General features: G+C 45.0%; 7 protein-coding genes across 11 annotated transcripts; 2 read left to right on the top strand and 5 right to left on the bottom strand.

Annotated features, from left to right (window-relative positions):
* Positions 1-11,331: 11,331 nt before the first annotated feature.
* Positions 11,332-12,452, bottom strand: LOC308145865 (neuralized-like protein 2; the record flags this gene model as incomplete). Its single annotated transcript, XM_080517453.1, has 2 exons — positions 11,332-11,469; positions 11,693-12,452. The coding sequence occupies 2 exons, from the start codon at positions 12,450-12,452 to the stop codon at positions 11,354-11,356; spliced, it is 876 nt and encodes a 291-aa protein (XP_080373579.1). The 3' UTR covers positions 11,332-11,353.
* Positions 12,453-27,538: 15,086 nt separating this feature from the next.
* LOC308145240 (delphilin-like) lies at positions 27,539-63,469 on the top strand (the record flags this gene model as incomplete). Its single annotated transcript, XM_080516607.1, is given in 27 exon segments — positions 27,539-27,623; positions 28,380-28,633; positions 28,712-29,041; positions 29,707-29,861; positions 41,046-41,345; positions 44,181-44,266; positions 44,924-44,993; positions 47,622-47,774; positions 47,860-48,015; positions 48,660-48,811; positions 49,008-49,142; positions 50,927-51,012; positions 51,227-51,359; positions 51,944-52,248; positions 53,464-53,508; positions 54,197-54,349; positions 54,351-54,941; positions 56,103-56,255; positions 56,546-56,633; positions 57,034-57,111; positions 58,144-58,340; positions 58,432-58,587; positions 58,663-58,749; positions 58,831-58,960; positions 59,520-59,638; positions 59,715-59,879; positions 63,398-63,469. Coding segments are annotated over 27 exon segments (4,434 nt in total).
* A 2,986-nt stretch (positions 63,470-66,455) lies between these two features.
* arhgap17a (Rho GTPase activating protein 17a) lies at positions 66,456-96,627 on the bottom strand. 4 transcript variants are annotated; one of them, XM_080516767.1, is made up of 22 exons: positions 96,488-96,627; positions 89,207-89,246; positions 84,324-84,428; positions 84,094-84,126; positions 83,580-83,656; positions 80,718-80,829; positions 80,015-80,091; positions 79,777-79,894; positions 78,688-78,756; positions 78,419-78,500; positions 76,830-76,957; positions 75,807-75,918; positions 74,580-74,661; positions 74,325-74,405; positions 74,116-74,229; positions 73,891-73,982; positions 72,554-72,692; positions 71,862-72,119; positions 70,797-70,948; positions 69,473-70,003; positions 69,374-69,395; positions 68,264-68,374 (listed from the first exon to the last, which is right to left on the bottom strand). In XM_080516767.1, the coding sequence occupies exons 1-21, from the start codon at positions 96,538-96,540 to the stop codon at positions 69,391-69,393; spliced, it is 2,460 nt and encodes an 819-aa protein (XP_080372893.1). In that variant the 5' UTR covers positions 96,541-96,627; the 3' UTR covers positions 68,264-68,374; positions 69,374-69,390. The 4 variants fall into 4 exon arrangements, with proteins under 4 accessions (XP_080372891.1, XP_080372894.1, XP_080372892.1 ...); XM_080516765.1 differs by lacking the exon at positions 69,374-69,395 and having other exon boundaries at positions 66,456-68,374; XM_080516768.1 differs by lacking the exons at positions 69,374-69,395; positions 71,862-72,119 and having other exon boundaries at positions 66,456-68,374.
* Positions 96,628-105,013: 8,386 nt separating this feature from the next.
* On the bottom strand, positions 105,014-108,496 carry pvalb9 (parvalbumin 9; the record flags this gene model as incomplete). The annotated part of the gene is made up of 4 exons (XM_080517672.1): positions 105,014-105,039; positions 106,190-106,299; positions 107,461-107,593; positions 108,436-108,496. The coding sequence occupies 4 exons, from the start codon at positions 108,494-108,496 to the stop codon at positions 105,014-105,016; spliced, it is 330 nt and encodes a 109-aa protein (XP_080373798.1).
* A 3,253-nt stretch (positions 108,497-111,749) lies between these two features.
* Positions 111,750-113,904, bottom strand: LOC308145444 (parvalbumin beta 2-like). The gene is made up of 5 exons (XM_080516895.1): positions 113,817-113,904; positions 113,344-113,410; positions 112,807-112,939; positions 112,337-112,446; positions 111,750-112,214 (listed from the first exon to the last, which is right to left on the bottom strand). Exons 2-5 carry the CDS (start codon positions 113,402-113,404, stop codon positions 112,189-112,191), a joined length of 330 nt encoding a protein of 109 aa, XP_080373021.1. The 5' UTR covers positions 113,405-113,410; positions 113,817-113,904; the 3' UTR covers positions 111,750-112,188.
* Positions 113,905-117,985: 4,081 nt separating this feature from the next.
* Positions 117,986-119,257, bottom strand: LOC308145609 (parvalbumin, thymic-like; the record flags this gene model as incomplete). The annotated part of the gene is made up of 4 exons (XM_080517076.1): positions 117,986-118,014; positions 118,722-118,831; positions 118,942-119,074; positions 119,197-119,257. The coding sequence occupies 4 exons, from the start codon at positions 119,255-119,257 to the stop codon at positions 117,986-117,988; spliced, it is 333 nt and encodes a 110-aa protein (XP_080373202.1).
* An 11,480-nt stretch (positions 119,258-130,737) lies between these two features.
* bhlha15 (basic helix-loop-helix family, member a15) lies at positions 130,738-142,431 on the top strand. 2 transcript variants are annotated; one of them, XM_080516715.1, is made up of 6 exons: positions 130,738-130,842; positions 132,346-132,559; positions 132,694-132,964; positions 133,087-133,174; positions 134,004-134,199; positions 140,312-142,431. In XM_080516715.1, exon 6 carries the CDS (start codon positions 140,358-140,360, stop codon positions 140,958-140,960), a length of 603 nt encoding a protein of 200 aa, XP_080372841.1. In that variant the 5' UTR covers positions 130,738-130,842; positions 132,346-132,559; positions 132,694-132,964; positions 133,087-133,174; positions 134,004-134,199; positions 140,312-140,357; the 3' UTR covers positions 140,961-142,431. The 2 variants fall into 2 exon arrangements, with proteins under 2 accessions (XP_080372841.1, XP_080372840.1); XM_080516714.1 differs by lacking the exons at positions 130,738-130,842; positions 140,312-142,431 and having other exon boundaries at positions 132,541-132,964; positions 134,004-134,193.
* Positions 142,432-143,640: the final 1,209 nt, after the last annotated feature.

The following is a 143,640-nucleotide window of genomic DNA, read 5'->3' as shown; positions in this document are numbered from 1 at the left end:
ATCTGCAAAAAACTGTGAAAAAGTGTCCCATTCATCTTCTCTCATCTCGTCACAGAAGATTTCCTTGAACGTTTTCTAATAATATTCTGACTGATACATCTCCCAGAAGGCCTTGCAGCCCCTCAGTCAGCTGGGAGCTGAGCCGTTTGCATAGGGACAAGTCACGTTGGACACAGTGACGTAGTTGCCTGATGACTGTGGAGTTGTCCGTTCACCGTTACCTGATCCACCTATGTCGCGTCAATACCAGCTAGTGGCTATCCTGCTCGCGATGCTAGCTCGGTTCTGACAACAAATGTGGCGTTGGCGAAGGTATGTGCTCTACCGAGTGTCCGTTCTAGTTTGACAAAGTTTTCTACAGATCTAAGCTCAGAATCAGTCAATGTAGATGGACTCACCAGAGTCTGAGGCTCTGAAGGGAACTCCGTCTTCCGTATAGAATATTATTTCATCCTGGAAGGGAAACACTGTGACCGATGTTCACAAACCAGGACTGGAAATGTGTGGCTGAATTGACTTCAGTTGAGAAAATGCAGTGAACCAAAGTCGATACTGACCATGAGGGGGTCGGGACCGTTGTCATGGCCGTTTAGTTTAGTTTTACTTACAGAACCACAACTGGACAGATGTTCAGGGAGGTGATTGTTTGAGGAACAGCGACACCCTGGAGACAAAAGAATAGGATCACAACCTGCTCAGTGGACTCTGTTATTGACACGAAGACAAGCCGCCTCTAAACGTAGTAATAAACCGTATTGTGAACATGCAGCACACACTTACTCCCATTCTCGCCCTCTTGACCTGCGGCTGCGTCCAGTCGTCCTCACACTTTCCTTTTCTGGAGAAACAGGATGTATGATGTTACACCAGACGTGATCCACACTTTTCTAACTGGTGCAATAAATTAAAACTAAAGAGAGAATTTAGTTTTACTTACTGAGCTCCAGAAGCCTGTGGCTCCTCCTCTAGCACCATGTCAGGGGCGAAGTCTTCACCCATCTCAAAACATGTGTCTAGAGCATAAGATGGATGAAGCTCCAACCCCAGAATGAGCTCGAGAGCCGGATCACCCATGACTCCTTCTCGGTCGAGCTCAGTGAAAATAGTTCCTATTATTTCACTTTCCCAATCGTCATTGAGGAAGTCCATCACTCTAGGGTGGAGATCCATTCTAGAGAGAACATTGAACAGAAGAACGAGTTCCACAGTCGCCTTAAAGCCAAAATCCTTACAAGAATAATATCAACACTGTAAGTAATATTTCTAAACATCAGAAAAGACTGCATTGATGATTTTACAGCCGTGTGTGTATATATATATATATTTAATTATTATATTATATACTGCAGCATTTTCTCACAATTATACTATTAATTTCTGTACGTACAGTAATGTATATTGTTGTGAATCATAGTGAAATTGCTTGTAACTGAGTTTTCATGAACGCATCGTAAAGCGCCGTCGACTTCTAATACGCAACGTAAACAGGCATTGGAGTTTAAACCACTGAAGGCGTTACTGCAGTCACTGACTGTAAACCAGCGTCAGTATCGTCAAAAACACTGCTTCTCTGTATCTGCCAAGTCAAACACATTTGGGGGAAATTACACTTTTATTTATATTTCTGATAAGTAAATTTGTACTTTATATTAAACATTAGTACTTGGTATAATGGGAATGAACATTTTGCAAGTTATGGTGGATTCATGCATGTTTGTGTTGTTTGCTGCTTTACGCCTGCCGGGCCACGAGTTCTTCAAGGTCTCTGGCCTTCGGGCCGGAATATCTTATCTTGTAGCGTTCCTACCTTCTCAGCTCACATAGAAGCATACTTACACACACACACACACACACACACCAGTGTTAACCTGCTTCGTTGTACCATGGAATGAGAATGTAACCGCCGACTTCAACGTTATGAATAAAAGCGGGCAGCGGAGGGAAGAACTTCTCAGATTGATGAACGAGCTGTGAGGTGACTTCATTCTCTGCCCTCGTGCAAGAATCTTGATTGTTTTGACTGTTATTGCTCTATTTTCTATCATTCTAGCAGGTTTTCCACCTCACAGTTTCTGCCTTTTAATGTTCATTAAAACAGGTTTTTGAAATGTCAACATTTTCATATAATATGAATTAATAATTCTATTATATATGATGTTAATAATGATATTATCATGTTAATTAATAATAATATATATTTCTAGCACCTGATTCTGTCACATCGGCAGAGTTAACAACTTCATAAGTTACTGTGTGTGTGTGTGTGTGTGTGTGTGTGTGTGTGTGTGTGTGTGTGTGTGTGTGTGTGTGTGTGTGTGTGTGTGTGTGTGTGTGTGTGTGTGTGTGTGTGTGTGTGTGTGTGTGTGTGTGTGTGTGTGTGTGTGTCCTGAAGACAGCTGGGTAGCCCAGTGGCAGAGGAAAGGTGAGGATCAGTGCTGCTCCACATACTAAACCTTCCTTCTCTTGTTTTGTCTGATTTGGTTCCACCTCTAGTTCAGTCTGCTGTTCTCAGGTCAGTGACCAACATCGAGAGGAAACTGTCTCGAGATACGTCTCATATTTCTTTGTGGAAACATCCGCAGCAGAAGAGTTTCACTACGTGTTCCCAGAGTCAGAAGAAACGAGAGGAAGCAGCTTTTAGTTCCTACGCTCTTCACCTACTGACTCACCTCTTTAAACCAGGATTTAAAACTCTATTTGCTCACACTTTCCACCAAACAATACATTTTGCTCTAGAAATAAATGTGCTTTTCCTCTGAATGTCCAGGTGCCCCAACTACTGCCTGTTTGTAAATATAGTGTGATCTAAACTTTACATCCAGGGTGTTAAACTGGCTTTACTTCAGGGACTGCAGCACCGTCTTCTTCAACTGTATCATGTTCAAATCTTCAATTAAAGCACACATCACTGTGATCATTCACATCAGTCTTGTATTTATTCATTTATTGTTTTAATTTCCAACTTTATTCACCTGATGAACGGTGAAATCCTTGATTGTTTTTCTGCTTCGTCACACAGCAAACTTCCAACCCGGCGTATACGCAGTGTCTGTGGCCGGCAGACTCCCTCCAGGTGCCTCAATACAGCAGAGCAGTGAATGTTCAGTGTCTCTTTTTGTTGTGTTGACTGACCTGTTGTGTGTTTGATCGCCCCCCTGAAGGTGTGGTGAGAGAGCTGAAGAGCCCAGGAGTCATTTACAATCCAGAGACAGTGAAGACGTGAAGCTGCACCCCGGCTGTCATGTCCTGTCTTCTTCATTTCTGTCCACATTAGAATCGTTAGCATGGATGTTTCTTATTTCTTTGGCCAACTGAAAATAAACCTCACTTTTATGGCCAAATAAACTTTGTGTTTGCAGCTTATTCTGAGCAACTCTCATGTCTATCATGCACAGCAGCCTTCATCCAAGTAGACAAGCAGAGTTCAAGAAGAGACAAAATGCATGGACACAGTCTGCCTGCATCCTCGTTGTGACAAACAAGCTTCACTAAAAACTCTTATTCTTTCATTTATCCAAAACAAGAACATGATAATGATTAGTAGATAAACCAAAACAAAGTGAAGGAGAGGAAAGAAGCCCAGCAAGCTGATATGATATCGTCCACATCAATAAACATTACTGTCATGAAAATATAAAACAACCTAAAAGGATTTAATAGAAATGATCAAAACACATCAAGTCAGAATCAGTGGGTTGTTGTTGGACACGAGATTGTTTATTAGCTTTAAAAAGAGCCAAAGAAGAAAGCATTTTAAATGATTGGTCCTTCAGCGTTCCAGAAATTCCATGACGTTTGGCTGTACGACAAAGAGACGATGGAGTTCCTCGTTGGTCTGAATGTCTGATGAGAGCAGGAAAAAGTAGTGAAATGCATTTTGAATGACTTCTTATTATTGATGAATTGACATTTGTAGAATATTAAGAGATGAAATTAGTGAAAGTTGAAACTTTCTGAACAGCGTTGCAGTTGAATATGAGATCATTCTTTAAAAACTAAATTCAGAACATTTAACGGTGTTTCTTATTGATCATATTTGAACTTTTTGTGTCGTTGTATTTGGAGTCTGTTGGTCAAATAACATCCATGTCTGAGTTCATGTCAAACCTTCCTGACCAGCAGGTTTCTAAACATTTCTGTGACACTTTAACAACACAGCAAATGTAAGAATCTTATTTACATAGCTTGGATCACATCCGATACGATACGATTTGATGTTGATTTGATAGAGATTCAATTCTACACAATGCGATTTGGTGCGATATGATTCAACATGATGTAAAGAAATTATACTTAACGTATACTAATGATCACATTTTGCTTATAATCTCCTAGAACTATGCATCACTTTATTTTATCTTCTTTTCGTCCTCTTAAAAAGCACAACACAAAAATCAGGTCTTGTCAGAGGGTTGGGATTTGAACCAGATTCAACATAAGAAACAGGAATCGGTTCCTCACATTTTGAACTAGTTTGATCACAGTCACAACGTAAACAGTAAACAGTAAGACGACAACAACAATCACTATCAATGAGAAGCTTAATGTGACACTTTCAATAGTGCAATGTCCAGATTCCTTCTGCCAGACAGATACTAAACTAAGATTTCAATTAGATATAATACAAATAATAATAGCCTTTCATAATTATGGTAGGTCTTTCACAATCTGACTCACTGACTCATGTTCAATGTAAATAACACTTTTCAATCTCTGTAAATGCCACTCACTGCTAATAACTAACTTGGTGGTTTATTTCATGTGTGTTTTTATTTTCCAGGAAGATGAGTTAGTCCACATGTCCAGGAAGAAGCAGACTGCCTCTGCTGTCACAATAATCTAGTGACATTGTCGGAATCACACGATATCATTAAATACAACGTGAAGAAAATACAACGTGCAAAACAAATTTTCATGATGTATCTTTGGAAAAAGTACAACGTGAAAAAATCGATGCAACCGTGGATTTTACCGACGCAGTTTGGGAACATCCACTGCAAGGACTGGCAGTGAGACAGATGTTCAGTAAACACCAGAGGTTCATTCTGTGGAATTCATGTCCAACTGTAATAATTGAATGTTCTCCTTATGTCCTCCCAGTTATCTGTAAAACACATCTATAGACTCCACCTGCTCCAGAAGATGGAAAAAACTGCTAAGGAAATGCAGATCTGTAAATTGAACTACTGGAGCACAAGTTAAGGGTGGGTGTACTATGGTGAATTATGCTAACTACGAACTACATGTAGCCCGTCTATAGCCTGCAAGCAGATAGAAATAGGGCCCTGAACTCGTTATTATAACAACAATAATATTAGTTTTGGGATTTGAAAATTAAGAGTACCAGAAAACAATCAATGGCAGCCGATGATGGTAAGTAGAGTTCACTGTTTGGTTTTTTTCACCTTTCACCTCAAAACAATTCACCGCCAACAATGTGACAAAGACATCTTAGTAAAAGTTAACAAATAAGATGCTACTTTATTACAAAAAAAAGAAACATTGCAACAATAAACAAACAATCATGAAAACCTCGGCTACGCCGGCATAAAAGTCTTTCAAAGCAAAATAACCCGTTGCGGGCCAGTTAAGTGGGAGTTCATAGGGAAAAATAAACTCAGTCTTGTTCTCCCAAACAAGTGGAATCAAACTCCAAGAAATACCTTCTAGAGGTGGTGAGGTGAGTCGGTGGTACAAGTTGGAGCTGGGGGCAGAAGCAGGATGCAGGAGGTGGTGCAAGTTGGGGCTGGGGGCAGAAGCAGGATGCCGGAGGTGGAGACGAGGGGCGGCTGGGGTCCCACGTGGCCAGAGGAACTCTGAGCCTCTCGGGGGCTCAGAGCGCTATCTGGTGATGGCTGGTCGTCTTCGGAGGGAAAACAGTTCAGGTGCCGTTGATAGCTCGGACACACGCTGCGAGGAGTGGACGTCTATTCCACCACTGCCCACTTGGTTGATGGCAGTATATCTACAATGAAGTTCTGGGCTAAAACTTCATCCGTCGTTCGCTCAGTCCACACTTTGCTTTGTCAGCAAAACTCTCTCCCTCTCGCTGCTGTGTCTCCTTCTCTGCTCTTCCTGTCTGTGTCTCCTTCTCTGCTCTTCCCCAGGCTGGTTCACCCACACCCTCTTCACACCTGTTTCCCTGCACACCCTCTGCTCACCTGAGCTTCCCAATTATCCAATTAGCAGCCATCAGGCTGCAGCCAGGCCCACAGCCATCTCTCCACCCAGAAACATCACATTTCCGAAATACACCACATGAACACAAATAAACAGTTGAATACACAAAATGAAATACATCAAACATTCAAATAAACTTTTACATGTTGTACCTTTAACAAACCAAAATAAATGTATTTGAATCACCTTTTAATATATTTTAAACTATTTATCCCACTACCAGGGGCATATATTTATCAATGTTTTAATAGGTATTAATATTTTCCACTGGGCTACACCCTCCCCCTTCTGAAGGTCTGATGTCCTCAGCAGACTATCAATAGTTCACCTAGTGGACAAGAAGTGGGAAGTGGTCAAGTGTATGCTAGCCCTTTCCAATCTTTATGACCACGCCTCTATGTATAATAGTGATCGGCTGATCTTTGGATTTTCCTGGTGCATCATAATTTAACCTGACAACTGGTTTCACTGTTCTTTTGGGACGTGTCCCACTTGTGCTTTCAGGAACGTCGGCTGTCTCAGGCTGTTTGGTTTGATCTTGAGAATTTCCAGTTTGGACATTCTCTTCTTCGGTTGCTTCTTGTGAGAGTTCACTGTCCGATTCCGGTGAAGGTTCCCGTTCAGGTTCGCTTCCGGAGTCGAGTGAAGATTCCTGGTCTCCGTCCTGAAGGGGTTCCTCCTCAGAGTCATCACTTCCAGAAATTTCAGATGGCGGCTGAGAAACAGGATCATCTTCCTTCATCACTATTGAAGGCCCTTGGTCCACAAGATCTTTTCCCCAGGTGAACTTAGGCCTTACAGATCTGTAGAACTCCAATTCAGATGATGAATCAGAATCTTGTGCCTCCTCCTGTGTGGATGTCTGAACCTGTTGCTCTGACCTCGCTGACCTTTTGGATGTGACACTTCTTGTCTTTGGCTTTGTTGGTGCGTCACACTCCATTTCAGCTATTGGTAGTCGCACCAATTCCCCAATAGGCAAGATGTGATCTCTGTGTATAGTTTTAAAGCCTCCTCTTCCATCTTCCTGTCTCATCTTGAACACTGGTAGATTGGGCATTCTTCCAACTACCACATAAGGAACGGGACTCCATTTATTCTCCAACTTGTGTTTGCCTTTCAGTCCCCAATTCTTGAGTAACACTCTGTCACCAACTTCAAGAGATTGGAAACTTACTCTCTTGTCATAAGCTTTCTTGTTCTTCTGATGGGATTGTTTGGCGGTTTCAGACGCCAGATGGTAAGCTTTTTGAAGATCATCTTTTAACTTTTGCACATACTTCGCATGCTTTTCCATCTTCTCACCTGCTGTCGTTATACATTAAAGGTATAGTAGAGGATTTTCTTCTTCCGGGTGGATCATCAAAATAACTGGTCCTCCCAATTGTCAATCATTCTGGTGATATATGACGTAAGGCCGTCGTACGTGCTCGTCCCTGCGCGCAGCTCACTCCACACAGTCCTCATCAAGCCGGTGGCCGACCCGACGCATTATTCTCTGACATTTTTACACAGTTTCACCCCCTCTGGTGCAAATCTTCTTGTAAAGTGAGCTTATGTGAGCGATGCCGACTTGTGACTTGTAAACAGAGCGTGCACGAGGAGAACTGGGCTCGTGCACGTCTCTCGCACGCGTTTTAGTAGGTTTTCCGTCCCGGGAGCAGGTACAGCGTTGCGCATGCGCATTTTTTTCAAACGGTGGAGAGGGCGGTTCTTTCCTAAAATTCCTGAAAATCCTCCTGTATACCTTTAACTAAACTAGCTCTTGTATTTGTAGGAAATAAAAAAGACCAAATGAATTGTGCATCATGTCTTTATTTGGTGGTGGTGGTGGTGATCAGACCCCGAAGTGATGATGGCAAATAGTGTCTCTGACAGTTCTGCCGTCCTGCATAGCTGACAAGTTAATGGGCTCATCATCATCATCGGGGTCCTCTCTATGTAGGGCAGGGTCCTCTCTATGTAGGGCAGGGTCCTCTCTACGTAGGGCAGGGTCCTCTCTATGTAGGGCAGGGTCCTCTCTACGTAGGGCAGGGTGTTGCTCTCCTCTAATAGTGGCAATATTATGAAGGACAACACATGCCACTATAACATCACAGTCATGGGTAACCCCTGTCACCCAACAGAAGGCCATCAAACTCTCCTGTAATGTCAAGTGGACACATTAAATGATATGCATGAGGGAGAGAGGTGAATTATATTGTGCAAATCCTGAGGCTACTTACCACGTTGCAGTCTGGTGCTGAGGTCTGACTTGTGGAACATCCGTGAGTCGTGTACAGACCCAGGCCACTTGGCCTCCACATTAGTTATGTTTGCAGCATCACATATGATCTGGATGGTGCACAGAATAACAGATGTTTAACTATGATGCACTCTTTATCTTGAACATTCTGAAACAATCAATCCTCATGTACCTGCACATTTATGCTGTGAATGGACTTCCGGTTCACAAAATCTGCTTCATTGTGAGAAGGAGCTTTGATGGGATGTGCGTTCCATCGATGCAGCCTATCACATTTGGGAATCCTGAAAGACAGGAAAATTACTAATCCACTCCAAGATTGCAGCACAATATCATTAACAGAATGTTATTTAATATTTATGTAATGGATCTCATCATTCACCTGCAATCCTGTGGAACTCCTCCTTGATGACTCTTGAAGTTTCTCTCCAGGGAAAACAACAAAAGTTGCTAAAAATCTTTTTAGGGCCGGCACACCTTTCTGATTGGCTGCATACACTGCCCTTCCTCAGGTGCTCTGCGTCTCCAATGTTGTACAGAAAACTGCCATTTGTGAGGAAACGCAGTGCAACACACAATGTCTGCTATGACGTCAGGGCAAGGCTCCGGCTGGTGATGTTGCTAATGTACGGAGCGATTAAACTGTGGATGTACATAATGGTCTCTGCAGTAAAACGGTGCCACTCAAAGAGGAAAGTGTCTGGAAATGCCAGTACATCTATGGTCTGATGATGATCTGTCTGCCAATATTACATTCTCGCTGAAGTAACGCTGCGCCTTCATCAATCGGATCATTATCAAAGGGACATTCCATATTGAGGGAATAAAGTTGACGTCTAATTTGCCTCGGGAATGAGGCACTGCAGAACTGTTTCACCAAAACTCCCCCGCTGAATGAGGAAATGAAATCCCGTGTCCGTCTGAAAGGGGGCGGAGCCAGAGCAAAACTCCAGGTTCACTGACAAAAACCTGCTCCCGACCAGGTTAGTTCTAGAGCGTCTGTTGCCCTGGTAACTGACCGAGAGTTGACGTTACCCCTCTCTGTGAAACAGGCTGGAGTTACCCCTCTTCCTCTGGTTGAAGTTACGTCCCGTTGTGAAACGGAAAACCCAGCATTTCCCTCAACTCGGGGTTAATTGACCTGGCGTTGTCAGTAAACTGCTTCGTGAAACGGACCTCTGGCGTCGTCGATAAATCTGCTTTGTGAAACGGACCTCTGCTCTCTCATGCTTGTTCAGCACCATCTGAAGAGTCGCCTCCAGAAGCTTCTTTTCGTCTTTTTCTTGCCCTGGAGTTTCTCCTCTAAGACCTGGTTGGCCTTCGTTAGCCTGATCTTCTCATCCAGCAGCGGCTTGTTCATATCCAGCATTTTATTGCACTGAGTGCGGAAGGTCTCCTTCACAAGCTGCATGGACTCGTTCTTATGCTGCAGAGACTCCTTCTTACGCTGCAGGGTCTCCTTCTCCCGCTGCAAGGACTCCTTCTCCTGCTGCAGGGCCTCCTTCTCCTGCTGCAGGTTCTCATTCTCCTGCTGCAGGGTCTCCATCCCATGTTGCATGGACTCCTTCTCCTGCTGCAGCCTGTCTCTCTCCTCCACCACCTGCTGCAGCCTCTCCTCCAGAGTTTGAAACTTCTCCGTCCTCATGGTCTCAGCTTTCCTGAGGTCCAGACCTTTTATTTCAAGGAGCATTGCAGGGAGGTTCTCCATTTCATGTTTAAAACCTTCTCTGCCTCTTTCAGTCATTTTCCAAACCTGTTTTAAAACAACCAACAAACTTGGGGGCTACTGTGCTAGCTGGTGCTTTGTCCGTGTAGGTCAGCAATTGAAATGATTGTGCTGCTCCGACGTGCCTTATATATTTGCAGATCAAAGGCACAAAGTTCAGTTGCTGACGTCCTGTGATGCTTTGATGCTTACATCTTGCAGGCATCCTCTGATGTCATCATGCTCCCATCTTGGGATCAAAGCCATTAAATCAAAGGAGCTGTGATGAGGACCGGGCTCTGAGGATTTCAAACTAAAAGCCCCACACATTTTTTCAAAATAAAAGTATTTTTCGGTTAAAATCTTCAAAATGTATATTTGATCAATATTTAAATGGAACAGAGGCCATGATGGGGCCGACCCCGACAGGCCAGAGGCCAGAGTGCATGGTCCCGATCAAGGCTGCTTGCAGCTTCAATTTTAAGTTACTTATACAGTTTTGGTGCAATGGTTTTGTCTCAGTTTAAGCTCATGCTCTCTGTTCACATGTATACATGCTACGAATCTTAATACCTCCTGTGTAATAATCTGCTGCAAGAACATGGAATAAAACAATAAAACATGAGCATCATCCTCTGCTCCTTGATGCCTCGATACGTCTGACTGAGATATTACTGTATTAACAGAAAACTTAAATCAACTTCTTATTTGAAATATATTTATATATATAGTATATATCCTTGACACTTTTGACAACTAATGTGTCCTCCTGTCTCATGACAATAAAAGCTTAAAGATCCCCTGCCAGATGCATCTTTTCCTTGTTCCGCTCTTTTGCTGCTACACAACATAACAATAGCTGTTCCATTTTTAAACTCAATGTTCGTTATGTACTCTCTTTATAAAAGGGTATCAATGTGATAAGATCAGCAGATCATCGTCACTTCTGTGTGTAGAAATCTTCAGTGAGGCGGCCAATGCAATGTCCAGTGCTGCAATCTCAAGTATTTATTAATCAGATTAACAAACAAAGAAACCAGCATGAATGGAAACCTAATAAACAGGCGGATAGCGCACCAGTGCCGTTGGTTTATTTCAGTTTTTTTGTGACATTTTGAGACAACGGCATCATCACAGTGTGACTCCCGTCGTACCGGATAATGCCAGTTTCTCAGAGAGTGAAAGCAGAGAAGGTTTTCAAGTCCATCACAGGTTGGCTTTTTTCATTCATACTTGCAGTAGTGCTTGAGCGCCTCGGGCAGCGCCAGCCAATCAATGGCCATCCTGTGGACTATGTGCTTCTGAATGGCCTTCCTGCACAACGTCTGCAGGGATGCAACTGAACAGACAGAGGAGGAACGACAATGATGAGAAAGACTGCAGGAGATTAACTCTTCTCTTAACTCTTCAACTAAACCCTTGATTGAAAGCTGCACCAGAACTGTAGAAAATGTTCCATTAAGACACAGGATGATTGTAAAGAGATAGAAAATGATCGAAAATCTGAAAGAGACAAAATGAATCTGAAGCCCACAAGAATGATACAAAACTCCAAAACTCACATCCATACTCCACCTGGACGATTCGGACGCACTTGGTGGCGGCGAAGACGTCCACCACAGCGTACAGAGGCTGGATGGTGGGGATCCCCTTGGCCGAGGCGCCCATGTCCTCACCGTTGATGACGATGTGCATGTCGCCCAGTTCAGGGCCTTTGGGCACAAATAGCACTCCGATCCTGCTCCGCCTGGCCATGGGCGGCAGAGCGTTCGTTTTGTACAAGTCGTCCAGAATGTGACTGAACCGCCCGGGCCGACTGCGCCCCACCAGCTTGTCTCTGGGGATTCGAAAATTCTCAATGTACAGGTGAGTGTCGGTGAAGAAAGTCTTTGGCTTCATGTTGTTTCCTCCCTCGCCTCCTCCATCTTCGGCCTCTCCTCGCCCAAGCCTCCGTCCTCCAGCTGCTCCGTCCTCGGCTCCTGGATCCTCCTCGCTTTCCATGATCTTATTATGGTTTCGAGTGATGGCAAATACCCAGCTGTCCCCCGAGTCGGTCAGGTCTGGGATGGAGTATTCAGGCACCGCCTCCAGGCTCCGGGGGTCTTGGGAGGTCAGGCCGACCCGGAGGTGTCCACACCAGCCCAGCTCTTTATCTTCGATCTCTATGAGGAATATCTCTCCGGGCTTCAGGGGGTCTTTGCTGAAGCAAACCCCATTAGCAAAGCTCTCCACGCGGGTGGCCTGAGTCCCCGAGTGGTCCAGTCTGACGTTGACGCCGTGGATTGGGTGAAATTCCAGGAACTGGTCATTGAATGGCTCCATTTCCAGAGTTGGTTGCAGCAATTCCAGTAGTCCTTCTAGTTGACGGAATGGAAATTACAACCTCCGTGGACCTGGAGACAACAAGACGTCTCCAGTTTGCGTGGCTGTAGAAACCCTTTCCAATCGAACAGACAGTGTGCACGCATGTGTGCGTATGTGTGTGTGTGTACGAACTGCTGACAACTTGCATGTGCTCACATTGAGACACAACAACTTGAAAAAAGAAGCGGCGGAGCCTCTGAGCGTCAGCGCCACTTCTGGTCCTGATCTATTTTTGAACTGCTGCACGTGTCAACAGATGGCAATTTGCATGTGTGTGTGTGTGTGTGTGTGTGTGTGTGTGTGTGTGTGTGTGTGTGTGTGTGTGTGTGTGTGTGTGCGTGTGTGTGTGTGTGTGTGTGTGTGTGTGTGTGTGTGTGTGTGTGTGTGTGTGTCGGGGCTTGGAGGGGCCAGTGCACACATGCTTGCAGTCATTCACTCTCACACAGACATGGTGGCGGGTGAGGGTGGTGGTGGTGGTGGTGGGGGGGGGGGGGGGGTTCCAGGGTCTTTGTCTTTCACCTTCTTTTATCTGTAAGGTCTCCATAGCTCCACCCTGTCCTCCTAGTTAGTCACCCTAGTGTCTGCTGCTGACCCTCCCCAGGGTTGAGACGACCCCCCCACTATAAGGAAGGCCCCCCTTTGTAGCTGGACTGGGCCAGGAGCAGACGTTGGTGCTTCACTGCCTTTCCCTTCCTCGAGGATGTCGGCCTGTTGTAGTGATTGAAATATTTACCTGGGAAAGATTCATCAAGACTGTTTCTTCCATTGTCTTCTCAAGTTTATTTTTAACAACACCATTATGTCTTTCCACTAAACCAGCTCTTTGTGGATGATAAGTCTTTTCTGATTCCTTCTATATGAATTTGTTTACCAAGTGGCTTCCATTATCGCTGTAAGTTGTTTTTGGTATTCCATATGTTGGGATTATCGTTTTGCAAAGTGTTTTTCTGACTGTTATAGCATCTGGATGTTTTGTTGGTATTATTTCTACCCATTTAGAACATGTCTATTATTAATATTCTGGTTTTGAAAATGGACCTCTCTTTTTTAGTTTGGTGTTTTACACAGATTATACATGTTGCACAAAAACATTTTTGAGTAAGAATTGATAATCTTGATGTACCATCCCTCCTGTTCAGGTATGGCGAAGCCCATGGCTCATTATTGCTTTTAGGAGAATAGGTTTTCCTTCTGGTCAGAAATAGACACTGTCTCTCTGCTGTGCTCCATTTTTTTTAATCCAATATTGTTTTTCTGCTTTTTTGGAGCTAAGTTTTGCACTTCTTTTTTTTTTTTTTGATGTGTATGTTTTTTTAAACTCTTTATTTTAATTTTTCCGTTTTTCTTCTTGACAGTAAACACAAAGAAAGAACAAAACAGCAACACCAACACAATAAAATAAAATACAAAAATAAAATAAAAAATGAATACAAAAAAATAGCACAGAAAAAGCAAACAATTAACAATAATAATAATAATAAAAAATAATTATAAATTGTGCTCACATTGACAATATTGACAAGACAAGGTAATTTAGCCTAATTTATTATTATTATAATAATTTATTATTCTTTTTTTTTATTTTTATTTTTATTTTTTTATTTATTATTATTATTATTTTTTTTTTTTGCTTAAAGTACATCAATGATCTATTATTTGTTGTATTTGTTTTGTTTTTGCTTGTTATTAATTAACACTTTTTGCAGTTTAAGCATCATCAGACCACAGACCATATTTTATATTGTACTTCATGTGATTTGTTTGATTTAGTCATTCGTCTTGCATGGTCTAATACTTTGCTCCATATCTGGTCTTCCAGTTGAACACCAAAATCAAGTTCCCAGCTTTGTTTAATACTTATTAAACCTTTGTTGTTTGCGGTAATTTGGTCCTAAATGTGTGTCATTGTTTTACTTTTCAATGCAGCTGCCTTTAACAAGATGTTATCTAGCACATTTGTTTTTCCGCCTTGTTTGTAGTATTCAATAGAACTAAGGTAACTTCTCATTTGTAGATATCGAAAGAAGTGGGCTTGAGAAATATTAAACTCGTGCTTTAATTGTTGAAAAGACTTAAGAGCATCGTCTGCATAAACATCCAAAATTCTTATGAAGCCAGCTTCTCTCCACTCGTTAAAACCAGCATCAGTACAGGTATGTCTAAAATCTGGATTATTAGCAACAGGAGCCAAGAATGAATATTTGTCAAGCCCAAAATATTTACGAATAGCACTGAGAGATCTACAGATATTTTTCAATATATACTTTTTCTTAATGTTGGTATATATTTTTGTAAAACATAAAAACGGAAGGTGTTCTAACTGAACCCTATCCAAACCTAGACCTTCTAAATCTGGGAAACAGAATTGGCTTTTTTTAACCCACTCTGCCATGAATTTTAGTCGTGCAGCCCAATGATAAAATTTGAAATTTGGGATGCCAAGTCCTCCTTTTTTGATTGGTAGTTGCAGCTTTTGAAGTTCCATCCTTGGCCTTGCAGGTGTTTTTATTTTTATTTTTTATTAATATTGGATACCATCCGGCCCACTGAAGATGAAATGTGGCCCCTGAACTGAAATGTGTTGGACCCAGATTGATGGGTTTACATCAAAAATGAGAAAAACATGTGATTTGACATGGATACATAAACATAGTGAAATGCCCTAAAAAGCATACTTTTCTACAAAGTGATCATGAAAATGTGTCAACAATCTTTTTTCCAAGTTTACTGGCAAATTATTTTTCAAATGTAGAAATTTCTACATTGTACTAAAGTGTTGTTGAACATTTTTTATTGTGTAAAATTCATCCATGCCGACACCTGTCTTATTGTCTTGAGGGCTGAACACGTTTCTTTCCTCACTATAGGGTGAATGATTTCAATGAATTCCACATAAAGTTAAGAAACCAGTGATCACAGTAGCGAGTCTATTTTTTTTCATTTCTGATGATTTTTGTTCATCTTCTTCCTTCCTTTACTTGTTTTTCTCCTCGGCTCTTTGTCAGGGTTTGAAGTTTCCTCAGCAGCTCTGTCACAAGACAAACACTGACAAACCAAATGATCCCAACCTGTCATCCATATTCATGTGCTGCACCTGCACTTCAGTGTCTTGGCCACCAGTGGGCGTCCGAGAGCCGCTGTGAGGTTCCTGCCCCTTCAGTTTGAAAGCTTCAAGTCCACTTGTTCACCAGTCAGCTCGGGAGGACTGTCAGTATCACCATGACCTGAGAGGAAGAAAAGACGTGAAGGTTCATTCAATCCAAGTGAAATCCTTCATTTCGATGGCTGCCAATGGACAATGATGGCTTCCTATTAAAATGTGTGATCTCATGTGATTTCAATGCTGGTTGTAATATGATCATCATTTTTCTTATTTCATGCTTGAATTAAAACAACAAAAAAACAGTATTGTGAAACTGTCTGATTTGTTGTGTCCTATTTTCAAACACTTTGTGATTTTTTTGTGTGAAAAGTACGACATATATAAAGAATAGTGGTAGAATAATATCTTCATTTGAGCAGAGGCGAGAGAACAGTACAACCTTCCTGCAATAATATTGCATTACTTATTTGAATGTATTAAGTCTGGTTGAACTGCAGTTCAGTTCATAGTTCATAATTCAAAATTCCAAAGTTTGAACTCAATTCACAGTTCCTAAAATGAACGAGTTCATAGTTCTTTTTTCCAGTATGTTGCTGCGAGCTACTCCCCTCAGAATACTGGCATTTCCCCATCGTTGCCACCCGTTCAGTCACACTAGTAGCCAGCTGCAGTTTCCCACTCCGACAGTATATTCTCCAACTTGAAGGGTCTTTTTTAATGAGGAATTATTAAAACAAGCAAAAACAACAACCAGACAGTAGTTCTTACAGTGCAAAGGAAAATATACCAGGCCAGGTTCCACAAACAGATGAAGGCTGCAGGTCTCTGACGACATCCTGCAAAAGCAGGTGATCCAGCTGTGGCCGGGAGACGAAGACGACAGAGCTGCTACTGTCAGCCGTTAAGGCCATTTGGGAGGCTCGCCGTCGCCGTCGCCATGTCTTTTGATGTTTTCGTTACTGGCACACACCTTGAAAGGTTCACCGGGGCTTCAGTTCAATGTGCCGGCTCAGGTTTGCTGTTGAGCTTGTTGATGTACAGAGTTGGTTCTTGAAACCCGGCCAGCAAAGTTTACACAAAAAGGCAAGATGTTCCCACCTGGTGGCCATATACTGTACTGTACACTGCACTGTACACTGTACTATATACTGTACTGTACACTGTACTGTACACTGTACTGTACACTGTACTATACATGGTACTGTACACTGTACTATATACTGTACTGTACACTATACTGTACAGTGTACAATACACTGTACTGTACACTGTACTGTACTAAGTCATGTGTGTTTTGTGTAGCTGCAGGGAGTTGTATTAAGTCATGTGTGTTGTGTAGCTGCAGGGAGTTGTATTAAGTCATGTGTGTTTTGTGTAGCTGCAGGGAGTTGTATTAAGTCATGTGTGTTTTGTGTAGCTGCAGGGAGTTGTATTAAGTCATGTGTGTTTTGTGTAGCTGCAGGGAGTTGTATTAAGTCATGTGTGTTTTGTGTAGCTGCAGGGAGTTGTATTAAGTCATGTGTGTTTTGTAGCTGCAGGAAGTTGTATTAAGTCATGTGTGTGTTGTGTAGCTGCAGGGAGTTGTATTAAGTCATGTGTGTTATCATACAGTGTCTGCAGCACCAAGGTTTGACAGCCATGTGTTTGTTTGACAGATTGACAGCTGGTTGACAGATTGACGGCTCTGAGCAGTTCTCTAGGTGAGTGGAACCACACCATCAGCACCATCAGCACCATCACTTGCTGCTCTCACAGTACCTTCACTTTAATGTGTGTCAAGTACTGCATCTCCCTCAATTCTACTAAATTACATCATGGTTAGTCAGGACGGGGTGACTGCCACAGTGTGTATTTCCTGAGCACATTACACATTTTGTCTCTGACTACACACAACTGCACTGCTTTAAGTCTCTTTACTTCTTTCACCAACAACAACAGTGATTCACCTGAAGTCCTGCCTTCATTCATTTCTATCACTTTACTTCCTCCAGTCTGTGTGTACATGTTGTCACTGAGTATTACAATCAACCTGCAGCTAATGACTCAAGTATTCCTCTTATGTATACATTAATACTGAAATATTCTCTCTGTGCATTTTACTATAGTCAATTCTCTTTATTGGCACGACTGGATCAAAACACTGACAAAGCATATTAATACTAACATTTACTTCATTACTTCATTGATACTAGTAACTGATACTACCTCTGTATTACTTCTACAACTCTATAACTTGTACTTCACTAATATGTAGCTTCTATTGTACAGAATACTGAGTCACAATCACTGCTCCACTTTCTCCAGCTTAGGATTTTAATGTTTGACGTTCATGGTGCAGTGAGAGTCATAATAATCACAACTGATGACGTTTCTTCATTTTAACTCGTCATATTCCATGTCTGTCATTCTAACTAATGTCTGTCTTCTTACAGACACACCCTTCATCCTCCTGACACTCCTCATCGTCACCGACCTTCATCATCAGATCACCGTTGACCATCACCACCATCCACTGATCTGCAGTTCATCACCTCATCGTTCTCAGGTCAGCGTTTCATCTCATCTCATTTTAACTCTTCACACAAGCTCTTTGATAAACAAGCACCCCTGAAGGCAAACTTTGGAGCAGCAGTTTTATTCATCCTCACTTCACTGAGTATTACTACAATAAATCCTACAGGAAATCTGCACTGTGCCTTCCAAAATAACATTTTCACACACTAAAGTCCCTCACATAAACACTCTTACCACCCATAACAAGGATGTCATGATTTTTCTCACCTCACATGCTAATGTGTGGTTTGTTCACAAGCTAACATGCTAATGTGTGGTTTGTTCACAAGCTAGCTTGCTAATGTGTGGTTCGTTCACAAGCTAACATGCTAATGTGTGGTTCGTTCACAAGCTAGCTTGCTAATGTGTGGTTTTTTTCACAAGCTAACATGCTAATGTGTGGTTTGTTCACAAGCTACCATGCTAATGTGTGGTTTGTTCACAAGCTAACTTGCTAATCTGTGATTTCTTGAGTACCTGACATGCTAATGTGTGATTTGTGGATTACCTGACATGATAAAGTACTGTTTATGGACTATCTACATGCTAATGTGTGCTTTATGGACTGGCTACTGCGTACTTTGTTTGCAAGCTAACTTGCTCATGTGCTGTTTATGGACTGGCTAATATACTCATGTGTGTTTTCTCAATTACTTAACATGCAATTTGTGGAAAAGCTGACATGCTAATGTGTGATTTGTGGAGTAGCTGACATGCAAATGTGTGGTCTACGGACCAGCTGACATGCTAATGTGTGGTCTATGGACCAGATGACCTCTTAATGTGTGGTCTACGGACCAGATGACCTCTTAATGTGTGGTCTACGGACCAGCTGACATGCTAATGTGTGGTCTACGGACCAGCTGACATGCTAATGTGTGGTCTACGGACCAGATGACCTCTTAATGTGTGGTCTACGGACCAGCTGACATGCTAATGTGTGGTCTATGGACCAGATGACCTCTTAATGTGTGGTCTATGGACCAGATGACCTCTTAATGTGTGGTCTACGGACCAGATGACCTCTTAATGTGTGGTCTACGGACCAGCTGACATGCTAATGTGTGGTCTACGGACCAGATGACCTCTTAATGTGTGGTCTACGGACCAGCTGACATGTTAATGTGCAGCTTGTGGATGATCCAAGATGTTAAAGCCACAAACAAACAAAAAAATCCCTTTTTTTCATGACCGACAGTCTTGGATCAAATTGGATCATAGTTCTTTATGGTCCGGCTGAGCTGGCTTTCAAACTAAAAGTCCCACATTTCTTCTACATACAAGTCTTTTATTTTATAAATGACACCCAAATCTTTGACAATTATTCGTTTATGGTTAGCTGGAGTACAGCCAGGCTGCCTTTCAAAATAAAACACCCAGATTTCTTTACAATAAGTCGCTCTTTCTTACAACCTTGATTTATATTTTTTCTGCATTTTGATGGCCCAAAGGCCATAAATGGACTGACCATGACGGGACACAAAGACCCAACTGCCGCTACTGGAGGCTTTAATTTCAACATTGAGCTGGATTCATATCATATGTCACAATTTCATTTCACTTGATGCATTTGATTTTAATGACTTGCCAGGTCAAATAAAGCTCAGTGATTTCCCATGATGAAATAGCACTTTAATAAAGTTTTGTATCATAGCAGCAATGTTGTATGTCATTTTCAGGTGCTTTTCAGCCGGTGCCTCCAAAACCTCTGCTGAACACAGGCGTAAGTACATTGTCAGGTTGGTATCACTTTCTTTCTTCTGGGGAACTAATATTTCATACATTAGTACTATATGTTCAATATAACTACTATATATACTCTCTAAGTACTATAAATACTATATAAGTACTATATGTTCACTATAACTACTATAGATACTCTCTAAGTACTATAAATACTATATAAGTACTATATGTTCAATATAACTACTATATATACTCTCTAAGTACTATAAATACTATATAAGTACTATATGTTCAATATAACTACTATATATACTCTCTTTGTACTATAAATACTATATAAGTACTATATATACTCTAAGTACTATAAATACTATACAAGTACTATATGTTCAATATAAGTACTATATATACTCTAAGTACTATAAATACTATACAAGTACTATATGTTCAATATAAGTACTATATATACTCTAAGTACTATAAATACTATACGAGTACTATATGTTCAAATATAACTACTATATACACTCTAAGTACTATAAATACTATATAAGTACTATGTGTACTATATAACTACTATATACACTCTAAGTACTATAAATACTATATAAGTACTATGTGTACTATATAACAACTATATATACTCTAAGTACTATAAATACTATATAAGTACTATAAATACTCTATAAGTATTATAAATACTATATAACTAGAATAGTTCAATAGCTAAAGTATCAAAATACATAAAATGACAAAAGTAGGAAAATACATGAAAAGAAAACTACAGGTGGAGGTGAAGGAGGTGGAGGTGAAGGAGGTGGAGGTGAAGCAGGTGGAGGTGAAGCAGGTGGAGGTGGAGGTGAAGCAGGTGGAGGTGAAGCAGGTGGAGGTGAAACAGACTATGAAGGGTCTCTGGTCCTCCACAGTCCAGTTTATTGTTCAGGTAAAAACCAGGTGTGTGTGTGTGTGTGTGTGTGTGTGTGTGTGTGTGTGTGTGTGTGTGTGTGTGTGTGTGTGTGTGTGTGTGTGTGTGTGTGTGTGTGTGTGTGTGTGTGTGTGTGTCCACAGTGTGACTTGCGGGAAGCGTCATGGATCCCCCTCAACGTCGGAGGAACAGTAACCCTAACCCCCCGGATCTGTCGGAGCTCCAGCAGAAGCTCCAGACTTCCTCCACCTTCTTCATCCGTCACTTGTCCGAGACGAAGAGGGTCCTGATGGAGAACCTGGACCCTCTGCTGAAGCTCTCTGAGGAACTGAAACAGATGAGAGAACTAGACCCCGTCCTCATGGTGGATGAGGAGAATAGGCGTGCAGAAGAGGTGGAGGAGCTGGTGACGGAGTTCCTGGAGAAGACGCAACCGATGAAACAGCCGTTGGAGGAAATCCAAACCTGGTGTTCAGAGCTGCAGGAGAAACGGGCTGAAGCTCGGGCTCAGTGCTTGTTGGGAGCCATGGAGGAGGTCCAGGAGACGGTCCAGCTACTGTCTGGGTGGAGGAGGAGGAGGAGGAGGACTGAGGAAGAGCTTGAACAGATGAGGAGGAGGATGGAGGAACACCATACACCGTGGCATGACTTCCTCTTTCACAGCTCCTTTCACGAGTTTGGAGATGAACAGTTCTCAACCGCCGTTCATACCTGTGTTCCCCTGAATTCCTGCGTGTTCGTTTGATCCGGGAGAGGCAGAAAGAGAGCGTTAATTTCTTCAATAATGCATTTCATAATCACACAAACAAGATATTACAAAAATGTATATCAGATTATACAATGCTACAAAATTCCACATATCAGAGATTCCATTATACGAGCTCGGACCGTTCTTCTCTGCAGACCCAAGTATATAGGCTGAGTTTACAATGAAGAAGGGCCCCGTTGCAACGCGGGGTTCATATTTATACATTTGCATACACCACCTCAACCTCACATTGGTCAGTTCCTCGTGATGTATGCGTTGCTATGGTGAAGTTGTTATTCCTTTGTCTCTAAAACTGCTTTAACCCCGTTTCTGTGGGACCAAAGTGACCTCTGACCTCTTATCTGTTCCAATCTTACCTTAACCATGAATTGTGCAGAATGGAGCACTGAGGAGACATCGCCAACCAACTTGGGATGTCCCTGAACATTAATTTATAGTTTTGTTTTTCCCAACTTTAGCAGGGAGGAATCCCAGCAGTGTAGGAAGATAACAATACAATGTCTTCAGTTGTCCCACAGAAATCAAATGTTTAACTTGTATATTCCTTCAATTCCCCCTTTTGACCTCTGAGGTGTGTGTGTGTGTGTGTGTACGCATACCTTATATACATTTACATGACTTAAACAAACAACATAAAAAACAAAACAAAGCAGGCACTCCTGTCACCACTACCGTCACCTATGAGTTTGGGATTTTTGGGGGGGTTTGGTTTCCTACTTTCTATTTCTATACCCCCTCCCTTGTTTTAACAGTAAGGCTTTTCCACTGTTTTAATCTCTTTGATCTGTGAAGCACAGAGAGGTGGAGGTTAGAAGAAGCAGACCACTAATAGTGTTTAATATGAAGACCCACCACACTGCTGCCCTCTGCAGGCTGCCACAAAGCATTACTACACTTATACAACTGCTTCTGTCGTCCATCTTCTTTTTTGTTTAAAAGTTCTCTTCAGACAAAAGTTTGTTTGAGAGGATTCTTCACATTAGTTGTTAAAACATCACATTCACACAATCAGGGCTTTCATTATGGATTCATTTGCTTCATCCTGGCAGTTTAATACATTTCTTAAAGCACGAATTCTCCCATCTTGCCCAAAGTGTGTGTATGTATATATATAAATGTATTTAAAAAAGTGAATTATATAAATAAATATAATACATTTAATAAATATATTAAAAAAAAATAATTATATGATTTCCCCCCCTTCAGTATGCATTTGAATTTGGTATGTATTATTATTGATGATGATGATAATAATAATAATAATAATAATGATAATAATAATAATAATAATAATAATCAGAAGAATAAGAATAAGAACTAAGAAAAGCTATTTTTTTAGTGTTGGTTTCTCAACCAGCATCAGCTACCATGAACATTCATTCATTCATTCATTCATTCATTCATTTATTATGTAGTGATGTTAAATAATAAAAGTGGACTTGGACCTTTAATGAAACAATGTCTGAGGAGACAATTTCCAGGGGTCGGCGCCCCATGTTATTTCCACTCCTGTTGATATTAGTCATCTCTACCTCGTTTCATGTCAAATGTGGCCCAAATTCAGAACCATACCTTTTTTTTAAAACTACATTTCTCAAGTTAAACATGCACTGGGACAATACAGGCCTGTCAGATATCAGACCAGTGGGCCATAACAGGCCAGCATGAGGCTTCAATGTTACCAGACCACTAAGTAAACTATGAAAGTTTAAAAGAAAATATACATTTTTTAAAATTTTATTTTTACATTTGATTTCTTAGGAGTAGCGAGCACAACAGTGAGACCAGAAGTAAGATAGCAGCATCAGGAAGAGCCACTCAAGAGGAGATTGGGCTGTATGTAGCCCCTGAAATAAAATATGTTTGACACCTCTGGCCCAAACATTTAGGAAAAACGGGACCATTTCAACGTGTTGAAAGCTCCTGAGATAAGAACATGAAGTCCCTCTTTTCTGTGTCTTTGCCATCCACAGCCCCACATGGTGCAAGAGGCATCACAGGACACCTGATGGATCCTGTTGCAGACATCCAGTCGCACTCATATTACAGCTCACGTTGCTGGAGAGGGGAGCACTGCTCAGGAGCTGTGTCTGCACGTCTATGGATGACGGTTAAAAAGGTACTTTTTGTGCTTTCTCTGTGGTTTCCACAAGTTTTTGCTGCTCTGGTTCCTTTACCAGTATGTGTGTTTTCTATAAAAGCAGGTGTTTGGTCACAGTCATGCAGTTTGGAGTTAATTTTCCACATGTGGAGAAAAGTTTCCTCGGACTGAAGCTTGAGACATTGGTCATGTTGTTACGCTCTATTTGATGGTCCTGACTGTAGAATAAGAGGCTTTAAGGCAGTGAAGGGTGTGTCTGGAGATGTAAACCACTTGTGTTTAATTATTCAACTCCAAGCGCACTGCCTGTTGCTCATTGTGTACTTTGCCACTAATGACAGTTTACAGTTCAATAGACCCACCGGCAGGCTCCCCTCTACTATCTCTTTAAACCCCACTGGTGTGATGGACGCTCTGCTGGACCTGAGAGGACGCACTTTACTCTAATTATCACACAATATTCTTTCAATGACAAAATTTACTTCAGCTGTTTGCATGGGATGTGATCTGTGACTATCTAGTGTTTGCATGTATGTGGAATATATTTGCACACGCACAGATGAATACACTATATTGCCATAAGTATATCAAGAGGGTGACGTCCCATTCCTACACCATAGGATTGTGGTGTCCACACTTTGCAGCTATAAGAGCCTCAAGTCTTCCAGGAAGGTTTTCCACAAGGCTTCGGAGTGTTTTCATCGAAATTGTTCACCATTTTTCCTAAAGGACATTTGTGTGGAGTCAAGCACTGATGTGGGGCGTGAAGGCCTGGCTGCCATGTTTCACTCCTTTAGTTAAATAGAGTAAAATATATGCAAGATAATTCACTTGTTAGATTGAAATATGAATAAATACAGGGTTAGTTAAATATTCATATTATTGTGGAAGGACGAAGGATGAGGCAGAGCTGAATCTTGGAACACGTCTTTATTTCAGCGAACACAGAACTGGACTGGAAAAGCCCACCAAAAGCCCAGGAGAGCTCAAACCCCACCCCTTTACCCATAGTTCCTCTGGGTGAGAGGCCTGGACACGATCCGGTGTCCAGTCAACTGGATCGGAGCCTTTCTTCACATGTAAAGCCCCATAAAGTGGCTGCAGAAGGTGGGCGGCACGTGGAAGAAAACGGTTGTAGAAATTAATCATGCCCAAAAACCCCTGCAGGGCCTTAACCGAGGCCGGACGAGGGAAATCTGTCACCGCCTGCACCTTAGAAGGCAACGGATCAGCACCCTGAGCTGGAATACCATGACCCAAAAAGTCAATCACAGGCAGATCAAACTGGCACTTGGCAGGATTGACGATAAGGCCGTGTTCCTCAAGGCGCTGAAAAACTTGCTTCAGATGCAACAAATGCTCCTCAGCTGAAGAACTAGCCACCAAGATGTCGTCCAGGTAAACAAACACGAAAGCGAGGTCGCGCAGCACCGAGTCCATGAACCTCTGAAAAGTCTGTGCTGCCCCTTTAAGGCCAAAAGGCATGCGCAGGAACTCAAAAAGCCCGAACAGACAAACAGCGACGCAATCCGCCTTACCAGCCACATGTCTGCAGTCTTTGGCACATCGTCTGCACGCACAGGAACCTGGTGAGAACCGCGCACCAGGTCCACTTTAGAAAACACAGACGTGCCAAACGCACTGAAAAGTCTTGAATATGCGGAACGGGATAGCGATCGTGCACAGTGATATTGTTAAGGCGGCGAAAATCTCCAAATGACGTCTTCAGCTATCATGTTGGGGTTGTAAGGGCGAGCGGTGAGCGTCATATCCCACGACGCAAGGCGGGCCGAATTGAGCTCCGCCAGAACAAACGACCGTGGAAAACTGTGGGGAACGGGGCCCGGGGCTGAAAAACCACTGGAGGAAAATGGACCGACGTCTGACCAGGGTCGTGGCGCAGAACTCACAGGCAAAACTTCCCCCAGATGCACGGGACACACAAGCACTCGAGACGGACAAACAGCGACGCGGCTCCGTCACCTTAGACATTGCAAAGGTCAACGGTTTGTGATCCACATAAGCTGTGAATGAACGGCCCTCCAAAAGGAAACGGAAATGCCTCAGTCAAGTAGTACCTCTGCTCATCCTCCGTGATTCCTTGCAGTCGAAAGAGCGCCTCGACATGCACAAACCACGAAGCCGGGTCATTTTGCCAGAAGTCGGGAAGCCTCAGAGCCGCGGCGAAAACCTCCATCCGGAGCGGCTGAAGAGACGAGGACGAATCTACGTCGCAGTCTTCTACTTCCTCGAAAATGCCCATCATGCCAGGGTCACCAATGTGGCAGGACGAAGGATGAGGCAGAGCTGAATCTTGGAACACGTCTTTGTTTCAGCGAACACAGAACTGGACTGGAACAGCCCACCAAAAGCCCAGAGCTCAAACCCCGCCCCTTTACCCATAGTTCCTCTGGGTGAGAGGCCTGGATCCTAGCAGCCGCCACACAATCATCATTAATAACAACAACAACAACAACAACAACAACAACAACAACAACAACAACAACAATAATAATAACAATAGTAATAATAATAATAATAATAATAATAATAGAAAAGGATAGAGTTAAATACAGCAAAGAAACAATTGTTTAGCCATAAACTTATACATTATATTCTTTAGAGGCACAGCGTATTGACAGATCGTGGTCATTACTTTCATCCATCATGAATTGCTGATATAAAAAAAAAAAGTATGTGTACAATAACATGGCATATTGGGAAATATGATGTTGTTATTCTTGATCCTGTCATTTTTCATTGCTGCGATTGTGTTTGACAGTATTACAACAATTAATGAATGAATAATGTGGAAAGCCATGAAAAAAGACGACTGAGATAGAAATATTTAAAAAACACTTATGGGTTACCACAAAAAAATTATTTTACTACTACCAGGTACTTAATATAGGGAAACTAATGTTGATGCAGGCAGGGTCATTAAATTGAGCATTTCTCCATCCGACCACTGGCTTCAGGGAGACAGTGAAGACTATGTGCCGACTTTTATTATGTAATGATCCTATCAGCTGTTCACACTGAAGCCTCTGTCACTGTTGGAGTTGAGGGATAGAGGATGAATGGCTGGTTTGCTGTCACCTTCGCTGTTAAAATAAATGTCTCGTCGTGCCTGAAAGGTTTGAGTCGCTCAGTGTGATCAGGGATGGGAGTGTGTTCCTGCAGCATTAAAGACACTGGGTGGAGGGGAGCTGGAGATTCAGCTGATAATCCTACTAATCCTGCAGGATGAAGTCTTGAATTGCCCCTGCTCCTTCTCAATGGGTTTGACTATTGCAGTGCGGCCTCTCTCTCTCTCTCTCTCTCTCACACACACACACACACACACACACACACACACACACCAGGACATGCAGAATTCCAGGCGAGCAGACGCTCCAATTAGTGCTCATCAGGCTCCCTTGCATCGGCGCACAGTGATTCTGGGCCAGGAGCGTCCCTGGGAGAGCCACCTCACCACGAGAGGAGGAGGACGCACAAGACACGTCGGTGTATTTATAGAAAAATGAGGCCTCACAATACCCTTTTTGGAGAAAGAATTATTAAGGAACCGAGGTGCACGGGTGCATGCGTCCCAGTTTTCTGATTAACACTGTGCATGCAGGCTGGCCCGAGGATGAATCAGGGACGAGACGGAGGACTAACTCTTTGACACACTCACAGGGACGCTGCACTGGCTTTTCATGCACACTCACCCGTGGCTCCTGAGGCGGCTGCTGGGCTTTCATGGTGGAGGAGTGGCAGCCCGGTCTTGATGTGCTCTCTTTTTCTATTTGACTTGAAGTTGTATGGGTCTTTTTATTTTTAATTTTCGTCTTTTTTCTTCTGTATTTGACGTTGTAATTGGACTGGAGTCTGCTAGCAGGCCACCTGCACCCGGGGAGCCAAGATGAAGAAGTTCCTGCAGAACAAAAAAGGCAGATACTCTTTTCGGCAGAGCAAACGGGGCTCTCGGTATCCAACCAAAGATTTCTGTAAGTCTTTCATCAGCTGGGCTGCTCTGTATGAGTCCTGCTGTGCTGTGGCTATGGAGGCTGTGGAGCACATCATCTGCCTCCAGCTGAGCTCCAGGCTTCACGGCTGGTGACACGTCGCAAAAACCAACATTTTCCTTCTCTGTGCATCTGTACTAATCCCATTAGAGACGTGTTATTGTAGTTTACCTCTTTAGTTTGACCTTTCTCACCCTTTACCTGCTTCAGGCTGGTCAGAGCAGACCAGTCTGTTAACTTCATGCACAATTACAACTCAGCAGGAGCAGCGTGTGACTTATGCTCTGATGAGAAAGAAGGGAAAAAAAAAATCACTTTAGGAACTTTTGTGTCTCAAGCTAATTAAGGTCACAATCTCTGCAACGCTTTAACTTGATTGGCTGTGAATTGTGAACCAGGTCAGGGACCGCTGAGTGTGTCACGGTTCGGGGTGGAGGGTGACAGAGCCACATTTCATAGTACAGCTTGAGACACGAGCGGTGTGAGGAGAGAGCCTCTGATTCAGCCGATGTTGAAGCAGCTCTTGTTAGGAGTGTTTGACGATGCAGACAGAGGTGAATGATTTGGCCCCGATGGGTAAGTGTTTCAATGTGTGAGTATCTGCTCTGACGGTTCTTTTTTTCTTTTGTATGTATGCATGTTAAAAACAGCAGGAGACTGTTGCGCTGCTGAACTCCACATTGCAGAGTTTATCGATGGCGTTTCTAGCGTTGCTCCGCTTCCTCTTCTCTCCCAAAGTGCTCGGCATGCCGACGTCCAACCAGGGCTGGCCTGAGGAGTTCGGCTTCCAGCTGGGGGGGAATGGACCCAGCTACATCCTGGTGGTGGAGGAGGGCAGCAGCGCCCACCTGGCGGGGCTGCAGGCCGGGGACCAGGTGCTGGAGATCGAAGGGCACAACGTGTCGACGCTGGGCCCGCAGGCCGTCGTCGCCATCGCCCAGATGCAGAAGAACATCCCCCCCAGCATCGGGGTCGTGTCCCGCATCCAGCAGGTCGACAGCTTTCCCATCGCACGTTTGTCCGTTTGAGACGTCCCCCTTGAAGGGTTTGCGGTCGTTTGTCTCGTACAGATGGACATCATCCCGGGTCCGGACGGCCGGTTCGGCTTCACCATCGTGGGGGACTGCCCCCTGCTGGTGGAGGACTGCTCCCCTTGCTCCCCGGCCGGCCGCGCAGGCCTGAGGGCCGGCGATTACGTCATGGAGGTGAACGGGATCCCCGTCAGGCAGCACGAGATGGCGGCGGCGCTGATCAAGGCCTCGCAGGGGAGGACGCTGCGCCTGGGGGTGCTGTGCCTCGGCCCGCGGCAGAAACACAGCGTCAGCATGGACGACGGTCAGCTGGGCGGAGAGTCGGCCAGGCTGGACCGCAAGCACAAGGCTCTGGAGTTCAACCGGAAGGTAGCTAAACCACGTCACTTTCTATAAGGCAGGGACTTTAAAGAGACGTTCTCCACCTCTTATATCGACACTATCTTAGATCCAGTATTTGTCTGACTGACATGAGACCATGAGGACTGAGCTTTTGAACCCTTCCAACTTGTAATACTTGTAAAAAAACACAATCTTGAGTTTTTCTCTGCTCCAGGGAGAGATTTTCTGTCATTTCCAGTCTGATGGAGGTGGTGTGCTGGGAGGCGCCGCTGTCAGTTAACGGTGGTAAAAAAGCGCCCACTCAGCTCTCATCCAACAGAAAGCTTGGTGGAAGTAATGACATTTCAAAAATGACAGCTTTGTGATTATTTAAATTTAAAACAGGCTGTAAAGAAATGCAAAGGAGGATTTCAAGACATTTCAGTACTGCTTAAGCCTGAGTATTCAGAGGACACACACACACACACACACACACACACACACACACACACACACACACACACACACACACACACATGGAGGGAGAACATGTAGACTCCACAGAGACAGGCCGGGCCAGGATTTGAAATTTAAAATCATAGGAATTGGTCGTATTACTGCTGCTCTGTGTGAAGTCTGACACTCTGTGGAATAACGACAAGGTCCCAGCAGCCATTCTATTCTAACGTTTGCTCGTTTCGATCCCCCGTCAGGTGGACCAGATTTTAGGCGACGAGCCGGAAGTGAAGGAGAAGCTCTTCACGGTGCTGAAGCAGTTTGCAGCGGACAAGAGAGTGGAGTGGTTGGCCTCCGTCCTCTCCGAAATACTGACGACGGACGAGCACCGGCAGCTCTTCTCCAGCATCAGGTAGGAGTCACAGGTTTTTTCACAAGGTTTTTAAGCCAGAGTGGGGTTCAAGGGTGACAGCGGCTTTCAAGGTAAGACATGTTTTCTTCCACACGATAGCTTTCAGGATCTTCGAAGCCAAAGAGTATGGTAGTTTGAGATAAAACTAGTGAACTGTGCATCACAGTAACTAAGCTGCACAGTGGTGGCATAGTTTGTTATCTATCTATAACCCTAACCAAATGCAATATTGCACAAACTAAGAAAAAAGAAAAAAACAAAGAGAGGAAGACTGAAGGGTTCAAGCTGAAGTTAAACTCGTGTTGCCTAAAACCTATACATAATATATACATGAAGCTTCTGCTATTGGATTCCTGAGAAACCAAACATAAACTGTCCTCTAAAGGAACACAGATACTTTTAATCTCGTCCTTCCTGAGCTCCGTGTTTTTCAAAAGTGGTGGGTTTTACCCGCCTTTTAAATGTTTTAAGTGTTTAAGCGTGATCGTCCAAGTAGTTCCAAAGACTAAACCCTCTTCACATCTACTTTTTTACATTTGTTCTTGCCTTATTTTTAACAAAATCTATTCTCGTTTAATAATGAAATATCAACATCGAGCAGCTTGTGTGTGTGTGTGTGTGTGTGTGTGTGTGTGTGTGTGTGTGTGTGTGTGTGTGTGTGTGTGTGTGTGTGTGTGTGTGTGTGTGTGTGTGTGTGTGTGTGTGTGTGTGTGTGTGTGTGTGTGTGTGTGTGAGTGTGACTCACACGTCACACCACAGAGCTTTGTTCACTCTCACGCTGCAGTTGTGAGCTGGATCCTTCCTGTTCCACACAAACAGACGAGGCTCTGACTGATAACATGAAATCAGAAAGAAAAGTTATCTTCAACTTTGAATTCCTTCTGTATGAATTGTCCAACCTGAAACACGCCACAGTAAGTTTTCCATTCTAAGCTTGTGGTTTAGTTTGGTATTTCATTGCTGCACCACTTCACCCCTCCTGTTACACAACTAAAATAATCTGCAGGGATTGAACTCATAATGACCACGTTAACAGGATGACCCTGTTGTCGATTCCACTATGTCTGGGATTATACGGGGGGGGGGGGGGTACACTCTGTTTAGGTAGGCCCCATCTGCCACCCGGGGGTAAATCCAAGTGACCCTCCAAGTGAAACTGGAGGCTGAGCGTTCACTGAGGGGCCGGCGGTTTAGAGATTTTAAAGCGGTAAATGAGGATTGGCAGGGTGAGCCACATTCTCAGCATGGCGGCGTCTGTGATGACGAGCCACAGGCAGATTTAGTGGAGTACTCGCTCATTCACCCCCCCCCCCCCCCCCCTTGAAACCTGGAGCCACGTCCAGCAGGATTTGTTTTTTGTTTTAGTGTTTTAGTGTTTTCATAGCGGTGTGTGGCCGAGCCGGAAACCTGGCCAGACCACTGAACGTGAAGAACGGTCGATGCGGCCAGAGTTTTGAGCCAAAGTCAAAATGACCAGCGTCTGTGCCTCTCCACGAGTCCCCTGATGGTTCATCCACAGATTGTGCTTCTTCCATAACTGCAGCCAAATCCTCCCTTTTACTCTCCCACTACACAGGCTTTTCTACTAAACTACTACTACCACACCATATTCTATTATTATTATTATTATTACAAATATACTGTAAGGAGGTCTTCAGTTATTATGAGATCAGTTGCTGTTGTTGCTCCACCTGAAATGACGTGAGCAGACAATATTGTCCGGCGTTAAATAAGTGGTAAATAATTCAAAGGAGTCCTCACTGTTTGTACCATAACGGTTCCTCCTGCTCCAGTAACAATATTACTACTATCTGTCTTTGGTCCTCCCTCCCCCGCCCATCCTCCCATCTCTTACCTCTCCCTCTCTCCCTCTCTGAACGGGGGTTTTGTGTTTTGTTTGGTTTTGTTTTTTTACTCTGATGGATTTTCTCCTCATTATTCTCCACGACGCTCGGTGGTTCTGACCGTTTCCCCCTGGCGCTCGGTGGAGACGTCGTCGACCGACGTTCCACCGACGTTCCACCGACGTCCCACCGACGTTCCACCGTGCACCAGGGTTCCGGCCGCGTCTTTAATCTTCTCGACAACCGCTGTGCAACTTGTGCTTGTGTTGAGTTGATTAGAGAGCGATGGGCGACAGCTGAAGGGGGATGGACTGTCTGGGGTGAGTACCTCCTCTGGCTCTCTGCACCTCAGCCCCTCCTTGAAGCTCCTGGAAAACAGGGATATGTTGCTGAATTTCTTGCCTCTTGTTTGGCCGCCTGCCTTGTTTGTTTGTTTTTAACGCAGCGGTAGTGAAAGTGTAATTATGTTTGTGAAGTGGGAGGTTTAGTAAATATTTAATGGAGGCTGCTGGAGATAGTCATGGTGTTTTAAGCTGCAGAGACTCCCTCTCCACTTGTTCGTTTTCTGAAGATCTCTTGGAGGGAATTTAAAGCTTTTAATCTATCATTTGAGTTATGCGGGTTAATAACGGCGTGCTCCTGCATAGAAACGGTCTTTTGTTGCTGCTTTTAAGTTTACCTTCCTGTGTTACATGAGACTCAGTGACAGTCTGCCTAATCCACTCACCCAGCTCCAGTTAACCAGTCCAATCATGGTTTTTAATTTTTCCCCTCTTTTATGACGACAGTGACGGCTTTCTTATAAAGGAGTCACTCTGATCTCAACTTCATCACAGTTGTTGGTATGAAGCCACCATGCTGCAGCCTGAAGCTCTTTGTGGGGCTGCATGGCGGCACAAGCCTTTCTGGTCATAGTGTTGAATCCTGCCTGTATGGGAGGGAGGCAGTGGCTGGAGCTCATTTACTCTGAACTAAAGGAGAAACAGTCTTACGGCTCTGGTGATTCATGAACGCTTGATGCGCCTTTTTTGTGGTTTGTTCTCCTTCAGATGTTGATGTTGTCCTAACTGGAAGCTTAATAAACTCAGAGACCCCGGAGAAGTGTGTGTTTGCATCAGAGGAGTAAAACAAAGTCATGTGTGTGTTGTAAGGAGGACGGCGATGCAGGAGGATGAGAGTGTAGTCAGGGTGGCAGAAGAGTCTCAGCTCGGGCGAACAGGAAGTGAGAGCAGCTGCGTTTGCACGGATTGTAGACGGAGGCGCTGAGGATGTTCAGGTTTTCACCGGCGGTGAGAAGAATAGAAAAGATCCACAGTACAAGAAGAGGACAGAAAATGATAGTGGGGAAGAGATGAGGAGAAGTCAGCCATACCTGTGTTCCTGTGCAACGTGAAAATGAAATTAATTGATGTTTATGTTGCATGTAATTGTCAGCGAGCGGCTCCTTGAGTTGTTTTGACCCTCTGTAAGACCATAAAGGGACCGACAATCGCATTTCCCATAATCCCAGCTCAGCCCTTCTCTCCACCCTCCTCCATATGAAGAGCCTGTTCTGGAGGGCTTTGGTTTTACTGTTTATTTACTAGAAACAGCCAGGCTCTGCAGGATTTTGCTTGTTTCACTAGAAGCAGCAGCCATGTTTGCCTTTTTAAGTTCCCAGTCAAGGCAATAAGCCCCTCAGTCTCTGGACAAACACCAAACCAGCCGGAAACAGATTTGTGAGAGCATCAGTTTTTAATTCCACCGGCATTATCCTTAAATGTGTGACCCACCGCCGAGCTCCTCCTCTGTCACCGCTCCACACAAATTCTCTCTATATCACACATCTGCTACTGTCACTTCTGTTTTTTCTTCTCACACGCTGGGCACCGGCAGGGAAACGACTTTTCTGCCTGTCATTTCTGCCTTTCCTGAGAATTCCATGCCTTCCCCCCCCAGCCTGCTTCCTCCTCCACACCCTCCCACGGATAATTATAGATCGCTGTTCTTAATAAACGAGGTCGAATCAGAACACCCATTTAGTTTCCAAGAGTTGATGGTGGAAACTTTTCTTTGTGATGAGGAGGCTCTTTCCACTAATGACAGCGGGGGTCGGTCGAGGACAAACTCTTATGACGGGTAATGATAGAAGGAGCCGCTACTCATGCCTATAAACACTAACATCAGCCCTGACAGATAGAACGCCGAGAGACGGAGTGCGCACCGGCGCTCCGATTTCAATAAATGGCAAATAGCAGGGAAGCAGAGACAGCAAACAGAGTGTGGGCTGCTACACCTACGGCATCACACAACGTTTATTTATATCTCAGGAGTGTTCTTATTGTGGCTGCTGGTCTGCGTTGAGGCAGCAGACTGCAGATACATGTTCACCTCGACGCACATCAAAGTCTGTAGAGACGCCGGCAGCAGGCTGAGGATACATGGCCCACATCTGGAATCAAACACATCCCTTGAAAAATGACTTGTCTGCCTTCTTTAGTTGTTTTTTTTAAAGTGTTGGCTTCTCAGAAAATGTCCTAATAAGGAGAGAATGAATGTGTTTTTCTTAATATAGCTTTGCGAGTGTATGTCACACACACACACACACACACACACACACACACACACACACACACACACACACACACACACACACACACACACACACACACACACACACACACACGCTTCAGTATTGAGTCAATATAACTTTGGGGATGTGGTCATTGAAGCGTTTCTCAAACATTTGGAAACTAAAGAGTCTGACTTCTGTAAACATTTCCTTCCAGTCTTGTTTGTGTGCAAAATCCACTTTAAAAATGAACTATTATATAACTTAAAACTTGGCATACCGGTGTGACAATAATGTGTTTTTAAATGAAAAGTACCATAAATATGATGGACTGGGTGCATGTTTAGCCCCTGTGTTTAACCTATCTAGCATGTTTTCCACTGCCCTTGTCAATTTATAAATGTTTGGGGGGACATTCTACCCTCTTCATATTTTCTGACTGGTTTTGATTGCTGATGTTGAGGAAACATATTCAAAGATGCTCTCAGGCCCAGAGTTCCTGATTCACACCTCCCACATGTCAAGGTTGACATAAAAGTGATTCAAACCACATTAAGTTGATGGCAAAATGACTGTGAGGACTATTTTCAGTTCTGAAGGGTTTACTTTGAGTTATGATGATTGAACAACGTCTTATTGTTGAAAACTTGCAGTTAATTATCTGCCCTCATCTTTTTCAGTTCACAACAGACGGGAGTAATTAGAAGGTCTGAGAGCCACACTGGAACATGACTGCTTTGCACTTTAGTCACTGAGTGTGACGAATGTACCGAGTTTGTCAAATTAATAGAGATTTCACTTTGAATCACTAATACAGCATTCTAAAAAAATAAAACATGGGGCATGGTGCTTTTTATTTACTATATTTCCACAAGTATTCGCTCCCCTGCCTTCTGCTGGTCCTTCCTCTGCAGCTATAACAGCTTCCACTCTTCCCGGGAAGCTGCCCACAAGGTTTAGGTGGCGTTTCTGGGACTTTTTTTTTTTTTTTTTTTTTACCATTTATTTGGTAAGACACTGATGTGGGACGAGAAGGCCTGGCTACAGACCTTTACTTTGTGCACTGGTGTGCAGTCATGTTTGGAAAAGGACGCAGCTGTTTTCAAAACTGTTTCCACAAAGTTTGGCAGTATGACGTTGTCTGAGATGTCTTTCTTTCAACTGACTGACACTGTGATTTCTTCACTTCCACTTGGTTATAGTTCTACTGTTATAAATGGCTGCCTTGGGGAAATCCACTGCTCAGTCCTGCACCTGCTTGAAGCTTTGAAAAGCAAAACGCTGCTGACCGTCTGGTCCTCCAGGGTCGTGGTGCTGAAGGGAGAGCTCCCCATAACAGGCTGCACTTCCGTGTGCTGCCAGCAGAGGGCAGCACGTTGAGAATCAACGTGACACGCTAGATTCTTTGACTCGTCAGATCTGTGACGTTGACGAGGCCGTGGTAGTCACAAACTGAACACAAACATCTGGATCAGCTTCAGAAAGACAGTCGGTTCTTTAGTATTTTTCTCTCACTACAGATCTCAAACTATTTAACTTCCCAGTAAAATCACAGCTCATTATCGTCCAGGAGTTTATTTATTAATCAGCACTGGTTTTTTTGGGGCTCATGAAAGAAAAACAGCATTTCTGCGGTTTCTTTTATATGCTCACAACTTTCAATATCTTGTTTTTTCTCCACGTATCAGCGCTTGAATGTTCAAGGATATCGACCTTCAGGTTGCTTCATTATCCGCTGAAAATACCTCGTATTTCATGGAAATCCTTTCAATAATGTATTCAAACCGCCAAGTTTAATGATTTAAACAGTCGTGGCTTGGACTCACATGTACCCTCTTCAGTCTCTTTTACACCGACTGTGTCTTAATTGCTTCATATTTCGCCGTCAAAGAATTTGCTGCTGCAGCTTAATTGGCTTTCGGTGGCGGATCGTCGTTGTTTGTCTCCTCCGACTCCGTCAGCAGGTTTTCTGCTAATTACTGGAGCTCTGCTGCTGTTAACAGAGCCTCCACCCTCTGCTGCGTCTGATTCACCCGTCAGCCGGTGGGACCCATCAGACTGGTGTAGGTGGCGACCAAACGCTTTGTTTGTGCAAAATGTGCTCCTGCTCCATCCTAATGACAAACACCGAATCTAATGATTAACTCTTGGCTCGCTTTAGTGCGTCAACAATGAGTTTTATTTACCGATTCTATTTTATTAATTTTTTTTGTGTGTGTGTTGCCTGTCAATGAAGCCTGGATCTGTTCCGTTTCTCACTGTGAAACATGTTGGTTAAGAAATGCTGTGTTTGCAGTGTGCCTTTTAAATAAATGTCTTTAGAATGAATTAATGAATAAATACCAGAAGTAAGGGATGCCGTCAAGCTGAAGAAGGAGTCCTACCGGGCGCTGTTAGCTCATAGGACTCCCGAGGCAATCGACAGGTACCGGCAGGCCAAGCGAGCTGCAGCCCGGGCTGTGGTGGAGGCAAAAACTCGGGTCTGGGAGGAGTTCGGAGAGGCCATGGAGGAGGACTTTCGGTCGGCCTCGAGGAAATTCTGGCAAACCGTCCGGCGCCTTAGGCGGGGGAAGCAGTTCTCCACCAACACTGTTTACAGTGGAAGTGGGGAGCTGTTGACCTCAACTGGGGATATCGTTGGGCGGTGGAAGGAATACTTCGAGGACCTCCTCAATCCCACCACCACATCTTCCATTGAGGAAGCAGAGGCTGGGTTCTCAGAGGTGGACTCGTCCATTTCCCAAGCTGAAGTCACCGAGGTTGTTGTGAAGCTCCTCGGTGGCAAGGCACCGGGAGTGGATGAGATTCGCCCAGAATTCCTTAAGTCTCTGGATGTGCAGGGACTGTCGTGGCGGACTCGTCTCTGCAACATCGCGTGGCGGGCGGGGACAGTACCTCTGGACTGGCAGACTGGGGTGGTGGTCCCTCTCTTCAAAAAGGGGGATCGGAGGGTGTGTTCCAACTACAGAGGGATCACACTCCTCCTGTTTTGTGGATCTGGAGAAGGCGTTCGACCGCGTCCCCCGAGATGTCCTGTGGGGGGTGCTCCGGGAGTACAGAGTCCGGGGTCCCTTGTTGAGGGCTGTTCAGTCTTTGTATTCCCGGAGCAGGAGTTTGGTTCGCATTGCCGGCAGTAAGTCGGACCTGTTCCCAGTGCACGTTGGCCTCCGGCAGGGGTGTCCTTTATCACCGGTTCTGTTCATTACTTATATGGACAGAATTTCTAGGCACAGCCGGGGGCCGGAGGGGGTCCAGTTTGGGGACCACAGGATCTCATCTCTGCTATTTGCGGATGATGTGGTTCTGTTGGCTCCATCAAGCCTGGACCTTCAGCATGCACTGACACGGTTCGCAGCCGAGTGTGAAGCAGCTGGGACGAGGATCAGCACCTCTAAATCCGAGGCCATGGTTCTCGACCGGAAAAAGGTGCCTTGCCCCCTCCAGGTCGGTGGAGTGCCCTTGTCCCAAGTGGAGGAGTTCAAGTATCTTGGGGTCTTGTTCACGAGTGGGGGAAGATGGAGCGTGAGATCGACAGGCGGATCGGTGCAGCGTCTGCAGTTATGCGGACGTTGTACCGGTCCGTCGTGGTGAAGAAGGAGCTGAGCCAAAAAGCGAAGCTCTCGATTTACCGGTCGATCTTCGTTCCTACCCTCACCTATGGTCATGAACTATGGGTCATGACCGAAAGAACGAGATCCCGGATACAAGCGGCTGAAATGAGCTTCCTCCGTAGGGTGGCTGGGCGTACCCTTAGAGATAGGGTGAGGAGCTCAGTCACCCTTAGAGATAGGGGGAGGAGCTCAGTCACCCTTAGAGATAGGGTGAGGAGCTCAGTCACCCTTAGAGATAGGGTGAGGAGCTCAGTCACCCTTAGAGATAGGGTGAGGAGCTCAGTCACCCTTAGAGATAGGGTGAGGAGCTCAGTCACCCTTAGAGATAGGGGGAGGAGCTCAGTCACCCTTAGAGATAGGGTGAGGAGCTCAGTCACCCTTAGAGATAAGGTGAGGAGCTCAGTCACCCTTAGAGATAGGGTGAGGAGCTCAGTCACCCTTAGAGATAAGGTGAGGAGCTCAGTCACCCTTAGAGATAGGGTGAGGAGCTCAGTCACCCTTAGAGATAGGGTGAGGAGCTCAGTCACCCTTAGAGATAAGGTGAGGAGCTCAGTCACCCTTAGAGATAGGGTGAGGAGCTCAGTCACCCTTAGAGATAGGGGGAGGAGCTCAGTCACCCTTAGAGATAGGGGGAGGAGCTCAGTCACCAGGGAGGAGCTCAGTCACCAGGGAGGAGCTCGGAGTAGAGCCGCTGCTCCTCCACATCGAGAGGAGCCAGCTGAGGTGGCTCGGGCATCTATTTCGGACGCCCCCCGGACGCCTCCCTAGGGAGGTGTTCCGGGCATGTCCCTCCGGTAGGAGGCCTCGGGGCAGACCCAGGACACGCTGGAGGGACTATGTCTCTCTATGGCCTGGGAACGCCTTGGGGTGCCACTGGAAGAGCTGGAGGAAGTGTCTGGGGTGAGGGAAGTCTGGGCAACTCTGCTCAGACTGCTGCCTCCGCGACCCGGCCTGGATAAGCGGTAGATAATGGATGGATGGATGGATGGATGGATGGATGGATGGATGGATGGATGGATGGATGGATGGATGGATGGATAGATAAATAAATAAATTAATGAATAAAAAATTAACAAATTAATAATAATAATTACAATTATTATTATTATTTAAAATCAATGTCTTTTAAATAAATGCTATAATAAATAAAAAAATAAAAAAATTAATATTACATTATTAGTCATTTAAAATAAATGTCTTTAGAATAAATAAATGAGTAAAAAATGAACAAATTAATAATAGTAATTACAATTATTATTATTATTATTTAGAATAAATGTCTTTTAAATAAATGCTATAATAAATAAATAAATAAAAAATGAAAAAAATTATATTATATCATTAATAAGTTAAAATAAATGTCTTTTAAATCAATGCTGTGTTTGCAGTGTGCCCTTGAAATACATGTCTTTAGAATAAATAAATACATACATACATACATACATACATACATACATACATACATACATACATAAATAAATACATTTTAAAAATTAACAAATTCATAATAATAATTACAATTTTTATTATTATTATTTAAAATAAATGTCTTTTAAATAAATAAATATACAAATACATAAATGCATATATAAAAAATGAAAATCTTAATATTATATTATTAATAATTTAAAATAAATGTCTCTTAAATAAATGCCCCCCCGATGAACTGACCAGGAAATTAGAAGAACTTCAACACGTTTGCCAGTTTTGCTGTTTTATTGCAGTCAACATGTAAAATGGCCAGATTGCTGACAAAACAAAGGGACTCTGATGAGAGTTGGTTTAAAACTACTAACGGCACTCGGGTTAAGCTGATTACTTTTGCTATTTTCCCTCTTTCACTCTGAGTTTATGGAAGATGAAATAACTGAAGCATGAGATGGAGGCAGATGATATTGTGTACTTTACACTCATGGGATGATCACACGTCACATCTCAGCAACACGACAGTTCATCAGTGCACTCGGTTCTTGAGGACAGTGAAAGATGACACTAAGGTCGGACTTTGGCTCGGTCAAGTGTTCTTGGCGTCTTTTGCATCATTGCAGTCCACAAAAGAGTTTGTGTGCAGGTTGGGAAGGCCCAAAGCAGGAAGAACTTTATTCTATTCTATTCTATTCTATTCTATTCTATTCTATTCTATTCTATTCTATTCTATTCTATTCTATTCAGGAAAACATTCACATGCCCAACAATACTTATCTCATCATCAAGATCACTGTTTTAAATGGACAATGTGTATGTGTGTGTGTGTGTGTGTGCGTGCGTGCGTGTGCGTGCGTGTGTGTGTGGGCTGTCTCGTCTCCTGGCAGCAATTCTGATCACTTGAATGGAAAGTTGCTTTCTGTTGTCAGGAGCAACTCATCACTTTGTTGTGTTCTAATAGTCGCTGTTATTGTTTGAGAACCAGCCAGCGCTCTGTACACAACAACACACACACAGGATATAAAGCCTCTCTATTCATCATTTGCTCTTCACTATTTGGTTTCTTCTCTTATTTATCTCTATGTTCCACAAGTACCTGGTGTGTTGAACCGTTTCAACCTAACATGTTGACTTTCTTTATGACTGGTTCTGAGGATTGTTGAGGTCCGAGGTCAACCACGTAATGACAGCTTCCTGCTCAGGCGCTCACGCTGACGGAGAGACACCGAGGTGATGTGTGGACGGAAGTGTAGGAGAGAGTGAGGATGAGGCGCTGGAGAGAGAGAGAGAGAGAGAGCGAGAGAGAGAGAGAGAGAGAATCCCATGCTCGCTCACTCCCACACCTTTTTCTCATGCTGTATTCTGTGGCTCACGCTGCAGCAGTCAGACTCCAGCAGGCTCTCGTCAGAAACAGACCTGTTCTCTCTGGCTACATTTTCTTCCTCTTCTTCTTCTACTTCTTCTTTGTGAGGACAGTTACCTTGAGGGGTGCAGACTCCTCCGCCGTCGGTTTGTAGCTTTGAGTGTGGAGCTTGACGGGGGAAGCCTGTTGAGCTGGACTCTGAATCGTCTCCGGCTGTTATTTCCACACGATGACCGACTTGTATGATTTCACAACAAATCCAGGAGGCTCTGTGATGTAGATCCTTCTTCACCCCCCTCCTCCTCCTCCAGACGCACTTTTTCTTTTTTCGTGAAACAAACCGCTAACGTCGCCCCGTTTGTTGTCCTCACATGCCACCATGTTCGCCAGAATCTTCATCCCTAAGAAGCACCGCCAGCGCTTCGACGAGGCCGTCAACCAGAACGTCATCAACCGGCTGTGCCGCAGCAAGAGCATCAGCGAGCCGCAGGGCAGGATCCGCCGCAGCCGCAGCGAGGATCCGTCGGAGCGCCACCGCGGGTCCAAGCGGGCCAGCTCGGTGCCGAGGGACGGGGGAGAGCCCGGCGAGAGGGAGCGGGAGCGGGAGCGGGGGGGCGGGGACAGAGAGCGGGGCTTGAGGAAGTCCATCTCCGGGATACCGCCGCATCCGCCGGTCGGACCCAATCAGAGGTGAGCAAGTGACGCTTCTCATTCGGTTTTCCCGTGGAGTTCCACGCCATTCTGTATTCGTGTGCTGTTTACTGCGGGGATCCAGGCGGCTCTGTGCTCCGCTCGCCAAACAACAACACCATCAGTCGCCGCTGGTCACATGTTCTGCTTCAAAGATGGATGTGAATCAGGGGACAGGCTCTCTGCTTCTGGCTTGTTCACGTCCAGCAGTGAGTCTCAGAGAGCTCCACAACCCCGACTCTGCACATGTTGTTTCTTTTTTCCATCTAAATCAGAAAGTGTCTCTTTCATCAAACACCCACATCTTTTATTTATCCCGGGAGACTCGACCACCTCCTCACCTGTTCAACGTGGCAATCCCCCACCCAATCCCTGACCACTCAGCCTCTATTGCACTTCTTCCACCCACACACACACACACACACACACACAATCCATCCAGTTATTAACGCCACAATGGACTCACAGCAGGATTACAAGAGTGGCAGCAGACTCCCACACCAGATCTGTCGTCATCCACACCACAGTGAAAATGTGGCGAGACACATGTCAAACGACGACACTAGCAGGAGGCACAGGCGCTAAAAAAAAAGTTGTGCTGCAATGCCCTAAAACTAAATAAACCCCAGGTGTGTTGCATAACACTGATGTGTCTCCACAGGAAGTGGCAGGGAAGAAGGACAGGCAGAGAGAAACCACAGAGGTGGAGAATGTCGAAATGATCATTTGCAGACAGACACTGATCCCTGGAAGGAAGGAGAGAGAGAGGAAGACTGTACCCTGTATGTAATGATGAGGAAATCCAAAGAATTAGCAATGGAAGGTTCAGAAAACACTAACCTTCAGCGAACAACGAAGATATGTTCAAAGTGTTGTCACTTATTGTGTGTGTTTACAGTGCTTGTTGACTTCTCATGAAGTGTGTTGGTTTTCTTTGATAATCAATCAATGCAGGCCTGCAGTTGTGTTTTTGCTATGGTGCTTTGTGCAGTAATTAACATATCTAATTACTTATAAGGACTCTCAGGTATTAAAACAAAAGTCAATTAAACAGCATACTCGGGTTGAAATTAGCATTTATTTCAAATTTAAATGACATATATAGGGTTAAATAAAATACCCATTGAGTTTTTTTAATGCTTTATATGAAATGCATTGGATATAAGTTGTCATTAGTTTGTTTTTCACACAAAAGATTCTGTTTTATTTCATATAATATTAATTATACCATTGAGAGTTACAGAATTATACTCAAATTTCTATTCAAAGTTTTAAAAAAGCTTATGGATTGGAATTATTTAGGGAGTATTTTTAATCTTATCGATTCATTTGGAGCGTGTGTGTGTGTGTGTCGTAGTCACCCTGCAACAAAGTGAATAATAAGAACAAATTAATGTTCAAGGTGCAGAGCATATAAAATAATCATTGATAATGATAATGGTAATTATCACAGTGATGTGTTATAACTACTTTTGACAGTTTAATATTCACAGGGAGTTCAAGTTGTGTTGTAGGTTGATGCTGCCTGCTTCCATTAGTCTCTCTCACACACACACACACAAGCACACACACACCCACACACACACACACACACACACGCAACCCCCTATATGCCTCCCTACATTTAGCTTGTCTTACATAACAGTAACCGCAACTACCAAAGAAGAGATTTGTCTATTTTCTCTCCACTTTCATTTTATTTATTAAATTTTTTTGGTCTTCCCCCGTGTTTATACACCATGGCAGTGTTGCCTTGAGCTGTCTCCATGGCAACGCAGTGGGGATAGATCGCTTAAAGTCTTGATGTAAACAGCGTTTCTTCACCGGGGCAAACGAGAGCGAGCGTCTTCCAGTGCATGGCGTCGACACTGCACGAGTTTGGATCGCTGTGCGGGAAGAAAAACGATGAGCTTTGATTCCCCCGAGTCGGGTCGTGGCAAAACGAGCAACGTGTCCTGGTTTCTATTCAAACATCCACCAACAGGAAGTGAGACAGGGGAACAAAGCAGGAGAACAAACAGGCTCCTGAACCGCTGTGCATCAGTGCAGGTCGATGGTGCCACGGCTCACTGATGAGTTTTATACAATTTAGACCTGATAAAGGGGACATGTTCTATTTTTTTTTAAAGAGCAAAACAATGCAGTCGTTCAGTTTGTTTGATCGCTTCCCACGCGCCGCCTCATGTAAATCCACCTGAGCAATGAGAACTTTGTTAAAGACGACTCGGAGTTCTCATCAAGTGGGAGTTTCCTGTTTCCTGTCTATGTATTTTCTAAAACAGGAGCACAGTCGAGGAGCTGTCTTTTATCCATGGTCACATCTCACGATTTAAAATGGGATGGACACACTAAAGGATTTTCAGTGTTATTCAGCACATTTCTGGTCTGAAAAAGCAAATAGTTAAAGAGACTCTAAACAAGTTCGACGTAAGGAGTGAAGTACTGTAGTACAGTGTGTGGACTGACAGTGAGTGTAGGGACACGATGGACTTCTCACCTCCGCAAAGCTTAAAAAAAGAAGAAGACAAAATCCTGAACAAAGTTCACAAATCTCAAACACTCAGATATTCAGTTTGTAGAGAGATAAAACCCTTAAGGGGCTCGTGAGCTCATTTGATGACTCTACTCTCCCAGTTTTAAATGGTATTTAAGAGTGTTTAATAATAATAATAATAAAAAAAAAAAAAAGAGTTTATCATCACTCTATTCCAGTGGTTTATACAGAGAAGTTTATCTGCCACACATCGGATGAATTCAACAAATTTAGCTTTTGGCACTTGCTATTGTCAGTGTGCCGTTGAACTGTCCACGTCACTCCCTGCATCACTCCCTCAGGATCGTCCGTGTCTACAGGGGGAAGAAGAACTTCGGCTTCACGCTGCGAGGCCACGCCCCCGTCTGCATCGACTCCGTCATCTCAGGTACTGCTCTCCTCCGTCGCTCTGAAGCCTCGTACAGTACGTTCCTGACCGCCGCCTCCTGCGTGTGTGTGTGTGTGTGTGTGTGTGTGTGTGTGATGATGATGATGATGACGGCACCGTTCCCTCCCACCACCATCTCCCACCAACATGTGCTGAAGCAGTGGACTGACTCAGTGGGCCTTATGGAGGCTGCGGGGGCTGGTGGCATCGCTTCTCGTCGTGATCTGAGCTAAAACTTCCTTTATGATAAAACAAATAATAATAATAATAATAATAATAAAAAGCCACAATCCTGTTGGACGCGCAGTTCGAGCCTGGCAAACAAATAAGTTGATGATCCCGTGATTGTCGCTGAGCGGGGATTGTTTTGACAGCACTGTGTGTACGGAACGATTCAGCACCAAGCTCGTCTGACTCTTGACGGGCTTCGGTGCATGTCACACACACACACACACACACACACACACACACACACACACACACACACACACACACACACACACACACACACACACACACACACACACACACACACACACACACACACACACACACAGATTGACAGCATCCCATTAGTCACCATCTCACCTTGTTAGCCGCCGACGTTGTGTCAGGATCTTTTTCCAGCCTGTGATTGACGTGTGCTCTGCCTCCCAGACAGCCCCGCCGAGGAATGTGGCCTGAAACCAGGAGACCGGATCCTCTTCCTCAATGGACTGGACATGAGGTTGGTCTCTTCTCCTCCTCCTCCTCCTTCCTTCACTCCTTTACAACTCAGGACCATGTTTTGATTCTTTTTCCAATTAAAGCCTAATCTGGGACCAGACCAGAGTGTCTTCATCTTAATCTAGAGAGAATGACCTGTTGAGTCCACACCTTTAACACTTTGTTAAATGGAGTCATAATATCCCCACTTTGTCTCTGTCAGTCACATCCAGAGAGTGCTCCCTCTGCCAGATTTCAGACATCTTCTCTCCTACGATAATGTAAAACCCTGCAGACCCAATAGTCGTGCTTACATTGATGAAATCGTGTTTTTGCAGTTGCATTTGTGGCCTCATTGCCTGAGACTCCAATGAGAGCAGGGACCTACACCGACGCCACAGACACGCCTATTGACTCGGCTCTCTTAAGTGCAGAACCAATCTCAAATATTAAGTCAGACTGAACCTCCCTGGTTCGGCCTTCCTTGTCTGCAGAGCCATGAGAGCAGGTTAAAAAGTAGGCGGGGCTTAGAGCTCCTCAGATATGTGACGTTACAGCAGTCGTCTCAGTTGGGTGGAAGATCTGGACCTTATGAATCCTCTGTTGTTGTTTACATCCTCCCCTTTGGGGGCTGCGGCACAGGGCCCAGCCGGTGAGCTGCTCCAGGACGGGGAGCCGAGTCAGCCACATCCAGTGGTCGGCGCCGCTGGATGTGACCGACTCGACCTCTGAGCCTGAGCAGAAAGGAGGCAATGCAAAGACAGACCCCGGCGCTCAGAGTAGCTCCCGTGTCCGGGTGTGGAGCTGCACACCGACCCGGCTCACATCCAGCAGCACTGAGTGGCTCTCCGACACTCCGGTGGTCCTCAAACCCAGACCCGGGGACCCTGATAGAGGGGGGGCAGGGGATTTTCTGGAGCGGTTGTTTCCAAAAAAATCACAAATTGTTGCGGTGGAAACCTGAACTATAACGGGCGATACCTGTCCATTCCAGTACTTTTTGTGCGGTGGAAACGAAGCTTTATGTGGAGGTTGATCTCTAATGGGAAGCACTTTTTTTATTATTATTAGCAGCACTAGTAGTTCATAGCATCTTTGGTGTCCAAGTTCCTGAACTCAGACAATATATTTACACATCGGAGCTTGTTTATCAGTCAGGAGGAGCCATCTGCTGCCATGAATTCACACTGGCTATATATAAAAAAAAAGCAGCTTTCACAGAGTCAGATAATCCCATCACAAGTAAATACAGCTTTTATTTGTTTTTTTCTTGTCATGGTTTCTCCTGCAGCATGACTTCACAGTTTGTCTGCCTTGGATGAGAGGCTCAGTCACACGTGGATTAAACTCTTAAAAGTTTTTGTCACATCAGGGAAAAGTTCCCTTAACTCTTCACTAGTTCTGCCAGTGTGTGTGTGTGTGTGTGTGTGTGTGTGTGTGTGTGTGCACGTGTGTGTGTTGCAGCACATGACACCTCTCTTTATGTAAACTCTCACTTGTGGGAGTCTTAGTAGTTCTTGTGTGGACTTTCACCACCTCTTGACTGCGGCAGTCCTCCCAGCGACTCGCCGTGGGCGTCCACGTGAGCCTCACATCGCAGGACAAAGCCCAATCGCATACGAACTCTTACAGCACGGCGGCCGGCCAACGTCTCCAGCGCCTTGTTGAAGACACAGCGTTACTCATCCTGCCAGCCCGACAGACAAACGTGGAGGAAGGAGTGTGGAGCCGTTCCCACGGCTGCCTGATACACTGATTTGATTGGCGCTCCATAATATTGCCGCGCTGCAGCAACAGAGAGGCGGTCATGGACAAACAATAAGAATGTGTGAGCTGCAGTGTGAACGTGTGGTGGAAAACATCTGTAGAAAACATTCTGGAGCAGCGTAAATAAACAATGGAGGCTTTGTTGACACACAGAGGAGTTGCTGGGCAGAATGATGAAACAACCTGATCTTTATTGATCTCGAAGTTGATTAATATATACTTCCTGGATTGTCAGAGATTTAATAGATCCCTCATTTTTCCTTTTAATTTAATTTTATTTCTTTATTTGGACGGGACAGTGCGTATTACTGAACAAGCCATCTCTTCATGCCGGATTTAGCACGAAGCTCATTTCCATCCGTTGTCCCACATAAAACCATACAAGGTTACAAACATGTAACCTTGTATAGATAGATAGATAGATAGATAGATAGATAGATAGATAGATAGATAGATAGATTTTTTTATCGAGCGGTTCAATTCCTGTCAGTTCAGCTTGTTTATTTCTTTTAAACCAGCTGTTTCTTTACAAATTTTATTAATAAAATTCAACTTCCTAAATCTTGTATCGTCAAGGTTTCCCTCTCTGATTAATAACTCCACTGTTGATAAAGTCACTACTGCTGGAGTTACATAAATAAACTTTTCCTCCGCTCTGTTTGCACCAATCAAAGCATTTTCTCCGGGTGCAGACAGTCTCTTAGTACCCCCTGCAGAGACAACAACAACAACAACAAAGTACCTTTCAGAACATTGGTTGCACCAGGTGCTGTACAGTAAAAGTACACCAAAAAAGAAAAAAAGGGTGAATAAAAGACAACAGTACCAAGTTTTTGAAGCATGAATGGTGTTTCTAACCGGTCTGCCTCTGGCCTTGCTGCAGGAACTGCTCCCATGAGAAGGTGGTGTCCATGCTGCAGGGCAGTGGGGCCGTTCCCACCCTGGTGGTGGAGGACGGCCCCTCTGAATATTCCTCCGAGCAAACCGACCCCGAGGACTCCCCCAGTCTGCCTTCCACCACGCTACCACGTTCCAGGTCAGTGCTCAATCCAACAGCGGCAGCAGGAGTCTGACAGTGCCGGTGGAATAACGAGCCGTCCGCTCGTCCGTCTGCCGCCCAGGTCTCCGGCCCTCAGCTCCCTCCAGTGGGTGGCCGAGATTCTCCCGCCGAGCATCAAAGTCCACGGGAGGACGTTCAGCCAGCAGCTGGAGCATCTGCTGACCATCCAGGAGAGATACACCGTGTGCAAGGCGTTAGAGACCTTCTTCCAGCACAGGTGAGGCGCCACGACGCTGGACTCACCTGAGTCAGCAGGAGCCGTTGCTTTGAAATGTCACAGTGAAAAAGGCGCTGGACTGCAGCAAAGACACGATATATTCATTCATCTCGGACTCATAACCCGTTGAGTTAAACTTGACAAATGACAGAAAACTAGCTGTTGCCGGTGAAACCAATCTTCTTGTTCTTTTTGTCCACACTGCACTCAGTGCTTCTGCTAAGTATAGTCTTAAGCAAGCTTCACTCGGGGAAAGGAGTGATGGCTTGAGAGAAAATGATGCACACAGGCAAGTAAGAGGTTTTTTCCTCCCAATGGGCTCTGGTGGTGTTTCCTGGAGGATGAAGGGATCGACGGTACAGACGGGAGGTGAATTAGCTCTGCAGATGATGCAAACATGTGATGCAGCAGGATTTAAAAGCAAAAAAGCCAATTGAATTTTTCCCGTGCGTGCATACACATGACACCCCGAGGCATAGATCCGGCCATAACTGGCATTCCTGTTGTCCTCCCACCTTTTTACATAATCACTTTTCATCCTGCATCTTCTATACATTCCACTGCAACATATAGACTCTGCACCGGGAGTTAAATCCTCACGCTCGCCGCCCGGTTATGTAAAGACGGTGTTTTGTGTTTTGCAGGAACGTGGACACTCTGATCGTGGACGTGTTCCCGGTGCTGGACACGCCGGCCAAACAGCTGATCTGGCAGTTCATCTACCAGCTCCTGACCTACGACGAACAGGAGCGCTGCCAGAGCAAACTGTCACGCTTTCTGGGCTTCAAGAGCAGCGGTGAGCCAAAGCACACCGTGAAGGGATTACCTTCTGTGTCATGAGCCAGTGTAGCTGCCTGATAGCTGATGCACCGATTTATTCTACTATTACTGGAGTCCTCATCGGCGATCCTGATGAATCACCGTCAATGTGTTCTGGATCACGGTAATAAAAAAAACATAAATGTCCCTGAAGGCTTGTTTGCTCCTCGCAGCTGTGCTGGAGCCTGACGGAGGTTCGGAGCACCACCGCCGCAGCAGCTCCGTGCGCGTGACGGGAACGTCGTACCGCAGCAGCCTCCGAGAGAGGAGCTCTGACGATTGCATCATCGGGACTCACTTGGGAATGGGTACGCTGCGTTCAAACCACATCCCACCGAGACCTCCCGAACACCTCCTTCATTGGCTCGGGGCACAAAAGTCCTTCTGCGCTCCAGCTGAGTGGTTGGGCTTTACACTTTGTACTCCGCCGTCACTTTCAGCTGCTTTCTGCAGCAAAGCTTGTGACTTCAAGGTTGCTGTGCAACTAGTTTCTGCAACTTTACTGGTATTCATTCACTTTGGTCACTCTAGTTTTCACTGGAAAAGCTGGAAAAACCAGTGACTTACCAATCTTATTAACAGCCATGTATGTTTCTAGGAAGCCAGCCGGCCAGCTTGACTACAGGTCTGCAACCTTCAGGACCAAAAGAGGCATTTTGGAGATTTTCCACCAAATCAAATGAGGCTGACAAATCTTTACAGTTTCACATATGCAGTAGTTTTATCAAGGTCCACTTACAGTTTAGCATGGTGAACATTTCATTCCATTTTCTGCTGTTTTTGTACCAGATTTGAGCAGATTCATCCTTCTCTTCAAGCATTTCTCAGACAACTCTGTATATATACAGATTTGAAATATTTCCTTTAAGCTTTAAGCTTTATTGCTCCACATTGAATAAATAGAAAGAAAGTTGAATATCAAATAAGACAGGATAAGAATTAGCTTCCATTTTTTCCCACAGTATTCACATATACCATGCATAATTCAAAATCCCTGGTTGTATGTGTGAAATTGTGGAAAATAAACAAACAAAATAAATAAATTAAATGAATAATTTTGAATATCAATGTGTACAAGGCTTAACGGTGACTCATTTAAGCATAGAAAATGTGAAATGAACCAAAACACAGCAACAGTATTTACAGAGAAGAGCTATAGCGTTTAATGGCCACAAGAAGGACATTTGTCACCATTTTATCATTTTTCTAAGCCTTTTTTTAATTTATTTTATAAATTCTAGTCATTTTGCATTTGGTTCTCAATTCTTGTAGCTATTTTCCAAATCTTCTATCCAATTTTTAAAGCCTTTTTTTCCACTAAGAGATAAATAAACTGAAATAAAGATAAGAATTATTATTTAGGTATAAATTAGTGAAACTTTCATGGAGCCATAAAGAAAGGACCACATGTGGCTGCAGAGCCGCAGGTCCGCCTGGTCAGCTGTTGTCAAATAGTTTAAAAAGCTCCGTCCCTGCAACATCTCATCTCATCCCAGTGTTTCTTTAGTTCACGCTTCTCGCTATGAACCAGTAATAATGCCTCCAGTATGAGCACTTACCATTTTTGACAGTCATCACTCACTCCTATGATTAAGTGTCATGTTGGTATTCCCAGACTTATGAGGAAAATAGAGGTGGAGACAGTAAATAAAAAAACACTTCAGTTCTTTAGCAGTTATTACTCTGCTGATGTTCCCATTAAAAGCAAAGCATCGAGTCTCAAAGTGCTGATATGAGACTTGATGTCTGTAGTGAGGCTGCTTGTAAGTCTATGAACACACAGAATAGTGTTGCTGGAAACAAAGAGCGGCAAACGGACTCTCAGTGAGTCTTCAAAGGCTTCATGAGAGAAATATTGCAGTCGCCTTCACATCTGTGCTGCGAGTTAAAAACGCTGTTTATTTCCAGCAAAGGTCTGTTCAGGCTTCAGGAGTTTTTCATCACCATTTCTACCTTCTGCTGCCCAGCTGTGGCGTCTCGCTCCTCTCCTGTCCCGCTCTGCTCCCTCCGTCCTCCTCCCGGCCGGACCAGGACGGACGGCGAAGGCTCCACGTCTCTGTCTCACTCGTCATGCTTATGTCATGTGCTGTAGGAATTCATGTTGATGAATGCGGCAGCCCGGAGGAGAGACAGTCCGGAGATGGAACCTCCTTCCCCGAGTCACCTGACCTCAATCATGTAGGTACAGCCGCAGCTGTGTCAGCCGCTTCCTCATCAGCAAACCGGCATCGTGTGGATGCCGGTCATGTGACCTGTGCTCTTTTGCTCTCACAATAGTTGAAGGTCTGCTCACTTTCATTGTGGCGCTCCCTTAAATCCATTCTAATTCTAACTTGCACACACTGAAGCGCAGCAGACCTTCAAAGCGTGCTAACCATGCCTCCGCCTATAGATGACAGGTGTGTACACGGAGCTGGAGAACGTGTACGCGGGGAAGAGTGTGTCCTCAGCAGAGCCCCAGGTACCGGGACAGACTGAGGGCTACAGCCGCCCTCTCTCCCCCCTCACACTCCCCCCGCTCACCGGTAATCTCTCAGGTACTTGTGCTACTGACACACACACACACACACACACACACACACACACACACACACACACACACACGCTTTGGATCCTTGTGCCATGAAGGTCTTTCATCTGCGCTATGAGTCACATGAATGAGTTGCTCTTTTGTGATGAAAGCCACATGGCACAGGACGGCTCTCTGCTCACACAATGTCACATGTGCTATAAATAAACCCTCCTGCGTGGGTTTATGATGGACGGCGTGTCATCACAGGGGGCCAGCAAGCAGCAGATTGTCTAATAAGGAAAGCGTCTGCGTGAACGTGACATGAGAAATGCTGAATTTCAAATTTATTTATTTTTTTTGGGAGGGGGGGGGTGCGTGTGTGAAAAATGAATTAAAATCATCCAATCTGTTCAGTCATGTAAGCCTGCCGTTTTATCTTTGTGTTGCCATGGTTACCTCAAATGAAAGCCCAGGTGACAACATGGCCAAGTAAGTCTGCTCACAGTGACGAGGACGGGATGAGAGAAACAGTCACACTCGCAGCCGTAGAACCCGGTGAACATCAGCGGAAGCCATCTTTGGTGTCCTTCTTTGCAGGGAGCCGTAAGTCGGGTCTGACCCTGTCCTGGAAGGAGCCTCTGCCCACCCCCGTGTACGAGATCCACCACCAGAACAGCGTGGACTCCAACCCCTACGTCAGCCTGGAGAGCCCCCCCGCCTCCCCCCAACACTCGGATGGCGGCGCGCCCAACACGCTCACCCGCCGCAGGAAGCTGTTCACCTTCTCCCGCCCGCCTCGCAGCCGGGACACCGACAAGTTCCTGGACGCCCTGAGCGAGCAGCTGGGCCACCGGGTGACTCTGGTGGACGACTTCGCACCCGGAGAGAACGACTACGAGGAGGTGAGGGGGAGAACTTGTAAAGGTTTTAGTGTCCAGTATGTCATGATGAAGGACTTTTTATAGATTCAACTCTACTGTGGCGTCTTCTTGGAGGTTTTAAGCAAAATGAACACCGTGGCAGCACAGTTCACTTTTCTAACCCAGCTCACACTGAATATATTTAAAGGGGTCACATGATCCAACTTTTCCACACTTTCACTTTGGTCCAGAAACCTTGTCTTCAAAGTTTCTAGCGTCTCCTCGATTTTCCTCCATTAGAACATTGGATCATAGGCGCTACATTCAGAATCTGCTGTGTCTGTGTGAGCTGGACTGGCTCCGCCCACACACGCCCATCTATGGAAGAGGAGGAAGTACTTCCTCTCGTGGCGCCATGTGCCAGAGCAGAGCTGCCTGATTGTGGGAGGAGTCAAAGGGGAGGAGCCTACCTTGATTGTGATTGGCTGAACCCCCAATGACACTATATAGGGTTTGATTTCTGATTGGCTGGTTGGAGCAACACACTTTTTAAAACCTGGAACAACCAGGGAGAGAGAGGACACACTTTCTACACTTCTGGGGCGTCGTTCCAGGTATGGAGACGATTAGTACTGCTGGAGAACCTTTAGGAAGTCAATTTTACATAATGTGACCCCTTTAAGGTTTAAAAAGAGACACAGGGAGTCTGAACAGAACTGATCTAACTGATCTAATTTCATCACTAAACTGACTGACTTAGTCAGCAAGCAAAGCACCACTTGTTAGGATTGTCGTCTCAACACTTGAACAACATACACATGATCAAAATAGCCGACAATTTCATTTCACAAACGTACACGACGGGCTGGGATGATGCTCAGAATGTGGCTAGATAGCATTAGAATTGCGTGATCACAATTACTGTTTGTTGATCCGTCTTTCTTCTAAACCTCAGTTGTGCACATTCAAATGTGTCAGACAACCACATAACAACCTGCCAGTTATCTACTATTTGTGGCCTGGATGGAGCCTTAAATACAATCATTATCAGTAATTAGCTCACTGTAGAAACCTTTAGAGACTGTCTTCACGATATATACCGCTGTGTCCAGCTCTTGTGTTGCATGTACCATCATTATTAGTCCGTGTGCTTGCTGATGAATAAATTCCCATGTAGAGAACCATTGTAGTGTTGCATCTTGACATTAGCGTGGCCCTAATGTGTGCTACAATGATACGCTTGTGTTACATGAACAGATTTATCACGGTGGTTGTCATGGTTTCAGAAGAGGAGGTGTGCCTGTAAGTAAAACACAATACTCAGTTGTACAATAGAGTCTGATAATATAAGTTTATCATGCGATGGAACATCAATGGCTGTAGATTTATAGAAGTAGAGCTGTAGAAATGGAAATTGATGTAAAGATCTCAAGTCATGGGATGAATCAGCTCTAGATTGATAGATGATCTTGAATTACCTGTTTTTGTTTTTAAATCTTGAGGACATTTAAATGTGCATGAGCTAGTAAAACATGAACAGGTGTATCCAGAATTCCATGTATTGATAAAACACAACAACAAAAAGCTTCACATTTTAGTGTCATTGGATCAATCAATATGTTTCTGTTGCCAAGACGTACTGAAGATTTGACTTCTCAACCAAAACCAGTCAATAAATGTGATTTATAACCTTTGGTCCTGGAAGTATTATCTTTATTTGAGCAAAACAGAGAATCTGGAATTCAACCAAAATGTGCATCTCGTGTAAACAGAGTGTATTGAGAATGTGAGTTTAGACTTTAATATAACTTATTTAGTGTGTTTTTTCAGTTTTGTCCCTCCGGTAATGATACAGTAATGGAGCAGTGTGACAGTGGGTGGTAAACGACACCCTGGCTGTACGTAGAACTAGAAAGAGCTTTTGTGTGTAGCTGATTTGAGGCGCTGGCGTTGGTTCTCGGGGCTGATGGCGCTCGCCTTCTCCCCCCAGATGAGCTTCCAGGAGGACCAGGACCTGGGCTTCAACCGCCGCCAGCTCAGCAGCGGCAGCAGCGAGGAGCACAGCGGCAGCGAGGAGGCGTCCTCGCCCTCCTACTCCTCCGAGCCCGAAGCCATCCCCCCGCCTCCCACCCAGAGCCCCCCGCCCCCCCCCACCCTTCCAGGCCCTCATACCCCCTCCGGTGCAGTTCACGGACACGCTGCCGCCCGTGCGCTTCTCCCCGGAGCACGTCCCGCGCAGTCGGATGCCCTTCCAGCCGCACCACCCTATCATCTCGCCGCCGCCGCCCCCTCCCAGGACCCTCCTGTCCAGCCGCTCCCCCCTCCACAAAGTCCTCCCCACCAGGGAGGAGCTGGAGAAGACCCACCAGCGCTTCCAGGCCGCCTCCACCCGCCTCTCGCACGGCCACACCACCACCACCCTGCGCTCCTCGCAGCCGTCCCGCCCGTGCTACCTCCCCCGCCAGCTCAGCCAGCCGCAGCCCCTCCGCCAGACCTCCCCCCAGCCCTCCCCCCAGCTGCTGCGGCCCAGCCAGCTGGTCCTCCAGAGGCACCACCAGCTCCACCACCAGCACAGCTACCAGGGCCCGCTGCCGCCGTCCCTCCAGGACCACGGCCCGCCCCAGTGTCAGAACCACGGCCCCGCCGCGCCCCCCCAGCCCCCCGCCTCCCACTCCTCCCTCCCCACTCACTCCCAGACCTACGAAAGCACACGGCAGGACCACCAGCCCCAGCAGGTAACGTCTGCAGAAAACCACAGCAGCTTCAAACACGCGGCGGCTCGCTGCAGCGCAGGAAGCAGCGCCTAGCAACAGAAATGCCACATTAAAAATACCAACATTGTGATGCAAAGCGGCTCTTTACAGTCCTGCCGTTCGTCCATACAGCATTAGGCTGGGCATGCACACGGCACACACAAAGATGGAAACGTTTTTAACACGATTTCAGGATTTCAGGACACATCACTGCTGATGTGTGCAGTGATAAAAGACTGAATGTTAGTTTGTACTGTAGATCTCATTAAACATAATTTACACACATCTGTGGATGTTCAAATGTTAAGGTTTCGTTCAGGCCACAACCGGGAACATCGACCATTAATGTGGCGAGTCTGTTCATTGAAAATGGCAATAACGCGTTACGACCCTCTGCCTGTCGCAGTTTCTTTTTTTGCTCCACAAATGCAGCAACCTGCGTTCCTCTGTGGATTCGGTCCTCTCCCTATCAGGACAAGTACGAACTGCTGTCTGACGCAGTGTGTGGCTCGTGTGCTCCGATGTTATGAGTCCGGCCTTCACAACTTAGTCTGTTGAAAATGTTCATTTGCAGCTTAATACATCCCACCTACTGATGTTTTTAAAGAGATAATGAGTACTATTCATTGTGCCTGTCAGTGGTCGTACAGTCACAGGAAACCGAACACATAAAATCACTCAAATAAAACCCCTCTCAAAAATAGCCTATTTAAACAAAGTGTGGCTCAAGTGGCAGGTGTTGCGCAAGGCACCAAACCAGAATGTGCTCTGACTGAACGTTACTGTCTCAAAGTCTCTTTTTTTTTCCATTTTCTGGATTATTGTCAACCTTTACTGCTTTGTAATGAATGTTGCCAAACAAAACAAAACAAAAATGGTTGTAATAAAAACACGAAGAATGAATCTGTTTTCCTGGAAATCTGACTCTTTTTTCAAATTTCCTTTCCATCAAGAAGAATAAAATCCATAAGAGAGAAAAATAAAGCTTTATGTTCCTCTTCTATCCTCGTCCATCAAATCACAAGCGAGGCTCAGCCATGTAGAAGTTTGGAAGGCGTCAACCACAGCGAGGACATTCCTCTGTTTTCAGATCACAAAACGTTCATTCCTCAAGTGTTAATCGAGTGTTTTCCGTCTGCAAAGGCTCTGCCGCCTCCACCTCCGCCCTTGCCTCCGCCCTGTGACCCGCCTCCGCTGCCCAAGCCGGGCCAGCAGGCCTCCGACGCCAACCACATGAGCGTGAAGCGTCTGCGCTGGGAGCAGGTGGAGAACTCCGAGGGAACAATCTGGGGCCAGGTGAGCGGGGGGGGGGGGTGTTCTCCTCCACCCTCCGGCTGTAGGGCTTTGCTCTGTGCTGTGGACGCAGCAGAAGCACCCGACATGTGAATGTTCCCACTTAGACTGTGAGTTTTCTCATCCCTCCCACGTTTCTCCTCCCATAATTGGAACGGCCTCCTTATGTGTCTCTGAGTCACGGCGGCGTCAAAAGCAACAATCTTGTAAACAGAAATTTCTGGCCAGATTTGACCCGAAATTCAGAGACTTTCTGATCCAAAAACGAGTGTTGGCTGTGTGCTCCTGTCTAGCTCGGGGAGGATTCGGAGTACGATAAGCTCAGCGACATGGTGAAGTACTTGGACCTCGACCTGCACTTTGGGACTCAGCGCAGACCCAGTGAGTTCACCACTTGATCGCGCGCCATGTCTTTGTGTGGGCCATGCTGGACTTCGTGCTATTAATCCGCTTCACAGTGGAACATTTTCAGTGTATTGGATGATCAGTGTCTGTTTTGTTTTGTACCTTCACAGTTATGGTGTAACCCTGCTTGGGATCATTCATCCATCATTCTCCATCAGGCACCACTCCTCCCTCTTCTTTTCTGTCTCTCAGTAATAACACAGGTCTGCCACTGGAACTTCCTGTTGCTCTTCTTGATGGCAGAGCTGTGCTATTAAGCCATCAACAGCCACATACGGGCTTGTTGTCACTTCATATGTGTGTTTGTTGACTTTCCCCCCGGTGCCTGGAGAACACATCCTCACACTGTCGTTAAAATGATCAGTCTCTCCTCCAGAGCCGGCCTTCCTGCCGGAGAACTTCAAAAAGAAAGACGTGGTGGAGATTCTGTCTCATAAGAAAGCCTACAATGCCTGTGAGTACTGCGAGGACCGGAAGTCCGCTGATTGCTATTCCTTTTGGACAAAACTTCAAATTTGATATTAAGGGGGTCATATTATGCAATATTTACTTTCTAAAGGTTCTCCAGCAGTAATAATCGTCTCCACACCTGGAACGACGCCCCAGAAGTGTAGAAAGAGTGTCCTCTCTCTCCCTGGTTGTTCCAGGTTTTAAAAAGTGTGTTGCTCCAACCAGCCAATCAGAAATCAAACCCTATATTGTGTCATCAGGGGTTTTAGCCAATCACAATCAAGGTAGGCTCCTCCCCTTTGACTCCTCCCACAATCAAGCAGCTCTGCTCTGGCACATGGCGCCACGAGAGGAAGTACTTCCTCCTCTTCCCATAGATGGGCGTGTGTGGGCGGAGCCAGTCCAGCTCTCACAGACACAGCAGATTCTGAATGCAGCTCCTATGATCCAATATTCTAATGGAGGAGAATCAAGGAGAAGCTGGAAACTTTGAATAGCAGGTTTCTGGACCAGCATGAAAGTGTCTAATAGCCGGACAATATGAACTCTTTAACTCTCACACATCTATTTTTTTTTTTTTTTTTTTTACAATTTTTCAAAAATTTTACACTTTTAGCATAAATGCTGTCTTTTAATTCCTCACACCATCAGTGACAATTCTAACTTGGCTTCATCTGTAACTTTTAGTTTGCCTCAGCGTGGGCACAGCAGAGTATAAACGGTGAGAGAAGTGGAGCTCATTGTAGCTCAGAATCCACATCCGGTGCCGTTTGAGGCAGAAGACGCACAAAGACGGCGAAACAACCTTCAGGATGGCACGACTTGCTCCCTTTAGTGGAAACAGAACTTTTCCCGGCCTTTAATAGAACCTCATTTCACGTTTCACTGAGTTTCCCAACCGTCAGGAAACATGTTTGTGTGATTTTGTGGGCCAGTTTGTTTTCTACTGGACGGTTATGAATGTCCGACTGTCAGAACTCATATCACCCATCTGAAAAGGTTTGAGGAGTCCCTGACGAGTTGCTCCTCCCCGCAGCCATCCTCATCGCCCACCTGAAGCTGTCCCCCGCCGAGTTGCGCCAGGTCCTGATGAACATGACCACGGACCGGCTGGAGCCGGCCCACATCAAGCAGCTGCTGCTCTACGCCCCCGACGACGACGAGGTCAAGCAGTACGAGCAGTTCGACGAGGATCCGGCCAAGCTGAGTGAGCCGGACCAGTTCATCTTCCAGGTGGCGGAGAAAATACCGACACGTTTAAAGAGAAAAAAGAAAAAAGAAACGGCAGAGGGACCTGTGGGAACGAATGTCCTCTGTGTTTTAGATGTTGATGGTGCCCGAGTACAAGACTCGCCTGCGGAGCCTCCACTTCAAGACCACGCTGCAGGAGAGGACGGAGGAGATGAAGGTGGCGTACGACTACATTCACAAGGCCTCGGTGGAGCTGAGGAGCAGCAAGAAACTGGCCAAAATCCTGGAGGTAAAGCTTCGCCGCATCAGTCTGCGCCGCGAGTGTTCACGGGAGTAACTGGGCTGCTTCCCGTCACTCCCACAGTTTGTTCTGGCGATGGGGAACTACCTGAACAACGGCCAGCCCAAGAGCAGCCGCACCACCAGTTTCAAGATCAACTTCCTCACCGAGGTAAAGCCTGGACTGATCGGCCGCCGTCGGCGCCGCGTCGTTTTGACTGGAAGTCATTCATTTGCTGTTTTGTCTCCGTAGCTCAGCACCACCAAGACCGTAGACGGAAAATCCACCTTTCTCCACATTCTGGCCAAATCCCTGTGCCAACATTTCCCCGAGCTGCTGAACTTCTCCAGAGACCTGACCACCGTCCCTCTGGCCGCTAAAGGTTCCAACTCCATCCTCACATCTCAGTCTAACATTCTGCTTTTTAACTTCTTGTCGCTCACGTAGTTTCTTCAGTCGGGACGTACAGAGAGAAAGAGGTAGCGCAAGAGAAAGACAGAGGGGGTGGAAAGAGAGAGAGTTGTAGAGGGGGGTAGAAAGAGGTAGACATAGAAAGGGAGGTAGAGAGAGTGTGTGTGTAAGAGAGAGAGTAGTAGAAAGAGGTAGAGAGAGAGTAAGAGGTAGAACAAGAGAGAGGGTAGAAGGAGGATGGATATATATAAAGAGAGAGAGAGAAAGAGAGACAGACAGTTTCTTAGAAATCAACAGAAATAAAACTAAATAATTCCTCTCTGTTTTAACACTTTTCCATTCAAGAAAGTGTTTCTTTGTGTTTCTGCAGCGTTTGTTCACATCTAGTTTCTAAATGTTTTCTACAAATGACCTTGGCCGAGACGTTACTGGCAGGGATTCTCCGGAAGCCGAGTAAAGTCTGGTTGTGCTTGGTTTTGAACGGACGTGTCAGAAGTGTGTCGCCTCCATCACTCCTCTTTGTGTGACAGTCCACCAGAGGGTGGTGACCACGGAGCTGAGCGACCTGCACGCCACCATCCAGGACATCAGGATGGCCTGTCAGAAGGTCACTCCCACCCCCGAGGACCACTTCGCCTCCGTCATGAGCGTACGTACGCCCCGGGCCTCCGACGTGCCCTCGTCAGGCACTTTCTCCTCGGTGACGTGAAGGCCTCCGCCCACAGAGCTTCCTGGAGAACAGCCACCCGGCGGTCCAGTCCCTGGAGTCCCTGCAGAGCCGAGCCATGGACGAGTTCTCCAAGGTGGCCTCCTTCTTCGGAGAGGACAGCAAGTCCACCAGCACCGAGTCCTTCTTCGCCATCTTCGCCGACTTCATATCCAAGTTCGAGGTGAGACGGTGACGACGCCTTCCAGCATGTGTTGACATCAGTCTGTGTGGGAGCCGCCATGTTTGTGTGACTCAGGTCAGCTGTGGTGTTCTGGAGGAGTGGAGTCAACGGTTTGTTTCTCCTCTCTGCTCATCTCTGGACTTTACCTTCACCCTGTGGACGACATCACCGGCTTAAGGAAAGGTGTTAGGAGGCTTCCTAAAGGAGTTAAGGAAAGGTGTTGGGAGGCTTCCTAAAGGAGTTAAGGAAAGGTGTTGGGAGGCTTCCTAAAGGAGTTAACCAGAGGTGTTAGGAGGCTTCCTAAAGGAGTTAAGGAAAGGTGTTAGGAGGCTTCCTAAAGGAATTATTGAAAGGCGATCACGTTCGTGTGGCAGTCGGACACATTCACTTAGTGATGTCATAATAATGCGACGTTAGTGACGTCTGCTGTGGCGGGGAAAGAAATACAAGTTTCTGAAAATGGACTATAAAAAGCACATTTGGGTTTTAGATGATTTAAAGTTGTTCAATGCAGATTATTACTTTGGTAACTTACATGATCTGCTCCTTTTTCTGACATCCTGAGTTTCCCTGAACGCTCCGATGAGCCGGCCCTTTAAATGTTGTCGCCGCAAGGAATTGTGGGTTAGCATGAGCTGGTCTCCTTTGATAAAGGAAGCATCAGTTTTTCCTAGGCTAAAGGAGGCTCTAAAGGAAGCATCAGTGTTTCCTAGGCTGAAGGAGGCTCTAAATGAAGCATCAGTGTTTCCTAGACTAAAGGAAGCATCAGTGTTTCCTAGACTAAAGGAGGCTATAAAGGAAGCATCATTGTTTCCTAGGCTAAAGGAAGCATCAGTGTTTCCTAGGCTAAAGGAGGCTCTAAAGGAAGCATCATTGTTTCCTAGGCTAAAGGAAGCATCAGTGCGTCCTAGGCTAAAGGAGGCTCTAAAGGAAGCATCAGTGTTTCCTAGGCTAAAGGAGGCTCTAAATGAAGCATCAGTGTTTCCTAGGCTAAAGGAGGCTCTAAAGGAAGCATCAGTGTTTCCTAGGGTAAAGGAGGCTCTAAAGGAAGCATCAGTGTTTCCTAGGCTAAAGGAGGCTCTAAAGGAAGCATCAGTGTATCCTAGGCTAAAGGAGGCTCTAAAGGAAGCATCAGTGTTTCCTAGGCTAAAGGAGGCTCTAAAGGAAGCATCAGTGTTTCCTAGGCTAAAGGAGACTCTAAAGGAAGCATCAGTGTTTCCTAGGCTGAAGGAGGCTCTAAATGAAGCATCAGTGTTTCCTAGACTAAAGGAAGCATCAGTGTTTCCTAGACTAAAGGAGGCTATAAAGGAAGCATCATTGTTTCCTAGGCTAAAGGAAGCATCAGTGTTTCCTAGGCTAAAGGAGGCTCTAAAGGAAGCATCATTGTTTCCTAGGCTAAAGGAAGCATCAGTGCTTCCTAGGCTAAAGGAGGCTCTAAAGGAAGCATCAGTGTTTCCTAGGCTAAAGGAGGCTCTAAATGAAGCATCAGTGTTTCCTAGGCTAAAGGAGGCTCTAAAGGAAGCATCAGTGTTTCCTAGGGTAAAGGAGGCTCTAAAGGAAGCATCAGTGTTTCCTAGGCTAAAGGAGGCTCTAAAGGAAGCATCAGTGTATCCTAGGCTAAAGGAGGCTCTAAAGGAAGCATCAGTGTTTCCTAGGCTAAAGGAGACTCTAAAGGAAGCATCAGTGTTTCCTAGGCTAAAGGAAGCTCTAAATGAAGCATCAGTGTTTCCTAGGCTAAAGGAGGCTCTAAATGAAGCATCAGTGTTTCCTAGGCTAAAGGAGGCTCTAAAGGAAGCATCAGTGTTTCCTAGGGTAAAGGAGGCTCTAAAGGAAGCATCAGTGTTTCCTAGGCTAAAGGAGGCTCTAAAGGAAGCATCAGTGTATCCTAGGCTAAAGGAGGCTCTAAAGGAAGCATCAGTGTTTCCTAGGCTAAAGGAGGCTCTAAAGGAAGCATCAGTGTTTCCTAGGCTAAAGGAGACTCTAAAGGAAGCATCAGTGTTTCCTAGGCTAAAGGAGACTCTAAAGGAAGCATCAGTGTTTCCTAGGCTAAAGGAGGCTCTAAAGGAAGCAACGAGACTCTTTTTCTTTGCTTATTGAGAATTCAGACAGTCCTCATCATGGCCGCTACACTAAACACGTCTGGGGTTCAGTGAGATTCGATAGATCAGGAGATAGGATGGATATTTCAGACGTACCCAACGATTCAAAGCATCTCAGGAGATCAGTACGGTGGCCTATAAGGGCCAGCAGCACAATGCAACAGAAAAAAGTCACACAACAAAACATCACACAATAAACAGCCAAGAATCTGCAAAAAGTCACAACACAACAACAAAAAGTCACAACACAACAACAAAAAGGCACAGCACAACAACAAAAAGTCACAACACAACAACAAAAAGTCACAACACAACAACAGACAGACACCATGTGATCCTCAGTGAATCATGTTATTGAAAAACTGCAGTTCATGTTTTGACATTTCTCCTCCGGTCACTGATGTAAACAAATGTCAGGATCCAGTCCCGCCTCCTGCAGCTCAGGGCCGGTACTGCAGTGTGCGGTGGAGCGCGGCGCCCGGCGGCTCCTTCAGTCCTTTTATAAGCAATCGTGATTCTTCAGCTGGTAAAAATACCAGTGTGAAAATCCCACGAGTGCCTCCACTCCGCCACGCAGAGCTGCACTGGAAAGCTGCTTGCATAATATGTCAAAAACACCTTTGTGTCGTCTGTTTACCTTTCTTGTTTCTTGTGAAACATTGTGTGATTCTGTGATTCTGAGGACAAAAGCACATTTTTTTATAAATTTCTTTAAATTTCTCTATGAAGAGCTCTGTTTCCCCGGAGCCACTGATAATGACACTTTTTGAAAAAGCGCCGATGGTTCGTGTCCACAGAGGTGTTTGTTTATCTTTTGTCCCCCACATGGAAGCGCACCAAATCTGAAAATGGCCCGCTCAGTGTTGCTGGTCACTTGAGGGCCACTAGGTGGCGTCTCGATGAAAAGAAGTACACCACTGTGCATTGCTCCGGCTCGCTGTTCATGAGGATTCAGTCAGATTTTAATCGTCTGTAGTGTGTGAGCCCAGAAACTCTTGTAGCATGTAGCATGTAGCATGTAGCATGTAGCATGTAGCATGTAGCATATAGCATGTAGCATGCAGCATGTAGCCTGGCTCGGGAGCGACATGCTGCACACTGATTGGACGAGCGCGTCACTGTGGGCTAAACTTTCTCTGTTTTATACTGAAGACATTCTAAAAAAACTATGCAGTTGCTGAATCTGACCTCGTTTAGTTTCCATTGAATTTTAGTTTTGACAAATGTTTAGCGACGTGTCAGGGCTCAGCTTCAACTGCCTGGCGACCAACAGCGCCCCCCAGTGGCCCAACCTTCTCACTACACAAATGTCTTTCTTTTTTTTTTTGTTTAAAGAATGTTGCCATGGATACATGAAGCTCTTCTGATCTTTTCAAAAACTTTGTGTTTCCACTGGAATCTTTGTGTTTCCTCTTCCAGAGGGCACTGAACGAGACCCAGACTCCGGAGAACCCCCGCAGCCCCCGGATGTCCTCCCCCCTGGCCTGGTAGACGCAGGAACGGCCGGCCGGCGTCGGGCCACCGCTGAAGGCCGGCCGGCTTCTCCACAACCAAAGTGCCAATCAGATCCCAACAGAGACGCTGGAACGTGACGGAGCAGAGGCCGCGTTACCATGGAAACGTGCCGCATCGATCTGTAAATACAGAGCCAGTTTACTGATCCTCCAGGTGCTGATAGAGCAGTCCACACACACACACACACACACACACACACACACACACACACACACACACACACTCACTCAGAGGAGATTCCAGCGACGTGATGACGGCCTGGTCTGCATATCTACTTGTGTTTTATGATCCAACCATCAAAGTTTATATTTTCTATCAGATCATATTTGAAAACCTGTAAAGAATAAAACATTAGGTGTCGACGTAGTCGGACGAGTTGGTAGCTAGTTTGACGGCGCGCTCACGTCCCCCATAACACAAGATTTATTTATTTATTTATTTATTTTCAGTTTTCAAATCACCTTTCTGTTTCCCGCCTCCTTCCGAAGCCCCTCGTTTCATGTTTACTCTCTCATAGACTGACTCCCTCTGTCAAGGCGAGAGAGACGTAGCGTCTAAATGCTTGTAATTTGACATCAGCATCACCGATGCTGAGGAAAATGATGACAACCAATCAGCTTATTGAAATTAGCCTGTGACAATAGAAAGCGTTGTAAGTTGTTTTTAAAGCAACATGTTTCTGGTTTTGAAGCTCAGCTTTAAGTGGATCATTTGATGATCTATTTTAACAGTTTTTAAACTGGTCAGGTTCATTAAAGCTCCTAAAAGTCTCTCTCAAGGTTCCTGCTTTGACTTAAAATATTCATCATGATCAAAACTTTAGTTCAAATTCAAAGCTTTTGGCCCCTGATGTTTCCTCCACATTGTGAAATTAAAACATCTTTTTAAAAGTCATTTTATTTGACATTTTCCTGTACCAGTGGTAGTGACACACGTGTCACTCTGTTTAGAAGCTTTTTTGCTTTAATGGATCTACAGTCTTTAGTGAGTTTTAATGCTTTCTACTCATACTGATGGGGTTGTCGACTGCTTCCAGTTTCAGAGGGGAGAATTGTTGGATTAAAACAGAACATAATACTTTGTGTTCCAACACGTGTGTTTCTGCTTTGCACAAACTTTAGAACCTCTCCAAACCTGTCCAGGCATCAAAATCACAAGTCATGATTTCATTTATTTTCCTTTCGATCTGTGTGCGTGTTTCCTGTTTCACATTTCCACACTTGTTGGGTCCTGGAGCGCCCGGCAGGTGACCCGAGGCCCTTTACAGCTTCATCAAGTCAACAAACACCGAAGCAGCTTTTTCTTTCCGGTTGGATCCTGACTTCTACGTCCAACTTTCCCCATTATTTACCTTCCTCTGGTTAAAGCGGTCCGTCCAGAGAGACGAGGTAGACGGACGGTTTGTTCTGGCTGGAGCTGGTGGGCGGCTGCTGAGGGAACCACGTGATAACATGAGCGGGGAGAGGAAGGAGCACACGGCACCCTACTGTAAATGGTTATTTCCTGCTTCTCTGGTCGCCATGGTGACGCCATGACTCACCCACAGTACAGTGTAATACTGGGATGTATTTATGTCCAGCAACTCTGGTTGAGATTGTAAATTCTCTGGTTTCTTTGCTATGCACTGCTGGTTTGCAGCCGTACTGTGCATGTCCTTCACTCTCTGTTCCTACGTCAACAACCCTGGTTTTTCACCTCAGTTCTTCTTCCTGCACAGCTTCATTCAAGCTTTCAAAGTTTTAATTTACAAAGAAAATGCAACCCTTGCTGCTCCAGGTGTAGTAACAGTGTTTCTCGTCCCAGTCGGTGCATGTTGGTGTTAAGCTGTGCAGCTGGGAGCGTTTCCCTCCCTGGATATTTCAGTTTCAAGTAAAAATACTCTTCTGTTAGCTCCTTCCCTTTTATAATTGTTGGGATTTTTTTTATGTTAGTGTTTTCACGACTTGTGACTGTTTGGCTCTTATTGTTTGCTTTCAAGTGAAGGACATGTTTTTTTGTTTTTCTTTTGAAGGATAAAAATATGCTTGAAGTAACGCTGCCTGACTCGTGTCTGATATTCTCAACATCGTTTGTTATGCCACTTCCATATTCTTACAATGAATTTATAACATCGTGTCTGAAGAAACAAAGACTGAGAAAAAAAACGGCTGTTTTTAAAAGGTTTCCCACAAAAACTCTGTCAAGTAGCAGTTTTTGTTTAAATATTGGACTCCCTATTTCTTTGTTCTCTTATGATTGATATCGATATTTTTGTATTGTTAATTAATTTCAGACATGTCAAAACAGATACAAAATACAAAGAAAATAAATACATTTATACACACATATACTCCTTGTAAATAATAATCTATATAAATAATTTAATCTGTGTAATGACACTATATATCTGATTCCTGTCTGAAAGGAAATAGAAAGAAGTAAAACTTTATCTCACCCCTTCTCCTATAGTCAATATTGTAATTGTATAATCAGCTTTCTTCCTGAAACCTATATTAAAGAACAAAGTTTTATATTCACTTATATAGTAAGAATGCAGTCTTGTATATTAATACATTCCAATCTTATAATTGTCAATATTTGATTGATTTTGTTTTTCACACTTTACAATAAACTGGGTAACTGGGATCAATCATTCAGTTGATACCTGGTTCAAATAAAATACCAGCCATGTTCACAGAACGTGTTCAGTTAAAAAGCAAAGTTTTGGAAATTGATCAAATTTTAAATGTAATTAAAGCGGAGCTTTTCCCCCCATGCTGCTCGCCTCGTCAGATATTTGAGTAGAATTCTGGGTTTCTTGTTGCCAAAAACTGATCAACAGCCAGTAAATGTAGAGTTAAATGTTTGTTCTAATCAGAACGTCAGGTCATGAGGGAAACCCAGTGCTGCCCCCTGCTGGACAGATCTGGTATTACTTAGAACTGAACATTCCTGAGGATGAAGAATCAAACCAATGAAGCAGTTTAGTTTCTTCTTATACTTTATTTTCTTTGGAAAGGGGGATATAACCAGGCATTCATGTTACATGTTTTATTCCGTATTTAAGCTCACTTGACAGAATACATACAAAAACTATAGATCTCAAAAAGAAAAAAAGAAATGCAGCATCGTCACGTCTCGTTTGACGGTGTTTGTTTCGTCTCTTGTCGGGGAAAGGCAGTGAGACGAACGGAGCAGGACGGGGATTCTCCAGAACCTTCTCCACTGGTACCATGTCCACTCAGCTCTGCAGGAACTGAACCCAAGGCCAACAAACAACAACAACAACGACGAGAGAAAATACAACAAAAAGCCATTTTTTGACCTGGTAAAAGTCTGACACCACGTCACTGCTGAGGCTCCACAAAAGTGTGTGTGTGTGTGTGTGTGTGTGTGCTCAGCTCAGTGGGACAGACGGAAGAAGACAACCTCTGAACCGGTGTTACGCTGAATTGTGTCAGACTGCAGTGAGTCGCCCCCCCCCAGGTTCAGTCAACAAGATGATGAACAACCTTACTGCTGGAAAAGTAGTTTGAACGATCATTAAATGTCGTTAATCTTCAAAATGCCTCCGCTCCACAGTATGAATTCATCAGTGGAACACACATGGAACAGTTGTATTGATCGTCGGGCAGCTGATTAACGGGGGGGGGGGGGGGGGCAATTCTCTGTGGCGAGGCAGTTCTTCGTCACTACATTCACTCGCAGCCAGAACAGACAGACCGAAACATCAGATCCATAAAAGAAAGAAAACACATTGTTGTGTGCAATCAGGCTGCGAGGGCCATGCATCCTGCTACGTCTGTATTAAAACAGAAGAAGAAAACCCACCATCAACCCAAACACATTTAAATATAACTTCAGTTTCGTCACCCGTCCCTGAAACACTGTTCATACAGTAACATTACATACAACGCTCAGTTCATAAGGCATGATTTACATCTAAAGACTGCATCAATTACGGCAAGCCACGGGGAATGTGTGTGTAGAAAATAAATACAAGGCTGATGGGGGGGGGGGGGGGGGGGGGGAGGAGAGAGAGAGGGAGAGGGGGAGAGAGAGAGAGAGATGGTCGATCGAGTGTGGAGACGACTGGAAGCCTGCAGTCACCAGCTACACTTGAACTTTTTGGTTGGTTTTTGTTTTTCCTACGTCAGCTGAGCAGCTGACGTACAACAAGAAGTGAGCACTTCCATGCCCCCAACAAACACATCTTGTGGTTTACTTCTTGTTCTAAGGCCTTTTTCAACATTAAAAAAAACAAAAAAAACAATCTCGATAAAAACACCTCGCCTGGGAAGTGACCTCAGGTCTCCATCCTCCAGTCTTGTTCACAACCGATTGTCTGGAGCTTTGTTCTGCAGCGGTGTGTGTGTGTGTGTGTGTGTGTGTGTGTGTGTGTGCGCTCATGGAGGTCAAGCCACTTCGTATCCACACCGCGTGAACGCTGCGTTCTGGTTTCTATGCGTCAACATATTCTGTTCACATTTGGAAAAGTGATTTATTCGACTCGTCGATGTTTTTCCGTCACGTTTGCCCGACTAGCAGGCGTCAAACCTCATGTTTGAGTCATTTAATGTTAAGAGAATAAAGTTGTAACTGTGGTTCTATTGTGGTGTGTGAAAGCAGACGTTTGGTGCTGGATTATGCTGATTGACCTCCACGAGTCCTGCCAGACGCTGCATCACATGGCTGCAGACACCAGCCTGGAGGGGGGGGACCCTCTGAAGGACCGCAGTTCTCCTCACAGGACGGTGCTCTCACTGTCCAGCTCACAGTCTTTGGGAAGAGGCAGCGAGGTGGAGGAGGAGGAGGAGGAAGAGGAGAACGGCGGCGGCTGCTGGTCCACGATGAGTTCAGGAAGCAGAACTCGACTCGTCCCTTTGAGAGAACCGGCGCTGTCTGGAGCGGACGACAACGGGAGAGGAGAGACGGTCACTTCAGTGTTTAAGCCACCGAGAAAAACCCTGCGCTGGGGTTGCCATGACAACACCGACATCCCACAGAGATGAATACAGCGGCCGTGCCCACATGAGATGAAGAGCAGATGACAAACACGTGCTGAAGGAAAACAACCGGTGGGTGAGCTCTGTGTGGGCGATGCTGTGAACAGCAGGGGGCGCTGCATGCTATGAGGCAGGACCAGAGCAGCTTTGTTGCTGAAGGGGGAGAAAACAACAAAGTGCAGGGAAACACCAAACCTTCAACTCAAAACAACAAGGATATAAACATGCGTGTTAGAGGGAGAGTGTCTGTAAGAACCAGTGAACTGAGGAATGAAACCTGATGCCGGACTGTCGTTCCACCCTGAAGGTGACGTTTTAAACCTTCCAGATTGTTCTAGGATCACTCCCAGAACAATCTGGAAGGTTTCAAATGTGTGTATTTGCCGTAAAGGAGGTGAATAATGGCTGATTAATCTCTGTATAGTGTTTCATACTCTCGATTGTAGACGTCGGGGGGATGTGGAGCGACCAAACTGTTGTAATAAAGAAACGTGGAAAACTTTATTGAACCTAAAAGAACCAGATTAAAAGAATCACCGGTGTATTCTTAAAAGCAGCGCGAGTGGAAAACGCCATAAATATTTAAGTGTTCTTGTGGTTTGAAGCACTAAAACCCTCTAGTTGTAGTTGAAAGCGTCTCGCTGCTCTACGGAGGAGATGAAAGGACTTCTCCTCCGGCCTGTAGGGGGCGTCGTCCCGTCAGCCAGTGGAATCTATGGCGTGACTACGTTTCTATTCAGCTTCATTCTTTCGATATCATTTCGTATATCTTCATGTTGATCGTTCGACAGTTCGGCATCGGCGCCAAGATAAATGACGTGTGATGGCAAAATACAACCGCTGAGGTGACGGAGGAGTTTAAAATAGAAAAAGAAAGAGTCACTTCTGAACCGACCTGCGACCTGCGGCTCTTTAACCTGTGGGGCGTTACAACGCAGGACGTTAGAGGCGCCGGCGTTCGGCGGTGACGGTCTGGAGGAGGAGCCACACTCACCCGCCATCTTGGACGCAGAGGCACAGACGCCGTTGCTGTCGGTGGCTGCTGCTGCGGCGGCGACGGCGGGCTGCGGTGGCGGCGGGATGCTGGGTCTGTTCCGGGGTTTGGGGACGGGCCGCGGCCGGGGGAGGGAGCCCGTCTGGTAGGGGGACGGGGACGGAGGGGTGGGTCCGTCCTGGCTGGGCGTGGGCGGCGGCGGCGGGGAGTCCGGGGGCGTCGGGGTGCTCGGGGGCGAGTGGTCGGCACTCCGATGGTCCACGCCGGCCGGGGGCGGAGCCTGAGGGCCGCCGGCCGGCGTCGGGGGCTCCGGGGGCGGGTGGCTGGGCGCGTGGATTGGGGGCTGGTTGCTGGAGTGGCGCCGCGGCGTGGCGCACGGCTGCAGGGCCGGAGAGGTGGGCGAGGTGGGCGAGTGGCTGGACAGTGGGCGGGGAGACGAGCCGGGTGGCGAGGCCGGGGTCACTGTGGTGTTGGGCTGGCCGGGGGGAGGGTTGGTCGGTTTGGGGGGGGCGGGGGCTTGCTTTTTGGTCACTGACAACGTAAAACATTTGTGATTATTAACAGTACAAACTCCAGTCATGTGTTTTCTTTCTATAAAACACTCCAAACATCTAAACAACAACACAAACAGACTGACTGCTGAATCACAGACGTACAAATATGACTAAATCAGCATTAAAAGTATTCATTAATATCGGGATAAAGTGGAATCTGACAAGATCTGAGTTCAGTTAATAAAATGACGTGGTCTCCTGGTGGCTCGACGGGGTTTGGTGTTCACATTACTGCTATATGGTGTGGTGCGGTTCAGGCTGTCAAAATGTATAATGTTAGCGATTAATGTAAAACGTTTGACTCGTTAAAATCTTTATTTCTTTGAAAGATTAAAGAGAATCTTTTCCTCTTGCTAAATTTGGAGAGAAACGGTGTTCATGAAACACAAAGAAACGTTGAATTTAAATGTACTTTACCTTGAATCTACATTAATTCCCTGACTCTCCAGAAACAAATATGCATGACACGTTTCAATCTTAAGTAGAAAAGAATGTGATTAATTAATCAGTTCATTCTGAAATGATTGACGCACTCCTTCAGGCTGCTCCTGCAGCATAAACACACCCAACAGAGCGTTAAAGACCAAAAAAGGATTGTGTTTGACTTAACGCAGCACACAGCAACTCCATGGACGTTTTACAGCAGAAAATACGTTGCAGCAGCAGATAAAAAAAAAATTTTTCATGTGAAGATGAAAATGCTGGCTGGAGTGCGACGGAACCGGAATGAGCTAAAGACTGTGTGCCTCCTGTGATGAACATAGTCCTACCTCTGCGCAGGGTGTGTGGACTCGGCCCCAGGGGTCCCGCCCCGGGGGCCACGGCTCCCAGCTGCCCTGCGGCCTGCGCCCCCCCTCCGGAGCCGTTCCTCTGGAGCACGGGGGTGGGCGTGGAGGACGTAGAGTCTCGTGGTTTTGGATAGCTTCAAGCAGAGACAAAAACAAAACACGAAGCTCAACGAAGCTGAAGGATTTGTGTGTAATTTGAGGAGCGGCTGACGCGACGCTGGAACGTTTCCCCTTTTATTGCCGAGGCGGCGCTATTTCAAACTCCTCAAAGCTGTCATGTGCTGCAAATCACCCATCTAATCAGCACGTCTCATCTCCAGTCACCTTCCTGGCCCGGCCTGTAGGGGAGGAGGAATGCTGCGCTGAATGGCTTTATCTGTCTGGAAATGAATGTTCTCCTTTCAGCGGCCAAATCAAAGACACCCTTCAGTCGTTACATAACGGGCAGCAATGTGCTGGAGTCTCGGGCCAGTTTGAGCCGGTTAGTGTGAAGTTCCTGCTGATTCGGGTGATTTGAGGAGGAAAGCGGTGGGCTGACTCCAGATCAGCACAGAGTGCTGCGACTGCTGGTGGCGTAAGTAAAGAACCAGCTGGAGCCAAAGAGGAAGAGCTGATGTCTGTGAGGTGGAGGTGAGGCGTGTCTCATCAGTCTACTACTCTACAGTCTACAACAGACTGAAGACACAGAGGCCAGAGGTTGTGTCGGCAGCAACCATTTCACTATTTCACCATATTCACAATTTCTCTGAAGCAATAACTTTGTAATAAGTTGGATTGTTCCAATGTAAAATCAGGTTTCTGGAGCATGAAAATGTTCATATCGTCTACAGCGAGAGCAGGAAGCGGTCCTCACTGTCATCATGAAGCGACTAATGCTTCCTCTCTAAACAGGAGAAGAGCAGGAGCATCGTTCTCCCCTTCACTTGACAGAACCTTAATGTGAGACTCAAGGTCTCTGATTTGCACTCATTCATTTCATATTAAAGTGGATCTTGACTCTTCTCAGATGGTTTGATGGACGCAGCCTCTGGCAGGTGTCCCTCTTACCTGAGCTCCTCCGTGTGCTGGGCCAGAAGCTGCTGAGCAGCACTGAGGGCAGCCAGGCTCTGTGCCAAGCTCTGCTGGGAGGCGTCGACCCCCGACCCCCCCGCCGGAGCCTGTGGCTGGGCTTCGTAGGGGGGCTGGGGGTGCCCAGGAGCCTCCACGGGGGGTAACGGGGGCTGGAAGGCAGGCGAGGTGTGCTGCTTTCTACCTAAGGTGTTACTGCCTCTACGGAGGGAGTGGTCCGAGTACTTGTTAGGAGTGCTGCGGGGGGGAGGGGGGGGGGCAGAAAACACCACCGCTTACATCACATTAGAATCATTAAACCAGAGTTCAACCAGAGTTAGCAAAGTTAAGACTGCTTCTGGATTCATTTGCTTATAATTTATGAGAAGCAAAGGAAGAGGGACCAGGGACGTGCCGATACCACTTTAAAGGACGAGTACGAGCCTTTAGCTACTCGCCCATATAGAGTACTGAGAGGAGTGTTCATCATGTGACATTGAGCCTAATTGCCTCCAGTACGTATAGGGCAGTGTCAGACCAGTGATCAGGTCCTGGAATCGGCACATCCCCAGCAGGAACGACAAGAAGCAGCTGGGTTGAAGCCAGAAAGTTAATTAAAGTCAGTAGTACTTAGCGAGTCGGGGAAACAAAGGTTCCAGAACACAGTAAAAAAACAAAACAGAAGTGATTACTTGTCTTTGCGCACTGCGTCAGCGTCCAGTCCCAACATGCTGCCCGGCCTCTTCCTCTCGATGGTGCTGCTGTCGTAGTCCGAGTGGTTGGAGGCCGGGGTGGGCATCACAAACATGCCCGACACGTTGAAGTCCACATCTGCAATCAAGAGCCGTCACCATTCAGTTCAGGCTGGCTGGACGAAACATTACATTTTTTTTATCATTGTGAATTGTTTTTGTGAAGTTCCTTGACGCCAAACGTCTGGACGTCATAGGAGATGGCTGGACTCCTCTTAATGAGCGCTTAGCGGTTGCAAATCTCTTGTGTCGCACTGGAAACGTGGAAAATGAAAAGGCCAGCGATGAAGCTCCTCATTGGGCTCTCAGCACCGTTCATCACCAAATTTGTCAGAAGATAAGAGATTACTGGGAGTATAAATGAGAACAGCTTTCAATAGTGTGGCGGCTTGCAAGAAGTACAAAAAGTACACACCATGTGAAGTTCAATTTAAAGGTATGTTCTAACACGTATCGGTAATAAAACATTGTGATGTGTGGTCTGGGCTTTGAGGCCTTTTTGGAGTCTCTCTCCGTTTTTGACCTTCCAGTGTGTAACACCTTCACCCCTCACTATCTGGGATCAGCTCCACTGGACAAGGACTCGCCACAGGATGAGGGAAAATAGACGAATGTTTGGTGTTGATGAAGAGTAAAGGAGTGTAAACGTCTAAACTCACGGTTCAACCATAAAGAAGATTTTAGGCTACAGACGAAGGCTTGGTTAATCCAAGGTGACAGCTGTTCATTGGTGTCCCCTAAAATATAACGATGCTGATGTCAAATTACACACACCTGCATGTTACATTTGGGTATTTCTTGTCTTATTTTATTATTTAACAGACGTCTTACCTGCTTTTACTTACTTATTGTTCCTTGGCGTCATGTTATTAATATTTTTTTTTAATATTGGTATTTCAGTGGATCTATCCATCCATCTATCTCTACTGGTCTACGTCTGTGCCAGACGCCCTGTCCGGCTAATCAGAAGGAGGATGGCTTTCAGTGATGGACGTTTTAAAGGGAGAGGAGCTGAAACGGTTGTTAGTCACATCAACGATGACGGCTGCCTTACAAAGTGCTCCACCTCCAGTAAGAGCAAATTAGAGCTCGGCGTTTTAACCTATGGACGCTTTGAGCCACAGCCTTGTCGACCATAATATATGCACACAAGCCTTTTATCTAACAAATCCAAGAGATGCCATCTGATTCCTCATAGCATTAGCTGGCTGCCTTCATCGTGGATCTCTTCAGTGGAACAGAGCGACTGGCTGCCAGCAGGGAGGAGGTCAGCCTACCCTCGGGGAAGAACCAGTCAGCATGCTGGATGATGGGCTCCACAATGGCCACCACGTGCACCGAAGTAGCAGCAGCCATCTCGGCCAGACTCCTGGGCGAGCACAAGCGGACGAGACAGAGATTAGATGCTTCCCTAATAACGAGGAGGAGCAGACTGAAATGACGGCCTCCAAATAACTCCGGTGTGGTCATTGTGGTACACGCTGCGCTCTGGTGCTGCTCACCCTTCAGTCTTGGCCCAGAGCAGATTGGGTCCCAGGACAATGGCGATGTTGCTCGGCGTCATTTTATTGGCCTCGCTGTCCTGCGCCAGCTTGGCCAAGAACTTCACCAGATACCTTCAGGAAGGACAGCAGACGTGTAAAATAACTCACGACTGAGAAGAGAGACTTTTTTTTTTTTTTTTTTTTTAATTGTAGGCATCGAGACAAACCTCAAGTTGGTTTTGTTGTTCTTTGGTAGTTGATCACATACGACCCAGAGCGCCTGGAGCCGTTTGTCTGGGTCCGACACACTACAACGATGGAAGACAATAGATAATTGAAAGCAGAGCACAATACTAGCCGGTCCCTGGCCAGAGGGCTCGACAGCCAAAAGTGGCTCTCGTATCCATTTACACTTCACTCCAGTGGTGCTTCCTTTCAATATTGATACAACTGAATAGCAGCAATAACGTCGTGAGCCTTGCCTGGACGCCTGGATCCACTCATCATAAAGCTGGTAGGTCATCAGAGGTTCAGGAAGTTCCCTCAGGTACGACTTCAGAGCTCCTGAAAACATGAAGACAGCGTTCAGTTAGTTTCATTTGAAAACACACGTTCTGCCCTCCTCCCATGGAAACCAGAGCACAAGGATAATGATGCATGCGGCTGCAGCAGCTTGTGGAAAACCATTTATGTAAAAATGTTTGCATATGTGCAGTCTAAAGTTTAAGTCCACTACATGTGTACTGTACCATCCAGCACGTGGAGATTATTAATGTTGATCTAACCCAGTGGTTCTCAACTATTTTCTGTCATGCCCCCCCTAGAGGGCAACATTTTTTTCAGCCCCCCCCCCGAATTGTACTACCATTGAGAACCTGATAATATTTATTTATTTATCTGTATAAACCACTGTATGAGTTGCTGCACCAGCATTCTGCGTACAATCGCCTGATTATCAAAATAAAATAATAAAATGAGCTGGAGGCCCTTTTTTTTATCGTTCAAGCATGAATAAAGACACTAATACTGAAAGTCACGCCCGCCTCACACCCCCCCCTGACACCCCACCACGCCCCCCCAGGGGGGCTCGCCCCACCATTTGAGAAGCACTGATCTAATATAACAGCTTCAAAGTATTTTTATGATCTTTGTTTGAGCACAGTCGAGATACGGGTCTTATGTCTTGATGGAGGCGGCCTGTTGTCAGATTTGTGTGAATATTGGAGGAAAGATCAGTTCCTCTTGACCCCAGCAATCCAAGCCAGCACAAAAAAATGGTGTGAAAGAGGCTAAAAAATAGTCGTTTCTCAACTCGACGAGGGTCTAAAAAGCTGGTTTACAGTGGGAGTGAATCCTACAGTTTATTTGCAGTGACTTCAGAACTAGAAGCTCCCTCAGCCTCCTTCTCTGTTCACTTCAGGCCAACGCAGAGGAATGAGTGCACACGTTTGTTTTACACAACCTGAGGGGAAAAAAATCTACCAAGCAAAACTACCTAGATGATTTCAGAGAATCATGGAACTCTAATTTTATGAAAAGGGATTATTGAAATGAACTCATTGAGACAGTAATGGCAGCTTGGACGACTTCAGACCGATATCTGGTTCAAGTGTGCTTAAACTCCTACGATTACCTGTGAAATTGTTTACCGATATTGACAAGTTGTGCCCAGTGTGGTGAATTGTGACGCATGAGACTGTATTTCATACCAGCGACGGCGTGGGGGTCCGAGTAAAACTCCTCCAGCTGCGAGGTGGAACAGTCCAGTGCCGCCTTCAGCTTCTTTAACTTGGATGCCCCTGCTGCGATTCTGAATAGACCCTGACCCACACAAAGACAAACAAAACACAGCTACATCAGCAGCCAACAACAAAACGACAGAGACCGATGGAGCTATTTAACGTGCACACAATGAGCTGCATGCTTCCCCAACAGTGACAACCAGACGGGCTCTGAACCACTTCCCCGCATGCGCCCTCGGTGTTTGCCCGCTGCAACGGTTCATTATGTGCAGCTGGCAAACAAACACACCCACCAGCCGCAGCGTCGTGAGCTATTTACTTTGACACACAAACAAAGGCCGTCTTCACACTATAATGAGACTGGGTGCTCTCAGCAGGGAGTGAACCAGGCCTGCACAGTAAACACTCTCCCTACCTCCGATTTTCACACAAACATGGACACACTTACACAAATAGACCTGATTTCAGGACAAAAGGCAAAGTGCACGCTATTGTTTTCTGGAGAAGTTTGGACTGAATGTCATATGGGCTCCGCCATACCGAGACGTCCCTGCTAAACTAAACCCCCCCCAAGTTTCATTTCCATTATGTCGATGAGCAGTGGAGCTGCTGATGGTTCGAGCGAGGAAAACACAGCAGTCATTCCAATGACCAAAGCAAAAATGGATCTCCTAGATGATGTCACACGTTTTGACATTTATGTCAGAATTGACCAAAGCCTGAAGGTTTCTATCTATAAACTACAAACGATTAGATCTATCTCCTTCCCCCCCCTGGTTTGAAGAATCTTCTGGTAGCGGTGGATGTTTGGAAATTCTGTTCTCCAAAGTATTTCAGTCGATAGTAAAGCCTGTTTCTGCTGATCTGACAATTTAAGGAGAGTTCCCTGCCCAAACAGCAGAATGATGGAGGAACGTAACTGTAATAAACAGTGAAAAGCCACCGACTGGACAGAACCACTAGCTTTCTCCAGTCTGTTAACGTCCGTACCTCCTCCTTCATGCCGGTCTCAAGCAGCATCATGACACAGGCCTCTATTGGAAGAGCGATCTCCCTCCCGCTCCTCTTCAGGTGATCGTCCAGCCCCGTGCCGAACGCAGGCTTCTCCGTCCACGAGTCTGGAAACAGTGAAGAGAACAGCGATGGAAGTGAGCTGCTGGAGTTTACTTAGTATGACCTGTCGCTGCCAATTTTATGGAATTAGAAATAAAACATTTTAAAAAAGGAAGATTCTGTGCGGGAGGCCTGTTGCTGGTTTGGACGGCAGATTTGTGGATCAACAAGTGTCCCCATGAACAGATTCTTTTCCTCAATTTACTTCCCCTTAAAAGGCTGCTGCAAAATAATAACCACATGTTAACAGGCAGCAGACGTGACTGATCAGCCATGTTTCTGTGTTTATGAGCCCATGTGAGTGAGGTGAGTGGGGGGTGGGGGGGTGGTGAGTCACCGCCACATGCTGGGGGGCCAGGTTTGTCTGCTCGAGAGCATGGACATGTTTATAACGAACACGCTCATTCAACGAGACACAGCCAGAGAGTGACAGAAAAATACAAATCTATTGAGGAAACATTGTTCCTGAAATGGAAAAAAAAAAAATATATATATAGGTTTTTGTTTTTTTTGGAGTATGGAACAGTGAAAAGGCTCTGATTTAATATCTGGCACAACTCCGATCCAGAAGTTAGAGAAAAGGGAGCGGGCGGATGTGACTGACTGGTGGAGTCGCTGGCTGTCGAGTCTGAAGCCAGCTGGAGGAGTGAGGGGAAAGCTGCTTCTGATCCCAGAAACTACTCGTCATGGCAACGACTGGCAAACATTGCCAGTGTCTGGCATGACATGGACTGTACAAGAGACAGTGTGTGTGTGTGTGTGTGTGTGTGTGTGTGTGTGTGTGTGTGTGTGTGTGTGTATAATAGCTTGATTCATTTGGTGATAAAAATCTCTGCCTGCCTGCATCGTAGCAGGAAATATGAAAGGAAGATACAAGTGGACTATCTCACCCTCTCATCAGTTTAAGGACTGAATTTAACATAGATGCTGTCGTCCGAAATAAAAAAGTAGAAAATGAGCTTCAGTGCAAAACCACAAGTGTAACAGAAATGACTATACAGAAATGAGCGACGACATTTAAATCAATAGCATCTAGATCACACAGAAAAATATATTGAATTGCTTATTAATTCAACAGCTGAACGACATTTTAATGTGAAACACAATAGGAAGTCCAGTATTCAACAACAATGATGAGTTTCAGTGAGCAGGGGCAGCGATTTGATTGATTCGTGTCCTCCAGTCAGATTTCTTTGGTCATTCAGTACAAAGTGCAGACGACGTGTAAATGAGTCACATTCAGAGAATTGTATATAGATGTGATACATTTGGTTCTCAGATCAAAATACCTGGTTTCTTCTTCACATAATCTGAATATTTATATCAATACAATCAATGCTCTCATTAATCGTGAAACATCCGACTATACTGACACAACCAAAGTAATTTATCTGTTCAATATACCATTTATAAGAAACATGAAGATAAACAACCAACAACAACTTTCCAATCTCCTTGACTCATACCTTGCTGAGCCTGGACGATTGGCAAGACGTTCTCCAGAACAGTGAGAGACTTCCTGTGGTAATCAGCCTGAGCTTCTAGGAGCTGGAATTAAAAAAAAAAAAAAAAAAAACAGATGTACAAGTGAGGGTGACAAGTTGGCTCGTTCCATCAGACAAGCAGTAAACATTCATGACTGCAAAGGAAATAAATCGTCATGCCATGCGTCAGTTCTGTTGAACATTCCCACAGAAACTCAAGCAAACACAGAGTTGCAGCGCGTCACACTCACCGTTATGAAGTAATGGGCATAGTCGCCTTCTTTAGAGAAGAAACTGTACATGTCTGCAGCCAGCTGGTCCTGTTCAAGGGAAGCAGAGTGGATGATGGGTAGCCACAAACTGAGAACAATTCGAAGTCATGCTTGGTGCTATGATGGTACGTGTCCACAACTCCCCCACAACTCCCCCACTCCCCTTCAACTCCCCCACTCCCCATTCATCTGCTATGTGCGATGCACCTTGGAGCACGCTGGGTGCAGGACAGCCTCTTTTCATCTGGACACCGCCTGCTGGCCCACAAGTGACACGCCAACCAAGCGTGCGATTTTCAGATGCAGTGTTTTTATGTGGGAGGAGGAGAAAAAAAAACAAACAAAAAACAAACAAACAAAAAATAAAAACACCCTTGTGGACACGTACCATGAGGGTGTGTGTGTGTGTTGGTCAGCTCGGCATCACGTGAGTCATAAATCCTCCTGAAGGGGAAGCAAAATGCTCGGCCTTCCTGGTCCCAAAAACACATTGTGCAACAGCTGCACACTGAATCTAATGGACTGAGTCACTGGTGAGCTTTAAACACACACACACACACACACACACACACACACACACACACACACACACACACACACACACACACACACACACACACACACACACACACACACACACACACACACACACACACACACACACACACACACACACACACACACACACACACACACACACACACACACACACACACACACACGCGCAGAGCTGACGGGGCATTTTCAGTCATTTGTGTGCGTCAGCAAACTGCCTCAGAGGACCAGAAGGTCTTACAGTGTCCACTGACACACCACTGTCCACACAGAATGCTGTTGTCCCCCGTTGATACTCTGGTCAAGTTATTCAACTGACCATGAGCCATGAACTCCCTTTAGCAGGGGCATTTATAACACTGTAGGTTCATTATTATGATAGGAACTTCTCTGGTCTCTATCGAACACTGAAGCCATGATCTTGCTGTACATGAATCACTTTATGATTTACGATTGTGTGTTTTTGTGCAACAGCTTCGGGCTGCCTTGTCCTTGGACTGCAGGAGGATTTACCTTGCACAGCTCCACTTTGTTCATGGCCTCGTCCACCTCCTCCTTGAGCAGGTCAGCCTTGGCCGTCAGTGCTTGAGTGTTTGTTCCTGAGATTATTGACTTGGTTGCCTGCAACCATCTGAAGCCGGAAAGCCCAGGCGGAAACAAACAGGGGAGGGAGGCAGGTGACACGTCACAGAGGACACAGGTTGAAACTCAGTCACTCAATTCTTGTCATTTCTTAGCGAACCGGACTAACCTTGCTCTGGCAGAATCATAGTCCAGCACCAATTTGGCCAGCTGTTTCCTCTGCTTCAGGATGTTGGGGATATCCACCTAATGGAAGGGTTTAGAAAATGTATTAAAAGAAAAAAAGTAAAAATGAAATGAACATAAATGAAAAGCTACCTGGAGGCCATTGCTCTCATCAGTGCTTTAAATGTGTAAAATAACACAAAAAAACCCTCCACTGATAGCAAGCTGTCCTCTGATCATTGAAATCCTTGAAAACATTTGACTTTCTTAAGTGTGAAAATATAATTTCATGACAATCCAAATGGCTGTCTTCACGCAAAACAGTGACAATCTGATGACTGTGGTTAGAAATCTGCCATTTTAAGGTGACTGTTGTGATTTTCAAAGCCAATGGGAACAATGCCTGGAAATCATTACGAAATAGTGTTTGTTTCAGCTCGATCAACTGAGCTGAACAAAAAAACTTCAAAACTGACCATATAATGACACAATACAGTAACACTGATACAATATGAAAGAGCTAGGAAGTAAGGAAAGTAAATTGCATGATGTTTGAATTGAAACAGAAAGTCAACTCTCCCTGCTCTCTCCAGCAAACAGGAAAGTGTTCTGAACGTTGAAAGCGATCTTGACCATGTAAACAGCTATAGGAGCTTTTACTGCTTGAGGCTTATGCAGTTATGTGGAGAAGGTGTCGAGTTTCTGACCTCTGCGAGCTGGCTGAGTGGATCCAGAACATCTTTCTCTATCTGCAGCTCATGTTGCATCAGCTCTGCAGCCAGACGGTTCTCGGCCTCTCCGCACACTTCCATCATCTTCCTGCCGACACCACAAGAGGAGCAACGGTAAAGAGTTCATGAAGTGAAAAAGCAAACGTCATTTATCTTCAGCCTGCTGGAGTGGACCCAGAGCCTCTCTGCTGTGGCTCCCTGGAGCTTTCACAAAATCACAAGGATCACAATAAATGGACATCTTTTAAATGACACTACAAAGCTGATCATTTGTTACACACTGAAATTCAGATTACTATTCAATATGCTTTATTAGATAATGGCAGTTATCAGACTATGCTAAACTGGATGGATATGCCCAGATTTCACACGATGATTTGTGCAAGTATACCAGTTAATCTGAATTCTTTTGACCAGATGTTTGCAAAATAAGAGACAATTGGAGTTTGGGATTGGCAGCTGTGGAAGACCCCCTGCCGGGTACTGGTGCCAAACACTCCACATTCAAAAGGCTTCAGCAGCGACAGGCCGGCAGCTTTACCACGCTACCTAAAGTCTCCCACAAACTGTGCGATTCTCAGCCGTCTGAGATGAAAGATAGGATTGTGCGAGAATCTTGAAAAAAAATCTGCGGTCGCTCCTTTAATTAGTTGGCCTTGGGAGCCTGCGACCACGAACAGATTGGGTCTGATATTTGAGGAGTCGTGGCGGCCAATCCGGATAAGTCATCTTCTGACAGACCAATAGAAATGCAGTTTGACATGTCATCAGTAAAAGCACTGGGCACATGCTGACTGACGAACAGTGAACAGGGGCTTCAATGGCGATTAGAACGACGTGGATTCTTTGGGAATTTGTCTCCAATAATAAGAATGCCACCATTATTTTTCCTGAATAGATGGCCAACACTTATGATGTTTGGTTCTTGCGTGGCCATGTGGAACCACGTCCACACTACTGTGTAATCATGACGAGTCGGTGCAGATTGTGCTCGTACAGTCTGCATAAACGACTCCACTGCAGACTTCAGCTACACCTCCCCCACCTGTCACCTGCAGAACCCTACCGACGACTCCGCACCCGTCGGCCTCATTACAGACGGAGACGACGGGGAGAACAGAGAAACACGCAGGACTTTGTGGACCGGTGCCAGCAGATTGAAAGCAGGGGAAACTAAAGACCTGGTGGACTGTTGGCATACTGAGATGGTGACATCCTGTAAGTACCTGGGTGTTCATCTGAATACTAGAGTGGACTGGACCACAAACACTTGAGGACGACGTGTCGATGATGACTCACACTTGATGCAACACAATAACAATTCTGCAGAGCTGCTTCAGTAACAGGCGGCTGTCAGACTGTACAATCAGCACCGACCATCATCACCATCATCATCATCAGAACTGTGCAATAAACACTCAATTGTCCTGGTGCAATAGTGATTTCCTACCTGATTGCAATTGAGTACATTTAAACCAGCCGAGCATTGTACTGTATATACTGCTTATATTCGTTTTAATCTTTTAATCCACTCATTTCTCTTTTGCTGCTCTATTTGTCGTTTGTTGGATCTCTGTGTGACTGTCAGTTCTGCTGCTTCAATGTCTCACCTTTGGGACTAATTAAAGGTTTACCCAATCTAATCTAATCTAATCTGAGACCTAACCCACCAGGTACATACTCAAACAGATCCTATAACACACTGAAACCTTTCTGAAGTGCAGAATAATCCGTTATCCGTTTGTCAACGAAAGTAGGTGTTCTGTTTTCACTGCAGGTGATTCATTTGGAGTTTCTGATGAAAGCACTCAGCACGTTAACCATTAATAAATTAAAATAAATAAAAACTCAAGGTAAGAGTTTTGAGCAGTGGTTCAGAGTGATTTGCTCTGTCTGCCAACAACGCTGGCTTTTGACAGGGAATTGGGACAAAAGGAGTACTTTGGTCAGATTCAGGACCAATTGTGTGTGAATATCCACTGCTCTGTGTTGTCACATCAAGCTTCCTCTGTTTGGACACTCTTCTTACCCTCAGAGACGTTTCTTCACTCTACAGACTTGGGATATAAATGGGATTGAGTTGTGAAAATGTAAACTAATGCTGGAACATGCTCCCTTTAGTCTGAACGGTTTAGATTTTAACCAGAAATGTGTAAATGTACAACAATCAAGCCTTGGCTATGACACATCACTTTTTTTTTTCTACAATCAAATCGTCATATTTCAGAAGTGATGGCACTACATGATCCACAATCACAGCGATCACACACCTCAGCCGGCACACTTTAATCCACACGGCAATGTGGGATGACCATAATCTCTGCTCGCGGCCTTCTTCTGACCTCAGTCAATAGCTGAGCACAAAACCAGGTCAGTGTAATGTCATCATTTCTAGCGGCTCAAATCCACACGCAGCAGTGACGGATCAACTACAATCAAAACTGAGGGTTTACCAAGGCCACCTTATTTCCAAGAATTACACCCCTGCAAATACACAACTTATGCACCAAGTCAGACTGGGCGCTGTACTTTCCCTTCCCTACTGCTCCCAGACAGACACGTGGCTGCCGTGTAGATTTTTTCACTTTCGAGATCCTCAAACGTAAAGTGACCAGCTCTGCTCCGCGTGCCAGGCCGTCATAACGAGCAGGCTGGAGCTAATGGAAACAAAGTGCTGTGAAAGCTCCAGACGGCTAAAACAAAACGGGGCAGATCGCTCGGCCTGGATGCGCCGGCCTCGTATTTCACACTCTCCCGGGTGCATCTGCTCCACTTAGCCACCCGTTGCCAAGGACGAGCAACCTGGATGTCTGGTTTGTCAATTCCTCCCAAACTCACCCTATCAAGGACTCTTCTCCCAGCTGGCTCCCACCTTCCACCATGGCCTGGGACAGCGCTGTGAGAGGGAGCTTTTTCTGAGGTGGAGGAAAACATTCCGATTAGACTCCACCACTTCAACCCACGTAGGCAAACAAACATCCCACTTTCTATACAGTAACTGGAGTCCGGTGAGTTCAAACCAATGGAAATCCCATCAAGGGGTTTCCATCGAGCAGATAAACAGCAGATTCACAGAAAGAGGAAGAGAGGTTTCCGAGCAAAGGAGGAAAATGCAGACGTTAAATAGGATTTAAGACGCCAGCAAGGGAAGTGGGACATTTATCAAATCACGACTCCCGGAGTCTACTTTGACGGCTACACAGTTTATGCTCGTGAATGTGTGTTGGACATCCTGTTTTGATCCAGAGAATCCCAAAAGGTAAAAGTGTCATGCAGAGTGAAGGAAGACGACATGAATGTGAAATGAAGCAAGTGGTTGAGAGGGCCAGAGAGGTGGAAGAAGTGGTTTTACCTGACCATTTCCTGTATAGAGGCGTGGTACGGACTGTGGTGCGTATTTAGGTGGTGTTGGGTAGGAACAAAAAAAAAAAAACAACACAAATCATGGATTGCATTGCCTGCGGTGGACACTTTCAAGACATTTATACAAAGAACAGGAAGACATCGCCCTAATGCGATAAGTGGCACCGAACATTCTGAAGCAACAACACATTTTTTAAAGTGATGAATGTGGCGTCTTACGTGTCTCTTCTCTGCGTCGGCACCAATGTGTCCCTGTAGGCACGACACCATCCTTTTGTGTGTGTTGTGGGACACCACACGCACCAACTCCATGCGCCGTTCAATCTGAGAACAATATAAACAGGAGGGGGAAAACACTGTTCCAGTGAAAAAGCTTCCTGACTACACAACAAGCCATGTTGCTAAAACACTGCATGTTTGCATGTGCTTTTACCATTTATAGAATTAAGTGTATTTTCACCACACTCATGCCACACCTATAGGCAGTATTCACTGGTTGAAAGACAAATATTGTTTTTTCAAGATATTAGTGAAAAATGTATTCATTAAGGCTTTTTAGTTTATGCTTATTACATTTCAGTCCCAAAGTTTTGAGTTTAATCAAACTGAATGTTGATTTCACCCTTCCAACTTTGTTGAGTTCCAACAACAAAACAATGTGCAAGTATAAAGTACTGAAGTAAATGTATCTACACAAATCCAAATACCCGTGCACACATAGAAAGGACATGGAAAGATTTCTGGTTTTAAGTCAAACTGCTACTGTGAGTTGTCCTCTAAAAATAAATGACCCTCGTGGCACCATTTCTTGATCAACAAACAAAACAGTGCGTCTTTGTTGTTGGCGGCTGATTCGATGCGGCGGTTTGAGTCCTCGCGCCCCTTGCAGGAGTCGGGGTTCAAACATGATGGATAAGGCTCATCGCAGGAATGTTGCCTTTCAAAGACATGACTCATCGGAAGTGCTTTCAAAAAGCAACGGCCACGGAGCAGCGAGGGCATCCTCTGGCATTAAAAAAGGCCTTTTTGATTACACAGGCTCTCTCCTGTGCACTGGCCTGACTACACAGATCCACTCTGTGACAGCGTATAATACCGTCTTTGACTGAAGTCACGGCTATTCAGGCTTAAAGACAGAGGCTGACTGAGACTCCACGGGGCGCGTAGTCGCCGTCCTGGCCGGGCCAGGTGTCTTGAGCGGGACAGTCAGTGTCAACATTAGGCGGACTGTCACCAAGCCATGAATAGAAGTGACGACTGAAAGTCACTGCCCAAGCCGGCCTAATAAGTCTGGCCAGCATAAGTGTGACAACACGCAGAACTGGTTTGAGTTGGCACCAATCTGTGAGAAAGTCAATGGCAGGGATTGACTGGGGTTGCGTTTCAAAACAGACCAGGTGTGTTTTCCCCAAGAGGTCACCAAAGTCACACATGAAAACACTTCACTTTTGAAATGGGACAAACAATGTTCCAAATATAAAATGGAACACGGAGGTCTGGAGCAGAAATGGAGGGAGACAAACGCAAGAGGGAGGATCAACTAAATACCAGACAATTGTCTTCCAAAAACAGAACCGAGTCGGAAATCAGGAATTCCACAGCAGATATCCGCTCCCCCCCCCCCCCCCCCCCCCCCCCCCCCCCCCCCCGTTCTGCTTTCCCTCCCTCGGTTCTCTCACTCTTACGTCATTCCCGACCTGTGTTGGCCCCCGGCATTCCCAAAACAGCTGGCTTAAATATGCACTTACCAAAGGCACGTTCACGCCTGAACACACAGAATGTGTAGGTTAACACTGCCGGGGAAGACGGTTTAGATTCCTCCCAGCTCGTACCTGGCACCAACGCTTTGCAGGGATTCCCCTCCCTGTGCCTCGGTTCCTGAGTGGCTGCGTGGGGAATGTTTGGATTACACGGCACTATTCTCCTTCCTTTCATTGTAAGGAAACAAGACTGGACCCACATGTCCGTACATTCAAGAAGGAGAATATGCAGGGGAGTGGGAAAACCGCCGAGGCTGTTCAAGAGCAGAGCAGGGTGTCTTTTTTCCTCTGGCTATGCGATAAGGTCAATACTTGGTCAATCCCGTGACGCGTCATAGGCCAGGGAATCCCAATAATAAGCGGGACAGACAAGGGGGGGGGGAGAAACACACAGAAGGTGTGTTTGTTTATTGGTTCCTAGGAGAAAGGATGCTAACATGTCTGGACAAGTACCGAAAGCACAGAAATAACCCAATATGACGCATTACGGGCGGAAATATCCAGTCAGCTCATGACGGCAAACAAACGCTCTTTGTTTGGATTTGGGATATGTGACAGAAGTTTTTCAAACAGCTGGTTGCCGCCTTATGAAATGCCAGCGCCACTTAAAGGGAGTGTTTCCGAGCTGCTACTGTACGCAGAGGCATGGACAGCTGGTACAGGAATGCCGGGTGGCTCCTCCGTCCTGTGGAGGGCCGGCTTCAGAGGAAGAGCCTTCGAGAAACTGAAGCGCGGGCCAAGGACTCACATCTTGAGATAAAAAAAGGACTCGAAGGGGAGGACTGTCAGCGAAGATTTGCAGGCCGACTGCGCACAGCTGCCGAGCCTGAACAGCAGCTGATATGATGGGATGAGCTGAGCTGAAGCGTCTCAGGCCAAGTGAGACTGAGCCGTTCACATTCTTGTCGCTGGCGACACCACGGTTCAAACCATTTCCCTTATGTTTAGTTTGACCTCTGGCAATCAGCCCCAGCTTGTACTCGCCAAGAAGATCTCTTATATTTTGGGCAAAGGTCACCAGGAAACGTACATGATCTTAAAATAAACTCTAGATTTAACTGGAATCAATGTCGTCTTGTGGTCTTACGAGGAAGTCCAGCGATCCCTGATCAGCTGATAAAAACAGAAACACAAAGTTGCTTTACTGCAGTCTATTGCTGTATGAACCAAAAACTTCAGTTATATCAAGTTTTCAAAAGTCGACAATGGTGATTCTGTTATAAGCTTAATTTTGAAAAAAGTTGGTCACACGCACAAGCAGACAAAACCATAACCCTCGCCTCAACGTTTGTTGACGAAGGTAATCAAATGACGGGGCAAAAAAAAAAAAAAAGGAGCCTTGTGGATTTCCATATTTCTTTACAGCAGATAAAACAAGTGCCTCCTTTGAAGAGAATCAACCTCTGGGGAGTTGCTCCAGGCAGAGCAAAGTTGAAATCACACATGAAAACAAAACGCTGGAACATGTAGGCAAAAGCTGTAAGCAAGTAACAAATTAAATTCATCTTCCTGCCATGTAAACGTCTCACCACCATAACTCTGAAGATATTTATGATTGCTACACAAATTCAAAAGGCAGGGAATCATGGAGAACCTCAGGGCCTCTGCAGTACGACCAGCCATTCACAGATGTTTTTACAGATGATTATACGACCATCTAATCAAAATAAATCCAGGCAGTCCATTCATGAGACGGTTAAATCAAAGGGAATTAATCACAAACAGTTTTAATGTTCTCGCTGCAGGTTCTACCCTTAGTAAGCTACAAAAATCACGGATACGTTTTGGATACGAGAAAGCATCAGGAATGAGTGGGGTGGAGCAATTTTTAATGTCCTCGTGACTCACGCCCTTTTCCTGTCATGCAGTTTTGCCCTTATGAGTGAGAAACCGAGCACAAACAGACGTGGAACAACCGCGCCTCTGAGAAACAGTCAAAGTCGACTGTCAGATGAAATATAATGGAGTGTGTCTGTCCTTGGGAAAAAGCACCCTGAGGAGTTCGTCACCACTGGTCACTTGTCCACTTGCATTAGAGCGAATCACACTCACTCCAATGTCCTCAACGATACTCAGATGTGTCTCACGCGCAAGTATGCTGGTTTGGTATTGGCGGAGGAAGGACTGCATTTAAAATCGGCACGGTCAGCACAAATTGCACAAGTATCCTGCAATAAAACGGGGCGGGGGAGAAGAATGCATGGTGTTGATCAGAGTGTGTTTGATAGGAATGATGCAACGACAGCTGGGTTTGTTTGAACCATTGTGACGCCTCCCGTTCACACACAAAGAAAATCCTCACCGCTGGAATGTCTTTGCTGAGCAGCCAGTATTTGGTCCCAGCCACACCTGCTGTCGGCCTCAAAGGCCTGGAATAGTGTTCTGCCGGGTTATTCCCTGCACCAGCAGCGTCCACACGCACACACACACACACGGGGGCTGCAGCAGAACATCTGCAGCCACGCTGACCTCGGTGCAGCTTTGCCGTCAAGCACCGGTCAGCAAAAAGCTCCCACGAGTTTGCGCGTCTTCATTTCCAACTGATGAGCAGCGTCTCGCTAAGCAGGAGGATTTAATAAGTGATACCAGCTGCTTTGTGGTTGGCAATAAACGTGCATGCTCTTCTCGCTATGTCAGTGTGGAACCCACATGTGCCTTAAAGGGCAACTGTTGTTGCCTATTTTTAGGGTTTCATTCAATTCTGTGAAATTGAAAATACCATATCTTTAACTCAGGCCACACTGTGTGATACAAGATCATTACAGTATCCAGACGCTTTAGTTTATTCTTCACTTGAATGAAAAAAAGAGCCTCTTTGGCTGTAAATGGCATAAAACTGCACACCTCAGCTGAACAACTGGATTAATGTCAACACAAGCAAGTCTAACCAGACTGATGAGCAAGTTTGACAAAACCAACACTTCCAGAATCGCTTTATAAAAACTATTAAAATATGAGGTGTTGGTACTTGTGGCCAGGTTAAAATGGGCGATCCGTAGCAACAACTTGTCGTCACACCCAGTCGTCATGGAAACATGACGCTCAGTCCTGCTGGTGCGGTGAAAGCAGACATAATCCGCTACAGCTCATTTATAATTCGCTCCAAAACAAATGTAGACGTGAAATGTGAAAGCCCTGCAGGAGAGGACTTAATAAAGTATAAAAACTACTATTTTCAGGAGTTGCACTTCAAATATCAAATACTGCTACACTACTTCAGAAGTTATTAAATTATTCAAGGTGTGGTAAAATCAATAGAATGCAGTAGCCTCTTGTGAAGAGCATCTCCAAATGAACTCTAAAAATTGCTGACACGTGTGTCCAGTGCGATTAATGATTTACCTGGAGGAGGTCATCGCTGAGAACTTCGGTTTTCTCCGCCCTGCGGGTGAGAAAAAGGACAACAGTTCAGCACTGCCAGATAAGCAGGTCAACACACGGTGCAGTGACGGTGAAAACATCTGCCACACAAAAAGACAAACTGGTTTTAATGCCGAGCCTCAAAACGAGTCTTGAGCTCCCGTGGGAACGTGGCACGAGTGGATAGGCAACCGCTCCAAACAGCAAATTTGGCACCAAGAATGTTTTCTGTAACTTTTACTTTACACGCAAGACCCCATTTATGTTTTTTGTTTCAGGTTTTAGAGCTTGAATAGGGCTCATGGTGTCGTGCACAGAGCAGCTCCACAGCCCCGCTGCGCCTGAGCCTATTAATAGTAAACTAATAGTTGGGCTCCACGAGGTCAGACAGATTAGATTCACTTAAAGGGAGATGGCTGGGAAACACAGGCTCAGCACGCACTGCCAATCAACACCTTCACACGGGCGGGTGGCTTCTGTCAGAGGGTCGGCGGCGACCATCGGGCCGGGAGCCGCCCAGCGTCTGGGAAAGTGCTGATGCTGCAGGAAGCCCTGTTGTCTCCCAAATGTCAGGAGACAAACGTTCCCACTCTGCTCGGGTGTTGGCAGTATGCGCCAATGGAATCCAAAGATTAATCAACATTCAACATGAGGGGAATCCATATGAAAGAATTTGGCAAACTAGGCTTCAGCTTTTGAAAAATAGCAACCTGGAAACAGAAATATTTAAAAACGTTTGCATGTTCACTGTTAGTTACATTTGTAGTGAAAGCAGCCCGACAGTTCAGCTGAAAGATGGCGAGTTATAAACATGTTAGAAACATGTTATAAACATGTTATAAACATGTTAGAAACATGTTAGAAACATGTTAGAAACTAAGGCCCGGTTCACACATTTCAAGTGAAAACTCATTGTTTCACAAACGTTTATATGTCAAGGCTCTGAAAATGATGTCGTTAACCAGGCAACGGCAGAAACACTGAAACTGATGTAGTTTTTACGTAGGGCCACTAGAAGGTGCTGCCGTTTGTGTCTTTTTCCCCGAGCTCCATCGTTGTGCAAGCGGACACTCAAAACACAACGGAAGCTTTGTGTCGTCACTTGAAATCCTCGCCGTAAAATGTCACACTGCAGCTTCATCTCAAGGAGGTTTTATTAAATTCCACCGATTTATGATTGTGAGCCAAGGGAGGAGGCACGGTCGCTAAATGGTTCTAGGTGACCTGCCCAATGTTAAATAACAGGCCAGTCTTCATTCCAGTCCAACCTTCTGTCTAATTAATGCAATACAAAAGGAGGACTGTTGTAAGTATTGTCCCATCCAACGAAATGGCTAATTTTTCCAAGTCTAATTGAAAGGACATGTAGACAGTCGCTCGCCCGGGTTTTGGGTAAGTGGAGCTCTAAACGGAGGCTGGGCCCGCCTCCAAACGGCGCTCTCTATGAACGACAGTAACCTCCTCACAGCTGCTCTCAATTACAACTCAAGAGGCAGGGAACCGGCAAGACTGGAGCAAGACTGACAGAGAAGGGAGCTTTAGTGCGCGGGTCAGGAGGGAAAATGCAAAATGTGACACTTGCAGGCGATTTGGGGGTGGGGGGGGGGGGGGGGGGGGGGGGTTAAAAATGCACATTTTGAAAAATATACATGGCAAACCAATATGATGTAGAGCTGACTGGAAAGATTTCCCCTGCCAAGCTGGTGATGTCACACATCTTGTAAGCCACAGAAACCTACAGGCAAGACTTCCATGTAACTGTGGAAAAAATGTGCGCCACACAAACACACAGAACGCGTGATTATAAGAAGCCACGGTAAGGAATTCGTGTTCTGGTGTCAGTCTACATGCCCGGGAGCTCTCGGTGTGGTCCTGACCTACAAAACCAGCATATTCATGAGGTGCTCTCATCACTGAACACACTCCTATATACACACTCTCCGTGTTAAATGCACAGAAATCACATGGATTTCCGCTTGTCTGATAACTTCACCCATTTAGTCCTGGTTCAACATTGATGCAATTATCCTTTTAAGGTCAAATGCAACCTGAACTCCATTATACAATGGTCAATAAAATGTGTCACCGGTACAAATACTGTGAGAAACTACGTTAAATTATGTCACACCCTGGTCTGCTGGGAAAACCACAAAATAATAAAAGTGCTGCAATTGTTTCCTCGTGTCTTTGTTGTTGAAAATCGTCAGGAGTTACCGTTAAACAAGTATGAAAAATGCATGAGCCGTCCCTGTAAGAAGAATCTATTAATTCATTAAGATTTCCCCATCAACTTTACAAATAAGACCAAATATTGGTTAATTTGTCTGAAAATGGAGCTGACAGACTAGAGTCTGTACTTCAAATACACTGGAGGAGTTAGAAGATGAAGTGAATAAACTTTGGAAGCAGGTTAAAGACTTCATGGAAATGCCTCGATGTGCAGTGATGCTCGAAGATAAAACCCTGGACTGGAATTCATAAATGACAATTTTGGCGTTCATCTTAAATGTGCAATGTTGTAGTTGCATGTAAGAAAGTTAATACAAATAAGGATTTCCTTAATTTAGGAATATATAAAGGTGGTATTGTGTAACTTTTGCCATCCGTTGAATGTGCCCGGTTCAGTCTCAGGCCCCCGTTTACACGACATTTTCAGTGAAAACGCATCATTTTTGCATTTTCATTTTAGAAAACAAGGTCCGTTTACACAGAAAACGATGTCATTTTTATGTTGGGCCACTTGTGGGTGCCGTTTGCTTTTATAATGAAACCACGCAAACGCACATGCACACAGAGAACAATACATTAGAAACTTTAACAATGGTGAGAACGCAGAGATCTGTATTGACAGACGACCAAGTTGGATTTTTACTACAAGTAACTGTCAACTATAAAACCAAGTCCCAGGAGAATATTGACTGGGACTCAGGGCACTCTGGAGCCATTGTGTAGGAGAGCTTCCACCGTCTTCAAGGTGATGGCACCCGAGCCATTCAAGTAAGTTACGTGCCCCCCCCCCCCCCCATTTATACCATGACTGAGAAAAATTCTACCTTGGGAGACATTTTCAGTGTCTCCCAGCACTGTTGTCGTGAAAACGGACACCCAAAACACAGCACAACCACCTTTTCAAGTTTGTTAACGGGGCCTAAAGGAACCTCGATTACGCAATATCAAAATACAGGTAAAGAGGTGGCAAACCTCTGTTTTGCTGTCAAAGCAGCACAGTGATGGTTTGGACTGGTTCTCTTCCCCGAGTCCTGCCGAGGGGACGTGGACGGGAACCAGAACACCTGGTGAGGTGCAAATATTGGCGCAACCCAGACGGAGACGCTCTTGTAACTGCAACGCTTGTGCGAGCGACCTTCAAAAGCCGGGTGTCACACTGGCCAAAAATAGGCAGCGGGCCGCTCGGTCAGAGGACAAACAACAAACAAAACAATTGTTTTGCCTGCCTCAGCTGACCCAGGGCGAACTCAGCCGGCCACAGCGCGCACGAGTGATGCGACACGCGGCTGCAGCCGTTAGAGAAAGCGTGTCGCCGTGCACCGCATGCGACTCCTCAACGACGAGCGGGCCGCTAGTTCAGAATGGGTAACTATGGTGATCCACTGTGAAAGTGGAGTAAGTGAACTCTGAAGCCACGAGGACAATGGGGCGGCTGTTACGAGGCACTCAACACAATCAGCCGGCCCCGAGGAGCAGGAGGGTCCGCCGCCCAGCGCTGGAACAGTTGGCAGCTTAAGGCCGGGAGTAATTGATACTGGACCCACATGAAAAGAAGCTGCGGGAATAAAGGAGTGAGTCGCTTCATACAAGCTACCGAACGTAGCTGATCATCTGAGCTGCTAAGCTAACTTCAGGCAGGAGCACAGTGGACAATCTCCAACACTGTAACCCAACGACTGATGAAGAAAATGTTCAATCAATTGAACATCCACACCTACAAGCCTTTTAACGTAGTATATCTAGTAGGTGCAACTTCAGCCCCTCTCAGGTGAACTTCCTTCCCAAATGCAATGAATCTGTGTGAAATTGTCCTCAAACTTTATGTTGTTACACACGTCATCAAAAAAGGGATTGTATAACACCTTTTGTTCAAAATGTCAGTGATTTATTAACAATGAGCGCTGAAGAAAACATCCCACGTCCTGTCACTGCACTGCATGAGGGGAAATCTTTGTGACTGTTATTGTTACGCCTCGATTTACAAGATATAATGCAACTTTCAATATCTGGCATTTATTTTACTTTTTTTTGCTTCGATCACAAGTGTCAAGTACAAGTCGCATATTTTGCTTTCAACTGATGCCATTTATGAACATTTAGACTGAATTTTCTACCGGTCCATCTTTTCATATGTGCAGTAATGGACATTCTTATCAGGCCCCGTTTACACGACAACGGTGCTCAGATGCAACTTTTTGAAAACGTCCGGGCTCCGTTGCCATGTAAACGTGTGAAAATGACCATTTCTGCAAACGCAAATGAATTATACAGATTTGGTGATGCTACTTTTGTGCTCGTCAGCATTGCATCGAGTATCACGCTAACGAGATTATTTACAATACAAATGTATGATGATTTTAACTTCTTGGTGCCTTGAGCTTCGTTTCAAATAACAGAGCTCCATCAGGTGATTACATTCTATTAAACTACTTGATTTTACTTTTCTATCAGGATTAATCCCACTTCTCTTTCAAGACTTAAACAAAAAAACCTGTCAATTTGAGTTTGCAGAGCATGAGTGCAGAATGGATGAAAATATAATCCATCACTATTCAATCAGTCTTTTGCAACATGTTGATATGATACAGGCTGCAGCCTCAGTTGTCAAGCAGAGTTTTAGAACGCTTTCCTAAACGTGAAAACTTAAAACAACCAGAAACAAGTCGAAGTCCCTCCAGAAGCCTTTGTTTTATTGGCTCATCTGTTTCAAGGGTAGGAGGACCTGTCCCTTGCTTTATAGGACCCTGTGGCGTTGAGCTGGTCCTCCCTGCCATCCTCTCCCCAAGAACACCAAACCATGTGAGTCACTAATCCAATTCCTGCCTCAGTCCGCAGAGAGAGAGAGAAAAAACTAAACTTTTTCCTGATGATCACATGTGACGCTGCTATCACAAAAACAACAATCAGAACACTGCCTTGCAGGGTACATTTGTGATCTCATCTGTGAAGCAGATAGCAGATATTTCACTTCACTCAGCGGTAATCTACTTTAAACCTGTTGCTATCTGGCCACATCCTCCTGCCTCAGCGCAGGAGGGCCGAGGAGCCCTCCAAGACACAAGAACTTCAGATAAAAAAACCCTTGCCATGTTCCCTGGCATGGATCATTCCCACTTTTCTGTGCACGTCAAGTGTCACACTCTCACTCCACGTTCCATTTTCCTCATTTCGCCTCTAAGAAAGCCTGAGTCGGGCTCTGTGAGGCAGCTTCCTGTTTGCAGGAGAAAGGAGGAGCGATTTCCTCGGAGCGGCTGCTTACTGGACACAGTGTTCTGCCTTCTCACAATCACAGGAACCCAGGGGGCAGCGGAGAGGGCCTTTTGCAATCCACATCTTTTTGCAGACACACGAGCCCCCCCCCCCCCCCCCCCCCCCACTTTAATGGACAGAACAGAGCATGCCTGCTTGCTTGTCCTCAATCCAACAACTGACAGCTCAGTCGCACCGTGGACCATGTAGACGAGCGCATGAGGGATTAACCCGACTCATGCACTTACGGGGAGCGAGCAGCACATCTGCAATAGTCGGTTTTCTGCATTACACTCGCTCCAATTGTAATTCACCGCCGGGACATTTCAGCGAGGAACTTATGAGTATTCCAGCTGCCCGGCTTCTCCTGCTCAGGAGTTTTGGCTGCACAAGCATGACTGGAGCAGATTTTCTTGGCGAGAGTGTTACCGTCAAATAAACACTGGAACTGACTGGCAATTTGGCAAATTACTCAGTTTCAAGCAGCTCAGCCCGTCTGCCTAATAACCCCACAAAACTGGGCACCCAACTTTAAATTCATCATTGCTGTTTAAATGATGAATTATTTATGACTCGAATATCTGTGAAGCAGAGGGAAGTGTAGAGGGTTGTTAAGCATCTACACGTTAAATCCAGTGATGTCTGGAGCCGAGACACTTCCTTGTTGCTTTTCCTGCAGGAATCAGCAACTCTCCTGACAAACAGCTCAACAGGCTTATCAGAGCCGTGCTCACCGATAAGTCTGCAGAAGTTTCACGCCATGTCAAACGTTTTGGAACTCGCAGTTTAATGACAAAAAAGAAAAGGGCTTTTATTTTGCTGCATTGTGTCATTTGGATCTCTTTACTGCCAGAAGACCATAATGGCCATGCTTGACGTATGGCTGCTGTGACCACTTTAAGGAAGAGATTCACAGAGGACTTTAGTGCCATTTTGTGTATTTTATTTACTTGTATGATAACCAATTTGAAAAATCTTTAGTTGCATCGCTAAAAACTGCCAAATCCTGTCATTCCATCTTCAGAATTCGGGGAAAAAAAAGTTGATCTAATTCAAGATTTGCTGGCAGCAAACTCATTTTACATGATCCAAACAGACAGATGCTTAAGGGAAGATTTGCGCACAGAAAATACAGACTCTAAGGGAATTAGATTTGTGCGACAAATTGTGTTCATCTGGCTCCATCAGACACAATCCCTGACTGGCGATGGCAAATAAGGTCAGTTTTCTCACTCTGTAGATGGTGCGAGCATCCTCCCAGTTATGACCAAAGCCTGTGACGTGTTCACCCATCCTGCCTTCTTGCACGGCCGGGCTCCAGTTACACCAGTCATCATATCCCACAAGAACCAGAGGTTTAACACTGCAGCTGCCAGATCAGCGACAAGAGGCGTCTATGGAGGGACAACATGCAAACTCCACAAGACCAGTCGCACCGTTTATGTGGAGGCAATCAGCAGACCTGCATTTAGCCCTGAACTCCACATCGCAACTTTTAAAGCCTCTTGCACAAATGAATGAGCCATCTCTTGTTTTATTTTTTCATGAGTCATTAAAACTTGAGACACTGAAAGCAACTGATGCGTTCACGGACCGTGTCCACACAGCCATCACTAATGACTTTATTGGTGATTATCCTCCCTTTAAACAGAACTTCTGGGGGGGGGATATGAGGGATTAAAAGTGGGATTAGGTCCTCCAGCAGTGGGAGTGGAGTCAGAAAAGAGAAAGTGTGGTTTGCTAAAGAGAATCGGGGCAGTGGGAAACGCAGACTGCGCTACTTGCCTGCCAACTGTCTGATTGGCGAGCTGCTTCATCCGATTGAACTGCTTCTTCATCTTCGGTCCCCTTGTGTCGGGCTCCTCTTCCCAAGTTACGCTTCAGACCCGGGATTCGGCTCGTCATGAAGTTCGCAGGGCCTCTCCCGAAACTAATCCCCCCCCACCCCACCCCCCTATCCCCGCACTGTCGCTATGACAGGGAGCAGCGAGCCGGAGCCATGGAGCAGCCGAAGCCAATTAAAAGTAGTCCGTAGCCTGGCTAGCCCCCGCGGCTAGCCGTTCCCCAGTGGAAATCCCAGAGAAAAGTTTCCGCCGGGGGCGACGGAATGATCCGCAAACCTCCTTTCCCGTGTGTCCGCGCACATTAAAGTGCAGGAGTGGAGCCGCGACTGACTTTCACTGACTCCGCCGGCTTTTCATGACTCCCCCGCCCCCCTGCTCGGTGAGCTGTGTTGACCGTTAGCCGACGAGCTAACGTGGATAATCCCACGGCCGCTTTTTCCCAGAGCAGAGCCGAGCCGAGCCGAGTGAAGCCGAACGGAACCGAGCCCCGCCGGAAGGAGCCGAGCGCAGCCGAACGCAGCCAAGCGGGGAGCTCCGAGAATCAGCAGCAGCCTGTAGCTCACCTCTGCCACTGTCTGTCTGCACAGAGAGAGAGCAGCAGGAAATAACGAGCATCAGCCAGACCTCCCCCTGGACACACACACACACACACACACACACACACACACACACACACACACACACACACACACACACACACACACACACACACACACACACACACACACACACTGGAGGCAAGGGCGGAAACTTTTCACTATAGGAAACAATAAACAAAATAAATGCAGAAATCCTCCTGGTGCTTCAAACTGATCTGTTGGTCTTCAAACTGATCTTCAAACTGATCTGTTGGAGAAACTCTCCTTACTACTGTAGACGTCTATATACACATTTATATTTTAACAGTGGCGGAGCTGGACACAAATCATGAGTGGCACATAAATCACTTTTTGTATCACTTTTGTATATATATATATATATATATATATATATATATATATATATATATATATATATATATATTATAAGAACAAAAAAACTCATAAATCATATATTTAAAACCATATCTAAAGAATCTGATTCAGGCCTGAAAACCGAAATTCATCCTGTACCACTCGCTTCTGCAATTGAAAAACAGCAACCACATCATACATTCATCTGACCAGAAGTACTTCCACCTCATCATTGCTCCATATCTTTTCATAAGATCAAGCTAAACGTTTTAATTCCATTTAAGCTGCACCATCCTGTTTGGTTCAAATCGTCTATTTGCTCTACTGGAAAGTCTGAAATTATTCACACTGTGAACAAAGTGCACCAGACCTCACTTGCAAGTGAATTGAGACTGGTACTGGTACTGGTACTGGTACTGGTACTGGTACTGGCTGGGGATAAACAGAATGATAAATCAGCAAATAAAAGCAAGCAAACAACATCATATTACAAATTTTTTTATTTGAGTAAAAATGTGGTCAAATACAAATGCACTTAAAAAATAACACTAAAATATACAACAGTTCGGTTGTGGAATGGAAGTCACTTCACAAATTCAAGGTACTGAGGAAGTGAAACGACACTGTTGTAATGTTCTCCATCCCAAAATATTTTATACATATTCATACAGCAGCACCAGTAATTCGAAACATTACAGGAACACTAAACAAAAATCTTTTTACATTTTCAGACAATTTAGAAAATGTTTGACAATAAAGTTGACCATTTTTAAAGGAGTATATTTTGCAAAGTTGTCTAAATACATACTTTTCATGGCAACTTGCAAAGTGCGAATGTGTAAACAAATGAAGCATTGCAGAACCTCTGAGCTGCTGTCATCCTGCTCACCTCCCTCTTCACCTTCCTCTTCACCTTCCTCTTCATCTTCCTCCCACATGAGGAAGACATCGGTGGTGGCGATAGAGCTCAGTTTCTCCAGAGGTGTGTGTTAGCAGACCCGGAGGCAGCAGACTGAAGAACCGCAGACTGAAGAACCTCAGCCTGTGGACCAGCGTTACTTCATACAGACAGTGACATCTACCGGCCCAGCGGGGAACTGCAGCCAGTGGACCTGCAGAGTGTGTTCTTCACCAGGTTGGTGAACGTGTTTAATATTATATCTTGACAAAGAGCAGCTTGGGCGAAGAGGGGGAGGAATAAAGTACTTTTATTAGTTTAGTGTCGAATGTTTATCTTTCAATAGTTTTTACGAGAATATAAGTTTACCCATTTAGACTCATTCTTGCAACTCAGCACATTTTAAGTTACCAATCTCCTGGCTTTCTCTTGTTTAAATTATTAAAGTGTCTTAAAGCCTGTTACTTGACAGAGCTTCAATCCATAGTATATTTTAGTATTAACATTGTGTAGCTTTCACATTTGGGAAGAAGTACTCCCTGATATAAAGTATTCTTACAATGAAGCTAAAATCATGAAGTGCGTTTTAATAATCAGCATGAATCTCTTCTAGCTATATTCAAACACATTTGTATACGTTTAATTAAATTACATAAGTTCAATAATAAATTAATCCTTCATAAAAAAAAATGCCACAATGTGTGTTTTTTACACACATTTTGTTGTTTGTCTGTGGGTGTGGGTGTAGTACACAAATTAATCCACAAGGGTGAATAATTGCACTGAACTGACGCGGTGGGGGAAATGATATTTTGATCCCCTCTTCAATTTGTAAGTTTACTTCCATTGAAATAAACAAACTCAAATGTTTATGGTTGCTTACGGATTATGGCAATAGGCAGCATATCAGTTTAAAATGCATTAAAAAAAACAAAAACCTAAACAATCTCAAAGCTTAAGATGTTGTGCCTCTTATTGAGGGAAATAAATATGGACCTCCCAGCAAAACGTAAGGTAGGACGTCGTAGAGAGTCATTGTTCACAAGCACAGCGATGACACTTCTTGTAATCGATCTTCAAGTCTGCACACGTGTTTAAACGCTGAAGTGTAAAAAAAACATCAGGTATGTGCTATTCAAAACACACACGCACACGCACACGCACACGCACACACACACACAAAACTCAAAAAGCTCGGCAGTTATTCTCACGTTGTTGAACACTCCTCAGCTCCATGCAGCTAAACAACAATTTAAATATAATAAAACTGCATATTCAAATATGTTAGATAATGGCGACAGGAAATGATGACAATGAAATCCAAAATTACATAAAGTACATCTTACAGTTTTTGTCAATCACTTTGAAACTAGTTTCAGAACCTTGATGTCATTTTTCACACCTCTAGATACAAAACTCACAACCAATGATCAGAATGCACTTTTTTTCAAAACTCTAACACTTTTTTTCACTCACTTGGATACAATGCACAAAGACCAAAGATCATTTGTCCATTGAACTTTAATCACCGGTTCAAAATGACACAACTTAACATCACAGTACAATCATTTCAAAATGCCATTCACACATTACATTTCTATTGACTATCTATTCATTTCATTACAATATTCTAACTATCAATTGATACAACTACTCAAAATGACAAGTAACTGTTGCATGTTAAAGCATAGTCTTGGAAACTGAGGATGAGCATGTTCAGATCATGACATTTTCAGGATGATGACAATGATTGACACGACCTGTGACACCAATTCCTTCCTGATGATTGATCTGACCTTGTTGTATGACAGTAAGGAAGTGACATCCACAACAACATATGTAGTGATACAACATGGAGCAGGCAGGGGGGCACTATAGAGGTCAAGTAGGAGGAGGAAGAGGAAGAGGAGGAGGAAGAAGAGGAAGAGGAGGAAGACGTGGTCAAAGGAATGGCAGAGGACAAGGACCCAGTTTGAGAGGTGGCCATGGTCCCGTTGAGACATGTGGGGGGACGGGGTCGAGGACAAGGACCAAGACGGCAACGGCAAAGAGTCTCAATGAGATTAGAGCAATGGTTGTTGATCATGTCATCAATCATGACATGACAATGATTGAGGCAGCAAGAATGATACAACCAAACCTTAGAACATCAACGTGGCCTCAATCATGAGAACTTTCCACAATGAGAACCGCTGAGTGTTCAGCTGTACTACAGTAAACTTTACAGTGTAGTACTGTAGTACTCTTACTGTCATTGTCAAGTTATTGTACACTGTACTACAGTAAACTTTACAGTATAGTACTGTAGTACTCTTACTGTCATTGTCAAGTTATTGTACACTGCACAATGTGCAGCACAGAGGAGGAAATGTGACTATTACTGTAAAATCTGTTCTACAGTATGACGACATGCTCTTCCTGTCATATTCCCTACAGAATTGAGACTCGACCCAATAGTGGAGGTAAACTCCTCACTGAGGAACATGAACCAGTAGTGGAGGTAAACTCCTCACTGAGGAACATGAACCAGTAGTGGAGGTAAACTCCTCACTGAGGAACAGGAACCAGTAGAGGAGGTAAACTCCTCACTGAGGAACAGGAACCAGTAGTGGAGGTAAACTCCTCACTGAGGAACAGGAACCAGTAGTGGAGGTAAACTCACTGAGGAACAGGAACCAGTAGTGGAGGTAAACTCACTGAGGAACAGGAACCAGTAGAGGAGGTAAACTCCTCACTGAGGAACAGGAACCAGTAGTGGAGGTAAACTCCTCACTGAGGAACAGGAACCAGTAGTGGAGGTAAACTCCTCACTGAGGAACAGGAACACTGTGGTCAACATGGTCTGGGCCAGAAATGACATGAGGCTGAGAGAAATCAGACAGAACATCCTGGACCATGAAGATCTCTTCAGGAATGTGGAAGACATAGTTTGCACACCTTTGCACGTGTTCTGAAAAGGCACCAGGTGTCCCTCAAACTGTTGTACCATGTGTCTTTTGAAGAAATGCAGACAGAGTGAAGCATGAGGATTGAGTTTGTTCAGGTATGTTCAGTTTCATGTTGCTTGTTTGTGAAAAATTCCCCATCATTGTACTGTAATCAATACTGTACATCATTGTACTGGAATCAATACTGTACATCATTGTACTGGAATCAATACTGTACATCATTGTACTGGAATCAATACTGTACATCATAGTACTGTAATCAATACTGTACAGTAATCCTCTTTCCAACATGGCTTCTTGTACATAGAGGGTGACGTCCTGGATGCAGAGGAAAGGAGGAGAGATAGATAGATAGATAGATAGATAGATAGATAGATAAAAACTTTAATGATCTCCAAGAGAAATTCACAGGGGCGAAATTTAATTAGCCAGCAGGCAACCATACAAGCACCTGGACGAGTGGGGGGGGGGGGGGGGGGCAACATCAGTGTGTGTGTGGCGATGTCAGAAGATGGTGTGGTAGGGCGTAGATCTCTGATTGGTGCATACAATGCAGAGCTCCTTGCATTTCTTGACGAGCTCCAGGAACTCTAGTCTGCAGAGCTGTTGGTGTAATTGATGTCATTGTTTGGGACTACGTCAGGTTCCACCATGCTCCTCTGGTGCAGGCATGGTTTCAGGGACTACGTCAGGTTCCACCATGCTCCTCTGGTGCAGGCATGGTTTCAGGGACTACGTCAGGTTCCACCATGCTCCTCTGGTGCAGGCGTGGTTTCAGGGACTACGTCAGGTTCCACCATGCTCCTCTGCTGCAGGCGTGGTTTCAGGGACTACGTCAGGTTCCACCATGCTCCTCTGGTGCAGACATGGTTTCAGGGACTACGTCAGGTTCCACCATGCTCCTCTGGTGCAGGCGTGGTTTCAGGGACTACGTCAGGTTCCACCATGCTCCTCTGGTGCAGACGTGGTTTCAGGGACTACGTCAGGTTCCACCATGCTCCTCTGGTGCAGGCGTGGTTTCAGGGACTACGTCAGGTTCCACCATGCTCCTCTGCTGCAGGCGTGGTTTCAGGGACTACGTCAGGTTCCACCATGCTCCTCTGGTGCAGACATGGTTTCAGGGACTACGTCAGGTTCCACCATGCTCCTCTGGTGCAGACATGGTTTCAGGGACTACGTCAGGTTCCACCATGCTCCTCTGATGCAGACATGGTTTCAGGGACTACGTCAGGTTCCACCATGCTCCTCTGATGCAGGCATGGTTTCAGGGACTACGTCAGGTTCCACCATGCTCCTCTGCTGCAGACATGGTTTCAGGGACTACGTCAGGTTCCACCATGCTCCTCTGATGCAGGCATGGTTTCAGGGACTACGTCAGGTTCCACCATGCTCCTCTGGTGCAGACATGGTTTCAGGGACTACGTCAGGTTCCACCATGCTCCTCTGGTGCAGACATGGTTTCAGGGACTACGTCAGGTTCCACCATGCTCCTCTGATGCAGGCATGGTTTCAGGGACTACGTCAGGTTCCACCATGCTCCTCTGGTGCAGACATGGTTTCAGGGACTACGTCAGGTTCCACCATGCTCCTCTGGTGCAGACATGGTTTCAGGGACTACGTCAGGTTCCACCATGCTCCTCTGGTGCAGACATGGTTTCAGGGACTACGTCAGGTTCCACCATGCTCCTCTGGTGCAGACATGGTTTCAGGGACTACGTCAGGTTCCACCATGCTCCTCTGGTGCAGGCATGGTTTCAGGGACTACGTCAGGTTCCACCATGCTCCTCTGGTGCAGACATGGTTTCAGGGACTACGTCAGGTTCCACCATGCTCCTCTGGTGCAGACATGGTTTCAGGGACTACGTCAGGTTCCACCATGCTCCTCTGGTGCAGACATGGTTTCAGGGACTACGTCAGGTTCCACCATGCTCCTCTGGTGCAGGCATGGTTTCAGGGACTACGTCAGGTTCCACCATGCTCCTCTGGTGCAGGCATGGTTTCAGGGACTACGTCAGGTTCCACCACGCTCCTCTGGTGCAGACATGGTTTCAGGGACTACGTCAGGTTCCACCACGCTCCTCTGGTGCAGGCATGGTTTCAGGGACTACGTCAGGTTCCACCACGCTCCTCTGGTGCAGGCATGGTTTCAGGGACTACGTCAGGTTCCACCACGCTCCTCTGGTGCAGACATGGTTTCAGGGACTACGTCAGGTTCCACCACGCTCCTCTGGTGCAGACATGGTTTCAGGGACTACGTCAGGTTCCACCATGCTCCTCTGGTGCAGGCATGGTTTCAGGGACTACGTCAGGTTCCACCATGCTCCTCTGGTGCAGACATGGTTTCAGGGACTACGTCAGGTTCCACCACGCTCCTCTGGTGCAGACATGGTTTCAGGGACTACGTCAGGTTCCACCATGCTCCTCTGGTGCAGGCATGGTTTCAGGGACTACGTCAGGTTCCACCATGCTCCTCTGGTGCAGACATGGTTTCAGGCCCATCCACAGTTCCTCACTGTGTACTTGTCCCTATACTCTCCTTTCATACTGGAACCCCATTGACGAGTTTTTCTCCACATGGAGGTGCAAAATATATGATCGGCATCCGCATCAACAAGTGACCTTCTTCAGGCCATGGACGATGTGATGACATCACAGCCCAGGTTCAGGCCTGACACCAGGCACGGAGGTTCTTTCCAAGATGTTTGGCAAATGAAAAGATGTTTACAGATGTGGATGAGAACCTGTGGCCCAATCCACAAGACAGGGTTGATGGGGATGACGAGTTATTGTTCCTTTGTTTGGCTTTAATATTTCCTTACTGTACAGTATCCAGGTGTGGAACACATCAGTTTGTTTTGCAGGACTTTTTTTTTGCTACAGTAATTGTTACTTTCATTCAACTTGTGTTGTCATTGAGTTTGTATTCATCAATACATTTCACCTTTGTTCAACTGAAACTGTGATTCCACTGTCTGTGGTGTTCTCTCCACTAATCATTTTACAGTGACATCACGTGAAGCACAGGATGAAACACGTATCACATATTTTGTACTACAATATTTAATGGTTGTACGAACGACTAAACTGTGACATTGTGTGTATGTTGTGTGTGTGTGATTTAAAGAAATGTCTCTATGGTAGTTCTGGATAAAGTAGTTGTTTGAACCAATTATTGTGTGAGTGCAAGCTTTCTTTAAAGATGTGAATTAACAATGCAATGTTTTGAACATTGGACAGTCTATGATACAAGTGCTGACTGTTGTGAGTTTTGTATCTCGAGTTGTGAAAAATGACATCACGGTTCTGAAACTAGTGTCAAAGTGATTGACAAAAAATGTAAATTTTAAAATGATTCACTTACATGTCATACAAAGCACAGCGATATCATCTGACTGGATATCTGCGATCTGCATAAAACAATATGCGCTGAAACTCCATTATGTTTGCAGGACTTTATTTCTTTCAGGGACAGAGTAGAGAGAAGAGCAGACACCAAAACATACGACACAAGCGATTGTTTCTGACGTGACAAAATGCCTTTTCAAACCACGGAGAGCACACAGAGCGTAGTGGAACACAGAGGTAATCCCTGGGAGGTCATGCTGGGGTCAAAAGACAAGAGGCGGGAAGGTGCGTGAAGACCTGAAGACCTTTTTCCTCCTCCACACTCAGGACAGGACCATAGTTTGGAACTCTAGAGAAAAAGAAATCACATTGACAGAACATGAAGTAGAACAAATCAGTAAATATTAGCGCACACATCTGTCTTTGCTAGATGACACTATTGAGACGTCAGACAAAGCGTGTGCTGATCCCCTCCTGACAATATTGAGCAGACGGTGACAAATAAATAAAATAGAGCCAAACAAGGCTGATCTGGGCTGGACTGTCTTAATCCTTCATCCTGTTATGTAAGATGAATTCAGTTGCTGATGACAGGATGACGGACAAATAATCCAGCACATTGGAGGGCTGTGTGTGTGTGTGTGTGTGTGCGTGCGTGCGTGCGTGCGTGCGTGCGTGCGTGTCTTCAGCAACGACAAGTTTATTGTTCCCTGTCATCAAGATTTGATGGCTTTAAAGGATTCAGAAACGTGCACAGTTGTTTTGTTTTAAATACTCTAGTTACACTAACTCTACACAAGTGGACATCAGCTCTTATAAGTGTTTGAAGACATGAGCAATATTTCAACTTTGGCAGGAAATAAAGCACAGTTGTCCACTAAACAGCATTACAATGTACAATAAATGTTTACATTCACATGAGATTTCTTGTAAATGACATATTTGTGCTATTAAAGTGTATTTAGGATGCTCACTTTTCAGGAACAAATGGAATTTTTTTTTTTTTTTAATGTCTATGTCGAACATTTTAGTTCAGCTGTAGTTGATTTAAAGTTCTTTATAAATAAAGACAAGCCTAGATTACACTCTGTGACACTTTGAGTTACTATGGATGGTTAATTACACCAGTTGAACATCTGGACTGATTCGACAGGTTGTTTATAGCAGTTTGGTTTCCTTTGTAATATTTAAGTTTGAACTTTTAGTTCAGCAGCAGGAAGGTCATCCAGTCAGAAACTGAGTCTTTTGAATAAAACACATGTTTATTCTGGTAAACTTTGCTCTCGGCTGTGTGACGAGTCAACAAACTAAACTCCCTGGACACACATCCTCCTCCTCCTCCTCCTCCTCCTTCTCCTCCTCCTCCTCCTCCTCCTCCTCCTCCTCCTCCTCCTCCCCGGGCCTAATGAAGTTGTGTTGTAAATAATGTATTGTATTATATTATATTGTATTGTATTCCACCCAGTGAGATCATGTCTTCCAAGGAATCAGATACTGACCCTCGACTCCAATCCTGCCGTCGTCGTTGTCGTCAGCGGCGGAGATGAAGCTCTTGGTCTCTGCCTCGGTCAGCGTCCGAGCCCCCGGGACAAACCGCTGCAGGAAGAACCTGCACACATTTAGGTAACCTGTTTTGAGAAAACACTGAGGAGGCCCTCCTCTGCTTTCACCACCAAAGGGTGGATCACATCACCATTTCTCCAGGGTGATCAGAAAACAGCTCAAAGCGTCAGTACAGAGCAACAGTGTTTTATTTATGTGTGTGTGTGTGTTTTATACTTTGTGGATTTTTAGACACCTTTTTAAAACCTAATTTGAGCCTTTATAGTAAAATTGGATTTTTTATTTTATTTTTACATACAAAATAAAACACACAAATAGATATTAATCATTTTGATGACATGAAACCAGAGATCACACAAAAAAGTCGGAAATAACACTTATTTCCATTGTGGTCCTCATCATCATCACCATCATCATCATCATCATCATCATCATCATCATCATCACCATCATCATCATCATCATCATCATCATCATCATCATCATCATCATCATAACAACAACAACAGCAATAATATATTAGTATTATTATTGTTATTATTATTATTGTTATCATTATTATTATTATTATTTTTTATTATTATTATCATTATTATTGTTATTGTTATTGTTATTGTTATTATTCTAAAAATTAAATTGTGGTCTTTATTTAAAAAAATTGATATTATAGTGAACCATTGAAAACACAAAATTATTCAGTAGCATGGTATACATTTTGAATGCATATATTAATACAAATCCTACCTATAAAAATCTATTTGTGTTGGTGGTATGTTTGGCGTGTATGTGTGAATGACAATAAAGCTATGTCTATCTGCATGGTTTATTGTGTTTGAGTATTTTCTCTGTGAAGCAAATACTTTAAAAACACTGATGCTTATGGTGCATTTAGTCACGACACATCTAATCATATGGCCTTGTGTGTCATATGCGTGTGTGTGTGTGTGTGTGTGTGTGTGTGTGTGTGTGTGTGTGTGTGTGTGTGTGTGTGTGTGTGTGTGTGTGTGTGTGTGTGTGTGTGTGTGTGTGTGTGTGTGTGTGTGTGTGTGTGTGTGTAGGAATTAATCAACTCCAGCCAGATTGAATGGATGAAGGTCTTCAGTGGCACATGAGATGTCAGAAGAGAGATGATACGATTCAAAGTGTGTGTGAGGTCACTGCCAGACAAACGGAGCAGACATCCAAGCATCCGTATCCTTTTACTCACTTGAGCTCAGATTCCTCGATGTAGCCGCTGTTGTCCTCGTCCAGGAGCCCGAAGACGCCCCTCACCTCCTCGGGTGTCTTGGAGGACAGGCCGCACAACTGGAAGAACTTCTTGTGGCAGAATGAGTCCGGGGCTGAGGACACACACACACACACACACACACACACACACACACACACACACACACACACACACACACACACACACACACACACACACACACACACACACACACACACACACACACCAAAATATGTTTACAAGCTGATGTGGACATTATGACTTTTCATCTTTTAAAGACAAAAAACACACGTGCATTCACCAAAAAAACAAAACAAAACAGACAAGATTATTTAAAAAACAAAACAAAAACATTTTCAAATTGAGACTAAAAGCAGGATATTTAATGAAGGAGATACTGAAAATGATGCAGCTGCAGAGGAGATTATGTGCCTTCAAGGCCTAAATGGGACTGCAAAAAACAGATTATGAGTAGCTGCATTGACGAATTGTGGATTATTGTCAATTTAATCCTAAATAGATGTAACTTCAGCCAGTTGCTGGCTGAACAGAGGGGACGCCTGCCCTGCATTGTGCTGCACACTATGTCTGTGAGGGCAGGAGGATGTTGAGAGGAAATGTCTCTGTTCTGACATGTTGTGGACATTGAAATGAGTCCCCTGTGTTTACTCCTATCTGAAAACACAGCACCCGCAGCATTCGGTCTGAAGCCTTTGCTCGGGGAGCCACGGTGGTGTGTGACTTTCACTTTCCCCCCTGAAATGTCCACCAAGTCCAGGAGTGGAATCAATGACCTTCTGGGTATTGGATCACTTCTCTAACCTCTCGATGCTTTTCATCCTTTTGTTTCTTGGAGAAAAAAAAGGTTGTCCCTCAATAAAAACAGCCCCAAATATAATATAACAATAAATAAACATATGTATGCAAATAGCAAATTAATTAAATCCAAAATACCTTGACAGTCCTTCACAGCATTTTCAATGTCCTCGGCTGAGAGAATGGAGGTGAGCGACATGGTGGTCCTGGAAGGTGAATGATTTGGGAAATGAAAAAAAAAAACAATAATAATAATTTGTTGTGATTGAAGGACGTAATTATTTTGTTATGCCTGCATCATTGAGCTCCCTAGTTGGATTTCCCCTGGCAGCCTGTTAATCACTGAGGCTATTTGCCCGCCTCCATCTGTTTAATTGGGCCGAGAGGGCTGTGAGAAATAATTAGCTCTGAGGGACACAAGATATATATATATATATATATATAACTGGCTATATATATATATATATATATATATAACTGGCTATATATATATATATATATCCTTCAATATTTGAAGGAGGAAAAAACTAGCTTTTTCACCGAAAAATGAAAAGATAATGACTTATTTTGCTTCTCTTGAAGGAAAAACCTTTGAGACATTGTCATAAAGATATTATCTTTTCAAATCTAATTGTTACAACATTTGACCTTTTGTTAAACTTTCCATTTTTTGTAGATTAAAAAAAATATCAAAGAACTATGAGATGTAATCGTTGGAACTCATCCTGACTGAATCCTTCTCAGTTTGCCCGCCCAGAATTATAAACTTATTTGAAAAACACACAATTAATGATGGACCCAAATACTAGAGAGAGAGAGAGAGAGAGAGAGAGAGAGAGAGAGAGAGAGAGAGAGAGAGAGAGAAGGTAAAAAAAAATAACAGAGAAATTCCTGAGCACTGAACATGAACCATGTTAACTGTTAACCCCTGATATCCTGAGTTAAAATAAAATAAACTTGTAGAGCGTGTCAGCTGATCTCTGGATTAGTCTTTTGGATTAGGGTCTCCTTTTTAATCATTCATTCTGTTTGTTTCACTTTTAAAATTGTTGTGTATGTTTGTGAATAAATAAATAAATAGATAAATAAAAAAATTAATAAATAAATACATACATAAATACATAAATAAACAAACTACTATACTTTAACCACTTGACTGACTTGTAATATTGTATGTTCAGTCCTCTGAAACCAAAGAGATTAGGTTTAATTTCCGTGTCTTACATCTGATTTTAAATCCTAACCTATTTTTTGCAGGACTCACATTAAAAGAAAACACAGTAGTCCTGTTATGAGATGGCCTCCGTCACTAAACAGGAATCAAAAAGAAAGACTTTTGACACGGCGAGATGAGACTTTTCTTATGTAACAAGGCGCAAACTAAACTTTGCTGAGCGAGTTTCACCCTGTGGTGGTCAAGGTGCTGAAGGTGCCTGCAGGCGAGACAGTCCCTCCACCTGCAGCGGGGACTCACCTGTGCTGTGGGTCTCCTGGTGCAGCAGCGGCAGCGGCAGGTAGGCAGGTAGGGAGGTAGGGAGGTAGGGAGGTAAGGCTCTGTGGTGTCCTCTGACAGCTGGATCAGGCTTATATAGCAGGAGCTGGAGGCTCCAGAGGATGCTTAAGTTTCCAACCTGACCGAGGATCAAATGTTCCAGCAGCCAGGAGCCTCGTTCTCCAGTTCCTCACCTGCTCAACCTTCACTGTCCATATCCACTCCTCTCATCTTCTCCTCCACTGTCATAACTCTGAGAGATTCATCCAATCAACTCTCTCTCTCTCTCTCTCTCTCTCTCTCTCTCTCTCTCTCTCTCTTTTCCTAAATAATCTTCCAAATCTGTCTGACCTCACCAAGCACTAGCTCTGGTATTCTTACATCTTCACGTAGGCAGCAGATACACAGTAGAGATTTTATTTCAAACAGATTCAGGGCACAGAGTAGTAAAAATCACAACTTCTTTTTACATTTCGTTCACCCTGATCAACAGCACTGACCGGTGTCCATGAGCATTAGTTTGCTCACATTGTTCACCTCAACATTAGTTGGTGAGCTCTCCCACAGATTAAGCAGCTTTTAGTGATGCAAAACAAATACAGTCGTTTAATATTGTCAGCAATCACTTCATGTCACATTATTTCAGGTTCCAATTGTGGAAAACATCCAGAAAAATAATAAAAGTAATGCTTCTGTTGGAGTATTTTTGTTTTTAAATCTATTTAATACACTAATGGATTGGAAAATCCTTCATCCCTGTAAACTAAAAGTCAAAATGTTTGTTCAGAGGCAAAAGGGGAAAACAGGACAAACATTAAAACAGTTACTGTCACTTGACTAGAAACTTTATTCTTGATGATTTGCAGCTCAAAATTCTTCATGTGAGGGTTTATAAAAGTACAAGGTGAAAGACTGGGTGTGTTTTTCGTACCCTGCAGGGGGGCGGGTGTGTATGTGTGTGTGTGTGTGTGTATGTGTGTGTGTGTGGGGGGGTCCCTTCCCCAGCATCTGACACTGCAGAGTCTCTGGTGAGTCCAGTCAGCACTAAAGACTTTACCAAGGCTGTTGGTAACGAGAACCAGAGGGAATAACTCTCATTATTTCTCACACGTTGACTCCACACCCTGGAGTCTCACACTCACCTGTAACTCACAGAACAGGTGGATTATTTACTGAAACACACAATTTTAATTAATTCTGTTTGCATTGTGTACCAGCGAACGTTGTTGACTAATTGGCGCCATCCCGTGGTTATTTTGTGCAAGTGCAGATATGTGTTTACACAGTTGCCAAAGACAAATAAGATCAGATGACAGATCTTTTAATAAACATATTTCGAATACACACAGGTTTAAAAGTGTCCGGTACTCTCTGTGCTGTACCATCAGAATTATTGTTCTCAAGGTGTTTTGATTGCATATCGGTGTTGTGATTGTGTAAATAACATCAAGCCAAACGGATGAAACCAACAAAATCACGGACGAAATCAAGCAAAAAAGTGGAAAAAAGCACAAATAAAACTTTACGTGTTGCCGATCTATAGATATTGATAGGAGTTTGCATGAAAATGACTTCCCATGTTGTCATTAAGTCTTATTTTCAAATGGAATCTACACAATAATTCAAATTTGTGGATCTTCATGTGAACATTACATCTCTCTTCCTGCATCTATGACTGAAGACATTTGTCATATTTAGTGAAATGTTTGAGAGTAAATTCCAAGGCTTTGTCTTTGTGTTCTCTATTATTCTGGTTTTGATCACTGATCATATGAAGTGATTCACTTTAGCTCATTTTGAACTTTTTTTTATTTTTTTTAAAGGATTTCTTTCCTAAAGCTTGCACTTTAAATGATTTTGCTCATTGTAGAGAGAAACTCCGGGCGGCCGCTTCCATTTGCTCAGGTCTTTCATGCGTCGTGTGAATGAATGTGCAATTGACAAAAGACAAGGCTCAGACTTTTGTTACTGAAAAAGAACCTTTATTTTTATTTTTTTCTCATCGTCTGTCCGTTTCCCAGAAAAGTGCATCATTACTGATCTCGTAGTAAGAAAAACTCACGTAGTAAAAGGACGACAGAAGTGAGTGAGAGAGAGAGAGAGAGAGACAGAGAGAGAGAAAGACACAAGTCAACCACGCCATACACTTAGTCAGGTACATTCATTGTGGGCAGCATTGGGGTGAGCATCGTCAGAAACAGAGAGAGAGAGGGAGGGAGAGAGAGAGAGAGAGAGAAAGGGTTTGTCTGTAGTCGAGGTGAGGGAGTCGTGTATAAAAGTGATGTGGAGAGCTGAAGAGAGAAAGAGTGAGAGGGAAGAGGAGAAGAAGAGGAGGGGTGTGACTTGGCTCAAGTTGTTCCTTTGGAGTGATGAAGTCAGTTGTTGGTCAGTTTGTCCATTTAACCCTTGATCATGTCAGCGAACTCTGCAGGGAGAGAGAGAGGAAGAGAGAGAGAGAGAGAGAGAGAGAGAGAGAAGGTTTCAGGTGAAGATTTCAGGAAGGCTTTGCATTGTTCTTCTCAATCGTTAAAGGAGGATCTTCCTCACCATCAACTCCGATCTTGCCGTCACCATCAGAGTCACCGGCCTTGAGGAACGCCTTGGTCTCAGCGTCGGTCAGAGCTCTGGCGCTGGCGGAGAAGTTCTGCAGGAACAGCCTGAGGAGGAGGACCAGAGGCATTAGACTCAGGTAGGGACATGGTAGGAAGCTTTCACTCGGCCCTGCATGTCTTGGTTAAGAATTTCCCGAGTCCCTCTCTTTGGTCTTTCATCACTAAAACCGACTCTGACTTGCTTCCAAAGCCTCAAGGCTCCTAGACGACTATCCCTGGTGGTGCTTCCTCTGCTTCCCTCTGCTCGCTGCCAGAGAAGCGTGTCGGCATTGAGTTTCTGCCGAGCTTTTCAGACTCTGCCAGCGTCTGACATCACTCTGAACCGGTCCTGCTCCGACGAGGAAAGAGGATCCCTGAGGCTGCAGGAGTTTGAAGGAGGTGGAATTCAAGAAGAGGTCGGCTTACTTCAGCTCATCCTCCTCAATGAAGCCACTCTTGTCCTGGTCGATGACGTGGAAGGCTTTCTTGACCTCTTCAGCGGACTTGCTGGCCAGACCGACCTTTGCGAAGAACTCCTTGTGCTTGAAGGAGTCAGCAGCTGCGAGAAGGTGGAGGAGGGGAAGCGTGTCAGAGGGAAGCCAGGAAAGGTTTCTTACATATGCAGCTTTTTTTGTTTCAGATCACTTGTGGTTTTTGGGGGGGTTCACTCTGACGAGAAGACAGAATCTTTTCTTTCTTTTTTTCCATTTCTGCCAAGATATTCAGCAGTTTTACAAAAAAAGGTTATTCTATGTGTTTGTGCCGTTTGTATCTAGACTCCACTGATGCTTTTAGCAGGAATGTCAAGGTGCAGATTCAGCCGTTTGCGGCCTCGTGCACTCCCGAGTTGACGGAGACCCCATTTATTGCTCTGGTGCATGTCTGGACTCCGCCTGGGTCTTTCCCAGAGGCAGATTTTGCTGAATGCTGGGTCTGCGGCAGTCAGTGTCACGGTGGGTTTACCTTGGCAGGCCGCAAGGGCTGCAGTGATGTCAGCTTCTGTCAGGATTCCGGCGAATGCCATTTTTAACTGAGGGAGGAGAGCAGAGGACAAGTCATCAGTTCATCAGTTCAGTTATGGCAAAGAAGCAAGAAGAGAGTGAAGCAGTTTTACTTTACGGTTCGACTAATCTCACTGCATTTAAAGAAAACCTTAAAAAACCAGACAGTGCAACGTCACAGTCCCTCCCTCTGAGTATTCCAAGGCACAAATGACAAGAGAAAGTAGTCCAATATTTTTTTTTCCACAAGCAGAAGATCAATCTCTTCAATCTTTGTTCCTTTGTTAGTCCAAAAACAAAATCTGGGCCTCAGTGTGGCCCCATCATATGCGCTTGCTTTAGATCCCGTTTGCGTGAAGTCGAAGCCCTGGTACTCTCTCCGAGGGGAGGATGGTGGACTTGCCTACAGGTCTGCCGCTCCACAGTGACACTCACCTTTCAGGTTATCTCTAAAGACTAGAGAGGATTCGCTCAGATGAATCTGCTGACTGCAGTGGGGCTGTGGGCGACTCTCCCGGGCTTATATACCTTCACCAGCCCGAAATATGATGCATAGGCGATGTAATAGACACTGTGTGCAGAGCAGTCAAAGCAGTCAGTCAAAAAAATGTGTCCAGTGGACAGAGCTGTTCTATTTATACATACATAAATGAAGATGCTTAAATGGTAGGCTAAGTGTAGGCCTATGCAAAAGTGCTTGATATTGCATTCGGCTAATAATATACGCTGCTGATTTGGGTGAAACGTACTCTGCAGCCGGTTCAACTCTGCAGGGCAGCGAGAAGTCAGGAGGTTGAACTCTGATCTTGTGCACGGTCGTCTGAAACAGATCGTGCTGGTTTGGCTTTCGCTGCGTCTTATTCTACAAGCTGACACTTTTGTGTTGTACATATTATCTTCTGACCTGCTGAGAGGCTTTGCATGGCACTGAGCTATAATAAAGACTTTCACCTCATTTATTTATTAATTTTCCCATCTTTCTGAAATGATATTTCTGATTTGTTTTTATTAAACTGTGGTGGCGGTGAGGTTTGTAAAATAAACTGTCCATTTAAAACAACCTTGATTTGATCAGATTTCATTAAGAAATGTGTTTTTAAGACATTCATTTTGGTGATTGTGTTGATTATATGCTTTCCTGTGTGTGTGCGTGTGTGTGTGTGCGTGTGTGTGTGTGTGTGTGTGTGTGTGTGTGTGTGTGTGTGTGTGTGTGTGTGTGTGTGTGTGTGTGTGTGTGTGTGTGTGTGTGTGTGTGTGTGTGTGTGTGTGTTTGTGGGTGTGTCACTCACTTTAGAGTTAGTCAGCAGTTTTCAACATGTAACGTAACATCAGTTTATTGATCATTACTTCAAGTATTTTTTTTTCGTGGCTTAACACAACAGCAGTATTGACGATACAAATGAAATTACATGCAAAGGTTTAAGAAAGTTGTAAAAAATATCCAAATTCACATACTTTCCTCACTTATCTTTCCTTTCAGATTGAAGTTTAAATGTGCTTCACTGTGGAAACACTTCTACGCACAGTTTCTTCATGTTTGTTGAAAAGATTAAGAGAATCGTGAAAAACCCCACAACTGACACTTTAATGAAACGCTAGAATGTTGAGGCCTGCGGTCCCAGTGTGTGTTACGGTGGGGAGCTTTGGACTTAATCAAAGTGTTCTGATTCAGTAGTGCATCGCTGCCATCCACTTGCAATTCAGAACAGAACCGTCTGCCAGCTCCTGTTTCTGGACCTCTTGCACATATTCAGGCCATTTCTCCTTATGGTGATGAAACTATTGATGGTGCTATTTTGGGAAACACTGAAAGCTGATATCATCAGCAACACCGTCATGATCATTATCATCATCATCCGAACACTCATGAGGGGTTGCATAATGACCTCAGCTGCTCAGTCACAATCAAAACAATGAAATTAGGTGTGGACATGCTCCAAGGGTCTTTCCTGGCCATATTTGATGAAGGCTGTTGTTGTTGCTGTTGTACATGAGGTGGCAGCATTGAGATGTGCCTCTCCTGGCTTTGGTGTGGAGTTGCTGCAATATCAGTTTGAACTATATGCGCAATCACATTCTAACTATATATATTATTATACTATATATATATTTTAAATTACATGTTGCATGAATAACTGTTTCCAGTCTGACCTCTAATGTCGCTCTACATCTTCTTGTCTCAGGCACTGTGCTGTCTCCACAGACACAGACTCAACAATATTTGCAATAAGTTCAGAAGTCCTTCTCTTATCGGTAAATCGGCTGGAAAAGATCCAAAACCAACCTCCCCGCCTTTAACACTCACACGTGGTCAAATGAGGTCTCTCACCTTGGACGACTCAGCCATAAGACGCTGCAACTACTGCTGCCCTTCTGTAATATCAGGCTTGTATTACAAATATCTCGCGGCGGCGACGAGACCATCAAGTAAAACCATGAAGGCCTGTAATTTGAGGCAGCAAAGGGAACAGTACGATGTTCATACGCCGTAGTGCACAAGTGACCAGCAATTTTAAAATGTTTAGAATGTGACATGAACATCGCCAGTTGATATGTTAACTTTTATGAGCTCCTATGAATGAGATGTTTTACATAAATGTGGCATCAATGTGCAGGTTTGTGCTGCTGCTGCAGCAGAAATAGAAGTGACCCATATTCCCCCCGTGAGCCTCCTCCACCCTGCACAGAAAGAAAGTGCACAAATAAATGTGTCTGGTGGACAGAAGTCCTGTAAATGTGCTTGCCCCCGACACTCTATCCCCCATTGCAGCATTTCTCTGCTGGGTCACTGCAAGTATCTCCCCTGCAGCCGCCACTGCTGAAGCCCTGCCAGACCACCTGCCCCCCCCCGGCCAGCAGAGCCAGCCTCTCAGCCTGCCAGGGACCCGCTGCCTCCCGTCCAACTGTGTCCCGCCCAGGCAGCCCCTCATCTGCAAACCACACCAATAAACATTTCATAGCTCGTAGTGGTTGGGGCCGACATGCCAACAAAAAGCCGGACGGTGGCTGGTATTGATCTTTCCTCCCACAGGAGCAAGGTACAGTGAACCACTGACGCCAGAAACAATGTGCTGCAACCCTTTCCTGTTTGTGAGTACTTTGTTCTTTAGATCTTTATACTCACTCAGGTGTGAGGGATACAATCCTTTCAAATGACTGCATATACTGCACTTGAGTTAAAGTAAGGCTGAGGTTCAAAGAATTATAGTATAAAAGAAAGAAAAAAAAGTCTTTATTTTCAAGTAATTTCAAGTAATTTTGTGTATCCTCAATCTGCTCTGTCCTGTTCACGTCTCTCCATGTCTGTTGTGCATTAAAGTCACTGACCAACACACAAAGCTGTCAGTCTGTTATTGTCACATTCATCCAGAATAGACGTCGTCAAAAAGAAATGTCATAAAAAGACTCTATTCAAGTACAATAACAAAGTGTTTGCACTGCGCCACACCCCACCGCGGTCATACACTACATGTTGCAAATCAGTAAATTTACTTTTACTATAACATAAACACCTGTATGTAAATGCATCAGCGACGAGGATCCAGCTCTTCAACATCATTGACTTCAAGCCTTATACTGCAACTATTGTACACCAGTCGTTTTAGTATACGTTCTGTGGATTCCATCTGGGATGTTTATTTGTACGCCACCGTTCATACACAAGGCAATTCATAGTGCTTCATAAAGGCAAATTAATGCATTAATTCAGATACTACATTACTCATAATCAGAATGATTATGAGTAATGTATTGAAATCGGGACAATGCTACAACAATGTAATAAATCTTGCACAAGACCAAGACCAAAATAAAAGCATATTGTAGTACCAACACTACTATTACCTCACTTAAGTAACACGTTAAAGACAGTTATCATTTTGTTTGGTTGATTTTCTAAATGGTGTGTCAGTTTCTCATTGACATCACTGTTCAAATGAGGATTTATGTTTACTTGCTCAGAGTCCATTAACAAAGTTGTTTAAAATCCAATTTAACTTAGAATATGATAGCATAAGTTGTTTTTTTTTCTGTCAGCGCTTCTTCTTCCTCTGAGGAAAATGGATTTGTGTTGTGTATATGTTTTCTAAGCGTAAACATATCATTCACACCAAATTACTACCCCTGAGGTGTCAAATCAAAGTTGCCAGAATGACAAACACTTCATTTGCACAGTGGAAAATTGCTCGTGCCGTTAATGGGAGAAACCGAAGCCTGCGACAGGCTGGACGCCTCCCAGTGCTCAATATAACATCCAAACGGGAGCCAGTGTTCTGCTGCATGTTGACAGGCCTCTCATTGGATATTAGGCAGGGTTGGAGGAAGAAAGAAAAAAGAAAAAGAATCACAGCACAATGTTGCGAGGAGAAAAGAAGATTTATTAGTCTTCTGGCAGAGAAAGACACAGAGCAGATTTTACATGTGCTTCACTTACTTTATTATTTAGTGTTTATTAAAACATAAAGCAAGTTCAAACACATCAGATCCCTTGATGAGTCCAAGTTATTTATTGGAGAACATTATAAAAATAAGTCCACCCTGAGATTATCGCCATACAGCAAGTCATTTATGGCCCGTGGAGGGTGGAGGGCGGGGGGGGGGGGGACTTATGCAGACTTGACAAGTGCAGAAAACTCTGAAAACCGAAAGAAACAACATGATTTTACACATCTATATTCATTTTCTCATGTCAGCCAGCATTTTCACGTTTGTAATGCTCCTCAAGACATTTGTAATGAGTGAAAAGTTGCACTTAAGCTTATGTTCAAATGGATTTTGTGAAAACGACTCACCAGAATACAAATAAAATATCTTATTTTCAATGGGAACATTATTTATTTATTTATTTATTTATTTATTTATTTATTTATTTATTTATTTATTTATTTATTGTTTATTTGTTCGTTTATTTGTTTGTTTGTTTGTTTGTTTGTTTGTTTGTTTGTTTACTAAAACCTTAATTAATTTAAAAAAATTCTCCACACTTCCAGAATGTCAAAATAATGAAATGCTGCATTTCCTTTCGTGATGTAATATTTCTGGTGCTGCTTTCTTTCATTTCATTCAGAATTTCATTTTTGTTTGTGTCACTTTCAGATTGTCCTCACAGGGGAACTGTAGGAAAAGTTAAACTCTTCTGCTTATACGATGTCATGTTTGCTCTTTGGACCAATAGAAGTAACCATCAGATCACAGGAGAGCCTCCCGTTAATGAAAACATAACGTTTTTCCACACATAAATAATTCTTTCTTGGTCCCCCATTGAGGATCTGATTGCAGTGGACTGGTTGCGCGGTGGCGCTGCACTAATGCTGGTGATGGTGTAGCAGACTGTCCCTGTACCTTCCCAGCCGATCTTCCCGTCGCCGTCCGAGTCTCCCTCCAGGAGGAACGCTCTGGTCTCGGCTGCAGTCAGAGGCCGCGCTCCTTTGGAGAAGTTCTGCAGGAACAGTCTGAGGGAGAACCAAAAAAAACACAAGCAAGCAAACAAACAAAGAGTCAACAATGATAATTAATAATTGCACGAGGAGGGTCTTGCTCCTTGGGCTGCCTGAAACTCAACTGTAACTCATCCTGTTCTATGTAGCCGCTTTTGTCCTGGTCCAGAATCTTGAAGACCCTCTCAATCTCCGTCGGTGTTTTCTTGGACAAACCCACTATTTTGAAAAACATCTTGGGTCTGAAAGAATCCTTCGCTGCAAATAAAACAAGAGAGGATTCTTGATCAGAGCACAGAGATCTCATGCACCTGCAGCGAAATACAGACACAGAGGAGCTGTTTTTGTTGGTTTTGGCTGTTTGTTTGTTTTTATCTCACCTTTGCAGGCATTAATAGCAGAAGTGATGTCTGAAGCAGCCAAGAAGTCAGTGATGGCCATGGTGGTGGTGTGGTGGACGCTGCAGCCGTGTGCAGGAGGTGACCGCTGAGAGCCGCATGCAAACAAAACACTGTGTCAGAAACCACCAGTGTCCTTCTGTCTGCTGTCGCCTGCAGCTGACCACTCCAGACGTGTGTGTGTGTGTGTGTGTGTGTGTGTGTGTGTGTGTGTGTGTGTGTGTGTGTGTGTGTGTGTGTGTGTGTGTGTGTGTGTGTGTGTGTGTGTGTGTGTGTGTGTCACCTATAGAGCCCTTCTCCACAGCTTTAGCAGCTCATAACATTGTTGCCTCAATCATGGCTCAATCACAAGACGAAGGTTTAGTGTAAAGAGAGAGAGGGATTCGGGGTGATCGAACCTGGAAACATTCCCAGTGAGAGATGACCTGCTCTACCCACTAAGCCACAGCTGCCCCCCCCCCCCCCCAAAAAAAAGCAATTGAATCAGTGTGTGTCTGCTCATAAAGCCAGCAGCCGGTGAGGTTCGGTCCTGTGTTTCCTCTCTGCTCCAGCTTCCAGCCACGGCTTGCTGGTGAAATGGTCCCTGGCAGTGTTTCCCCGGGCTGTAAACATCCTGTTATTATGGCCTCGGTCATTTTCAGGCCATGCTCCGTCTCCACTCACCGTCACCTCGTCCCACACGCTCCGTCTCATCCCGAACCAGACGACGCTCACGCAGCCACGCTGTGGTGAGCTGCACGAGCAGGATGTCCTCCTGGAAACGATGTTTCCAACACTGCAGCGATGAGCGACTGTCTTCACTTCCCAGTGGGGATAAACACATCCATTCATTGTCTGACGAGGAACTGAACAGGAAGGGAGGGAAGCGACTACAACATCACTCAATATATGGTCCACGAGAGAAACAGCATTTCCTCATGATCTTCTATCGCAGCTCAAGAGAACAAAAGTCAGCTATGGATAACAGCAGTGTATTTGTATGTGTGTTTTGTCTGCAGCCAAAGATGGAGATGCTTGTTCACTGTTTATTTTTGTCATGTGAATGTTCCAAGCTTGGAAATTTGACATGCGTAACAAAAGGCTTTATTGGTTTCTGCATGAATGCACCATGAATATTGAAGAGAAGCAGCTTGAACAACGTGCTACAAACAGCTCCAGGCTTGAAGCCATCATCAAAAAACATCTTTACTTTGGTTTTGAAGTAGAAACACATCTGCATTCATACCAGTACTTTCTAGTGAAGGTGGGATTTCTGGGATTCCTCCGATTCATTACCGTCACCAGATGTTTGCATCTGGAAGGCAAGCTCAGAAATGCCAAGTAAAACTGGACCTGAGAATTGATTTGCTTTTTATCGAGATTATCTCACTATAATACATTGAGAACTTCCACAATGGATTTTTTTTTACTTTTTTATGAGAACAATAAATCAGTCGGTAGGAGCCTTTGGAAAAACCCTGTGTCGGTAAATTCTCTTGGCGTTGCAGGTGGTTTGGCACGTTGCAGTGATGACACAGAGGAAATGGAGTTTGTCAGCTCCACACGACCTTTGACCCCCATCAAGGACCTTAAAATACATCCAGTGCAGGTGGAGATTGTTGGTTGAAGCTTGAGAAAACAATGTTCGTGTTCACACCTTATTTTATGATGCCCGAGTGTGCAAGAGGCTGGAGCGGTGTAGTGACTGCATCATAGCAGCCCTGGTGGAGCCTGATGGAGCCTGATGGAGTCTGGTGGAGTCTGGTGGAGTCTGGTGGAGTCTGATGGAGCCTGATAGAGCCTGATGGAGTCTGGTGGAGTCTGATGGAGTCTGTTAAAGCCTGATGGACTCTGTTGGAGCCTGATGGAGCCTGATGGAGCCTGATGGAGCCTGATGGAACCTGATGGAGTCTGTTGGAGCCTGTTGGAGCCTGATGGAGCCTGATGGAGTCTGTTAGAGCCTGATGGAGTCTGTTGGAGCCTGATGGAGCCTGATAGAGCCTGATGGAGTCTGGTGGAGTCTGGTGGAGTCTGTTAAAGCCTGATGGAGTCTGTTGGAGCCTGATGGAGCCTGATGGAGCCTGATGGAGCCTGATGGAGCCTGATGGAGCCTGATGGAACCTGATGGAGTCTGTTGGAGCCTGTTGGAGCCTGATGGAGCCTGATGGAGTCTGTTAGAGCCTGATGGAGTCTGTTGGAGCCTGATGGAGCCTGATGGAGCCTGATGGAGCCTGATGGAGTCTGTTAGAGCCTGATGGAGCCTGATGGAGTCTGTTGGAGCCTGTTGGAGCCTGATGGAGCTTGATGGAGTCTGTTAGAGCCTGATGGAGTCTGTTGGAGCCTGATGGAGCCTGATGGAGCCTGATGGAATCTGTTAGAGCCTGATGGAGCCTGATGGAGCCTGATGGAGCCTGATGGAGTCTGATGGAGCCTGATGGAGCCTGATGGAGTCTGATGGAGCCTGTTAGAGCCTGATGGAGCCTGATGGAGCCTGATGGAGCCTGATGGAATCTGTTAGAGCCTGATGGAGCCTGATGGAGCCTGATGGAGCCTGATGGAGTCTAATGAAGCCTGTTGGAGCCTGATGGAGCCTGATGGAGCCTAATGGAGCCTGATGGGAGTGACGTGACCCCGGCTTCCTCAGGATGGACGGCGGCGAGGCCTGCAGAATGACAAAAACATCCTCTGCCTCACGAACCTCTTTCAACGCTCCGCAGGCTTGTTTTCAGGAAGGCCAGACTTCCTCTGTGATGGAGAGGTGGATGAGAGGAGGAAGAGGGGGATGGGGCCGGGAGGAAGAGACAGACACAAAGACAGATGGATGGGAAGTGAATTGGGAACGTTTTTTGGGGGGTGGGTTGTTTTCTTGACAGAACAACATGAACGGCGTTGATCTTGTCCGCAGACTGAAAGAACCACGTCTGCTGCACCTGCAGTCTCATGAGTTAGCAGGAGGTGAAGCAGACATGTTGTGAGGTGGTTGTGTTGCTGCATCTTTATGGATAAAACACTGTTTGGACTGCAAACTGCTGAAGAAGTAGACCAAGGTAAGTACGTGGCAGACGGTGGGTTACGGCTCATGTATTAAAATAGCAGAGGCTGCTGCATGACGCATACTAATGTTGTTTGTTGTTTGTTTTACATGCTTGTTGAGGTACAGCAGGTTTGTTTTTATTAAATCTTGCAATCAATCAATCAATCAATGCCTGATTTACCTGCATGCTGTCGGTAATGTCGCTGGTCCAATGACGTCGATTGTGGTTTAATTCCTTCTATAGAGTGCTAATTACAACACTCTTGATATTCAAATGAAATGATGAGAAAAAACTAAACGTCAATCCTGCATGATAACTCAGGATGATGGAAAAGGGGGGGGGGGGGGGGTCTCAAACAAAAGCACATTTGTGTTTTTAGCATTTGCATCGACCCACATACTGGTACTCAAGCCTTTGTGCGCAAACATAAAAACAGATAAAAGATTACCATCGGTGGGACTAATGTCCAACGGGACTTTATCTTGGAGGCTGATTCAGTTTGAATGAATGATAATGTCATCAGGTTAGACTTGATGTGCTGCTGCATGCTGAACTAAATCTTTAAGTCCCTTGCTAATGGCTGCAATGTTTGGCCTCTCAGAGAGAGGGAGAGAGAGAGAGAGAGAGAGAGAGAGAGAGAGAGAGAGAGAGAGAGAGAGAGAGAGAGAGAGAGAGAGAGAGAGAGAGAGAGAGAGAGATGGAGGAATGAAGTGGCTGCTCCTGCTTTTCCTGGGCTCGGTTACTTTCTCGCCTATTTCTATCTGACCAGCTGTGGTGTGGGCATGCCAGTGACACTCTCAAATTCAGCCATGGTGACGCTCTCTCTCTCTCTTTCTCTCTCTCTCTCTCTCTCTCTCTCTCTCTCTCTCACTCACTCACACTCCAGACTCCGCCCACTCACAGTTTGGCCTCGCTCGTCTGTTTTGGCAAGCGGCCTTTCAGGCTTTAGTGCGAGTTGGTTTGTGGCATTCGACGTGTGAATGTCCCTGCTGTGTCTTGACCCCAACGCTGCACCTTGTATACTTGTACACATGCCTTTCTAGTACACGAATAAACAATGAAAACAATGAGATGGCAGCAATATCAGCTTGCATATTATTACACACATGCAAACAAATGGAGGGACAATGAACCCATGTACACTTATTTTGTATAAAGCAATAGTTTTCATCACTAAAAACCCATTTTCTGAACATAACTGTAAGTGTGATTAGGACAAATCAAATGAGTAACATAACAGTTATTTGCTTGCTGGACATTTTAAATGGATTGAATAAAGAAGAGAGAAAGTTGAGACCTGGGTTTTCTTGTCCTCCTCTCAGGTCTGTCCTGACTCCAGCTGGTCAGGTGTTGCATGTTTGTATTGCTGAATGACTTTACATATCAATGACATCAAAAGTCATAGCATTTTGCATTGTCATCACATTTTATCAGGCTGCAACAAAAAAAGAAAGTAAAAGATGCAAGATCCACAAAACTGTCGACCAATACTTTTTCATGTTTTGATGAAAGAAGTTATTTAATAAAAAGCCAGGAACACAAAACAGCTTAGATTTGAGTAATACTTCTTATACAGCAGGGACACTTCAGCGAGTTTGTGTGGCTGCGGATGCAGCTGGTTCACTTTTGACTCGAAATGCAGGCATTTATTTTTGTCTCCAACAATATTTCCTCCCTTTCAACAAAGGTACTGTTGTTTATGATCCCCCAGCTAACACAGAAAACATTGATGATGTGTGTGTAAAGCCAACGATGCCTTAATGTTGCCTTTAGGCGAAAAGGTTGTGTGCTCTTCTGCATGTATTCACTTGTTTATTGGTTTTGTAATTTCCCAACTTTTAGCAAAATCTATTGACCTGCACTGAATCAAATCTTCAGAGACGACGTGTCATCATCCAGGGACCAATATTACATTTGGGGATGTTAGCAGCTAGTTGTTTCACAATAAATCCCCAAAAACTGCAGCAACAAAAAAAAAAGCCCCATACAAAGCAGATGAGAGGCACCTCATGGAGCAGATTAAAGGAGATCAGTGTGTGTTGCCATGGAGACGCTCCCTGTACAGTTTCACACAGTGATGTAGCGAACTGACCTAGCTAGTTAGCATCGCTATGAGCTAATGGCTGTCATGCTAGCCGTGCTAACTCGGTTCCACAAACAAACATGGCGTTGGCGAAGGTCTGCGCTCTACCGAGTGTAGCTCTAGGCTGAAGGGATGACCTTGAACCATCACATTCATCATTTTGTTTCATGTTCAATGATGTTGAGAGACAAAGATTGTTGGGAATAAAGCATGATTAAGTCCGTTGCTGCTGTAGCAGGAATGTCATCATCTTCACCTTGCAAATGAACAACTCAAATCAAGAAGATGATCCAGGTGTCAGAACTAGGACAATTCAGCATGAACATGAAATGTGAAGATATTTGTGTGTAGCTAAATGGAGCTCTGCCTGATTGAAGGTGTGGAGGCCTGGTCAGTAGAGCTATTGCTGGAAAGCAGCAGTTTTCTGGAGCCTATTGGGCCAAAGTCCATCCTCTTTAACCCCCGGTAGTAGATTAAGTGCAGAGATTAAATTCTGCTAAATGACTTGGGATGCGACTATTATATTCCTCGTGTGTTTGGGCCGTAACTAAGCAGCTAATCCCGTCGCTGCTATGCAACTGGATCGTGGCCTGGTGAATACTGGGCTCTGTACGGAGTCGGAACGGTGTGAAGAGGTTTGGCAGGGAGGAGGCGGGGACACCCCTCCAGGGCTTCACAGATTGTAGACGGTGGCCGACTGACAGGAATATTCCGACCGGGACAAATTGGTTTTTTTCTCTCTCATCTCCAGAAGAAAGTGAGGGTTTTGACGTGAAAGCACGGAGTCTTATTCCCCCGGGCAGGGCCGGATTCCCAAATAAAGATATTTATGTATATTGCAATGCCACAGGACTCTGGAAACCTCATCACATTTAAGATTAGCTGCTGAAACAGATCTGCGTTTATCTGTCTGTGTGTGTGTGTGTGTGTGTGTGTGTGTGTGTGTGTGTGTGTGTGTGTGTGTGTGTGTGTGTGTGTGTGTGTGTGTGTGTGTGTGTGTGTGTGTGTGTGTGTGTGTGTGTGTGTGTGTGTGCAGGGCCGCCCCTGGCCAAGTGGGGGCCCTAAGCGGGATTTTATTTTGGGGCCCCCCTTCCAATAACATAATAATAATAATAATAATAATAATAATAATAATAATAATAATAATAATAATAATAATAATAATAATAATAATAACAATAATAAAAATAAAAATAAAAATAGAAATAAAAATAAAAATAAAAATAATGAAAGTAATAATAATAATAATAAATTACAATTACTAACAAATCAAATGAACAGCCTCGATCAACAGTGGAACAAGAACTTTACAGATGCACATGTCTGAAAAAACTTTGTGGCATAAACAGTTTATGCCACAAAGTTTTTTATTTTTTATTTCAACAACATCCCACCTTCAAGTGAAGCACCAGCCTCTCCTTGTTTGGACTTTTTCTTTCTTTTGCTAACTCCTGAATCCTATTGATGTTTGGAAGCCATCTCTCTCTCTCTCTCTCTCTCTCTCTCTCTCTCTCTCTCTCTCTCTCTCTCTCTCTCTCTCTCTCTCTCTCTCTCTCTCTCTCTCTCTCTCTCTCTCTCTCTCTCTCTCTGTGGCGGTGTTCTACGCGCCTCTCGGCAAAATGCAGCGCATCCTTTGCGCATTTGCAGAGAATGATGATACTTTATTGATCCCGAGGGAAATTCAATTCACTTGCGCAAAATGGGGCCCCCCATGGATCGCGGGGCCCTACGCACAGCGCGTGTTCTGCGTGTAGGGAGGGGCGGGCCTGGGTGTGTGCGTAAATGAGAGCTCTGTCAATGAGAGCTCAAACTCAGCTTCCCCATTAACACTTGGGACCAGTGGAGGAGCCCCACAGCCTCAGTCAGGGTGTTTCCCTCACAGGGTCAGTATGGGTCAGAGGTCAGAGGTCATGGTCGTGCTTTTCAACACTTCTTCACCGTGGCCAAATTCCTCCTCTCCTGTGTGTGTGTGTGTGTGTGTGTGTGTGTGTGTGTGTGTGTGTGTGTGTGTGTGTGTGTGTGTGTGTGTGTGTGTGTGTGTGTGTGTGTGTGTGTGTGTGTGTGTGTGTGTGTGTGTGTGTGAACACTTCCATCACCCTGACATGTAATCAAACCACAGCTCAAGGAGCAGTTAAGCAGGATGAAGTGATATTTCAGCAAAAAGATGAAGATAACACACACACACACACACACACACATACACACACACACACACACACACACACACACAGACAGAACCAGAACTTGGCCTTCACAGATTTGACAGACTGGTGCAGAAGTCGGTCAGTTGGTGTGTGTCGGTGTGAACTCCTCACACCTGAATAAGAGCAGATCAATACAGAGCTGCGCTCTGCTGCCACCGAGTGGTAGAAAACGGTAAGGGCAGCTGCTGCAGAAAATACTTTTAAAGAAACAATTTTATTTATCTATCTATCTATCTATCTATCTATCCATTTGTTTATTTATTTATTTGTTTGTTTGTTTGTTTATTTATTAATACGTTTGCATACGCTGTATTGTGTTTTATCCTATTTCAAAACAGATATAAAAATGTTCCTTTCACTTTAAAATTCCTAAAGAACCCAAGCCAGCGCGTAGCTTGTTGCACATGGTCCACATGTTCCATAGGTTCCACATGTTCCACACAGGTATCCCTACATAATTTGAATGCTTATTGTTCTGCTTCCTGACGCATGGTACAGTTTTGGGCAAACGGTTCAGTTTTTCATTTTAATTTTTGAATTTTTGAAGCAGGTTCAGGCACTTTCCACTTCCTCATCTCAGAGCATTGTTGTGTGAGCAGCAGGGATGAGGAGCCTTCATCATTGGGACGGCTGTACAGATGTCATCCATCTGGCCGGCTGCACAAATATATAAGACCTACAGCGACTGGTTCAAAGATTCTACTACAATGGCATTGTGGTAATCACAAGAAAGGTTGTCAGCTTATGAATAGTCACTCAGTCATTACAATGTAATTGCACTTTAGTTATGATGGTTAACACTGCAAGGAAAACCAATTGATAGACTTTTGTTAAAAAAAAAGACAGATTTACAGTGATATGCTCAAAGTTGATCCCCCAGGAGAAAACAGAACAATGTAAAAATACAAAATCACACTTAAAAAGTCATTAAAGGAGAGATGATGGAGGAATGTGACTGAAGAGGGTGTAGTGTATTGAATTTATCAGTCTATTTTTACATCTTTAGTTGTACTTTCTGCCTCAGCATCTTTTCTTCTGTTCCCTCTAACATGTTGCTGCCTCTGCACACGTTCTGTTAACAGCACGGTGATTTCTTCCTCCGTCAGGAGATGGATTCTTTATGGTGACTGATGGAGTCATAAGATGATAATTCACCTTCATATAGCACAGATAGGGCTACAAATTGATCCCACACACACAGATCCTAGATCTGTCTGTCTCACACTTCTCCCAATACGGCGGTGGCGTCCGGACAGGCGGTGTCCCGGCGCTGGAATGGGGAAGAGCAGGTGTACTGCTGTCAACAGGGGCTCAGAAATACTCAGCCCGAGATGTGGGGTGGATTACACATTTATGTCATCATATTAAAGGCACTCTGTCAGCAAACACCTCACGGGCCCCATTATCTCCAGCTCCAGAGCAAAATCCCTTCTTGAAGGGACGAGAGCCACATTCAGTGACGACCGACAGCAAACCTGAGGAGACGGAGCTGTGGATTAAAGCAAGAGCAAAAAGAGAAATGTGTTCAGGAAGAAGCCATGTGCTGCTTTATGACTGTTAAACCAACAAGGTGACACATTTACGTCTCTTTATGTGGTTATTTCAGTGTCACGTTTCGCTCCCGCCCGGGCCACCGAGACCCCGCCGTGTCCAAATAAAGACTGCGAGGGTCCTGCCTGGATGTTGTACTGTCCCGTATCACCGCCGGTGCTTTTGGCTGTGCCTCATCCTGCAGGCGGGCAGACAGCGAGCGTGGAGGCCTTCGCTCCATATGTTCCTCCTCGCGGCCTTGAGCGCGGCGTCTCCGGCATGCTCAGAATAAGCCCAATGATCTCCAATTACCCCCCTCTCACGGATTGTTTGGTGTCACTTGTCGTCTGCCGACTGGATACGAGGATTCTGCGCCCACAGTGTAAAAGGATAGTTGCACAGTTCTTTTGGCGTGCCCTGTGCACGTTACAACTCAATCGGAGCGCAGAGCCGGGGTGGACTCACACCAACCTATTATGACTTTCAAGCTGCTTCAGTCTGCGACGGCTTCCTTGGCTCTTGTGTTGGTTTGTCAGCCTTGTGAGAACAGTCTTTCCTCCGCTTCTCCTCATGGGGCCAGGATGGAGAAATGTTCGTCAGCTCATCAGGCTGAGCAAAGCAGGCTGATTGTTTTATGCTGTTTTCATTCAATGGCAGCAGATTATGAAACACACTTGTTCCCCCGAAGGCCCCTGAAAGTAAAGACGTGGAACTCGTTCATCTGACACTCGGATGGGAAAGTCGTTGACACATCGGATTATGAGAAACTCCCAGCAGGACACATCCATCACTGCCCCAATGTGAAAATAGAACATGAAATGGACCAGAACAAGCTCAGATTTTGTGCCGGGGCTCCGTGACGGTATCACATCCTCACATGTACTGTCCAGTGAAAACTGTACTGAAACACTGTCCTACAGGCAGAATGACCTGATATGGGTCCACGGGTTCAGGTGGGCGTGTGACACGAACACGACTGCATAAGGATGAAGGGGGGGGGGGGGGGGTAGGAGACCTTGTGAAGGCAGGATTTTATGATTGGAAGCACCATCTGTCCACCTCTATGTCTCTTGTCACAGCTTGGTGGGTTTTCTTTTTCTTCTTCTTGAAAAGCAGAGATGGACTGAATGGTGACCTTGCCGCCTCCCGGGAACAACATCCTGGTGCTGTTTGGGTGTGTGAAGCAGAACTCCAGCATCAGTGATTTTGTTGCCAGGGGGAGGACCAAACCGGCGGGGATAGGACTACAAAAGAAATTCACTTGGGGAATAAATGCACATAAACATGAACAGTGGGGCCGTTATCAGCTGCAGAGGTGTTTATAGCAATCATATAGTTTCTATAAATATGTTTGGACAAAAAAATCATCCAACACCATGTAATCAAATGTGTTGTGCACACCGTTTTGAAGAAGTGTGGATTAACTCTTGATTATTTCCACATTTCACTAACTTTTCATTATTTGAGAGTTTTGGGGTTGTTTTTCCACTTTTGACCGCCAGAGTGCGCTAACAGTCCCCTCCCATTATGGTCTAACACTGAGATGGACAACTTTAGTATAAAATAGTCCCCACTATGGGGTCAAATATACTGGCACAGATACTACAAGGACATATACATGGGAACAATGATACATGGTTTAAGATTTTAATAAAGTTTCTTTTAATTTAATAATGTTAAGACTGACAAATATGATGAAAAGGACCAATGCCCAATATGAACCATTTCTACATGTTCTCATGGAGATAGGGACTGTCTAAGTTATGTAATGGGACACATAAAGACTACTCACTACATGCTGCACATGTTTACTACTTACTTAATGTAATTCGATGCAGTTTTCTCAAATTAGAAAAGATCATTTATATTTTTCTGAAGGAGCATATGTATCTAATTATTATTATCTTTACTGTGTTTCACCAAATACTACAATACACATAAGCCATCAGTGTTCCCGAGCACCACAGACAGATTGAAATTAAATGATGACCTGGCTGGTGTACGACCGAGGCACAGGGGAAACATGCAAACTCCACAGAACGGCCTTCATTAACACACTCACACCAGGTTATTCTCACTGAGGGAGCTGCTGCCACTCTGCCTTTATTGATTGATGCTTAATTGTGAACTCGAGTCCGTTTTTTTAATGTTTGAATCATTATATATAAAGACGCTTTGATATCTTTGGAGTTAATTCTTGAATTACTGCATGGATGCATTGCACGTTGTAGCTCATACCACAGTGACATCCACTGTGACTCTCCGGCAGTGAGGCGGCTGTGTTGCATTTACAGTGGATAAAGTTATTGATCTCTGTCTTGGACTGAGCTGCAGCCTCCGGGGACAGCTCGCTATACATGAGCTGTTCGCCCTCTCTCTCCGTCCTCACATCCTCTCTCCATCACCTCCTTCACCATCCTCCCTTCTTTACATCCTTCCTGACCCGTCTGACCTCTCATCCACTTCCTTTCTCTCTCTCTCTCTCTCTCTCTCTCTCTCTCTCTCCATCCTCTCTGTGTAGAAAATCTTTCCATCGGAGGTGATCGGGGCTCACAGGATGCAAGGTAAGAAACGGGAGGCGCTGCAGCGTTGTGCTGCTGATGCTCCCGAGGTTACAGCGCGCTGCATTCTGCAGCGTCATCATGCAGCAAGGCTTTTAATGCCCTGATGAGCATGTTCCCCTCTTTGTTTTGCCAGAGTCAGAGTGCTTTACGGGTGGAGCTGCACTGGTGATTTCAGTGGGCGGCTTGAACTGGCTTCCCCAGAGGAGAGGCAGTGACACAGAAGTAAAGAAAAGGTAAATCTGACTAATTCCTCACTGGGACGTATTGTCTGCTCTCATGCTTTTGTGTGTTTCACCAACCGGTGGGACTCTTGGGTGATTGTTTGTGGGCTGACTGTTTGGAAGAGTCTTATAATGTGACTCACTGCTGAGCCCATCCACCTGTTACACAGTGAGGTGTTAATTTACCCCAAACAGGGCAGATTACAGGCTTCACGGCCTACTGCATGTGTGTGTGTGTGTGTGTGTGTGTGTGTGTGTGTGTGTGTGTGTGTGTGTGTGTGTGTGTGTGTGTGTGTGTGTGTGTGTGTGTGTGTGTGTGTGTCCCACATCCTTTACGTCACAGCTGCTGTGAGTCAGCTCCTCTCTTCCTTCCCTGAGTCACCCATCCAGCGGTTGCTTGGTTACCGCGGAGCGGTGAAAGTTTCCGATTGCGTCTTTGTCTCCGCGGATGGACGGGCGCCGATATTTATTCAGGCTCCGGGAGTTGAGTGGACAAATAACGGCCGCGTGTTTGTGAGCACCATCTCGTTCAACAGAAAAGAGGCTGACGAATCAGTTTTAGTGCTTCCTGCTGTCGGACCGTCACCCGAGACGCAGCCAGACTGTGGAACTGTGACAGGAGAAGCAAGACGCTGACGTGCAGCTGCATTCAGAGCCTGAACATCACTTCTGGTCATCGTGACCCGACTGCAGCTTTTGCCGGAGCTGAACAAGAAGCACTCTCAGCCCCGATGTGCAGTAAACAATACAGTCAATACTATTGACTGATGATTCAATAGTTTTAATCTTGAGAACAAAATGAATAGAACATAAGGCCTTCAGTGTCCTCTGTTTCACCTTTTCCTTTTATCCTCAAGATGTACATTATTGTTTCAACACAAACAACAAATGTTCACTGTCAAATACTAAATGAACACTATCACTCCGTCTATAAATAGATATCAATCAATCTCATCTATCAGTGTGATTTGCAAGTATATCTCTATACAATAAAAATGTCACCTGTGTGTATAGCTGCTGTTGAACTGATGTGTCTGAGCTATTTCCTACATCACCATGTACTTAAAAAGTAATAATAATCAAATGCCACAAGATTAACACTCCATTTAAGAATTGAGATTTAGTCTGTGCTTATTAAAACTTAGACCTGTTTATGGATTAAAATGATGTGGACTCCCCTCAAGCTTTGTACCAGATGGTGACATCTGGTCATTATATACTCAATCTGGTCGCCTGCTTCAGATATAGCAGTGTGGATGATGAGGCAGGTGTCAAATTACAAGCGTTTGCAGTTGTATGTGGGGGCTGAAATAAAAGGCCAGAATAAGATCAATGTGGATATATTCTATGAATAAATGTGAATAAAGAAAATGGTCACTATCCCCTGTCGCACAGACTGTTATTCCAGGTTCAGCAAAGTCAGGGAATTTTGTGGCCATCAATGAGAACAAAGATCAGTACAGATGAATTAAACGTATAATGTTGAAAGTCAGTCACTGTGGATTGTCGGCACAGGGGGGAAGAGCTGGATTGGTGGATGACTCAGGCCGACAGACGTCCAGCGGCAGGGATTCGTGCTCTCGACCGAGGAGGAAGCGATGCCATTGAGTCGCTGAGGAAGACGAACCACAGACCACGTCTGGCTTCACCTTGCCGTCTTCCAAAGGAGCTTTTCCAACCGTCAGCATGTGTTCCTCCAGACCCTTTCATCCGCTGGATGGAATTCACTGTGAGTCTGCCAGACGCCTCCAGTTTGATCCCAGTGAGATGGAACACGGCTGCACACCAGGACAGAACTGCACAAGACCCGTGTGAAAGCTTCATTGTCTACTGTGATGATCAGACCCCGGCACTGCTCTTCAGGGACATTTCCTCCGGACTGCATCTGGACCGTCCCTTCAGAGGAGGCATGTCAGTGGAGCTGAAAGACACGGCGGCCCAGTGGACTCCCGGTCCGAGCCCCAGCCCCGAGGACCACCACAGTGACCCAGGAGTCCCGGACCATCTGAACGGACACAGCCACAGAGGCCTGCTCAAGTCCTCGCAGGACCACGGTCGTCCCCGACGATCAGGCGGGAAACTGAGGAAGAGCGTGTCCTTTGATGACGACGTCATGGTCTACCTGTTTGACCGGGTACTGATCCCCTTCTGTTCTTCTGCCAATCTTTATGAAACATGTGGTATTAGGTATGGTTTTTTAGTTCTTAAGACAATAAGAACAACACATAAAACCCTATATTGTGTATTATCTCTTAGGAAAGGCCGACTCTGGAGCTGCAGCCTGAAGCGACTCTGACAAGCAACTATTCCTGCAACCTGCAAGGTTTCACAGTGAAGGACAATGGTGAGAAAGGCTTTGAATCCTTTATATTAAAAAATTAAACACTGAGAGACAATGCTAATATTCTGCCTCTGTGATCTTACATGACATCCTTGAGTTACAAATGTTTCTCTTGAATGTCTCTATATTTTTTGCAGCATAATCTCATAATAGTCCTTGAACTTTTCCCTCAAATGTCCTTTTTTCGGTCTGTGGTTTGAAAAATTGAGAAAATTATCATCCAGCTTCTGCACTTCATGTATGAGCACAAGTGTAGAGAGCGCCTCTATGTATACAGCTCTATGTAACATGTCTAAACTCTCATGTATTACTGTTGCATAACGTTTGTGAAGGACAATTGCAAATGCCCCAGAAATCTGGTAACAGTTCGAATATCATGCAAATCTCATTTGAGCGTCATGCAAAACTCCCGAGAACTTTCACTGGCAATTTCTACAACCTTGGTCTAACATATTATTATTATTCTTAGTAGTAGTAGTAGTAGGAGTATATACTGTATATACTGTATATCATAGCTAAATGAACATATATATATATATATATATATATATACACACACACATGGAGAACAGGCAAACTCTGCACCGACACAGATAGACTGTATAAACATGATATTTTCAGTTTCCATCCTTACGGGTGCAGGTTTAACTTGTTCCAGTGAATCTACACAATGAACTAAGTAGGTAAACAGTGACAGTCTTCATCCCAGTGTTTAAAGAAAACCTCCACATTCGACACTCCAAATATTAGCAGACAGGAAGGCTGTCGTCCCGCCGGTCTCGAGACGCCAGAGGCCGCCGCCGGTTGATGGTGTGTGGGTTTTTGCCTGCAGGCCTGGAGTGGGAGGACGACTTCTCAGCCTTGGAGAAGAGCCGCCATCTGCAGTGCGCCAGACCCGCTGGGCGCCGCAGCCTGCACCTGCCGCCGGAGCGCTGCCCTCCATCCCAACGCTGCCTGTTCCTCACCTATGTCACCGAGGCAGACCTTGAGCTCTGACATTAACAAAAAGAAAAAGAAAAGAGAAAACGGTGAGTGACACAGAAGGACACACACACTGCGCTCTAGTTGCGTTTTGTTTTTTGCCAAATGGGTTTATGACACGGCAGCTTCCTCGTCTCGACCCCTGCGTTCAGCCAAAAGGCCGCCTCCTCCGTCGCCATGGCCTAATGTGACATCCACACTTGTTTTCCTCACAGACAAGCCGGCCTTGGTCTCTAATGGAAAAACCCACTAATCGCTCAGATCTCGCCCTCTATCACCACTAACTCATCTCCCCGGCTCGTGGCCTGTTTATGATGACTCAGGGATTTTAATGGCCCCCACCCCCCACCCCCCTCGCTTCTCTCGATGGGCTCGAAGCGCCTGCCGTTCGTGACATCACTGTGTGATAGTGCGATCGAGCACCGGAGCCGGGTTGCCGGGATGACATGACTCCGGTTGCACAACGCCACCGCTGGCGTCTTTCCAGCGGCGAGACTCTGGACGCCGTCTTCCACGCCAGGCTGCGTGTCCTTGGACCTCGACTGGGAAAAGCTGAAAGAGAAGCGCTGCCGGCAGAATGAGCGTCGCCTTTTATTGAACACCTCCTCAGAGACACACGCTGGTTTGGTCCACGGGCTTCAGAGGCCTTTTGCCTGCCTCATTACCACAGTGTCTCCAGCTCAGAATGTATCTGCAGCTGTGACAAAATAAACAGTGTGAGCCTCTGGGGGTGGGGGGGGGGAGGGGGGGGGGGGGGGGGGGCTGAGCAAACTCAAAGCAAAAGATAATGTTTCCACACGAGGTTTGGTTGATTAGATAGACTGTACCTGAGGAGGGACAGGAGAGCTCCTTCATGTGTTCACACTCACTCCGTTGTTGTTTCCTTCACTTCACAAGACGACATGTTGACCTTTATGAAACACCCTGAAGTGTCGGCGGCGAGGTACTGCACCCCCACAATGTGGAAGAGTAAATCACACACACACACACACACACACACACACACACACACACACACACACACACACACACACACACACACACACACACACACACACACACACACACACACACACACACACACACACACACACACACACACACACACACGGTCAAGGACAGCCCAGCCTGGACCTGGAGGTGTTTGCTGGGAGCGCCACACCTGCACACGATTACATTTCGGAGCTGATGTGCTGCGGCCACATTCCACTTCATGTGGGATTCTTGTTTTGTTTGTTTTCCCACATTTAAAATGTATATTGTTTCCAAGAAACAGGCAAGAAAAAGGGAGAATGCAAACAAAAATACTGGGAATAGTAATGTAACGACATTAGGTACAATTGGTCATAGTGATAACAGAATACCAAAATAGCAGTAGACTAACCAAGATAAGATCAATGCTCTATAGAGAAACTTAAAAAAAAAAACCTCCCGACAGTCTGAAGTAAATTTCACTGTAAATTAAAATGTGGATCAAGCATGTCAGATACAATATATGTGTTAAGGTACAGTCCTGTTAGGAACGATTCTCACATTTCTGCATCGATGTCCACTTTCTAATTTATTTTGTAAATAAGCCTCTCATAAAACGGTGTTTCTGAAATGACAACTTATTGTTGTTTTGACTTTATTCATTAAAATCCTTCTGGGTAAAGGTTGGATTGTTAACGTGGTTCTGCTGTTAAGCTCGTTTTTATTGGAATGTATGTTATGTGTAATGAACCATTTAAAAACCACATTATAAACATTTGTTTATTATTACTGCCTTCAGCTCAAAAGGAAAGGATTTGCTTTATTATTGTAAGGCAAGGCAAGGCAAATTTAGTTATAGAGCACCATTCAAACACAAGGCAATCCACAGTGCTTTACAAAAAAATTTAAGAAATACAGAAAAGCTTTACAAAGAAATATATTAATGAAAGAAATACATAAAACCTTTAAAGGAAATGAAAGAAATACATTACAACAAATAATGAAGCTTTACATAAGCACAAACCTCTGGTGAGATCCTAGATTGTAGATTCTAGATCTGGCTATCATTGTTAAAAAAAAAAAAAAAAAGCTCACCTAATTTTAAACTTTAAAGTTTCACTCAAAGACGCCTCATAATGTGAACATATTCAAAATATGCAATATCTTCAAAGGTCACTCAACTAAAAATGATCTCACCTCTACAATCAATATTCCACAAATAAATAGAACTCTGTGGAACGTGTGTCCATCCATCCTCTACAGCACTTCATCCTGTGGAGTCACCACAGCAAAGCACCGCCCAGCCATCACAGGGCAAAGCAGCAGACTGGAGGAGAATACCCAACTACCCCGGATTTGAACCCACAACCTCCTTTCTCTGAGGAAACAGTATCAAGTCTTCGGGCTGAGCACCGCTCAAATATAATGCATGTTCAATTCCTTGACTGATGAACTGAACAGTGGATGTTTGGTTTTGCAGATTGGAATCGATCGCAGTAGCAATAATAAAAAAAATTTCCGGATCCGTTTAAATGACGACGGGGCTCCGAGTCTCTGAAGACCAAAGTTTTTGAGAACGGCTGCCGAGGAGGAACTTTTTAACAACACTCCAATTGTGTCTTTTTGTAAACAAGGAAGAAAAAAACCCACAATTTTCTGGAAACGCTCGGACTCAGTCTCTATGTCGATGGAGGAAAAACACTGCTACTGCGCATGCTCACCTTTGGTAGTTTTATTTTGACAGTCGCTGTAATAACAATCCAACTGGGTCGTCTGCCCAATAGAATGTCTGCGTTCCCTCATTCTTAATGTTTAGCGTGTTGCTCTCTGAGTGCATGTGCCACAAAAACAGCCGCCACTAGTGGCTGAACATGAAAACTACAGCGTTTTCAGTGTTTCTGCTGTCGCTATGTAAACGGACGAGGTTCTCAGAATGTGAAACTTGTTTCTGAAACAAAAACTAAACTAAAACATTGTCATGTAAACCGTGTTTCAATGGCGTCACAAAGTAAAATGATTCTAAACATCATGTCTTGAGATAAATGTTGACTTAAAACTTAAACAAAGTGCTCTTTTTCTACAATGTGCTATTTTTTAAACTTCTTCACAGTACATCTTTTATATCACGTCGTTTATCTTGAGGCTATTTGAGCCAAAACTGCCTGAATGTCCAGACTAAACCAGTACAAACCAGGAAGTATATAACCTGGAAATAACCTCCGTCACGTCTTTAAGAGTCACCAATTCACAAATCCATGTTTTTGGACTGTGGAAGTTGAAAACTGCAATACCTCCTTTGCTCAGTTGGCTTCATTCCACAATTTTTTCAACTTTTATGTGAAAAATTCAATTTAAATGTACATTAAAAGGATAGAAACAAATATATGAAGAATAATACATGGCAGAATTAAAAAACAAAACAAAAACTAAAGGAGATAATAAAGGTAAAGTTTGACTTGTTCTTGCTTTATATTTTGAAAGGTGTAGTCTCAGGAGAGCTCAGAGGTGTGCAGCAATGAAAGGTCCCCCGAGCTCAAACTGAAACCTTGGATCTTGGTGCTGTGAGGCACCGCTGTGCAGCCGAGGACGATTATCATTAAATAAACACTGAAAAAGTGAAAACAGGAAGAAGAACTGAAGCTGAAATGGTGCAATGTCTTTCGTCTAGTAACTTCGACTGCACATACTCAAAATCTATATTAAAAATGCCCTTTTAAAAAAAACTTAGATAGTTAAGTGCAAGTATACTGGAAAATGAATGAATTTGTTGTTCTTGCTTTTAAATACTGCAGAACAGACCTCATGTAGGACACAGTGGCTCTATTTCCAGTCACCACTTCCTTTTATGAAACAAGTTATCGTGTAATCTAATGAGTTGACTATCTACCACAGCTGGAGAAGGCAGTAACCCTAAGTTAACGCCAGGTCAAACGGATGAAGTGGGATTACTGCTGATGGCAGGTCTGTGTGAGGAAGGGGTGCGATTACTGTTTCATTACACAAAGAGATGCTGCCGAGCAGCATGTTTACAGACAGTTTATTTTCTGGTAAGAAGTAAATATTGCATGGTGGTTTAGACCTGTTTCCATGCAGCCAGGTGTAGCCCGGGGGACTGTATTCAAATGACGTGGTGGGAGGCGATAAGCCCCAATGGAAATTATGTTAACTGTCCAGCCTGACTGGCTTTATGGCTCCCGGCCACTGCCTCAGCTGAAGGGGACGGCAAACTGTTCAGGGCGGTTTGATTCTGAGCTACGTGCCTAATGTGGATTTTAAAAATGACATAAGGAAATTCTCCACCTATTTCATGGCTTTTTTGACCCAAAAAATAGTTGTCTTCTGGTCACGCTTGTGAAAAGGGGTAATGTTCCACAATTAAATAGGTATTATAATGACCTTAATACGGTGATTCAAACCAGGTCTGACTTACTAAAAGAAGCAGTAATTTCCCCAACTTCAGTTGAAATCTTTAAAATGCTGTTACATTTTTAACACTGTTAATTTTATTGTAGCCCCCCCTCTGTGTTTTTCTCTCACACACCACAGCATAAAGCCTTTACTGTACATTTCTGATTTCCTTGATCTACATCATCGTGGTTGCCCTATGGAAATTCCTCTCAATTCCACTGTTATTTTCTTTATTCAGCAGCTTCTCGCTGAGCAAAACTCTCCAGCAGGCAGTGAGGAAATAAAACTAGACCAAATTGAACAAGAAGCAGTAGCAGAAAATGAAAGGTTATGTGCAGCGTCTTCACAAAGAGAAAGGATCAGCTAAAGGCAACAAAAGTGAGAAGAAGAAAAATAACGTGTACACTAACTTAAACAGTTAACCCGTCATAGGGCAAGTGACAATATTTGAGAACTTGAGGATGTCTTTAAATGTTAGAATTATTTTTATGTGGCTGAGTTGCTGTTGTTCCCAGTCACTTCCACTTTGTTATTGTACCACTAACAGTTGATTGGAACATTTAGGAGCGAGGACATGTATTATTACACAGGTGGAACCCTGTCCTATCACCTATCCTGTACTGGAATTCACTGAGCTCCTGAGAGACACCTTCTTTCACTAATGTTTGTAGGAATAGTCTGCATGCCAAAGTGTTTGAATCTATACACCTGTGGCCATGGAAGTGATTGGAACACCTGAATTCAGTGATTGGATGGCAATAGGATTTTCTTTCTGGGTTCTTTTGTTTTTTACATATCTTTATTGTTTTACACATGACCAAATGATGTATATAATGTTCTAAAGATAAATATAAGCATTTCCCAAAACATCCTGAATTGGATCGAGGTGATTAAACTGGTTACAGACATAATTTACTGACAACTAAATTGACATTTTCTCACCCAGTTGTTTATGTTACACACCTTTAAAGAGGAATGCAAATATAAGGATTGTGTTTACCCCTAGAACATCTTAAAACTTGTTTTCCCGAGTTCGCGCGTCCAAAACGAACCTTTCAAAGACTCACGCGCAGCGTCGCCTCGCGCTGCTGCAGGAGGCTGCAGCCTCTCCAGCCTCGCGCTCTGATTGGCTGAGCAGCGCGACGTGTACATCAGTCAGCTCCAGGTAGCGCTCACACATGTCACACTCCTCTGACTGTGTGTGTGTGTGTGTGTGTGTGGAGGGAGAGAGAGAGAGCGACAGAGAGAGAGAGAGAGAGAGAGAGAGAGAGAGAGAGAGAGAGAGAGAGAGAGAGAGAGAGAGAGAGAGAGAGAGAGAGAGAGAGAGAGCCGCTGCTCGGTGTCGACCCGCGGCTGAGTGACCGTCATGAGCTCCCGCACGCCGGAGCTTCTTCTTCTTCTCTGAGCGGGAAGAAAACGGGAAAGTGAAGTTTTCGACGGTAAGAATTAAGGCTCGTGTTTCCTCCACGTCTTCGTCTCGTTCTGCTGAGGAGATGGACTGTCCTCATTCTGAATGCTTAACAACTTTTTTTTTTTTCTTTCTTAAAAATTCCTGATTGAAATCTCTGTGAACATAAAGGTAAAGTTGAACCATTGGAAGTTGCTGTGAGCCGGTGGCTCATTCTGTGTTGTCACCTTGAGATGGTTGTTATCGGGGCAGATTGGCCCTCAGACCTGCTCCAGGCTGATTACATGCACCAGGATGCAGAACCTGTTTGGACTGGATGGAACCGTTGGCTCGGATGTTGACATGTCCCTGTTTCCTCTCCCGTCTGGCAGGACCAGAGAAGCCCCGGGAGCCACGGGTGACGAGAGAGTCGCCGCCATGAAGTCCAAAGGAAAGGCCGTGAGACCGTCCAGGAGGACCTGGTCCGACCCGGAGCCGGAACCCGAGCCAGACACGGAGGCGGAGCCGGGCTCCAGCGAGCAGGAGGGTTCGGAGGCCTCGGTCCGGATCGGCGGCTCCTGGCGGGGCTCCCTGAGGAGCGGCGCCGGGAAGCGGCGGGGAGCGGCGGCGGCGGCGGTGGGGGGAGGAGGCCGGCAGCGGCGGCGGCGGGGACAGCAGCACGGCTCCGGCACCAAGGAGCGCAGCGTCCGGCGGCTGGAGAGCAACGAGCGGGAGCGCCAGCGCATGCACAAGCTCAACAACGCCTTCCAGGCGCTGCGGGAGGCCATCCCGCACGTCAACACGGACAAGAAGCTGTCCAAGATCGAGACGCTGACGCTGGCCAAGAACTACATCAAGGCTCTGACCACCATCATCCTGGACATGTCGGGGGCCTGCCTGCCCGCCGGCGGCGGCGGCGTCCCGCCGGAGGCCAGCGCCGCCAAGCTGCTCCAGTGCTACCAGCAGCACCTGGAGGAGGACGGCGAGGAGGGTCTGACCCAGTACCTCAACCACATGCGGGGCTTCGCCCAGCACAGCTGACGGCGACACTGGGACCACGCCGAGCGAGAACCCAAGACTGACGACCGGACGACCGCCGAACGGACGACGAGGCGAAGGCGAGATGGAGGGAAAGACTCGCCGCCTGCCAGAGAGCAGACTTTGTTCCCCTTTGTGTTATCGTGTTGATCTCGTCTTCTTCTGTTGAGAAACTCGCCTCTGGTCGTAACCGTCGCCGCCGGGGACGACGACAGAGGAGTGAAGCAGCCGGTCTGAATGCTGAAACGCCGAGGCGAGACTTGGTGTTTGCTCACGTGACGATCCAGCGTTTACTCTTCTCCCGCATGCCCCCGAGAGGCGAAGACCACGCTTCACGCCGCTTATTTGCGTTTGTGTGTGGAGGCAGGAGAGCTCAGTCAGAAAACACAATGAGAAGAAGAATCCTCTGAGGACTTTTATTTATTAACAGACTTTTGTGTTTACGGTCACGAACAGACGGACTCCACCACGTTAACGCTTCAGAGCGGCGCTCGCCAATCACAGACACTATGTACACTTGATATTCACAGGCCTCCGCATATTCAGTCACCAGGAAGGAAACTTTCAGACTTTTTAGATTTGGAGAATAAAGATGACATTTTCAGTCAAAAATAATGAGGGAACTCATTCATTGTTAAAACTGTGTTCTGTCTTTTATTTTATCGAGTTTTCTAATGATTCTGTTCAAATCCACTTCCTACTGACTTGAGGGTTCAAATACAGGGTTGTTTGGTACAACATATCCCCCCACGCAAAACTATTTTGAATCTTCAATCAAATCCTAAAATTTGCACATTATTCAGGGAAAACCTTTGTAAGGTAAAAATCCATTTTTCTCTAAATGTAAAAGAAAAAACCAATGTACGCCCCGTTTACACACCGTTTCAAGTGAAAACGCATTTTTCGCGTTTTTGCATGTCCGTTTCCGAAAAGTTTGGCATTCACAGCAGCGACTTTTCAAAAACGATGCAGTTTTCAAGTAGGGCCACTAGTGGGTGCTGTTGGTTGCTTCGTCACGAGGCGGTGCAGAGAACAAGGCCATGGTCAACGACGGCGAGTAAGCAGACATTCCACTATAAAACTACCAGGTGAAGATGGGCGTCCTGTACGGGGTTCTATTTGTGCCAAAATTCTGAGCGAGCGATGGGAAAATTTGAGCGCAAAAAAATTAATTGTGCAAGCACACTAGTAGCATTTTGAGGAAATATTTAAATTGTGCAAAGACAAACTTGAGATTGTGCGCTCAAAAATCATTTCTGCGCTCAAATTCTTCCTCTGCGCTCTCAACCTCTCTCTCTCTCTCTCTCTCGCTCAACCTCTCTCTCTCTCTCGCTCGCTCAAATCTCTCCACCTCCGCTCAAGTCCTGCTGTGCGCTCGCTCAAAATGTCCAAAGCCCAAATGTGACAGACACGGTTGTCCACCAATCACAGATATTTGGGGCGGGCGTTGAATTCTGATTGGTTGCTTCGGCTTCTGGAAGTGCCTCATTACCAACGAAGAAGAAGAGGGAGAAACAAACTGCGAGGGAAAACAGAAATAAGGAAAACTAAAGATAATGATCCTGGATTACAACATGTTTTCCCCCGCAGTTTGTTTTTCCCTCTTCTTCTTCTTTTTCTTCTTCGTTGGTTATGAGGCACTTCCAGAATCCGAAGTAACCAATCAGAATTCAACGCCCGCCCCAAATTTCTGTGATTGGTGGACAACCGTGTCTGTCACATTTGGGCTTTGGACATTTTGAGCGAGCGCACAGCAGAACTTGAGCGGAGGTGGAGAGATTTGAGCGAGCGAGAGAGAGAGAGGTTGAGCGCAGAGGAAGAATCTGAGCGCAGAAATTATTTTTGAGCGCAATCTCAAGTTTGTCTTTGCGCAATTTAAATATTTCCTCAAAATGCTATTAGTGCGCTTGCACAATTAATTTTTTTGCGCTAAAATTTTCCCATCGCTCGCTCAGAGTTTTGGCACAAATTTAACCCCATAGTCGTGACCCTCTGGAGGCGAACGAAGCGTTTCCTAAAAGTTCCGTTTTCAGTGGCTCCGTTGTAAACGCAGTCCCAAAACACTACAAAGCTTTTGCGCTTTCACTTGAAAATGTTGCGTAAACAGACGTGTCGATACCACCCACGGTTTAACGTTGCACTGAGGCCAAAAACATGGCGGACGAACGTATTCAAGAAAGCAGCTTTTTTTTTTTAAACCAAACAAAAACAGTCTACTTGAGACTGTAGAAAATAACTGATTTCCTCTAATTCTGTCTTTATTATTAGATCATGAGCCACGATACTAATTAGTGCTAATATGTTACAGATCTTTTTTAACAAAAATATAGTGTTTATTTTTCCCTGTGTTTCTGCTCCGTCATCCGACCGTCAGGCTGAAGGAAGTCATGCAAATGTAAAAAAAAAAAAAAAAAAAAAACCTCTCCTGAGAAAGAGGAAGGTTCACTTTTAGCATTTCAACCACAAATATTTTTCTTTTGTGTTTCATTTACAACACCAACCATTGCACATGCTCCACCACAATAACAGCTTCTTTTTCTTTCTTTCTTTTAAATATTTTTCTCCCTTTAGAAAATAACTTAATCTTTATAAAAACAGAAGCCAAGTGTTTGTACAGTCCACATGTGTTTTTGCTGCGAAAGGTTTGAAGTCTGAGTCATTGCAGCTGATTGATGCTCACAGA

This window comes from Blennius ocellaris, assembly GCF_963422515.1.
Source record: "Blennius ocellaris genome assembly, chromosome: 21".
Taxonomy (NCBI): domain Eukaryota; kingdom Metazoa; phylum Chordata; class Actinopteri; order Blenniiformes; family Blenniidae; genus Blennius; species Blennius ocellaris.
The sequence above is the reverse complement of the archived record's forward strand: the minus strand, read 5'-3'. Positions and strand labels throughout refer to the sequence as shown.

What these genes read in the sequence shown, in the direction of transcription:
- arhgap17a (XM_080516765.1), bottom strand. Translation starts at nt 96,540, where the DNA reads ATGAAGAAGCAGTTCAATCGGATGAAGCAGCTCGCCAATCAGACAGTT. An exon ending in GGAGAAGAGTCCTTGATAGG is followed by an intron (nt 80,830 to 83,579) that starts GTGAGTTTGGGA and finishes TGGTGTCGGCAG; the next exon opens with GAAGATGATGGAAGTGTGCG. An exon ending in GAGTGGATCCAGGCGTCCAG is followed by an intron (nt 74,406 to 74,579) that starts GCAAGGCTCACG and finishes CCATCGTTGTAG; the next exon opens with TGTGTCGGACCCAGACAAAC.
- LOC308145444 (XM_080516895.1), bottom strand. Translation starts at nt 113,404, where the DNA reads ATGGCATTCGCCGGAATCCTGACAGAAGCTGACATCACTGCAGCCCTT. An exon ending in AGCCCTTGCGGCCTGCCAAG is followed by an intron (nt 112,940 to 113,343) that starts GTAAACCCACCG and finishes ACCTTCTCGCAG; the next exon opens with CTGCTGACTCCTTCAAGCAC. An exon ending in CGGCAAGATCGGAGTTGATG is followed by an intron (nt 112,215 to 112,336) that starts GTGAGGAAGATC and finishes CTCTCCCTGCAG; the next exon opens with AGTTCGCTGACATGATCAAG.
- bhlha15 (XM_080516714.1), top strand. Translation starts at nt 132,548, where the DNA reads ATGGAATTCACTGTGAGTCTGCCAGACGCCTCCAGTTTGATCCCAGTG. An exon ending in TGGTCTACCTGTTTGACCGG is followed by an intron (nt 132,965 to 133,086) that starts GTACTGATCCCC and finishes ATTATCTCTTAG; the next exon opens with GAAAGGCCGACTCTGGAGCT. An exon ending in TTTCACAGTGAAGGACAATG is followed by an intron (nt 133,175 to 134,003) that starts GTGAGAAAGGCT and finishes TTTTGCCTGCAG; the next exon opens with GCCTGGAGTGGGAGGACGAC.